This window comes from Poeciliopsis prolifica, unplaced genomic scaffold, assembly GCF_027474105.1.
Source record: "Poeciliopsis prolifica strain line A6 unplaced genomic scaffold, Auburn_PproV2 SCAFFOLD061, whole genome shotgun sequence".
NCBI lineage: Eukaryota > Metazoa > Chordata > Actinopteri > Cyprinodontiformes > Poeciliidae > Poeciliopsis > Poeciliopsis prolifica.
In genome coordinates this window covers 2,420,044-2,560,754 of record NW_026562436.1, presented here as the reverse complement: position 1 = coordinate 2,560,754, position 140,711 = coordinate 2,420,044, and the positions used below count along the sequence as shown (strand labels likewise).

The 140,711-nt window shown below is 41.0% G+C and overlaps 7 protein-coding genes and 1 pseudogene across 8 annotated transcripts in view; 5 read left to right on the top strand and 3 right to left on the bottom strand.

Annotated features, from left to right (window-relative positions):
• Positions 1-23,771: 23,771 nt before the first annotated feature.
• On the bottom strand, positions 23,772-25,883 carry LOC129379762 (transmembrane emp24 domain-containing protein 2-like; annotated as a pseudogene).
• A 2,994-nt stretch (positions 25,884-28,877) lies between these two features.
• LOC129379761 (translation initiation factor eIF-2B subunit alpha-like) lies at positions 28,878-30,689 on the top strand (the record flags this gene model as incomplete). Its single annotated transcript, XM_055060616.1, has 6 exons — positions 28,878-28,928; positions 29,014-29,126; positions 29,203-29,274; positions 30,065-30,140; positions 30,279-30,404; positions 30,493-30,689. Coding segments are annotated over 6 exons (594 nt in total), but the record flags the coding sequence as incomplete, so codon positions are not given.
• ddx55 (DEAD (Asp-Glu-Ala-Asp) box polypeptide 55) lies at positions 30,682-42,683 on the bottom strand. Its single transcript, XM_055060615.1, has 5 exons — positions 42,559-42,683; positions 32,347-32,437; positions 31,665-31,833; positions 31,273-31,565; positions 30,682-30,822 (listed from the first exon to the last, which is right to left on the bottom strand). Exons 1-5 carry the CDS (start codon positions 42,681-42,683, stop codon positions 30,682-30,684), a joined length of 819 nt encoding a protein of 272 aa, XP_054916590.1.
• A 5,995-nt stretch (positions 42,684-48,678) lies between these two features.
• tmed2 (transmembrane p24 trafficking protein 2) lies at positions 48,679-53,679 on the bottom strand. 2 transcript variants are annotated; one of them, XM_055060790.1, is made up of 5 exons: positions 53,339-53,679; positions 51,075-51,267; positions 50,934-50,951; positions 49,979-50,086; positions 48,679-49,869 (listed from the first exon to the last, which is right to left on the bottom strand). In XM_055060790.1, exons 1-5 carry the CDS (start codon positions 53,516-53,518, stop codon positions 49,745-49,747), a joined length of 624 nt encoding a protein of 207 aa, XP_054916765.1. In that variant the 5' UTR covers positions 53,519-53,679; the 3' UTR covers positions 48,679-49,744. The 2 variants fall into 2 exon arrangements, with proteins under 2 accessions (XP_054916765.1, XP_054916766.1); XM_055060791.1 differs by lacking the exon at positions 50,934-50,951.
• Positions 53,680-54,961: 1,282 nt separating this feature from the next.
• On the top strand, positions 54,962-68,457 carry ptpn11a (protein tyrosine phosphatase non-receptor type 11a). The gene is given in 17 exon segments (XM_055060783.1): positions 54,962-55,240; positions 56,701-56,823; positions 59,624-59,818; positions 61,004-61,196; positions 61,282-61,348; positions 61,351-61,400; positions 61,470-61,583; positions 62,579-62,675; positions 62,763-62,842; positions 63,763-63,921; positions 64,039-64,170; positions 64,310-64,464; positions 64,983-65,050; positions 66,897-67,048; positions 67,135-67,253; positions 67,326-67,433; positions 68,368-68,457. Coding segments are annotated over 16 exon segments (1,788 nt in total). The 5' UTR covers positions 54,962-55,226; the 3' UTR covers positions 67,396-67,433; positions 68,368-68,457.
• A 24,443-nt stretch (positions 68,458-92,900) lies between these two features.
• Positions 92,901-106,039, top strand: rph3aa (rabphilin 3A homolog (mouse), a). The gene is given in 18 exon segments (XM_055060789.1): positions 92,901-93,016; positions 93,156-93,285; positions 94,915-94,968; positions 94,970-94,999; positions 96,105-96,120; positions 96,123-96,209; positions 96,212-96,244; positions 98,250-98,423; positions 98,543-98,719; positions 98,836-98,915; positions 101,420-101,494; positions 101,691-101,800; positions 101,887-102,013; positions 102,650-102,703; positions 103,211-103,362; positions 103,471-103,552; positions 103,636-103,732; positions 104,694-106,039. Coding segments are annotated over 18 exon segments (1,728 nt in total). The 3' UTR covers positions 104,828-106,039.
• Positions 106,040-108,454: 2,415 nt separating this feature from the next.
• Positions 108,455-114,194, top strand: pla2g3 (phospholipase A2 group III). The gene is given in 11 exon segments (XM_055060720.1): positions 108,455-109,021; positions 110,395-110,527; positions 110,648-110,757; positions 110,760-110,781; positions 111,780-111,910; positions 111,913-112,125; positions 112,226-112,318; positions 112,321-112,354; positions 112,887-112,972; positions 112,975-112,996; positions 113,763-114,194. Coding segments are annotated over 11 exon segments (1,632 nt in total). The 5' UTR covers positions 108,455-108,489; the 3' UTR covers positions 114,019-114,194.
• A 2,052-nt stretch (positions 114,195-116,246) lies between these two features.
• ttc28 (tetratricopeptide repeat domain 28) overlaps positions 116,247-140,711 on the top strand; it is a 100,534-nt gene continuing 76,069 nt past the window's right edge. The window contains exons 1-2 of the mRNA XM_055060736.1: positions 116,247-116,528; positions 120,962-121,327. Of these exons, the coding sequence (XP_054916711.1) occupies positions 116,499-116,528; positions 120,962-121,327 (396 nt within the window). The 5' untranslated portion in view covers positions 116,247-116,498. The remainder of the gene's footprint in view (positions 116,529-120,961; positions 121,328-140,711) is intronic.

Sequence of the window (140,711 nt, the reverse complement as noted above, 5' to 3'; positions counted from 1 at the left end):
TTAACAACAGCTTAACAATCTTGTTATTTTTGGAAAAAAACATAATAATTCTGCCAATCTTTTGAAGTGTGTCAACACTCATTAGATTAATGAAACATAAGTGTTGTTGAAATATTATTCATCTACTTAGACACAAGAAACTTGTAGTAGGTAAATGTTATAAAAATAAAACTCAGGTCATTACTTCGTTTCAATTTTACCAGAAAAAAGATTGTGTCTCAGCAACAGCTTACAAATATTTTTTGGAAAAAAACAGTAATTCTGCCTCTCTTTTTAAAGTGTCTCAACACTCTAATTGTTCATAAAACATAAGTGTTTTTCAAAACAGATAAGAAACTTAAAGTAGGTATAACCAGGTGAAAAAATGGGTACCTGTCAAATGTATTTTTAAAGGCATGTTTTTGTTTCACGACTGGTTGTTATTCTTGTTTTTGCCAGCATGTGGTGCTGTTGTTACAGAGAGGTCTAAAATGACCGGAAATTAAAAAAAAACTCATTCATGTATCGTGGCACTAAAATCCAAACAGAAGAGAAGGACATTTTGTGCACCGAGACCGGTTGGAGGAAGGTGACTATATGGCCACCTGACCAGAAGATCCGAGTTCTCGAATTGCCACTGCCGTTTGTTTTACCCGTTGTTAGAGTTTAGCTCTGTGAAGCTACGGCCGCCATTTTCACTGAAGCTAACCGTTGATTGAATACGGGTCATGTTTTTTCAGCATATATATATATATATATATATATATATATATATATATATATATATATATATAATATATATATATATATATATATATATATATATATATATATATATATATATACACCTGAGCAATAGAGGCCCAGATCTACCACACCAGACAAGACCCAAGGTGTAGGTTGTGCAAGGAGGCCCCTGAGACAGTCCAGCACATCACAGCAGGTGCAAGATACTGGCAGGGAAAGCGTACATGGAACGACATAACCAAGTGGCAGGCATAGTGTACAGAAACATCTGTGCAGAATATGGACTGGAAACCCCGAGATCAAAGTGGGAAACACCCCAAAGGTGGTGGAGAACGCCAGAGCTAAGATCCTGTGGGACTTCCAGATCCAGACAGACAAAATGGTAATGGCGAACCAACCAGACATTGTCGTAGTGGATAAACAACAGAGGAAAGCCATTGTGGTAGATGTAGCAATACCAAGTGATTGCAACATCAGGAAAAAGGAGCACGAGAACTGGAGAAATACCAGGGCCTCAGGGAAGAACTGGAGAGGGCCTGGAAGGTGAAGACCACAGTGGTGCCTGTGATCATCGGGGCCCTCGGGGCAGTAACCCCCAAACTGGAGCAGTGGCTACAACAGATACCAGGAACAACATCAGACATCTCAGTCCAGAAATGTGCAGTCCTTGGCACAGCCAAGATACTGCGCAGGACCCTCAAGCTCCCAGGCCTCTGGTAGAGGACCCGAGCTCAGAGGATAAGAACCACCCGCGGTGGGTGAGAAGGGAATTTTATTTTATTTATATCTGCATTTGAGAGAGAGAAAACTATTCTTCTATATTCTATTTTTTTAAGCTCTGTGTGCATCATTACTCCTGGCTTCATAGGTAAATTTTATAAAAATAAAACTCAGATCTTTAGTTCGTTTCAATTCGTGACAAGAAAAAGCTCGTCTCTTAGCAACAGCTTAACAATATATATTTTTTGAAAAAACATAGTAATTCTGCCGTTATTTTTAAGTGTATCAACACTCTTAATTTTTCATAAAACAGAAGTGTCGTTGAAATCATTTATCTACTTAGACACAAGAAACCTAAAGTTAGTAAATTTTCTAAAAATAAAAAGGTCTTTATTTCGTTTCAATTCGTGACCAGAAAACAAGCTTATGTCTAAGAAGCAGCTGAACGAACAGCTATTGTTATTTTTGGAAAAAAACATAGTAATTCTGCCGCTCCTTTGAAATGTGTCAACACTCTATTGATTCTTAAAAGTATAAGTGTCTTTGAAAGACACAAGAAACTTGTAGTAGGTACATTTTCTAAAATAAAAATAAGATCTTTACTTCGTTTCAATTCGTTACCAGAAAAGAGCATCTCTCTTGGCAACAGCTTAACAAACTGTTTTTGAAATATTATTGATTTACTTAGACACAAGAAATGTATAGTAGATAAATTTGATAAATTTGACAAAAAATATTTTTAAAAGAACATAGTAATTCTGCCTGTCTTGGAGTGTCTCAACACTACATTGTTTCATAAAACATAAGTGTTGTTGAAAGATTATTTATCTACTTAGACACAAGAAACTTATAATAGGTAAATCTTATAAAAATAAAACTCAGGTCTTTGGTTCGTTTCAATTCGTTGCAAGAAAGAAAGCTCGTCTCTTAGCAACAGCTTAACAAACATTGTTGTTTTTGAAAAACAGTTATTCTACCCCTGTTTTGAAATGTCTCAAACTCTAATTGTTCATAAGACATAAGAGTTTTTTCCAAAGAGATAAGAAACTTAAAGTAGGTCAATTTTATAAAAATAAAACTCACGTCTTTTGGTCGTTTCAATTCGTTACCAGAAAAAAGATTGTGTCTTAGCAACAGCTCAACAAATCTAATTTTTGAAAAAAAAAAAAAAAAAACAGCAATTCTTCCAATCTTTTGAACTGTCTCAACACTCTGTTTGATTAATAAAACATAAGTGGTTCTGAAATATTCATTTATCTACTTAACACAAGACACTTGGAGTTGGTAAATTTTATAAAAATAAGATCTTTACTTTGTTTCAACAAGAAAAACAGCAGCTAAACAATATTGACCCAAAAACATAGTAATTCTGACGGTCTTTTGAAAGTTTGTCAACACTAATTGTTCATAAAACATCAGTGTTTTTTGTAAGAGACAAGAAACTTATGGTATGTAAATTTGATTAAAAAAACAAACAAAACACTTATCTCTTTAATTCATTTCAATTCATTACAAGAAAACAAGCTTGTCTTTTAGCAACAGCTTAACAAATATTGTTTTTAGAAAACAGAAATTCTGCCACTCTTTAAGTGTCTCAACACTTCATTGATTAAAATAATATTTAAATAAAAATAATATTTAAATGATCTTTATTACCCCTACTCTTTATTAAGGACAGTGCACATTAATGAACAATCAACACTACTTGTTATGGCAACAGATCCAATATCTGTGTCATTCCTTAGACACGGAGAGTAAAGGACGCGTGAACTATGAATTTTAACGAAACAATAACAATTCATACTCTGCCTCCTTGGCTGCCAACTCTGCTGCAGCCTCTGCTCTCTTTACATCTGCTATTGACCTTGCAGAGTTTGAGTTACTGGCAGCTGAGCGTTTACTTGAGTGTGTCATGGAAGAACTGTAAATGGATTGAACATAGTCTGGAGTAAGAAGTTCACGTAGACGTGCCTTCACTTTTCCTCTGTCATAATCATCTATCCCTGAGAGTCTTTCATATGCAACTTTGATAATGTCATTAGTGACCGCTTCGCATGCATCTATAAGTCGCCTAGTGTCACTGCAGGGAGTAATGATTTCCCTTATTTCTGTATATAACTTTATGACACTATCCCTTTCCTTTTCTAAGATGTCCAGGAGTGAAGCAATTTGACTGTTTGTTATGTCTCCTTTCAGTTGTTCTCTTGTCGTACGTACTTGCCTTTTCCATTGATCATAAACTTTGAGCAGACGTTTTTCCTTTTTGTGGGCTTCCTCCTCCTGATATGCTCGCATTTTTTCTGTGGGCCTCCTTTGACGAACAGAGCATAAAGTCTCCTCTTCCTCGTTGACAGGTAGGTCCTCGATGTACTCTGTTTCCTTTTCAGATGTTTCCATGGTGAAGACAGGGTGATAAAGTTGACCATCAAATCCCAGAAGACGTTGTTTGGAGCCGTGGAGCTGGAACCTTAATGTGGCTTTCGCTGGGACTTCGGTGCTGAGGGTGGATTGAACTTTTTCTTAGCTCTGGGTGAAGCTCTTACTCCTCTTGGGTCAAGCTCTTACTGTAGCGTCCCGGTTGAATGGATGGTCTCTCAAACTGATGGTTCACAACGTTTATTTAATGCCTTTTTTTTTTGTGAACACACCGTAAGAGCTACAGAACATACAAATAATACATTAATAACTCAAAAGTGTTGTTTTCACATTTTACTTTAACATATAAATCAATTTTCTTACATTCTGTAATTAAACCTGTCATAAAGTGCAACATATTAACTATTAACGGTTAATCAACGAATATTAGTGCCGTATAATAACGCAACCGTCACACCCAAAGCAAATTACACATTTTACAGTAAAACTAAATATATATTTACATATTAAAAACTCTCACCTTGTTCCCCATCAACCAAGCGCCAACCAACTGACTGTCTACACTCTAATCTGAACTACTCCTTTATTAGCTTCACTCCAACCTGAGCGCTCTCTTTCTGCGCGATGACCAGCAGTTAATTGTCAGTTAATTGTCTAACGTTGGCGTCACACTTCACCACACTTCCGTTTAAAACCCTTTCAAAATAAAAGCATAAATTCTTATGTTAACAAATACTCGTTTTTAAATGAGGAAACACAAATTACTAATAAGGTCATTTACATCCTCCACCCTTTTGTTGAGACGTTCTAGTTTTCGCCTTAAATAGAGAATTTCGTTCTCCATTTTCTCAAACTTCCTGTTGTTTTCAAGCTCGTGCTCTGCAAGTTGAGCCTCCAGCTCCAGATATTGTTCGTTGTCCATTGTCCAAACAAATCACAGACAATGATTGATATTTTCCTGGCTGTTCCCTGGAATTCAAGAATGCAGCTCTATGATGTCACAGAAGAACGTGATGTCACAAATCGGTGTAACAGCCTCAGCAGAACAACTGAAAAACGTCTGCAGTTTGAATAAAAACAATTTGTATTTTGGGGGGCGCAAGTGAGCACCGTATGGAGTAGACGTGTTTCTTTCGGCTCCTCACCGCTCAAAATAATTTTACATTTGCATTGATATTCTACTCATTTTCGGTTCCTCCTTGCTCTGACCGACTGTCTTGACATCGAGGATGACTAAACCCAATGAATGAAGCTCTACGCGTGAAACTGATCGATTTGGAGGCCCGTTGCAGACGGCAGAATATTAAAATCATAGGATTGCCGGAAAAAATTGAGGGTGGATCTCCGAGAGAGTTTCTGACGAAGTTCATTCCAGAACTGCTTGGTTGGACTCTCTTATCAAAATATGGATTCTATTAATTACTAAAGACAGTAAAAACGTTTTGTTGACACCAACTTCCAGAAAAAAAATGAATTCAATTTTCGATTGTTGGTAAATAGAACAGATTACATTGTTTTATTTTCCTAAAATAAAACAATGTGATCATCATTTTGTTGAATGATGATCATAAACGTTCTGAATCAACCTGGAGTATGAATAATTATGGACTTAACTGTTGCTAGACCTGGGAGCTCGCCAAAGATGCATCTCCCTAAGTTTGAAGAATTAACAGTAAATGTCTGTAAGATGTTGAACATTGAGATGTTTTACTGTTTTGCTCAATTGTAATGCAATAATTTCTGTAAATATCCTTTTGGTGTTGGTAGTTGTCGTTTCGCATATTTTTAAAATACTTTTTCTTTTAACTCTGGTTTGAGCTCACAGCAGCAAGAGAATATGCTTTATTCCAAAAATGTCTTTTTAACGTTATGAGCTCAGAAAGCAAAATATCAGTTTATTGTCCGCTAAGGGAAATTTTTCTTGAAGCAAGGTGATAAAAGATCATTTAAACACACACAGAAACAATCACACAACAACACTGCAAAATAGAAACAGTTCTAAGAAACATCAGTTCTGATATGAATAAACAGACTGAACAACAATTAGTGTGTCAACACTCTAATTGTCCAGAAAACAGAAGTGGTTTTGAAATATTATTTATCTGCTTAAACACAGGAAACTTATGGTAGGTAAAATTTTTCAAAATAAAAATCAGATCTATACTTCATTTCAATTTGTGACCAGAAAAAGCTCGTCTCTTAGCAAGCTTAACAAATACTGTTATTTTTGGAAAAAAACCTAATTTTGCCGCTCTTTTGAAGTGTCTCAACACTCCATTGATTAATAACATAAGAGTTTTTTTTGAAAGAGACAAGAAACTTAAAGAAGGTAAATTTTATAAAAATAAAACTCAGGTCTTTACTTCATTTCAATTCGATACTAGAAAAAAAAGCTCGTCTCTTAACAACAGCTTAACAAATCTTGTTATTTTTGAAAAAAACATAATAATTCTGCCAATCTTTTGAAGTGTGTCAACACTCATTAGATTAATGAAACATAAGTGTTGTTGAAATATTATTCATCTACTTAGACACAAGAAACTTGTAGTAGGTAAATGTTATAAAAATAAAATCAGGTCATTACTTCGTTTCAAATTGTTACCAGAAAAAAGATTGTGTCTCAGCAACAGCTTAACAAATATTATTTTTTGGAAAAAAACAGTAATTCTGCCTCTCTTTTTAAAGTGTCTCAACACTCTAATTGTTCATAAAACATAAGTGTTTTTTCAAAAGAGATAAGAAACTTAAAGTAGGTATAACCAGGTGAAAAAATGGGTACCTGTCAAATGTATTTTTAAAGGCATGTTTTTGTTTCACCGACTGGTTGTTATTCTTGTTTTTGCCAGCATGTGGTGCTGTTGTTACAGAGAGGTCTAAAATGACCGGAAATTAAAAAAAAAACTCATTCATGTATCGTGGCACTAAAATCCAAACAGAAGAGAAGGACATTTTGTGCACCGAGACCGGTTGGAGGAAGGTGACTATATGGCCACCTGACCAGAAGATCCGAGTTCTCGAATTGCCACTGCCGTTTGTTTTACCCGTTGTTAGAGTTTAGCTCTGTGAAGCTACGGCCGCCATTTTCACTGAAGCTAACCGTTGATTGAATACGGGTCATGTTTTTTCAGCATATATATATATATATATATATATAATATATATATATATATATATATATATATATATATATATATATATATATACCTGACAATAGAGGCCCAGATCTACCACACCAGACAAGACCCAAGGTGTAGGTTGTGCAAGGAGGCCCCTGAGACAGTCCAGCACATCACAGCAGGGTGCAAGATACTGGCAGGGAAAGCGTACATGGAACGACATAACCAAGTGGCAGGCATAGTGTACAGAAACATCTGTGCAGAATATGGACTGGAAACCCCGAGATCAAAGTGGGAAACACCCCAAAGGTGGTGGAGAACGCCAGAGCTAAGATCCTGTGGGACTTCCAGATCCAGACAGACAGAATGGTAATGGCGAACCAACCAGACATTGTCGTAGTGGATAAACAACAGAGGAAAGCCTTTGTGGTAGATGTAGCAATACCAAGTGATTGCAACATCAGGAAAAAGGAGCACGAGAAACTGGAGAAATACCAGGGCCTCAGGGAAGAACTGGAGAGGGCCTGGAAGGTGAAGACCACAGTGGTGCCTGTGGTCATCGGGCCCTCGGGGCAGTAACCCCCAAACTGGAGCAGTGGCTACAACAGATCCCAGGAACAACATCAGACATCTCAGTCCAGAAATGTGCAGTCCTTGGCACAGCCAAGATACTGCAGGACCCTCAAGCTCCCAGGCCTCTGATAGAGGACCCGAGCTCAGAGGATAAGAACCACCCGCGGTGGGTGAGAAGGGAATTTTTTTTTTATATATCTGCATTTGAGAGAGAGAAAACTATTCTTCTATATTCTATTTTTTTAAGCTCTGTGTGCATCATTACTCCTGGCTTCATAGGTAAATTTTATAAAAATAAAACTCAGATCTTTAGTTCGTTTCAATTCGTGACAAGAAAAAAAGCTCGTCTCTTAGCAACAGCTTAACAAATATTATTTTTTGAAAAAACATAGTAATTCTGCCGTTATTTTTAAAGTGTATCAACACTCTTAATTTTTCATAAAACAGAAGTGTCGTTGAAATATCATTTATCTACTTAGACACAAGAAACCTAAAGTTAGTAAATTTTCTAAAAATAAAAATCAGGTCTTTATTTCGTTTCAATTCGTGACCAGAAAACAAGCTTATGTCTAAGAAGCAGCTGAACGAACAGCTATTGTTATTTTTGGAAAAAAACATAGTAATTCTGCCGCTCCTTTGAAATGTGTCAACACTCTATTGATTCTTAAAAGTATAAGTGTCTTTGAAAGACACAAGAAACTTGTAGTAGGTACATTTTCTAAAAATAAAAATAAGATCTTTACTTCGTTTCAATTCGTTACCAGAAAAGAGCATCTCTCTTGGCAACAGCTTAACAAACTGTTTTTGAAATATTATTGATTTACTTAGACACAAGAAATGTATAGTAGATAAATTTGATAAATTTGACAAAAAATATTTTTAAAAGAACATAGTAATTCTGCCTGTCTTGGAGTGTCTCAACACTACATTGTTTCATAAAACATAAGTGTTGTTGAAAGATTATTTATCTACTTAGACACAAGAAACTTATAATAGGTAAATCTTATAAAAATAAAACTCAGGTCTTTGGTTCGTTTCAATTCGTTGCAAGAAAGAAAGCTCGTCTCTTAGCAACAGCTTAACAAACATTGTTGTTTTTGAAAACAGTTATTCTACCCCTGTTTTGAAATGTCTCAAACTCTAATTGTTCATAAGACATAAGAGTTTTTCCTAAGAGATAAGAAACTTAAAGTAGGTCAATTTTATAAAAATAAAACTCACGTCTTTTGGTCGTTTCAATTCGTTACCAGAAAAAAAGATTGTGTCTTAGCAACAGCTCAACAAATCTAATTTTTGAAAAAAAAAAAAAAAAAAACAGCAATTCTTCCACTCTTTTGAACTGTCTCAACACTCTGTTTGATTAATAAACATAAGTGGTTCTGAAATATTCATTTATCTACTTAACACAAGACACTTGGAGTTGGTAAATTTTATAAAATAAGATCTTTACTTTGTTTCAACAAGAAAAACAGCAGCTAAACAAATATTGACCCAAAAACATAGTAATTCTGACGGTCTTTTGAAAGTTTGTCAACACTAATTGTTCATAAAACATCAGTGTTTTTGTAAGAGACAAGAAACTTATGGTATGTAAATTTGATTAAAAAAACAAAACACTTATCTCTTTAATTCATTTCAATTCATTACAAGAAAACAAGCTTGTCTTTTAGCAACAGCTTAACAAACATTGTTGTTTTTGAAAAACAGTTATTCTACCCCTGTTTTGAAATGTCTCAAACTCTAATTGTTCATAAGACATAAGAGTTTTTCCAAAGAGATAAGAAACTTAAAGTAGGTCAATTTTATAAAAATAAAAACTCACGTTCTTTTGGTCGTTTCAATTCGTTAGCAGAAAAAAAGATTGTGTCTTAGCAACAGCTCAACAAATCTAATTTTTGAAAAAAAAAAAAAAAACAGCAATTCTTCCACTCTTTTGAACTGTCTCAACACTCTGATTAATAAAACATAAGTGGTTCTGAATATTCATTTATCTACTTAACACAAGACACTTGGAGTTGGTAAATTTTATAAAAATAAGATCTTTACTTCGTTTCAACAAGAAAAACAGCAGCTAAACAAATATTGACCCAAAAACATAGTAATTCTGACGGTCTTTTGAAAGTTTGTCAACACTAATTGTTCATAAAACATCAGTGTTTTTGTAAGAGACAAGAAACTTATGGTATGTAAATTTGATTAAAAAAAACAAAACAAAACACTTATCTCTTTAATTCATTTCAATTCATTACAAGAAAACAAGCTTGTCTTTTAGCAACAGCTTAACAAATATTGTTTTTAGAAAACAGAAATTCTGCCACTCTTTAAGTGTCTCAACACTTCATTGATTAAAATAATATTTAAATAAAATTAATATTTAAATAATCTTTATTACCCCTACTCTTTATTAAGGACAGTGCACATTAATGAACAATCAACACTACTGTATAGACTGTAAATGGGCCAGATTGTAGCATAATTGCTAATTTACATCTGTAGTTCTAGACAAGGAGACCCAAACAACAAAAAGACATTACAAACATACAATCAAGAATTAACAAACATTCACAAAAAAACACAGTAAAAAGTTAGTTAGGTTTTTTGAAATATTATTTATCTATTTAGATATAAGAAACATCTAGGTAAATTTTATAAAAATCAAATCAGATCTTTAGTTTGTTTCGTTACCAGAAAAACAGGGCTCAACAGGTGTTGACACCTCAACATATATTGTTGTTTTGAAAAAACGTAGTAATTCGGCCGTTGAAGAGTCTCAACTCTTAAGTGTTTTAACAACAATTTGAGGAAGAGAGTAACGTGGCACCCTTTCAACTTGGCATTCCCCATTGAACAACCACAGAATACATAGCTCTCTGATCTCGGCCGGGGGGCTCCAGGGAATGGCTCCCAGGGTTGGGCACTGTCCCAAGGAGTCCCCAGGAAAGGCCCAGTCCGGTGCCAGTCACCTGGCACCCTTGCAACTGACCAAGCCCCAGTGAGCATCGTTCTGGGTAAACGGTTCCCAGACCCTGGATCACGTCCAGGGACCACCGACTTACCTTCTGCCACCTAACCTTTACCCTAAACCTTACAGGTTTAGTGCACCCAATGCCTGCATGGAACTTGGCTGGATCCCTGGTTCTAGAGACTCTGAAGGGGTCCCTTCAGAGTCCCCTGGTATCCCTTCAGAGTCCCCTGGTATCCCTTCAGAGTCCCTTTAACTCTGCAAGTTGAGCCTCCTGTGATGGTCGAGAGGTTTTAGTCTCAATAAAGAAAATAGTAGTCTGCAAGGATTGTACACAGAGTCTCAATCAAGATTCAATAATTTATTTACAAAAACAGCTGGTTAAAAAAAGGAGGCATAGACAGTTCCTGACAAGAAATCAATACACAAGTTTGTGAGAGATTCTTAACTGGCCCAAAAACGGGGAAAAGGGGGCGCGGTCCTCTGTTTCCAGTAGAGGTCCGACCGATCCTCCGGTTCCCAGCGAACCTCCAGCGGCGACCTAGCAGTCCCCACTCCTACAGTTGGCCGCCAGATCAGCAGCACTCCTTGGGGCCAGTCCTCCATCTCCAGATTAAATCTGAGAGAGAGTCTTAGCTGGCCCAACAACAAGGGAGGGGAAAGGGATGTAGTCCTCTGCTGCTCCCAGGCCGACCGATCCTCCGGTTCCCAACAGACCTCCAGCTGCGATCCGCAATTCCCGCTCTTCCAGCTGGGCTCCAGCTCCTCTGCGGCGTCCAGATCAGCAGTACTCCTTTTGGGCCAGTTTGGGCCAGTCCTCCATCTCCAAACCTCCAGTCCACCTCCGTCCTCCTACAACCGACGTCTGTAGCCCACCTGGTCCATCTGCCCGTCCAGCTGCAGCCGTCTCACCTGGCCGTCTTCTCCAGCCGTGTTGTACCAATCAAAACATGCAACACAACAACCCAACATTTAAACCAAAATAATCTAGGAAACTAACTAACTTCAAAATACACAGTCCAAACAATATAAGAATCATAAATTAACTCAAAAGAAAAACAAGATCACCTTGCCACACTCCAGCTCCTCATTTTTTTCTGTGGCCATTTCTCAACAAAGAAATCACAGACAAGCAATGTTAGATAAACTGCATTAATCTAAACATCCACATAATATCTTGAATCAACTCACATACCTGTTCAAAACAGAAATAACCCAGTACAGCAGTCTGGGCTCTGGCTTTCCCTCACACACCTTAAACGATCAAAGAGCAAAAATAACCAAGTTGTTTCGGTAAATTCAACAAATGTCGCTGTGGTGGGAATTAAATACCCAATACAGTGCTGCACCTACATAAAACAATTGAAAAGCAATATATAAGGACTTGTAAAGTCCTGAATCAAATTGAATATTTATGATGGATGAGATACTTTGGAAGGAAGAAAGCCTGAAAGGCATGGACATTAAAATCAACATTAATGGTATCTGGTTATTTGTGGCGTTCACTGTCTAGTATTTTGTTCGTACAATACTTGAATGTCAAGCGAACGCTCAATTTTGTGACGTAGGTGCATACTTTTATCACACTGAAAATTGGAAATAACGCACGACGGTGGCACACCCATAAACGAAAGTGATATGTTTCTACAAAGAGAAGTAGATGTCTTTGTGTTTATATGTGGTAAATTATAATATCATGAACAAGCGATTCTCCAGTTGTTCTTTCGTGGTCGCTGTTCACACATCTGTGGTGCTGAAAATGCACTGGTTACTTTTTCTACCTTAATGTCATAACACGAAAGAGCAGGTTACTTGCTGTTATAGTGTGAGATTTTACACTACAGCAGCAACAAGGGATCATTTTGACAGCTGCATTTAAACCTCTATTATAATGAAGATACATTCAATTTCATTGGCTATCATTTTTTAAAACCAAATCAAAAGTGAACGAATTTTAACCCAATAGCAGGCGTTTAAATATGCATTAAGTTTCTAACTGTGTCAAAAGTCAAACTGTTACAAGATACCAAAGTAATCTTTAAAATCAATTCATCTAAGAAATGTCACAATGTATTTCTATAACTCGGTAACAACTGTAATTGTATGAATGACAGTTCTAAACAGCAAGTCTGAAAGTACTTTATAGGAGCTGTTTCTCCTTTCTTAGTTAAATCTTATTTAGATTTAGTTAATTTTTATTTCTTCCTTATTTTCTAGTTGATTTATAATTAAAATTTTTGTTCAGTTATTTAAAATAAGTTTGCTGGTTCACTTAAGTTAATTAATTAAATTTTGGGACGTGGGTGTTACACAGTACAGATTTGAACTAGCACATTATGCATGTGGGTGGTCAAAAGGTTTTTTACCAGTCTATTCAGTTAGTCATCAGTCAGTCTATCCAATCGGTCAGCCAGTTCATAAAAACAACAGGTGTAGGAATCAGACTGAAAGAAGTAGTGGAATCCTGTGAGGCCTGTTACTTGTTTTGTCTGAATAGTGGAATAAAACAAAGAACTGCATTTTGACCTTTTGTAGAATCCATGATGCACCATTTGCACTATTTGAGTTGAATTCACCTTTTAGTCTTACGTTTTGTTACTTTTGAATTTGAGTTTTGGACAAATAGTCAGTACAACCTAAATAAACATTATTTTGTAATTATGACATAAAACAGTGACTATGCCTAATCCTTTTTATAGCTGAGGTTAACAAAAATGTACTCAATTTTTCTGTTTTATGTTACAGGATGAGCTGGATGACACAGCACAACTATGGAATACACACCACATCAGGCCATCTAAAACTTGCACGTTCCCAGCGGTCGGCCCAATGTGATGTATGCCCTACCTGAACTGTACAGAACTACAGACTTCCTCACTCCTTTTGAAGTAGAACAGATTCAACTGTGTAGAGATGCATGCACTTTTCGGCAGACCATACCATGTGATTCTGCTGTGTATGACATTTGCAATGTTTTAATGGCAGAATATGGTCTAATGACACCATCAGATCCATATGATTCTGTGAAACTGTACATGTTACTGAGAGATGCCATTAGAGGATTACTGTGAGTATTGACTGGAAAGAGCCTGCCATGTTAGGGTTCCAAAAATAGAAATATGAAATACAGCGGTCCTAATTTGAACCTCAGGCTGATCCCCTGCCTAAAGGAACCTCAGACTGAAAATCTTTTGGCCTCCAAGTCACTTAAAATAGCACTTTTAAATACCAGATCACTCTGTGCTAAAGCTCTATTAATTAATGATTTCATCACTGAGTATAATGTTGATGTTATGTTTCTGACAGAAACATGGTTGAATGACGATAATGACCAAATTGTACTCATTGAATCAGCGCCTCCTGACTACAATTTTTTAAGTGAGAATAGAAAACATAAAAAGGAGGAGGCGTGGCTTCTATATTTAAAAATACCAAAACTGTAGTAAAATCTCTTTCGGTCATTTCACATCTTTTGAGTATCTTGGAATTCAGGTTAAAGGCTTCAAACGAACTTTGACACTAACTTTATAAAACTCCAGCATATGTGGAAAATTTCTTACTGACTTGAATGATCTTTTATCTCTCATATGCATTGATTATGATTGTTAATAATTGTTGGTGATTTTAACATTCATGTGGACAAACCCGAAAACAGAGGAGCAAAAAAGCTCTCTGATATTTTAGAAAATTTTGGTTTAACACAACATGTTAAACAGGCAACACACACTCAAGGACACACACTGGACCTGGTTATCAGTAAGGGTGTGACTATTTCCAATGTCTCTGTAACTGATGTCGCCCTGTCGGATCACTTTGCTGTTATCTTTGAAGGTTCTTTATTCTTTGACCCACTTGGACAAACAGCTACTGTCACAAAACGTTCTTTCACAGAAAACACAACAGAAACATTTAATCAAATCTATTCTTCCTCCTCACCCTTAAGCTGTAATGATGTAGATCAGTTGTTAGATGATTTTCAGTCTAAAGTCTCATATATCATTAATTCCATTGCCCCATTTAAAGTAAAGGTTTTGACTGGTAGAAAGAAATCTCCATGGAGAAATGCACAAATAGTTCGGTCTGCAAGACAAGTCTGCCGCAGGGCAGAACGATAATGGCGTAAAACTCAACTTCATGTTCATCATGACATCTACAAAGAAAAACTACGTAACTATCACTTAACACTAAAACATGCAAGGGAGGCTTTCTTTGCAGATGTGTCATAAACAAAAACATCAATAATGCTCGAAACTTTATTTGCAACAGTTGACAGGCTCACAAACCCTCCTGTGACGTTACCACATGAACTCCAATCTAATGCTGCCTGGAACAGGTTTTCCAGCTTCTTTTCAGAGAAAATCCAAAAAATCAGAGGATTAATCTGCACATCAACTTCAAAGCCAGAACCATTGCTGTACCAAAACAAAACAAATACAGAAAAAATGACCATTTTCAACTACTTAATTATAAAACTCTAGAAGAAATTATAAGTCAATTAAGTTCAAGCTCCTGCTGTCTGGATGTCCTACCCACACATTTCTTTAAGAAAGTCCTGCCTGTTATTGCTACTGATCTGATCCAAATAGTAACTCATCGCTTACATCAGGTGTTTTCCCCCAGGCCTTGAAAACAGCAGTCATCAAACCACTGTTAAAAAAGAACAACCTGGACAAATCACTATTGCAGAATTACAGGCCAATCTCAAATCTCCCATTCATCAGCAAAGTTATTGAAAAAACTGTGTGTAAACAATTAAATAGTTTCCTCATGATGACCAACTGCTTTGACACTTTCCAGTCTGGTTTTCGTGCTCACCACAGCACGGAGACTGCCCTTGTAAAAGTATTCAATGATATTCATATAAATACGGACTGTAGCAGAACCACGGTGCTGGTTCTGTTGGACCTCAGTGCAGCTTTTGACACTGTCGACCATGACATATTATTGAATCGACTTGAAAGTTGGGTTGGACTCTCTGGTTCGGTGCTCGACTGGTTTGAATCCTACATAAAGAACAGGGATTTCTTTGTTTCAATTGGAAACTTCTCATCAAAGAGGTCAAAGGTCACATGTGGGGTACCCCAAGGTTCAATCCTAGGACCCCTCTTATTTAATATTTATATTCTCCCACTAGCTCAGGTCATAACAGGGAATAATATTAACTACCATAACTATGCAGATGACACACAGCTCTACATTACGATGTCACCAGGTGACTCTGAACCCATCCAATCACTGAATAAATGTTTAGAACAGATAAATGTGTGGATGTGCCAAAACTTTCTCCAACTGAACAAAAATAAAACTGAAGTCATTATTTTTGGACCTAAAGAGGAACAATCTAGAGTCAATGCACAGCTTCAGTTATTACAACTAAAAACTAGCGATCAGGCCCGAAACCTGGGAGTAGTGATGGACTCGGAGCCACATAAAGACCAGAGCCACATAAAGACAGTAACAAAATCAGCCTTCTACCACCTGAAGAACATCTCCAGGATTAGAGGACTAATGTCTCAGCCAGATCTAGAGAAACTTATTCATGCGTTTGTCTTTAGTCGCATTGATTATTGCAACAGCGTCTTCACAGGTCTGTCCAATAAATCAATCAAAAAGCTGCAGTTGATCCAGAACGCTGCTGCTCGCGTTCTCACTAGAACCATGAAGATAGAGCACATAACACCAGTTTTAAAGTCACTCCACTGGCTCCCTGTAGCTCAAAGAATAGATTTTAAAATACTGTTGTTAGTTTACAAATCACTGAATGGTTTAGCACCACAATACATCAAAGATCTGCTGTTGTTGTATCAACCTTACAGACCTCTCAGGTCTTCTGGTTCTGGTCTGCTCTGCATCCCCAGAACCACCAAAAGAGGAGAAGCAGCTTTCAGCATCTACGCACCAAAACTTTGGAACAAACTTCCAGAAAACTGTAATCAGCGGAAACCCTGACTTCCTTCAAATCTCAAGTAAAAACGCACCTCTTTAGAGTTGTATTTGAAAAGGAATATGTATGGATTTGATTTGTGGCTATGTATGTAATCTTTTTCTTTTTTTTTTTTTCCTGTTGTGGGCAACGGGGCCCGGCGAATACCCGTGGTTAAACAGACGGCGGAGTCCGGCGGTAACAGGCGCTTAAATTCCGTGTCAAAGGGAAGGGGGAAGAAAGAGGGGAAGAAGGGGGAAGAAAAAGAAAAAAAAACCTTGGTATTTTATTCTATGTTGCATGCCTTTGTGTTTTGTGTTTATGATGTAAAGCACTTTGAAATGCCTTGTAGCTGAAATGTGCTATACAAATAAAATTTGATTGATTGATTGATTGATTCTACTGCTTGAAGACCAAGTACAGAGGCAACTATGAATGTCTTGGACAACCTGACTGGAAATATGCCATAATCAATGAGTCCTTTGGCCCAAATTTGGCTTACTGCATATCACCTCTCTTTGGAAAAGTCTGGTCTGAGTTTTGGCACCCTCTCCTCCTCCCCTTCACAGAGCTCCAAGAACTGCTCCCAGAAAGCTGTATACACGTCCCTTGACACTCCACTGTCGTCCACAGCCATTTCATGATTAAATTCCATTCTTAATTCTGATTCCATTATGCTTTTGTCTATGAACAACTTAAGAAGGTCATCTATGACTATGGCACAGCGGATATGTGCATACCTGGTCTTTGGGATGTCCTACATCTCCAGTGGAAGACGGTAGTGCATAATTTTCTGTTGAAGGGATCATGTGTACTACAGCTGTTTGTGGAGCCTGGAATATAACATGAATTAGAACAGTACATTTTAGTTGTCATATTTTCTTCATAAGACAACCAAGAGTTTGAAAAGACATAGTAATAATTTAGATATGTAAGTATCTAATTTAGGAACTTCATGACATTCATTACATTGGTGTAACGTTATTTTTAAAAATGCAAACAAATCATGTACAGAAGCAAATAAAATTTTAAAACAAAACACATTTACTTCTGAAAAGTTTTCGGCTTCTGTCTCAGGATGACTGGCCATCATGGGAAGAGTAGAAGCAAGCTCACCATCACCATCTTCTGACCTTGATCTCCCCAGCGTCCCTCCAGATTTTCCCGGCGTCCCTCCAGGTCTCCCCGGCGTCCCTCCAGATTTTCCCGGCGTCCCTCCAGGTCTTCCCGGCGTCCCTCCAGACTTTCCCGGCGTCCCTCCAGGTCTCCCCGGCGTCCCTCCAGGTCTCCCCGGCGTCCCTACAGGTTTTCCGGCGTCCCTCCAGGTCTCCCCGGCGTCCCTCCAGATTTTCCCGGCGTCCCTCCAGGTCTCCCCGGCGTCCCTCCAGGTCTCCCCGGGTCCCTACAGGTTTTCCCGGCGTCCCTCCAGGTCTCCCGGGTCCCTACAGGTTTTCCCGGCGTCCCTCCAGGTCTTCCCTGCGTCCCTCCAGGTCTCCGGGGTCCCTACAGGTCTCCCGGCGTCCCTCCAGGTCTCCCCGGTGTCCCTACAGGTTTTCCCGGCGCCCCTCCAGGTGTCCCAGGTGTCCCTACAGGTTTTCCCGGGGTCCCTCCAGGTCTCCCCGGCGTCCCTACAGGTTTTCCCGGCGTCCCTCCAGGTCTCCCCGGCGTCCCTACAGGTTTTCCCGGCGTCCCTCCAGGTCTCCCCTGCGTCCCTCCAGGTCTCCCGGGGTCCCTACAGGTCTCCCCGGGGTCCCTAGTCCCTACAGGTCTCCCCGGAGTCCCTACAGGTCTCCCCGGGGTCCCTAGTCCCTACAGGTCTCCCCGGAGTCCCTACAGGTCTCCCCGGGGTCCCTACAGGTTTTCCCGGCGTCCCTCCAGATTTTCCTGGCGTCCCTCCAGGTTTCCCCGGCGTCCCTACATGTCTCCCCGGGGTCCCTACAGGTCTCCCCGGGGTCCCTACAGGTTTCCCTGGGGTCCCTTGAGGTCTCCCTGGCGTCCCTTCAGGTTTCCCCAGGCTCCCTACAGGGTTCCCCAGGGTCCCTACAGGTTTCCCCGGGGTCCCTACAGGTTTCCCGGGATCCCTACAGGTTTTTCCGTCGTCCCTCCAGGTCTCCCCTGCGTCCCTACAGGTTTCCCCCTGGGTCCCTACAGGTTTCCCCCTGGGTCCCTACAGGGTTTCCCCGGGTCCCTACAGGTTTTCCCCGGTCCCTACAGGTTTCCCCAGGGTCCCTACAGGTTTCCCCCGGGCTCCCTACAGGTTTCCCCGGGTCCCTACAGGTTTCCCCAGGGTCCCTACAGGTTTCCCCGGTCCCTACAGGTTTCCCCGGCGTCCCTACAGGTTTCCCAGCTCCTCCAGGTCCCCGGCTCCCTACAGGTTTCCCCGGGGTCCCTACAGGTTTCCCCAGGGTCCCTACAGGTTTCCCCGGGTCCCTACAGGTTTCCCGGTCCCTACAGGTTTCCCCGGTCCCTACAGGTTTCCCCAGGGTCCCTACAGGTTTCCCCGGGGTCCCTACAGGTTTCCCCGGCGTCCCTACAGATTTTCCCAGCGTCCCTCCAGGTCTCCCTGCGTCCCTACAGTTTCCCCTGGGTCCCTACAGGTTTCCCCAGGGTCCCTACAGGTTTCCCCGGCTCCCTACAGGTTTCCCCGGCTCCCTACAGGTTTCCCCGGATCCCTACAGGTTTCCCGGGGTCCCTACAGGTTTCCCCGGGTCCCTACAGGTTTCCCCTCCCTAGGTTTCCCCAGGTCCCTACAGGTTTTCCCCTACAGGTCCCAGGATCCCTTTCCCCCCTACAGGTTTCCCTACAGGTTTCCCCGGCTCCCTACAGGTTTCCCCGGGCTCCCTACAGGTTTCCCCGGGGTCCCTACAGGTTTCCCCGGCGTCCCTACAGATTTTCCCAGCGTCCCTCCAGGTCCCCTGCGTCCCTACAGGTTTCCCCTGGGTCCCTACAGGTTTCCCCAGGGTCCCTACAGGTTTCCCCGGGCTCCCTACAGGTTTCCACGGCTCCCTACAGGTTTCCCTGGGGTCCCTCCAGGTCTCCCTTGCGTCCCTACAGGTTTCCCCCTGGGTCCCTACAGGTTTCCCCCTGGGTCCCTACAGGTTTCCCCAGGGTCCCTACAGGTTTCCCCCGGGTCCCTACAGGTTTCCCCGGGCTCCCTACAGGTTTCCCCGGGGTCCCTACAGGTTTCCCCGGCTCCCTACAGGTTTCCCCGGGCTCCCTACAGGTTTCCCCAGGGTCCCTACAGGTTTCCCCGGGGTCCCTACAGGTTTCCCCAGGGTCCCTACAGGTTTCCCCGGGCTCCCTACAGGTTTCCCCAGGGTCCCTACAGGTTTCCCCAGGGTCCCTACAGGTTTCCCCGGGGTCCCTACAGGTTTCCCCAGGGTCCCTACAGGTTTCCCCGGGCTCCCTACAGGTTTCCCCAGGGTCCCTACAGGTTTCCCCAGGGTCCCTACAGGTTTCCCCAGGGTCCCTACAGGTTTCCCCGGGCTCCCTACAGGTTTCCCCAGGGTCCCTACAGGTTTCCCCAGGGTCCCTACAGGTTTCCCCGGGCTCCCTACAGGTTTCCCCGGGCTCCCTACAGGTTTCCCCGGGGTCCCTACAGGTTTCCCCGGGGTCCCTACAGGTTCCCCGGGGTCCCTACAGGTTTCCCCGGGCTCCCTACAGGTTTCCCCGGGCTCCCTACAGGTTTCCCCAGGGTCCCTACAGGTTTCCCCGGGGTCCCTACAGGTTTCCCCAGGGTCCCTACAGGTTTCCCCGGGCTCCCTACAGGTTTCCCCAGGGTCCCTACAGGTTTCCCCAGGGTCTCTACAGGTTTCCCCAGGGTCCCTACAGGTTTCCCCGGGCTCCCTACAGGTTTCCCCAGGGTCCCTACAGGTTTCCCAGGGTCCCTACAGGTTTCCCCGGGCTCCCTACAGGTTTCCCCGGCTCCCTACAGGTTTCCCCAGGTCCCTACAGGATTCCCCCCCTACAGGTTTCCCCCGGGTCCCTACAGGATTCCCCGGGGTCCCTACAGGTTTCCCCGGCGTCCCTACAGATTTTCCCAGCGTCCCTACCGATTTTCCCAGCGTCCCTACAGGTCTCCCCGGCGTCTCCTTCCTGCTGCTATCCTGACCAGCCTCTGAGTCCTGAGTCCTCTGTACCGGAGACCATCAAAATTTGCACTTGAACCCGATGCAGACATCAAGACGGGTCTGGAGTACAGCAATACACCCAATCCCTATTCCGAAGCCTAGGGCAAAACATTTTAAGAGAGATGTCTTCTGCACTGGCACGTCTTCATCCAGCTTGTCCATGTTCAACTCTCTATCCTCCACCCTTTTGTTGAGACGTTCTAGTTTTTGCTTTAGATAGTTGCATTCCTCTCGCAATTTCAAAATTTCGTTCTCCATTTTTTCAAACCGCCTGTTGTTTTCAAGCTCGTGCTCTGCAATTTGAGCCTCAAGCTCCAGATATTGTTCATTGTCCATTGTCCAAACAAATCGCAGACAAGCAATGTCGATAGGAGAGCCTTCAACAAATGATTGATATTTTCCTGGCTGTTCCCTGGAATGCAAGAATGCAGCTCTATGATGTCACAGGAACGTGATGTCACGTTTCCCCGCTCCAGCAGAACAACTGAAAAACGTCTGAAGTTTGAATAAAAACAATTTTCATTTTCTATTTTATATTGTGAAACTAGGAAAAAAACATCTACACCATTAATCAATGAAAATATGAATTCCTATTGAGTCAGTGATATTTATCATATATATATGAAATGTCCGATGACAATTTTAGGATTGAAACTTAATTTGCTGTTTCTGAAATGTGTCCCTGTAAAACACGCTGTAACTTATCTAGGTGTTAAAAGGTCACAGGAACAGGTAGTAATTTTGCTCTTGTTTGCGAGTGTTCAAAAGAAATTCAACAGTCGGCAAGAAAGGGATTTAAGCAGAAGGAATGTTAAGGGCGCCATATGTTTTTTCACCAGTAGATGTCAGTAAAGCGCTTTGTTCTGATCTGGACAAGATTGCCTTGGAGTTTTTTTTTTTTCTCTATAAAAATACTGCACATAAAATAATAATAATAATAAAATGGGTTTTTAAATTCTGTAGCAGGAGGTTTAAATGTTTTGACATTTACTGTCTTTAATCAAATAGTAAAAATTAATCTGATTAAGAGTTTAAAAAACTCTTAAAAAAAAATTGAAAATAAAACTTTCATGTGGAATATTTTCCCAAATCATCTGTTCAGCAAACCAGGGTGTATACATCTGTTGTTGTGTTGTATTTTTTTCAGTTAGGAAAACATCCAGACAAATCAGCTAAATTTCATCAGCAGCTACATAAATCATTACTGCTGTGAAACTGGGTTGATGAAAATATTAATTTGATAAGCCAGTTACTCGATACTAATTGTGAATCAGCGACCTGCGATCATTAAATCATGGAAATATATAATTAACATTGCTTTTTCACCCCGAGGTTTGTACTATAAAGTACCTATTTTTCATTTGGCTTGACCAATTCTGATTTTTTTTTTTTTTTCTTCAAAATTGCTGAATTTTCGTATTTTCCCATTTAAATTGCCGGAAGCGAAGCTGGTGAGGCAGCAGAGAGTTGAGCCTCAAGTTGATCAACCTCTCACTAACTGGAGCATGTTCCTCCTGTCTGTACGTCACCAATGGCAAAAAAAAAAACATTTGATTTTTCCTAATTTAGCTTCTGTAATATAATGTATAGTGTACCACCCGGTACCTCCTGCTGACTGTTGGCTCTGCTTCTCCTTAATGTTTCTGCCAGGTGGGTAAAAGCCGCTGCTGATGGGATCTGGCCTGGAAGTGAACGGCTGTAAATAGAAGACACTGCAGAACCTCAAGTGTTAAAGGAAGTTTCGGCCCAGAGCATTTAGAGGTTATGAAATAAACGTCAGAGAAAATACTGCAGCAATAATTAGAACCGCAGCATAAAGCCAAACATGCCGCAATTAAATGAATCAAAATGTCCCCAAAGAATCGGCGGGCTGACATAGGGGCCAACGGGGGATTCAGGTAGATTCCAGAGATGCAGGTTGGCTCAAAGTAATATGGGGCCCTAGACAGACGTTTAACATGTTTAAATATCAGTGAATCTGTTAGAGGGAGACCAGATTTATTGTTCTAGATCTCAGATGTGCAAACATCAAAAATTATATATAGTTAAACCCCTTTGAGCTTTTTGTTCTATAAATCAGTCTGCAGCCAACTTGTTCTCAATGTTAAGATTTATTAGGGCTTAATTAGTAAAATGGCAGCAAATTAGCTTATTTCATAACTGCATAACCTTTGACCTCTCCTCTGGTCTGTTTAACAGCTAGTCTCAGATCAACTCAGCCCTCCAGACCATCAGCAGCAGAAAAGGCAACTTTATTCCTATTGGGGAAAATATACTACAGCTGCTTTGCATTGTGCCCACATGATGGCAATGACACAGTTTGATCCAATTAGATTCTTGATTAATAATGGGCTGTTGCTGTGTTGTTGTTCGGTCTTTTAGGCACATCCCTAAACAAAGGCAAATCTTTCGTCCTAGACATCTGCTGCTCAAAGATGTTTTAACGAGACAAAAAGTCGTACAGAATATTTGCTTTATTATGAAACCTGGGGGATTTGTTCACAGAAAGCCATCCTTCATTTGTACAGACCCATGAAGCAGGTTGTTGTTGCAATTACAAAAACAAAAGGAGACACTGTGTCCAGAGCAGGCTGAGGTCGCCAAAACTGTTTTAATACAAAACTGAAGCACGTTTGGTTCCACGCAGCATTCAGGGACCGTAGGAATTACACGGCGGCGCTCTGACGGCTGCGTGGCACTCAACATGCTCCAGAAACTAAACATGGCATATTGTTGTGAAACCCAAACCTGACGACAATTCTAAAAGCAAACTAAGCCCAAACAAAAATATATTAAGTGTACAAACTCCCAACCGCCCCCTTTCGACCCACGCCCTCAGTCAACATTTAATATGGATTTCAGATTTCATTCACTTTTGTTTCGGAGCTATCATCCAAATAGCTCAGTTAAAATCTGACCCTCAACGACCAGCAGTCGAGTTTTAAACTGTAAAAACGTACTAGACATGTGAACAAGTGGTCTGGTTGATTAGTTAAATACACAGGGAGCAGAGACGAACCTCCATGAAAATGTCCACTGAGTTCCCCTTGGCATGTTCCACTTTCAATCCAATAACAGTGGTAGAGGTTATCTCATTTTTTATTTTCTTAGAAAGACCAGCTGCAAGATGAATCCTTAACACTTCAAAACATGAGTGGAAATGGTGAACTTTGACCCTTACGAACAACCCTCCACCTCCCAGATGCTGCATTCCAATTGAAATCCTACATCCCCCCTGTGGTGACTCCGCTCAGGCGTTCTGACATTTTTCTTGCGTTGCGCTTGCAGAAACCTCGGCCATTTGCGCCAGCGAATGCTTTCCTGCCGAGAAACCGGCGCTTAACTAGACTTTAATCAAACCTCGACAAAACCTGGCAAACCCAAAAGAGAAAGAAAAGAATGAAAGAATCCGACGTCTACAAGGAGACTCTTTTGGCCATATGTTTCCAAACATACAATTAAAGAGGGAATTAAGCAGGTAACAGAGCAGCAACAACAAAAATATTCATCAGATCAAATCATGTGTTGGCTTTTCTCAAAATGGCCAGTCTTGTCTCTCAGTGTGGAAATAACTGTCTTGGTGTTGGAGGAGAAAAAAAACAAACAAAAAAAAAAAACTGTGGAGGACACACAGGGATGGATGGATGGATGGAGGGAACTACACCACTCGTCGCACTTCAAAAAATCTCTTCAAGTAGTAAATCTGTCCGAGTGTCATGGCCACCAGAAACGAGGGCTTCGAAGAAGGACCACAGACCACTCTGCTGTTGTTTGTGTTGTCGTTAACTAGAAGGACAAAAACAAACAACAAACAAAAAACACAGCAGACAGGATGTGAGGATAAATTTTACTCCGCTTTATCAGAACAAACGGTTGCTGGGTTGCGTCCTTACCCGCTCTGTGTATCCTCTCACGGACCTCCATGTACTCCTGCTCGTGCTTCACCGCCGTCATAGCGACGGCGAGCTCGTTGATCATCTCCTCCAGCTTTTTTGATGAGCTGAAACGAGCAGCGAGCGAGCCGTTAAACCCAGAAGGACGACGCGTGCAGAGGACGTGCGTCAGGCTTCTACGCTGTACATGCAAAAAAACCGTCTTGCATCCGAGACACGATTCCTTTACAACTACAGTTCTGTGGAGGAGTATTTGCTCTGCTTATGGATTTCATCTGACTCGCATTTAAATGATTGCTGTCAAACTTTAAAATATATATATAAAAAGTCACACTTGGATAACCTGAAGAAAATGGACAGACAGGTGAAAGTGGAACTTTTTTTGGGGAAAGTTGCCCCACTTTTCAGAAAAGTGAACCATACAAACAGTGAAGCATGGTAGTGGTAGTATGATGGTCTGGAGCTGCTTTGCCGTTTTAAGACATGAATGATGTGCTGAAACCATAATTTTTCTTTCTTCTCTCTAAATGAAAAATCTTGAAATAATCAAGTGTTTGGATGTTTATGCAGCAGGTTCACCCAAACAAATGGAAGGTTGCTGAGCAGTTGGGTCACTGTGTGCGCTTAAAGTGATGAGATGCTGCAAAGTAACCTTAAACTGACACTGCATGTTCATCGGTTCATTTCTGTCTGATGCTCTTCAGTAACCAAGAAAGACGAGCTAAACCTGCTGAAATCCATAAAAGAAGCAGATACTTTTTCATAGCACACCATTTCTCTGATACTCAGTGCAAACAGTTAAAAAAAACAAACATTAAGGCCGCATCTGTTGCAAACAACATCTAATATTAGTTTATAATATCAAAACAAGACTGGTTAGAGAAAACTCCACAGTGCATCCCAAATTTAATATGACAGTTTTCACTTATTCTGCCTTTCTTTTTTCCTACCATCCCAGCTGTCACCACCTATAAAGGAGGGAAATTTACCCAAGTAAAGTCAAAAAGAAATTCAAACGAGAAAATCTTTAAAATAGAAACAGCATCACATAAACGGGCCGTGTACTCAGACGTGGCCGATCTGAGTACCTTCCGTCTCCATGTCCTGGCCTTTCGGCGCCTCTCCGATGTCGATGGTGAACATGACGATCTTGGGCGTCATGGTGGACATCTTGTTGCTGAAGCAGAACCTGTAGGTTCCGTCCATGTGTGCAGCCACGGAGTATTTCCCACTCGACTCTCTGTCTCCTTGTAAATCTGTTTACCAATCAGCCCATATCTGAAGAGAGAACAATATCTGGGTAAGAAATATGAAAGGGTGCAGTTTCACCCAGAAAACTTGCTAAGGCTGGTGGTAGGAGGCGCTGCTGTGTTTGAGTTAAACAAACAACTCAAATTGTGTAAAATAAAAACTCCTGACCTCTGGCTCCCTATATATGCGCATACTGGCATAGGATGTTGCCATTGTGCTTCCAACAGTTTCACTAACGAGAGGCTTGTTAACCCGTCTTTGTTTGCCATCACAGTTACTGGTGTACAAACAAATGAATAAAAACAATGCAGCCTGGTGGGGGGAGTAAAGCCTGGAGGCCCGTCAGGCTTATGAAGCTCTGTATGGGGCAGATATGTGGTAAATTCTTTTTTGACAATTTTTTTGCCATAGTATATCCACAAAAGCACAACAACACTCAAATAAAGGCCCACTCGCCTAGAATCTCAAAAGAAATTTTCAGTAATGTTCAATTTTTATGGAAGGTTTAAAAAAAATGACAGGGAAAAAGTGAAGTAGTGAAAAGTTGACCCATGTAACACCACTATCCATCGCTGCTACGTCTTTTTCTTCTCTATGAGGAGAGAGATGTACTTGTGATCTTTAACCCGCAGCCTGTGGTCTCTCACTCTTGCGATAATACAGCGACTGTCTATATTTTTCCTAATCTGCGCTTCCATCGACCTGTGAAATTAAGCATTTTGTGCAACGTCATCTCTATCTGATTAGAGCGTCTCCTGCCAATAGACCGTCCAACTGGTGAAGCAACACTACTACTCCAAACAGTCAATTGCGATATGAATATTGCACTCCGGTATCATGCAGTATTAGGATTAGTACAACAGGGTTACCCTTACAGAATATTTTACTAGCAATTCATTCCAAGTTAAATATAGACCAATCAGCATAGATGCGACTCTGGTCAATAAATTACGACGAATGGAAATGGGTAAAATTGATCACTTTATCAGTGGGAGGAACTCAAATCATAATATGCCATCATATTGATCCTCTACTCAACTCAAATGAGTCAAATCTCACTTTGAAGCTTCTACAATACAAGAGCACATCCTAAGAGTATAAATCAGTGATGCACATATCGCAATACACAGGTGTTATCAACAATAATACGTCTCATAGAAAGTTTAATGTTCAATTCATAGATTATTCACGAAACACCAATCCAGAACCGCACAGCATTCTGGGGATGAAGGCAGAGTAAAGTCTTCAGCCGCTCAACCTCTCAGCTGACTCGCTCTTTCATTACCTAGCAACAACCTGTTTTGGTGTCTGGAAAATGAGCCGTTCCAAAAACCTTCAGCTAACCAAGTCACAATCTGAGGATGCTGCGATGTTGCCTGGCTTCCATTGGCTTAAAGTCTGTTAAAAATATATATTAATCACCATTTGCTAACCATGAATTTAAAAAAACATTAGTAGACAGTATTTTTTTTAACTGCAGATGCAACCTTTGCTACAAATGATGCTTTTATGCTACATATTGCAATTTTTTTTAAAACTGACTTAAACTGAATTATGTTTTTTGTGTGTATTTTGTTGTATTTCTAATGTGTAAAAACAGGCTTAAATACAAAAAAATCTGCAAAATGCCGATGTTTTTTTTTTTGTCCGATTAATCAATTGTCAAAAATCATAGTTGGCTGCAGCTTTAATCAGGACGTGTATGTGTTTGGCTCAGTCTGAATGTCTGTCCTTCCGTCCAGGTGAAACCATCTTGGGTCTGAGGGAGAGCCTGACGTGGGCCACATCCTGCCTGAAGGGAGGACTCCTCTGTGGCCGTGTCCTCCGGGGGAGAGCTGTTCCTGCGCTTCATAAGCCTCACATCCCTGGAGCATCAGGTGACGCGTGTTTCACGTTGTAGCGTTTGTGACGGCTGACAGCGTGAAGCAGGTTTTCACGTCGCTGCGGAGTCATTTCGAGCCACGTTTTTGAGCATGCCCAAAATTCAGACTTTGATTAGGCCACTTCAAAACCTTTACGTTAGTTGTAATATTTGCCAGTCGCCATTTTCTTCCAAATTGTTTTGGTGTGATTTTAAAAGGCCAATAATTCCTCGTATGGGTCACCACTGATCCATGTTTTTCCAAAATAAAAACTCTTGACCCAGATCAGTGTCTGCGCTTCATAACAGGCGTTTCTGTCTCCAGGACTTGTCTCGCTGTAAGAAGGTGATGGAGGAAAGAGGAGAACTGTTTCTAGAGAAGATCTCCATGTCCAGTGTTGACATAGAATTTTAAGTTAGCACAATACTGCACAGGATAGCTTTGACACATATAAAATATAACATAGAAAGTTAAAGTACACTAGGTTCATATAAATTTAGATGAAACTAAAAACAACGACTCAATCTCTGAAACGCAGATAAATTCTTAAAAGGAGGATCAGACAGAAAAAACAGAGAACACAGGCCTAGACTCCTTGGATCTCTTGAGATAAGGAGCCTGTATGCCAGGCAATTAACAAATTCCTGAGCATGGTTCAAAAGTTCACTAGGATCTTAAAACTTTTATAAATAATTTTATCTATATTAGAATTAACTATATTTCTTTAAGAATGTTTTTAATTAGTTACTTATTAGATCCAAACTTATAGTCATTATTTAGCATTACATTGTGTGCAAGCTTGGTTAAAAATACAAACTACTTTCTTGTGAAAACAGTTTGAGGCAGAGATAGCGCAGCTGCAATCATATATCAAACTGGACAGCGTCTGATACGAGAAGGGTTTGCCGTATATCTGCTTTTGGGGCTCTTTAGCAGGAGGTAATAAAATTAACATTGAGACAGCCCACACAAAGGAAAAGAACACACCTCCTAATGCATATATTTAAATGATGAGATTACGCATTCTATAAAATGATTTGGTTTACAGCAGAAGTTGGAATCTCTTTGTGCTGGGTGAGAGTTTCCCGGAGGATGCATCTTCTGTCTTTTTTACTCAGTTCTTTTGTCTCTGTTCTGTAATATCTTGGACTTTTGATGTTCTAGGTGAGATGATTATTGTAACATTCTTCTTGCATTGATTTTCTCTGGATAAAACTCTGAATATCTGAAGTCTGACGTCGTACGATTGCTCTTTTCTCTCTGCACACTTACACAGACACAGGAATTCGGGACTAAGAATTAATTAACGAGCTAAGATCAAGTTATTCATCTTTTTAATTCTTAACCCAGGAACAAAGTCGCTAAGCTCTGTCACACCTTCATCAAAGACGGAGCTGTAAGTACTGGTCCCGTCTCCTCTCCTCCTTGCTCTTTGCGCTCGCTTCACCTCGTGCCTTTCTTTCCCCTGCCAATCCTCTCAGAAAATCCTGACTCACTCGTACTCCAGAGTGGTCCTGCGGGTTCTGGAGAAAGCTGCAGCGGAGAAGAAGCGCTTCTCCGTCTATGTGACCGAATCGCAGCCTGACGCCACAGGGTGAGCGAGTGAGCGAGGACGAGTTTCTTTCTCACAGGACACGAATGATTCTGCGTTTTTTCTCCTTTTGTTGAAGGCGGCAGATGGCAGAGGCCCTGAAGAAACTCAACGTTCCAGTAACAGTAGTGCTGGATGCAGCTGTAGGTAAGCTACTCTGGGGTTCTGAGCTGGAGGGGGAACCGCAAATGGTTTATTTAATCATTCTTTCGTCACTGGTTGGATTTTGTTATTGGAAATATCCAACTGGAAAATACATGTCTAAGATAAAATAAACTCCATCAGTTCCACTATGAAAACAAAGAGAAAATAAAGCTATTATTAAAAAAAAAATTAAAAAAATGTTGCTGGTCAATCGATACAATTGTTAAAAAAGAGTCAGGTTAATTTTTTTTAGATATCATTTTAATATCATGTTTAATAAATTTCTCAGTTATTTGTTCATCAGCCTGAGCAGGAGAAAACAAACTTACTGATGTAAAAATGTTGCTTTCTTAGTGACATTTAAAGCCTCCAGCAACTCTGATATACTCTACTAACTGGAGTTTAGCTTTTGTACAACAGTATTACATGTCTTTTATTTTTGTCTGGGTTTTTTTGTTTTATTTTGGTCACAAAAGTCGCTAAATGCAGCAGCAAATTTGCTAAGTTGGTGACAGTGCGGTGCCGTCAGTCAGGACAGTGGCCGAGTTTCAGACGTTTGCAGAGATAAAATCGGTTTCTCAAGTAACTATCGGCCCTTCGCCCAAAAAGAAGAAAATCTGACCTGATTTATTGATGCATCACTAGATAGTAAATTTTGTTTTGGTATTTAAAATAACCGATCGGATGGTTCAGAAAGAGAACAAGCAAAAGTTGAGGAAAAATGCTTTATTTACTTTCACACCGTTTTAATGAACCTGTTTTTAGAAGCTGCTTAGTTTCAGTTTTCCGTCTTCCAGGTACGTGTTGGAGAAGGTGGACCTGGTCATCGTTGGAGCAGAGGGAGTCGTTGAGAGCGGAGGGATCATCAACAAGGTGCGTTCCCTTGGCGGCCCCGGGTGAAACTCAAACTGGAGGATAGTTGAACACGCGTATCAGATCGGGTCTGTGTAAACACGGGGCGGGTGTACGTTTCCAACAGAATCTAGAGTGTGTGTGTGTGTTTTTCCCCAGATTGGCACCTATCAGATGGCTCTGTGCTCCAAGGCTCACAACAAGCCCTTCTACGTCGTTGCAGAAAGTTTTAAATTTGTTCGTCTGTATCCGCTGAACCAACAGGACGTGCCCGATAAGTTTAAGGTGCGGCTTCCTTATTTTGTTTGTTTTTTTAAACGATTTTCCGTCCTTTTATCCAGATTTATTGACTCGTGCTTCCTGTCCCGCACAGTACAAAGCCGACACCCTGAAGAGCATCCGGAACCTGTCGGAGGAGCACCCGGTCATCGACTACACGCCCCCCTCCCTCATCACCCTGCTCTTCACAGACCTGGGGGTCCTCACCCCGTCGGCCGTCAGCGACGAACTCATCAAACTGTATTTATAACCGCGTCCCTTCGCTGAACAATAAAACAGACGTTTATGGTCCGCCTGCTTCCTGCTTGGAGTTCGTGAGCTGTTGCTCGAAGTCTTCCTCGCTGATCTGGCCTTTTTTTAGTTTCTTAAGGAGGCGAGTGTCTTCTAAAAGCTCCTTCATGTATTCTTCGTCCATGTCGGAGTCCTGCAGAGGCAGAACAGAAGCCATGAGAACGAAACTGCAGTACTTAACGTTTATGAAGAGTATATTTTTTACAGATTTGCTGAAACTGTCACTATGAGGTGAGATCGATCTAGTCCACTTCCTCCCTGAGCTGTTATGGCCGTCTGAAGAAATGAAACGTTCCTGGTCAAAAACAAACAATCGCAGCCAGGAGGAGGGTCCTAGCGCTGCCAATCAATGTCGTGAACGCACTGCTAAATGTGCTAATGGTGGAGAAACACCTTACTGTTAAAGGAAAACTTTATCGAGTGGCCATGCTAACTAGCCTTAGCATTCATGACAGACTATGGTAGCTGAAGATTAGTAGTTTCAACAGATATGTAAAAGAAATATGTCTATATAAATATATATATTAATAAAAGTTGCACACTGCAGCTTTAATGTTTCATTTATCCCCTACACAGAGTTTACCTCGTCGTGTTTCCTTTTGGCGCCGCGTTTTTTCTTGCGCTCCTTCTTGGTCTTCTGCTTGGACCAGGCCTTGTTCTTGACGAAGTTCTTCTTGGGAAGCTCCGTCTTCTCTTTGTTTTTCTGCTCGGCCAGCATCTTCTGCCTCTGCTTCTGTCGGTTTTTGTCCTTGTAGCGGATGCTGTCCGTGTCCACCGTCGTCTCCACGAAGTCGGGAAACGTTTTCCCCTTCAGCTCGGGCATCTTCGGCAGGCGGAGCAGCGCGAAGCCTTTGGCCAGGGACACAAAATCCAGATCTAACAGAAAAAGAAAAAAAACACGAGAAGGTTTCATTTTCTTTGTTTTGTTTGGGGATAATAAAAAAAAATATACATTTGGCTTTGAGGATTTGTCACCTTTTACTCTGAAGATGAGGCTGCATTCGTGTTTGGCGTAAGCCTGGACGTACGACACAAAGGCCCTCATGCCTTTGTCGAACATGGCGCGGTCGGCCAGGGCCATGGCCTTCACCTTGGGCGTCACGTCCACCACGTCCTTTATAGGAGACATCTTCTGCAGCGGGCACTGGTCAGGTCACAAGCAACACTGTTAACCAATCACTTTGCACCGATTATCAACCGGTTCTGGTTTCTTTGAGTGAACTTTAACATCACGAAATACAACAGAAATAAAACATTTTTGCAATTGCAATTTTAAATAGACATTTGTGTATACAAAATAGAACAGGTTGAATTTGGTAATTTATTGCAAGAGATTGCAAAAAATAAATACAGAAAATTTCCCATGTCCTCAAAGGGTAGCAGATCACCATTAGCAAGAGAAAAATAGGGAAAAAAACTGCTTTACTCTCACTCAGGATTTGATTTCTGAGGATTTCATATCACAGTAGCTCTGATCCTCCTCTGAGTGACTTCATGCTGAGTAATGTTAGAGCTGAATAATCTGAGTGAGTTCTAGACAACTATTGTGAACCATCCATCATCAGATTATCAGATTATGAACGCCTGCATGGCCGATCCAAAAGGTCTTGTTGCTGACGGCTATGAACACCGCTGAAGGACCCAACTTCAGACTCACCTTCTGGTTGATGGACAAGAAGTTGACATAGGGTTCCTCCATTGGCAGCAGGAAGACGAGGGCGTTGCCATGGTTACCGATACGCACCGTTCTCCCGCATCGATGCACAAAAAAAATGGAAAAAAAAAGAGCAGACAGGGAAAAATGGTTGGAGCCAAGTAGTTAGAAAAGTAACATTGTTTTAATGTTTAAGCCAATAAAATAATTCATTCTGCAACATATCTATCTATCTATCTATCTATCTATCTATCTATCTATCTATCTATCTATCTATCTATCTATCTATCTATCTATCTATCTATCTATCTATCTATCTATCTATCTATCTATCTATCTATCTATCTATCTATCTATCTATCTATCTATCTATCTATCTATCTATCTATCTATCTATCTATCTATCTATCTATCTATCTATCTATCTATCTATCGATCGATCGATCGATCGATCGATCGTGGCGCAGTGGGTAGCGCTGTTTCCTTGCAGCAAGACGGTCCTGTGTTCGATTCCCGGCCCGGGGTCTTTCTGCAGGGAGTTTGCATGTTCTCCCTGTGCATGCTGGGTTCTCTCCTGGTTCTCCGGCTTCCTCCCACAGTCCAAAAACATGACTGTCAGGTTAATTGTTCTTTCCAAATTCTCCTTAGGTGTCAGTGTGTGTGTGCATGGTTGTTTGTCCTGTTTGTTTGTGTTGCCCTGCGACAGACTGGCGACCTGTCCAGGGTGGACCCCACCTCTTGCCCGGGACGCAGCGGAAGATAGGCGCCAGCACCTCCCGACCCCGATAGGGAGAAGGGTGCTCAGAAAATGGATGGATCGATGGATGGATGTTCTGTGTTTGTATGTGCTTACATTAGTTTTTTCTGTCTTAGTCTCTCGTTGTTACGGAGCCCCCTAGGGGACATGGGGATTTTTTTTTCTTTTGCGTCCCCTCGCAAAACTTTTGTGTTCCCTCTCAAAATGAAAAAGTTTGAGGCAGCGTTCCGGAACAAGACGAAGATGACAGTGGAGCAGACAGTACACTCGTGTGTGAGTTTTGTGAATTTTTATTTTGAAATTGGCCTGCAATATAAGAATATTCAGTCTCTGCTTGCCAAAAAGCATGGGTGTCACAAAGTATGCGACATTTGAAAAGAATACTTAGTGCACGAGGACACATTCGTCGCTACTATTTTGCTAACTTGGCAAGTCTGGTGGAATTCGTCAGGAGAGAACTTCAGTCCTCTGGACAGCTTCACGAATATCGTTGGATGTATGCCAAATGCAGGCAACATGGACTTTGTGTAAGGAAGGAGGATGTCCGTCTGATCATGAGAGAATTAGATCCAGCAGGAGTGTCCTCAAAACAAGCCAGACGTCTTCAAAGAAGAAACTACTTCTCAAAGGGTCCGAACTTTATTTGGCACATTGACTCTTATGATAAACTGAAGCCATTTGGCTTTTGTATTAACGGAAGCATCGGTGGATTTTCACGAAAGATTATCTGGCTCAATGCATACACCACAAATAGTGATCCCAAGTTGGTAGGAGGGTATTACACTGAAGCAGTAAAGCGTTTGGGAGGGTGACCGAGAGTTGTTAGAGGGGATCTTGGTACAGAAAATGTTTATGTCAGAGACTTCCAGAGATTCCTCATTCCCACTCAGCCCAACGACCCTCTTGAAAGTTACCTCGAAGAAGCAAGCACTGCAAATCAAAGGATTGAATATTGGTGGCGCTTTCTGCGCGTGGAGTGTATGGAGTTCTGGTTGTCCTTGTTTGCTGACATCAGAAACAATGGATTCTTTGATGGGGGATTTCTGGACAAAAGCATTCTACAGTTTTGCTGCATGGGACTCATACAGGTGAGTTAACTGAATCAAATGTAATATTTATATGATGGATGAGATACTTTGGAAGGAAGAAAGCCTGAAAGGCATGGACATTAAAATCAACATTAATGGTATCTGGTTATTTGTGGCGTTCACTGTCTAGTATTTGTTCGTACAATACTTGAATGTCAAGCGAACGCTCAATTTTGTGACGTAGGTGCATACTTTCATCACACTGAAAATTGGAAATAACGCACGACGGTGGCACACCCATAAACGAAAGTGATATGTTTCTACAAAGAGAAGTAGATGTTTGTGTTTATATGTGGTAAATTATAATATCATGAAACAAAGCGATTCTCCAGTTGTTCTTTCGTGGTCGCTGTTCACACATCTGTGGTGCTGAAAATGCACTGGTTACTTTTTCTACCTTAATGTCATAACACGAAAGAGCAGGTTACTTGCTGTTATAGTGTGAGATTTTACACTACAGCAGCAACAAGGGATCATTTTGACAGCTGCAATCTTTAAAATCAATTCATCTAAGAAATGTCACAATGTATTTCTATAACTCGGTAACAACTGTAATTGTATGAATGACAGTTCTAAACAGCAAGTCTGAAAGTACTTTATAGGAGCTGTTTCTCTTTTCTTAGTTAAATCTTATTTAGATTTAGTTAATTTTTATTTCTTCCTTATTTTCTAGTTGATTTATAATTAAAATTTTTGTTCAGTTTATTTAAAATAAGTTTGCTGGTTCACTTAAGTTAATTAATTAAATTTTGGGACGTGGGTGTTACACAGTACAGATTTGAACTAGCACATTATGCATGTGGGTGGTCAAAAGGTTTTTTTCCAGTCTATTCAGTTAGTCATCAGTCAGTCTATCCAATCGGTCAGCCAGTTCATAAAAACAACAGGTGTAGGAATCAGACTGAAAGAAGTAGTGGAATCCTGTGAGGCCTGTTACTTGTTTTGTCTGAATAGTGGAATAAAACAAAGAACTGCATTTTGACCTTTTGTAGAATCCATGATGCACCATTTGCACTATTTGAGTTGAATTCACCTTTTAGTCTTACGTTTTGTTACTTTTGAATTTGAGTTTTGGACAAATAGTCAGTACAACCTAAATAAACATTATTTTGTAATTATGACATAAAACAGTGACTATGCCTAATCCTTTTTTATAGCTGAGGTTAACAAAAATGTACTCAATTTTCTGTTTTATGTTACAGGATGAGCTGGATGACACAGCACAACTATGGAATACACACCACATCAGGCCATCTAAAAACTTGCACGTTCCCAGCGGTCGGCCCAATGTGATGTATGCCCTACCTGAACTGTACAGAACTACAGACTTCCTCACTCCTTTTGAAGTAGAACAGATTCAACTGTGTAGAGATGCATGCACTTTTCGGCAGACCATACCATGTGATTCTGCTGTGTATGACATTTGCAATGTTTTAATGGCAGAATATGGTCTAATGACACCATCAGATCCATATGATTCTGTGAAACTGTACATGTTACTGAGAGATGCCATTAGAGGATTACTGTGAGTATTGACTGGAAAGAGCCTGCCATGTTAGGGTTCCACATGTCTCAAAACGGAGCTGCTTGTTTTCGATTATGAGACATTAACATGCATTCTAACTGTTAAACTTGATAAATAATCTGACTCTTTTTTTCCCTTTCTAAAGTATTAAAATAGAAGCAGAAAACTAAATGTCCCTCTTACAACATTAATCCATCTAAGTGCTGATTTATTTTGCTAAGTGCAAAAGTCAACATGCACAACACACAGCTGTGGATAAATGTTTACACAAATTGCATATTTGTGTTAACATTTATTGTGAACATTCACAGGAAATCCAAACATGTATCAAAAATAAAAACTTTGCAAGACAATTACTTCATGTTTAAGTTTACCTAAAAACATTTTGGCACCACCAAAACAATAAACAGGTCACCAGAAAACCAAGGTTGGCGGATGTTACAAACACTCTGAATTTTGTTGTATTTTAAGTATTGTTGTGTTTACTTCATTTCATTATCCAACCATCAAAATAAACTTTCTGTTGAATTTCTAAACATACTTTGATAAAGATGAAAATACATCAATTTCACTGCTGGAATACTATCAGGAACTATTAGATAAAATGGCCAAAATTACAAGAACTGTGAATTCTTATCCCTTTAATTCCTAAAAACACTCTTTCACATTTAGAAAATTCTACAAGAAACAATGTTTTTAAACCAGCGTTATGTTATGTTCTCAACATTGTGCATATCAACAAATGAAAGGGTAAAGAATGAATGTATTTTGATCAATTAGTCAAACTCCAAATTTGGTTCTATTACAAGTTTTTTCCTGCAAACACATGTGCTATTAAAATATCTTGATGAAATTTCAGCTGCGTGACAGAACTTTATTAAAACAAATATGAAAACTAACTACTGGTCTAATTGCAACTGGCGGTTATTAAATTCTGGAAACTATACAAAATTGGAAATTGTTTACCCTTTGGGTTTTCAAGCAAAAACACAAACCTTTCAACATTGCACAGCTTTTAAGCATTGAAAATGGAAACCCACAATTTAACAATCATGAACATTGTGCATAATGCAGAATAATATAGGATTTAATTGAGCATAAATGTCAACTACCTTTTCAAGCTTAAATAATATCCATCAACATGAAGTTGCTTACCAAGATACTGTCAAACTCTGCTCTAAATTCTGGGTAGGAACTGTAAGTGTAAGGCACATCAATGATTGCTGCACATGTGTGTGCAACAGGTCTTCTCCCAAAACCTGTTTCAGCATTGAATGTAACCTTTTTTTTCTGTGCATAAAACGGAGGACCCTGTGCAAAATCGCAAGAATTTTTCTAGTTTGCGCTGATCTGCATTCCTAATGTACCTCTGCAAGTAAGTAAATGTTGTCTGCTCTTCCTGTGATAAAGCCTCTGTTTGCAGCATGTCAACTGCAAACATTCGTTTGTTGCTTTTTTGGACTCATAAATGAAGGACACCAGCTGGATGACACAGATTTAATGCAATGCCTTTGAAAATGTCAGTAAAGCAATCAACGATATACTTTGGTTCTTGTAATATGACTTTATGAGCCATGATCTGTATTGCTTGCTTGATATTTTCCTGAGATGGAATGCAGTGAGCCCCCATCTGTGAAAACAGATCCAACAAATTTCCCTCATCCTCTTCCAATACTCCACTGAGGGCCTTTTCTGTGGTACTTCTCTCGCTCTCTGACAAATACTTAGAAAAGGAGGACAAACCAAACTTCTTCTTCTTCCTGATAACTGCCTGCGAATTACTTTTAAAGCGACAGTTTTTATAGTTATATTTATATTATTGACATTTTAACTGGATTACTACTAACCTAAGGACTGGGGGATTTTCGTACTTTTATTTTTATTTTTACCTACTTTTCTTTACCTCCAAGTTAAACCAGGGCAAAATGCCTCCGACTGACCCCAAGGACATGAGCAGCATTTTACAACGACTTCAGTTTATAGAAATGAAGATCAAACTGCTGGAGGTGAACTTTGAGATCAACGCTGCCTGTGGAAATGAAACGACCCTTCCTCAAATCAACGGAGAGGTCGGGAGCCCTGCATCGAGCAGCTCACCCTGGAACGCTCTGGGTGCCAAGCCGAAACGGGAGTCTCGCACTGCGGATCCGATGAGACGACTATCAGAGAGAACCCCGCACCTGGACGAATCAGCGTGGCCGGCTCTGAGCCGAAACCCACCTTCAACTTCAACACCTGCTCCGCCAAAGAAAGACAAACAAGCAGCTGCAACCAAAACGCCTCCACCGACCCCACTGACCCCGCTGACCCCGCTGACCCCGCTCCCAGGGACAAAGCAACCTGCACGAGCCTCAAAACATTCTGACTCTGTGGGAATCCCACTGAAAAACAGATTTTCTGCACTCCAGCCTGAGCCTCTGAGTGAAACTTCGCCTTCAAATATCAACAGTGAGGCAAGACCAACACATCCATCCCCCAAAGCTCCAAAGGACAAAGCGACCACCAGGAAAACTAAAGGTAACCCAAAAGTGCTTGTTGTTGGAGATGAGGCAGTAAAGGGAATCAGTGACGTTTGCAATCCAAGGAAAACAAGAGTGATGTATTTTCCTGGTGACACTGTATCTGATTTAACCAACAAACTGCTCTCTCTAACCACTGATCAGCCAGATATTCAGACTTTAGTTGTGCATGTTGGAGCCAACGATCTGGCAAAGCAAAAGTCTGAGATTCTGAAAAAGGACTTTAACATTCTTCTGGACACTATGGGAAAACTGAGAATGAAGTTATTTCTCAGTGGTCCAATTCCATCACCTCAATGGGGAGATGAAAAACACTCCAGGCTGCTCACGATCAACAAATGGCTGATTAAAACCTGCTCTACCAGCTCAGTGACCTTCATCGATAACCTCTGGATCTATTGGCAGCGCTTTCACCTTTTTGGAAGAGGAGGACGCAATCTTAATAAAACATGGGATAAAGCTACTCACTGCAAACCTTTTTTATTTTATCAACAAGGACAGCAACAGGATCATCGCGCCAGAAGAACAGGCTCAAGGATGTCTGACTAGGATGGAACGCTCCCCGGATCAGGAGCACGATATTCCAAAACAAGCTGATAAATCGACTGGAGACGGAGCGACTGCTTCCCTCGCTCCTTCCCCCCTCCCTCTCTGCTCCTCCAATCATTCACAGGATTCAATGGATACCAATGAAGAAATGTCTTCCGGACCAGAGTTTTTTAAATTTACAGATGGAATGAATCAACAGGTTCGCCTCGGCACGTCTCTCCTTAGCACTCACGTAGCAGACCTCACTACATTTAAGCCACCTGCCCCTGACTTTCCAGAGGATCCATCACTCTGCGTCTCTGAGGTCTGAGGCTGGGGACCAGATATTATCTTTACACCCGTCTTCCTCCAGAATGCAACTGGCCCCCTGGAAATGCAGAACAGGACATTACCTGTCCGGATCACTACAAGAAAATTTACAAAAAATAGAAATATGAAATACAGCGGTCCTAATTTGAACCTCAGGCTGATCCCCTGCCTAAAGGAACCTCAGACTGAAAATCTTTTGGCCTCCAAGTCACTTAAAATAGCACTTTTAAATACCAGATCACTCTGTGCTAAAGCTCTATTAATTAATGATTTCATCACTGAGTATAATGTTGATGTTATGTTTCTGACAGAAACAAGGTTGAATGACGATAATGACCAAATTGTACTCATTGAATCAGCGCCTCCTGACTACAATTTTTTAAGTGAGAATAGAAAACATAAAAAAGGAGGAGGCGTGGCTTCTATATTTAAAAATACCATAAACTGTAGTAAAATCTCTTTCGGTCATTTCACATCTTTTGAGTATCTTGGAATTCAGGTTAAAGGCTTCAAACGAACTTTGACACTAACTTTATACAAAACTCCAGCATATGTGGAAAATTTCTTTACTGACTTGAATGATCTTTTATCTCTCATATGCATTGATTATGATTGTTTAATAATTGTTGGTGATTTTAACATTCATGTGGACAAACCCGAAAACAGAGGAGCAAAAAAGCTCTCTGATATTTTAGAAAATTTTGGTTTAACACAACATGTCAAACAAGCAACACACACTCAAGGACACACACTGGACCTGGTTATCAGTAAGGGTGTGACTATTTCCAATGTCTCTGTAACTGATGTCGCCCTGTCGGATCACTTTGCTGTTATCTTAGAAGGTTCTTTATTCTTTGACCCACTTGGACAAACAGCTACTGTCACAAAACGTTCTTTCACAGAAAACACAACAGAAACATTTAATCAAATCTACTCTTCTTCCTCACCCTTAAGCTGTAATGATGTAGATCAGTTGTTAGATGATTTTCAGTCTAAAGTCTCATATATCATTAATTCCACTGCCCCATTTAAAGTAAAGGTTTTGACTGGTAGAAAGAAATCTTCATGGAGAAATGCACAAATAGTTCGGTCTGCAAGACAAGTCTGCCGCAGGGCAGAACGATAATGGCGTAAAACTCAACTTCATGTTCATCATGACATCTACAAAGAAAAACTACGTAACTATCACTTAACACTAAAACATGCAAGGGAGGCTTTCTTTGCAGATGTCATAAACAAAAACATCAATAATGCTCGAACTTTATTTGCAACAGTTGACAGGCTCACAAACCCTCCTGTGACGTTACCACATGAACTCCAATCTAATGCTGCCTGGAACAAGTTTTCCAGCTTCTTTTCAGAGAAAATCCAAAAAATCAGAGGATTAATCTGCACATCAACTTCAAAGCCAGAACCATTGCTGTACCAAAACAAAACAAATACAGAAAAAATGACCCATTTTCAACTACTTAATTATAAAACTCTAGAAGAAATTATAAGTCAATTAAGTTCAAGCTCCTGCTGTCTGGATGTCCTACCCACACATTTCTTTAAGAAAGTCCTGCCTGTTATTGCTACTGATCTGATCCAAATAGTAACTCATCGCTTACATCAGGTGTTTTCCCCCAGGCCTTGAAAACAGCAGTCATCAAACCACTGTTAAAAAAGAACAACCTGGACAAATCACTATTGCAGAATTACAGGCCAATCTCAAATCTCCCATTCATCAGCAAAGTTATTGAAAAAACTGTGTGTAAACAATTAAATAGTTTCCTCATGATGACCAACTGCTTTGACACTTTCCAGTCTGGTTTTCGTGCTCACCACAGCACGGAGACTGCCCTTGTAAAAGTATTCAATGATATTCATATAAATACGGACTGTAGCAGAACCACGGTGCTGGTTCTGTTGGACCTCAGTGCAGCTTTTGACACTGTCGACCATGACATATTATTGAATCGACTTGAAAGTTGGGTTGGACTCTCTGGTTCGGTGCTCGACTGGTTTGAATCCTACATAAAGAACAGGGATTTCTTTGTTTCAATTGGAAACTTCTCATCAAAGAGGTCAAAGGTCACATGTGGGGTACCCCAAGGTTCAATCCTAGGACCCCTCTTATTTAATATTTATATTCTCCCACTAGCTCAGGTCATAACAGGGAATAATATTAAGTACCATAACTATGCAGATGACACACAGCTCTACATTACGATGTCACCCAGGTGACTCTGAACCCATCCAATCACTGAATAAATGTTTAGAACAGATAAATGTGTGGATGTGCCAAAACTTTCTCCAACTGAACAAAAATAAAACTGAAGTCATTATTTTTGGACCTAAAGAGGAACGATCTAGAGTCAATGCACAGCTTCAGTTATTACAACTAAAAACTAGCGATCAGGCCCGAAACCTGGGAGTAGTGATGGACTCGGAGCCACATAAAGACCAGAGCCACATAAAGACAGTAACAAAATCAGCCTTCTACCACCTGAAGAACATCTCCAGGATTAGAGGACTAATGTCTCAGCCAGATCTAGAGAAACTTATTCATGCGTTTGTCTTTAGTCGCATTGATTATTGCAACAGCGTCTTCACAGGTCTGTCCAATAAATCAATCAAAAAGCTGCAGTTGATCCAGAACGCTGCTGCTCGCGTTCTCACTAGAACCAGGAAGATAGAGCACATAACACCAGTTTTAAAGTCCCTCCACTGGCTCCCTGTAGCTCAAAGAATAGATTTTAAAATACTGTTGTTAGTTTACAAATCACTGAATGGTTTAGCACCACAATACATCAAAGATCTGCTGTTGTTGTATCAACCTTACAGACCTCTCAGGTCTTCTGGTTCTGGTCTGCTCTGCATCCCCAGAACCAGAACCAAAAGAGGAGAAGCAGCTTTCAGCATCTACGCACCAAAACTTTGGAACAAACTTCCAGAAAACTGTAATACAGCGGAAACCCTGACTTCCTTCAAATCTCAAGTAAAAACGCACCTGTTTAGAGTTGTATTTGAAAAGGAATATGTATGGATTTGATTTTGTGGCTATGTATGTAATCTTTTTTTTCTTTTTTTTTCCTGTTGTGGGCAACGGGGCCCGGCGAATACCCGTGGTTAAGCGGACGGCGGAGTCCGGCGGTAACAGGCGGTAACAGCGCTTAAATTCCGTGTCAAAGGGAAGGGGGAAGAAAGAGGGGAAGAAGGGGAAAGAAAAAAAAAGGAAAAAAAAAAAAAACCTTGGTATTTTATTCTATGTTGCATGCCTTTGTGTTTTGTGTTTATGATGTCAAGCACTTTGAAATGCCTTGTAGCTGAAATGTGCTATACAAATAAAATTTGATTGATTGATTGATTGATTCTACTGCTTGAAGACCAAGTACAGAGGCAACTATGAATGTCTTGGACAACCTGACTGGAAATATGCCATAATCAATGAGTCCTTTGGCCCAAATTTGGCTTACTGCATATCACCTCTCTTTGGAAAAGTCTGGTCTGAGTTTTGGCACCCTCTCCTCCTCCCCTTCACAGAGCTCCAAGAACTGCTCCCAGAAAGCTGTATACACGTCCCTTGACACTCCACTGTCGTCCACAGCCATTTCATGATTAAATTCCATTCTTAATTCTGATTCCATTATGCTTTTGTCTATGAACAACTTAAGAAGGTCATCTATGACTATGGCACAGCGGATATGTGCATACCTGGTCTTTGGGATGTCCTACATCTCCAGTGGAAGACGGTAGTGCATAATTTTCTGTTGAAGGGATCATGTGTACTACAGCTGTTTGTGGAGCCTGGAATATAACATGAATTAGAACAGTACATTTTAGTTGTCATATTTTCTTCATAAGACAACCAAGAGTTTGAAAAGACATAGTAATAATTTAGATATGTAAGTATCTAATTTAGGAACTTCATGACATTCATTACATTGGTGTAACGTTATTTTTAAAAATGCAAACAAATCATGTACAGAAGCAAATAAAATTTTAAAACAAAACACATTTACTTCTGAAAAGTTTTCGGCTTCTGTCTCAGGATGACTGGCCATCATGGGAAGAGTAGAAGCAAGCTCACCATCACCATCTTCTGACCTTGATCTCCCCAGCGTCCCTACAGATTTTCCCGGCGTCCCTCCAGGTCTCCCCGGCGTCCCTCCAGATTTTCCCGGCGTCCCTCCAGGTCTCCCCGGCGTCCCTCCAGATTTTCCCGGCGTCCCTCCAGGTCTCCCCGGCGTCCCTCCAGGTCTCCCCGGCGTCCCTACAGGTTTTCCGGCGTCCCTCCAGGTCTCCCGGCGTCCCTCCAGACTTTCCCGGCGTCCCTCCAGGTCTCCCCGGAGTCCCTACAGGTCTCCCCGGGGTCCCTACAGGTTTTCCGGCGTCCCTCCAGGTCTCCCCGGCGTCCCTCCAGATTTTCCCGGCGTCCCTCCAGGTCTCCCCGGCGTCCCTCCAGGTCTCCCCGGCGTCCCTACAGGTTTTCCCGGCGTCCCTCCAGGTCTCCCCGGCGTCCCTACAGGTTTTCCGGCGTCCCTCCAGGTCTTCCCTGCGTCCCTCCAGGTCTCCCGGGGTCCCTACAGGTCTCCCCGGAGTCCCTACAGGTCTCCCCGGGGTCCCTACAGGTTTTCCCGGCGCCCCTCCAGGTGTCCCCGGTGTCCCTACAGGTTTTCCCGGCGTCCCTCCAGGTCTCCCCGGCGTCCCTACAGGTTTTCCCGGCGTCCCTCCAGGTCTCCCCGGCGTCCCTACAGGTTTTCCCGGCGTCCCTCCAGGTCTCCCCTGCGTCCCTCCAGGTCTCCCCGGGGTCCCTACAGGTCTCCCCGGGGTCCCTAGTCCCTACAGGTCTCCCCGGGGTCCCTAGTCCCTACAGGTCTCCCCGGAGTCCCTACAGGTCTCCCCGGGGTCCCTACAGGTTTTCCCGGCGTCCCTCCAGATTTTCCTGGCGTCCCTCCAGGTTTCCCCGGCGTCCCTACATGTCTCCCCGGGGTCCCTACAGGTCTCCCCGGGGTCCCTACAGGTTTCCCTGGGGTCCCTTCAGGTCTCCCTGGCGTCCCTTCAGGTTTCCCCAGGCTCCCTACAGGGTTCCCCAGGGTCCCTACAGGTTTCCCCGGGGTCCCTACAGGTTTCCCCGGGGTCCCTACAGGTTTTTCCGTCGTCCCTCCAGGTCTCCCCTGCGTCCCTACAGGTTTCCCCCTGGGTCCCTACAGGTTTCCCCCTGGGTCCCTACAGGTTTCCCCAGGGTCCCTACAGGTTTCCCCAGTGTCCCTACAGGTTTCCCCGGGCTCCCTACAGGTTTCCCCGGCTCCCTACAGGTTTCCCCGGGGTCCCTACAGGTTTCCCCGGGGTCCCTACAGGTTTCCCCAGGGTCCCTACAGGTTTCCCCGGGCTCCCTACAGGTTTCCCCGGGGTCCCTACAGGTTTCCCCAGGGTCCCTACAGGTTTCCCCGGGTCCCTACAGGTTTCCCCGGCGTCCCTACAGATTTTCCCAGCGTCCCTCCAGGTCTCCCCTGCGTCCCTACAGATTTCCCCCTGGGTCCCTACAGGTTTCCCCAGGGTCCCTACAGGTTTCCCCGGGCTCCCTACAGGTTTCCCCGGCTCCCTACAGGTTTCCCCAGGGTCCCTACAGGTTTCCCCGGGGTCCCTACAGGTTTCCCCGGGGTCCCTACAGGTTTCCCCAGGGTCCCTACAGGTTTCCCCGGGCTCCCTACAGGTTTCCCCGGGGTCCCTACAGGTTTCCCCGGCGTCCCTACAGATTTTCCCAGCGTCCCTCCAGGTCTCCCCTGCGTCCCTACAGGTTTCCCTGGGTCCCTACAGGTTTCCCCAGGGTCCCTACAGGTTTCCCCGGGCTCCCTACAGGTTTCCACGGCTCCCTACAGGTTTCCCTGGGGTCCCTCCAGGTCTCCCTTGCGTCCCTACAGGTTTCCCCCTGGGTCCCTACAGGTTTCCCCCTGGGTCCCTACAGGTTTCCCCAGGGTCCCTACAGGTTTCCCCCGGGTCCCTACAGGTTTCCTCGGGCTCCCTAAAAGGTTTCCCCGGGGTCCCTACAGGTTTCCCCGGGCTCCCTACAGGTTTCCCCGGGGTCCCTACAGGTTTCCCCGGGGTCCCTACAGGTTTCCCCGGGGTCCCTACAGGTTTCCCCAGGGTCCCTACAGGTTTCCCCGGGCTCCCTACAGGTTTCCCCAGGGTCCCTACAGGTTTCCCCAGGGTCCCTACAGGTTTCCCCAGGGTCCCTACAGGTTTCCCCGGGGTCCCTACAGGTTTCCCCAGGGTCCCTACAGGTTTCCCCGGGCTCCCTACAGGTTTCCCCAGGGTCCCTACAGGTTTCCCCAGGGTCCCTACAGGTTTCCCCAGGGTCCCTACAGGTTTCCCCGGGCTCCCTACAGGTTTCCCCAGGGTCCCTACAGGTTTCCCCAGGGTCCCTACAGGTTTCCCCGGGCTCCCTACAGGTTTCCCCGGGCTCCCTACAGGTTTCCCCGGGGTCCCTACAGGTTTCCCCAGGGTCCCTACAGGTTCCCCGGGGTCCCTACAGGTTTCCCCGGGCTCCCTACAGGTTTCCCCGGGCTCCCTACAGGTTTCCCCAGGGTCCCTACAGGTTTCCCCGGGGTCCCTACAGGTTTCCCCAGGGTCCCTACAGGTTTCCCCGGGCTCCCTACAGGTTTCCCCAGGGTCCCTACAGGTTTCCCCAGGGTCCCTACAGGTTTCCCCAGGGTCCCTACAGGTTTCCCCGGGCTCCCTACAGGTTTCCCCAGGGTCCCTACAGGTTTCCCCAGGGTCCCTACAGGTTTCCCCGGGCTCCCTACAGGTTTCCCCGGCTCCCTACAGGTTTCCCCAGGGTCCCTACAGGATTCCCCGGGGTCCCTACAGGTTTCCCCAGGGTCCCTACAGGATTCCCCGGGGTCCCTACAGGTTTCCCCCGGGTCCCTACAGGTTTCCCCGGGGTCCCTACCGATTTTCCCAGCGTCCCTACAGGTCTCCCCGGCGTCTCCTTCCTGCTGCTATCCTGACCAGCCTCTGAGTCCTCTGTACCGGAGACCATCAAAATTTGCTCTTGAACCCGATCCAGACATCAAGACCGGTCTCGAGTACAGCAATACAGGCAATCCCTATTCCGAAGCCTAGGGCAAAACATTTTAAGAGAGATGTCTTCTGCACTGGCACGTCTTCATCCAGCTTGTCCATGTTCAACTCTCTATCCTCCCCCCTTTTTTTGAGATGTTGTAGTTTTTGCTTTAGATAGTTGTATTCCTCTCGCAATTTCAAAATTTCGTTCTCCATTTTTTCAAACCGCCTGTTGTTTTCAAGCTCGTGCTCTGCAATTTGAGCCTCAAGCTCCAGATATTGTTCATTGTCCATTGTCCAAACAAATCGCAGACAAGCAATGTCGATAGGAGAGCCTTCAACAAATGATTGATATTTTCTGGCTGTTCCCTGGAATGCAAGAATGCAGCTCTATGATGTCACAGGAACGTGATGTCACGTTTCCCCGCTCCAGCAGAACAACTGAAAAACGTCTGAAGTTTGAATAAAAACAATTTTCATTTTCTATTTTATATTGTGAAACTAGGAAAAAAACATCTACACCATTAATCAATGAAAATATGAATTCCTATTGAGTCAGTGATATTTATCATATCATATATGAAATGTCCGATGACAATTTTAGGATTGAAACTTAATTTGCTGTTTCTGAAATGTGTCCCTGTAAAACACGCTGTAACTTATCTAGGTGTTAAAAGGTCACAGGAACAGGTAGTAATTTTGCTCTTGTTTGCGAGTGTTCAAAAGAAATTCAACAGTCGGCAAGAAAGGGATTTAAGCAGAAGGAATGTTAAGGGCGCCATATGTTTTTTCACCAGTAGATGTCAGTAAAGCGCTTTGTTCTGATCTGGACAAGATTGCCTTGGAGTTTTTTTTTTTCTCTATAAAAATACTGCACATAAAATAATAATAATAATAAAATGGGTTTTTAAATTCTGTAGCAGGAGGTTTAAATGTTTTGACATTTACTGTCTTTAATCAAATAGTAAAAATTAATCTGATTAAGAGTTTAAAAAACTCTTAAAAAAAAATTGAAAATAAAACTTTCATGTGGAATATTTTCCCAAATCATCTGTTCAGCAAACCAGGGTGTATACATCTGTTGTTGTGTTGTATTTTTTTCAGTTAGGAAAACATCCAGACAAATCAGCTAAATTTCATCAGCAGCTACATAAATCATTACTGCTGTGAAACTGGGTTGATGAAAATATTAATTTGATAAGCCAGTTACTCGATACTAATTGTGAATCAGCGACCTGCGATCATTAAATCATGGAAATATATAATTAACATTGCTTTTTCACCCCGAGGTTTGTACTATAAAGTACCTATTTTTCATTTGGCTTGACCAATTCTGATTTTTTTTTTTCTTCAAAATTGCTGAATTTTCGTATTTTCCCATTTAAATTGCCGGAAGCGAAGCTGGTGAGGCAGCAGAGAGTTGAGCCTCAAGTTGATCAACCTCTCACTAACTGGAGCATGTTCCTCCTGTCTGTACGTCACCAATGGCAAAAAAAACATTTGATTTTCCCTAATTTAGCTTCTGTAATATAATGTATAGTGTACCACCCGGTACCTCCTGCTGACTGTTGGCTCTGCTTCTCCTTAATGTTTCTGCCAGGTGGGTAAAAGCCGCTGCTGATGGGATCTGGCCTGGAAGTGAACGGCTGTAAATTGAAGACACTGCAGAACCTCAAGTGTTAAAGGAAGTTTCGGCCCAGAGCATTTAGAGGTTATGAAATAAACGTCAGAGAAAATACTGCAGCAATAATTAGAACCGCAGCATAAAGCCAAACATGCCGCAATTAAATGAATCAAAATGTCCCCAAAGAATCGGCGGGCTGACATAGGGGCCAACGGGGGATTCAGGTAGATTCCAGAGATGCAGGTTGGCTCAAAGTAATATGGGGCCCTAGACAGACGTTTAACATGTTTAAATATCAGTGAATCTGTTAGAGGGAGACCAGATTTATTGTTCTAGATCTCAGATGTGCAAACATCAAAAATATATATAGTTAAACCCCTTTGAGCTTTTTGTTCTATAAATCAGTCTGCAGCCAACTTGTTCTCAATGTTAAGATTTTATTAGGGCTTAATTAGTAAAATGGCAGCAAATAAGCTTATTTCATAACTGCATAACCTTTGACCTCTCCTCTGGTCTGTTTAACAGCTAGTCTCAGATCAACTCAGCCCTCCAGACCATCAGCAGCAGAAAAGGCAACTTTATTCCTATTGGGGAAAATATACTACAGCTGCTTTGCATTGTGCCCACATGATGGCAATGACACAGATTGATCCAATTAGATTCTTGATTAATAATGGGTTGTTGCTGTGTTGTTGTTCGGTCTTTTAGGCACATCCCTAAACAAAGGCAAATCTTTCGTCCTAGACATCTGCTGCTCAAAGATGTTTTAACGAGACAAAAAGTCGTACAGAATATTTGCTTATTATGAAACCTGGGGGATTTGTTCACAGAAAGCCATCCTTCATTTGTACAGACCCATGAAGCAGGTTGTTGTTGCAATTACAAAAACAAAAGGAGACACTGTGTCCAGAGCAGGCTGAGGTCGCCAAAACTGTTTTAATACAAAACTGAAGCACGTTTGGTTCCACGCAGCATTCAGGGACCGTAGGAATTACACGGCGGCGCTCTGACGGCTGCGTGGCACTCAACATGCTCCAGAAACTAAACATGGCATATTGTTGTGAAACCCAAAACCTGACGACAATTCTAAAAGCAACTAAGCCCAAACAAAAATATATTAAGTGTACAAACTCCCAACCGCCCCCTTTCGACCCCGCCCTCAGTCAACATTTAATATGGATTTCAGATTTCATTCACTTTTGTTTCGGAGCTATCATCCAAATAGCTCAGTTAAAATCTGACCCTCAACGACCAGCAGTCGAGTTTTAAACTGTAAAAACGTACTAGACATGTGAACAAGTGGTCTGGTTGATTTAGTTAAATACACGGGGAGCAGAGACGAACCTCCATGAAAATGTCCACTGAGTTCCCCTTGGCATGTTCCACTTTCAATCCAATAACAGTGGTAGAGGTTATCTCATTTTTTATTTTCTTAGAAAGACCAGCTGCAAGATGAATCCTTAACACTTCAAAACATGAGTGGAAATGGTGAACTTTGACCCTTACGAACAACCCTCCACCTCCCAGATGCTGCATTCCAATTGAAATCCTACATCCCCCCCTGTGGTGACTCCGCGCACGCGTTCTGACATTTTTCTTGCGTTGCGCTTGCAGAAACCTCGGCCATTTGCGCCAGCGAATGCTTTCCTGCCGAGAAACCGGCGCTTAACTAGACTTTAATCAAACCTCGACCAAAACCTGGCAAACCCAAAAGAGAAAGAAAAGAATGAAAGAATCCGACGTCTACAAGGAGACTCTTTTGGCCATATGTTTCCAAACATACAATTAAAGAGGGAATTAAGCAGGTAACAGAGCAGCAACAACAAAAAATATTCATCAGATCAAATCATGTGTTGGCTTTTCTCAAAATGGCCAGTCTTGTCTCTCAGTGTGGAAATAACTGTCTTGGTGTTGGAGGAGAAAAAAAACAAACAAAAAAAAACTGTGGAGGACACACAGGGATGGATGGATGGATGGAGGGAACTACACCACTCGTCGCACTTCAAAAAATCTCTTCAAGTAGTAAATCTGTCCGAGTGTCATGGCCACCAGAACGAGGGCTTCGAAGAAGGACCACAGGACCACTCTGCTGTTTGTGTTGTCGTTAACTAGAAGGACAAAAACAAACAAACAAACAAAAAACACAGCAGACAGGATGTGAGGATAAATTTTACTCCGCTTTATCAGAACAAACGGTTGCTGGGTTTGCGTCCTTACCCGCTCTGTGTATCCTCTCACGGACCTCCATGTACTCCTGCTCGTGCTTCACCGCCGTCATAGCGACGGCGAGCTCGTTGATCATCTCCTCCAGCTTGTTTTGATGAGCTGAAACGAGCAGCGAGCGAGCCGTTAAACCCAGAAGGACGACGCGTGCAGAGGACGTGCGTCAGGCTTCTACGCTGTACATGCAAAAAAACCGTCTTGCATCCGAGACACGATTCCTTTACAAGTACAGTTCTGTGGAGGAGTATTTGCTCTGCTTATGGATTTCATCTGACTCGCATTTAAATGATTGCTGTCAAACTTTAAAATATATATATAAAAAGTCACACTTGGATAACCTGAAGAAAATGGACAGACAAGGTGAAAGTGGAACTTTTTTTGGGGAAAGTTGCCCCACTTTTCAGAAAAGTGAACCATACAAACAGTGAAGCATGGTAGTGGTAGTATGATGGTCTGGAGCTTTGCCGTTTTAAGACATGAATGATGTGCTGAAACCATAATTTTTCTTTCTTCTCTCTAAATGAAAATTCTTGAAATAATCAAGTGTTTGGGTGTTTATGCAGCAGGTTCAACCCAAACAAAATGGAAGGTTGCTGAGCAGTTGGGTCACTGTGTACGCTTAAAGTGGATTGAGATGCTGCAAAGTAACCTTAAACTGACACTGCATGTTCATCGGTTCATTTCTGTCTGATGCTCTTCAGTAACCAAGAAAGACGAGCTAAACCTGCTGAAATCCATAAAAGAAGCAGATACTTTTTCATAGCACACCATTTCTCTGATACTCAGTGCAAACAGTTAAAAAAAAACAAACATTAAGGCCGCATCTGTTGCAAACAACATCTAATATTAGTTTATAATATCAAAACAAGACTGGTTAGAGAAAACTCCACAGTGCATCCCAAATTTAATATGACAGTTTTCACTTATTCTGCCTTTCTTTTTTTCCTACCATCCCAGCTGTCACCACCTATAAAGGAGGGAAATTTACCCAAAGTAAAGTCAAAAAAGAAATTCAAACGAGAAAATCTTTAAAATAGAAACAGCATCACATAAAACGGGCCGTGTACTCAGACGTGGCCGATCTGAGTACCTTCCGTCTCCATGTCCTGGCCTTTCGGCGCCTCTCCGATGTCGATGGTGAACATGACGATCTTGGGCGTCATGGTGGACATCTTGTTGCTGAAGCAGAACTTGTAGGTTCCGTCCATGTGTGCAGCCACGGAGTATTTCCCACTCGACTCTCTGTCTCCTTTGTAAATCTGTTTACCATCAGGCCCAGTTATCTGAAGAGAGAACGATATCAGGGTAAGAAATAATGAAAGGGTGCAGTTTCACCCAGAAAACTTGCTAAGGCTGGTGGTAGGAGGCGCTGCTGTGTTTGAGTTAAACAAAAACAACTCAAATTGTGTAAAATAAAAACTCCTGACCTCTGGCTCCCTATATATGCGCATACTGGCATACGATGTTGCCATTGTGCTTCCAACAGTTTCACTAACGAGAGGCTTGTTAACCCGTCTTTGTTTGCCATCACAGTTACTGGTGTACAAACAAATGAATAAAAACAATGCAGCCTGGTGGGGGGAGTAAAGCCTGGAGGCCCGTCAGGCTTATGAAGCTCTGTATGGGCAGATATGTGGTAAATTCTTTTTTGACAATTTTTATTACCATTGTATATCCACAAAAGCACAACAACACTCAAATAAAGGCCCACTCGCCTAGAATCTCAAAAGAAATTTTCAGTAATGTTCAATTTTTATGGAAGGTTTAAAGAAAATGACAGGGAAAAAAAGTGAAGTAGTGAAAAGTTGACCCATGTAACACCACTATCCATCGCTGCTACGTCTTTCTTCTCTATGAGGAGAGAGATGTACTTGTGATCTTTAACCCGCAGCCTGTGGTCTCTCACTCTTGCGATAATACAGCGACTGTCTATATTTTTCCTAATCTGCGCTTCCATCGACCTGTGAAATTAAGCATTTTGTGCAACGTCATCTCTATCTGATTAGAGCGTCTCCTGCCAATAGACCGTCCAACTGGTGAAGCAACACTTACTACTCCAAACAGTCAATTGCGACATGAATATTGCACTCCGGTATCATGCAGTATTAGGATTAGTACAACAGGGTTACCCTTACAGAATATTTTAAAATATTATAAAATGGCTAAATGGAGTAGAGGAAAGTTGCTCTGCTTTTCCCTATGACATTTTTATCTCAGCATGGAGGTGGACATGGTGGCCTCTTTTAGGAAATCTCAAACTTTCAGCAGGAATCTTGCACTGGCTGTGCAAAATGCAAAAACGGGAGAGGTAAAAATATCACATTTGTAGTATTTTCTTCTCCCTTCAATAAACGCCACGAATGAAAAACACCTGAAACAGCACAACCCTGTTTTTCAGCACAGAGGCAAGATTTCAAAAATATACTGTAATATTCATTTATCTTGGAGCTCAGCATTGCCATGTACCGATCTGTGGAATCCATTAGACTGCATGCTTCATTTTGTTTTTGTTTATTTATTTAGCACATGGTTATACATTTGCTCAAGCAAAAAGAAAACCATCACAATTTAATGAATGTGTAAAAGCTAACATGATCATTTTTTTTCTTACGTAAAAATGAACGGCTGGATAAAGCAAGTTACTGACCCAGAGCAGGAACAAGCAGGTGAGCCCAGTGGGTGGGTCAGCTGCCAGGTCAGGTTACTAAGCAAAATTTATTTTTAAGAGTTTATTTCTGTCGAAATACGACATAAATTGTTAGGGGTGGTTCCAGAGGGGTCGTTTCTTTCATGTCTGATTTCGAAGACCTTTCTGCTTGCTTCTCTTGCGAGACCTGGCAACCCTGACTCGATTTTTACCAAATCATTGAGAGGTCGACATATGGCAGCTGTCAGAGGGAGCTACATATGTATTATATATATGGCTATTTTAATTAGAAGCACAGATCTCCAGAACAGTTGTGGGAAGCAAAGCTCAACTCTATTTTAAACTTGCAATTCAAAATACACTCCTAAATACTGTATAACATGGTAGCCTAGCCATATATAATGCTAAAGCTGCAACCAATTTATCATCACTGCATCGCCCTCGCAATGTCCTAACGACAACGGCGACTTTGTGATATATACAACGAGATAAATGTTAATATTTTGCAAATGACTAAAATGCTACAAATAAATCCGGATCATAGCTACTTAACTTCAGGCGACGTTTCACAGCGAGACGGCTAATCGTTAGCAGCTAACGTTAGCACAGGGCCTGTCGAGCCAGTTCGGAGTTTGAAGTAGTAATGGCTCCAAGTTGTACACAATGCACGATTATGGAGGTTGGACGCACTCGGGGAAGCATATTACCTCTACATCGATGTCCAGGAAGCCTCCCTCGGCCACCTCGAACATGAGGCCCATCTTCGTGCCGGAGTTGACCCGTTCGTAGAAGCACTCCTCAGCATGAGCATCTATGCTAACAAAGTAGCCGGACGCGGTAGCACACAGAACGGCCAACAAGACAACAAGTTCTGAGATGGTAAACATAATTGAAACTATAGGTTGAAAACACCAACGCTATAAGGAGTGTCTCCCTTTTTCTTCTTCGTTTTGTTTTACAGAACAGACAGGAAAACCGCCGTGTTTCCAGGAGCGGACAGTTGGAACAGGGAAGGAGCTCCACTCTACAGCCGTGTTCCGCTCTCTGACTGCCACGTACGGTTTCTAAAACGGCAAGCTGTGAGGGACAATCATGACGGCAGCGCCTCAGGGTGAGACACCTTACAACTTAGCCGACAATTAATTTCCAAATCACAATAGAAAGAATTCCGATGAAAATCTTGAACCCATTCACTGTGATCTTACGCAGGTCACGATTAAACAGCAAGTCAGCACAGAACCTAGACAATAACAATGTTCTTCGATAGATGGCTTTCAAATTAGGGGCTGACCTGATGAACAGACTTTGTCATATTCTTGTGTTTTCTTATTCAAAATGTCACTTTTCTTAAAAGTAAAAAGAATAATCATCAAAACTCAAATGACTTTAAAAATGCTGACTTCTATTTAAGTGTTTTTTATTTGTTTGTTTTATATGTCAGGCTGGTGTGATTTCACAACATTTTATCTCAGATGAGCAGGATAATTTTTTGGATTGTTTTTGTTTCTTGAAAGAATTATTAAATGAATGTCACACAATGTATTTACATCATGCTTAAATTATCTGAGATATTTAAGCATGACCAAAAAGAGCAATTTGTAAGGGGTCAGATAATTTTCACAGTGGCCACACAAATAACATCTTTGTCAATTTATCATCAAGATGGCAATGTATTGCCTGTTCCACAGCTTTTAGTTGCTTTTGAAACATTATCAATAAAAAATTTAACAATAGTACTTTGCTGAACGCTGATTGTGGACTGTGTGTTTTATGACTGTATTTTTCTGTTCATACGACATCATGGACAACCAACATTTAGTTTTATAGTTCTACCTTGAACTACCTTATTGCTGAAAATGTGCAACAAATAAAGTTCTTCTTAAGAATAGAATCTTCTTTATTTACCCACATTATGGCATATACTTGGTGAAGTGCCAAAAACGGAAAAGGTTTATTTGGATTTAGTGTAATATCTGGTTTCAACTATGTTTTTTCAAATATGCTAAAACAAAAAACACAAATAAACATACAGAAGCTTGAGTCCAAGAGTCAGCGGAAACTGCTTCTTTAAAACGCCTAAAGACAATTGTAGTTTGCTTGGATCTGACACATTCTGAGTTAACTTTTTCTGATGAACTGTCTCTCCAGCAGCTAAATAACATGAGGAGGATTTTAGTGAGCATGCGCAACGTAAGGGTTGTTGGGGCCTTTCATTTCAATCATACCGTTTGCCGGTAAGAGGGGCCCGGGCGGAGTCTGTACAAAAGCTCACTTTAATCAAGGTTCTCAGAAAACGGCCGCTCACGGTAACGAAATCCGAGCAGCCTTTTGTGGCGTCGCATGTTTGGTGACGTCCAACAGCCGACTAGCTGTGAAGTCTTCAGGGCCGAGGCCTAGAGACTTTTTTGCAGCGGACGCTACTGTCATTTTATGTGGATGTCTAGCCAGTTTTCCGTGCCCGGTCTGATCGGGTGTTGCCCGATGAAGCACTTTATTGACTAGCTGAAGCGGAAACGGTCGCAAACGTTCGTCAGCTCGTTGACGCTACCGCTAAGTGCCAGCGAGGAAGTAAGGAACGGAAAAAAAAAGAAAAAAATGACATCTCGGAGGTAAGAGGGGGGGGGGGGGGAAGAAATAAGGGGGGTTTTGCTGTCTGGAAAACAATGTCTGGTCACAATGTTAGCTGAGCCAGCTCCGTTTACCAGCCCTCAGCTGTTTGGGGTTCGGTTTGTTGGGGGTAATGAAGGTTCTGGAAGAAAAGCGAAGAGAGTGAAACAGCTAACTTTGGTTGGGTTGCCACAGGGGTGGGGGGGGAGGCAGCGCTAACGGTCACCTGAAAAGCCCACTCTGAACATGTTCAGTAAACAACACTTTATACCCCGTTTTCAGCAACTCCTGAAACTGCGTGTCATTCCACCGTGGGGGGGAAGAAAACGAACAAACGTATATTGGCGAAATGAACTTTTCACTCGATGTGCATGTAGTGTGTAATTATCAGATGTCACATCTCTGAAACTGCTATTAAAATAAATATACAAATATAATAAAGCCCGACACGCTTAGATATGGAGAGCTGGTACTTGCACGGAACACGTTTAATTAGTCATCAGAAATGAAGTGCCATAACTGAGGAATACGATCATATCACATCAAAGTAAGATTTTACATCACTACTATTAGCATTAAGCTAATGTTGCTAATGACAGGAGGGGTTGGGGGGCCGTTTGCAAGCATGTAAAATGTTTTGGAAGGGAGGGTGAGATTTTAAAAGACAGTTTAAGTTTAATCTCTGTGTGATAAACCCCTGAAAATAGTTACAGGCAAATTTGCATGTAACTATTTTCAAGGGTTTACTACTTGCATTTCCCTTTCATCCATTCTTATTCAAAAAGTTCAAAAATACTAAGTAAATAGATGCTGATGAGTCTATGAGTGGGCATATATTTAAGAGTAGCCTGTATCATCTGGATACATAATCTGCATCAAGACAATCACTGAGTGAAGTGTCTTTGAGGCAATTAAGTGACGAAATAATTTAATATGTGTGAAATTTGAGTAAGAGCGAAAGGTAGAGGATTAAAAATACGACTTCCTCCAGGTTATGCGTTTGACAGAGTAAGTCGGGTTGGTCTGGAGCCGCAGACCTCTGCTCACACAGGGTCCGCTGGGAGACATGTCAGAAACTGAGTCTGTCCTGGGAAAACCACCGAGTCAGCATCACATGCAAAATATCATCTCTGCTCAGCATACGTTTATATTTGGTCTGAATGGATGAACAGAAAATGCTGGGAAAATGTTTCTTCAGCTAACATTTTGAAAACCAATCAGCAATAATAATGATAAAATCAATTTCAGCTCCAAAAGCAAGAAAAACTAGAAGTTTATGTTTTTCAATTAAAGAAAGTTCCACTTAATAAAGTTCCATTTGCACATCTGTTGAAATATGTGTTTTTAATTTATTGATTAATTTGCATCCATCTCTGCCAGCCTATGATAATGTAGAGCAGCATTAGTTCCCCATTAAACATTGAATCCAGTCATGGTTCATCCTCATTCCTCCATGTTCTAGGTGGTTTCACCCCAACATCTCAGGCGTGGAGGCGGAGAACCTCCTGCTGACCCGAGGAGTGGACGGGAGCTTTTTAGCCAGACCCAGCAAAAGCAATCCAGGAGACTTCACCCTCTCAGTACGGTAAGCCGTGAGGCTCAGGACACAGTTGGAATTAAGATGGGATGTCCAAAGCAATAAATTGCAAATTGGCAAACTTCCTCTTGGATTTGTCCAGAATGAAAGGGGAACATGCTTCACATTATAATTGCAATCTCTGCAGGAAACGCCATCAGAGTTTCGTCACCCAAAATGGAATTTTCTGAAAACAGTTGCATCAGTAAATAGAAACTCGGGATTAAAAGTATTAGATATGCAATTTAGAAGCTTAATGTTTTGCAGACAAGTGCTTTACGTAGGTTTGGGCAATAAATTGATTGTCCAAAACAAAATCGTAAAAAAAAAAACTTGAGACTTTTTTTTTTTTTTCGCAAATCCGCTCCTCGGATTTCCACAGGTCTAAGGGATGTCAGCGCATCCACGGCAGCCATCTTGTTTGACAAGAGTGTTTTACAGGTTCTATTTATTAGTTCTTTGAAATTAGGGGAACTCTGTTATCAAATTTTCGGGTCAGAGTAGGATTAATTAAAAAAAATCTGTGAAAAAAGTCCTAATATTACCAGAACAAAATTGTAATATTGTGAGAATGAATTTGAAATTTTACCAGAATAAAGTCGTAATGTACACAAACTCCATAACAAAAAAAAAATAGCAAAAATTTAAGATGATTAATGTTGGGAATTTTATGAAGTTTTACCTCAGTATATATTTTACAAAAAAAAAAATACTAAATATAATTCCTTTGTCTTTTAACATATTAGCATTAGATAATTATCAGCAGCAGTAGTTTGAAACCATCAAACTATTTAGAAGAAATAGCCACAGAAACTGAGCTGGTCACATAATTTCCTGACTCTATGTAAGCTTTTTTTTTTTTCATAAAAGAAATTTGTATTTTTCTCGTAATTTTGAGACGTTTTTCTTGCAATATTGCGTCTTTATCTTGCCAATATCCCGACTACATTCTTGTGGTACAGCTAAAATCCTCGCAGCCTGGCCCTAATGCTCTGATGTACAGCTCACAGGAGGGATTATTAATAATATTTTGTCATTTTTTTAATCAACATTAATAGCATCATTAGTTAGTAAAAATTATTAGATTTTTTTTTAAAGCAATATCACCCAACACTAGCTTCACTAAATTAACCTGACAGTGAGGCGGTTAGCTGCTAGTCGAGCAGCATGCAGCAGATGGTTCACCAGGAGCAATCCAGGCCTAAAAGGAGAACAAATATTAGACTTTAAGCCAGACACAAACATGACTTGAAATGAAAGCTCAGTGTTTTCTGGAAATGTGGATTTAAAGCAATAGCATGTTAGTGTGCCTCTCCCTGTCCCCATAGAAGTGTTTAGAGAACTAAATTGACAGTAGAATCATTCGAGGATATTTATAATAAACCGAGTGAATGATTGCCAGGAAAATAAGCGTCATTCATTTTTGTTTTTTTTCTTATACGAAACGTGGTTTTTATCTCTGGTCTGACAGGGTGTACATTTTTCAGATGAAGTATCATTAAGTCAGTGCAGCTGACAGAGACAATGTTATTTTAGTCGCAGGGTCGTATTTTAGCTGTATGCTCTCTCATCTTTCTCCGTGTTTACTTCCTGTGGAGACAAAACAAGTCCCGCTCGCCTGGTGGACACAAAGGAGAACCAGTCGCTGCTGGTTCAAACCAGCATGTCTCGTCTCTTAACTCCCACAGTCACCAGTAAGCTGGCAACAGTTAGACGTTGGTAACTGACCTGCCACAAGTTCTCTTTTTCTATTTTCTCAGAGAGCAGTGGTCGCCTGCAATGACTAAGTTTATGTAATCTGTTGGGTTGAATAAGGAAGAAGAGACATGCTTTTTTTTTCTTTTTCTTTGTTTTTTTTTTTTTGTTAGTCACAAAATGCTGCCACCCATCTACAATCTTATTTATTTGCACTTTCAATATGTACAGTTGGTATAAGAGAGTCCTGGATTAAATAAGAAAACATTAGTTCATAGTTTCAGTGCACCAATTGCAGTTTTCTGGCCCATTGCTGATATTTAAAAATCCTAAACTGCTGATTCCCTGTTTTTTTTGTTTGTTTGTTTGTTTGTGTTTTTTAATGGAGCTTAATGGATCGACACAGCCCACTTTAATCCACATCTTGTTCTGTCCCCTGGTGAATCCGGTTCAACCAAAACAAAGTCTAACACTAGCGGGAGAAATGACTCGTTTTCTTCTACCAAAGACAAAAGGGAAATCCTTCAACCACTAAAATCTGTTAACATCTTGTGAAGAAGGAAGTTCTGCTCAGTGTCTACTTCAGAGGTTTTTGTGTAGTTTCCTTCAGTGGTTCTTGGTGCAGCGCCTCTATAGGCTAGGAAGTGAACAGTTTTTATTTATTTATTTTTATTATTAGTGGTTTTGGTTGGTTTGTCACAGCCCAGTGTGGAAAAGATCTACAACTGCTGCTAAAATTGTACAACATGTCACAGTTTTGGTCTCTAATTGAGCCGCTATCAGCTGTGAAAACATCCAAAGTGAAGAAAATTGGGTGAATTTATTGACGCGTCCCTAATTGATCTCCACAGACACACTCAAAGGTTGTCTCTGATGTTTTAAAATATTAACCCTGTTCTTTATCTTATCTGTTTACTGTACATCTACAAGACTGAAAACATCTACAAGGCAAATTAAAGAATTAGTGTTTTCATATTTTTTGTTTCAGGCATTTTCCCCTCGTAACTGTTGGCTTTACTTGTTTTTGAATAAAAATTGCTCTCTTGGTTGTAAACTGTTTGATTTGATTGCAAACTTGACATTTTCTGAAAATTCCCCCCCCTCCGCTCTTTAGGCGAAATGGAGCCGTCACCCACATTAAGATCCAAAACACAGGAGACTACTATGACCTGTATGGCGGGGAGAAGTTTGCCACGCTAGCTGAGCTGGTGCAGTATTACATGGAGCATCACGGGCAACTGAAGGAGAAAAATGGAGACGTTATCGAGCTCAAGTATCCGCTCAACTGTGCCGACCCAACATCAGAGAGGTGAGCGAAGGATGTTGTCAGACATCCTCATCATTGAGCTCTGATGATGATGTGGTAATGTCACTTGAATATTTCCTTTCAGGCATACACATAAAAGTATTTTGTTACGTCATGTCCAAATTCTGACAGTTTCCAGATTAAACCAAGTGAGGAGAGTTTAGTTTGGAGAATAAAACGTACATTTTTCTTGTAAAGTCATTGGACTTTGTTTTATAGGTTTATAATGTATTTCTCTCCATTTAATGCATTCAAGCACAAAGGCTTCATAATATTTTCCAGACTTATACGTACCACTGGTTTAATGCGATAGAAGCAACTTTATTTACATGCTATAAACTTGGCGGCCATATTGGATACTAAAGTCGGGTTTTCTTGGTGAGTTCCAATTTTCCCAGTCAAAACTTTCAACATTCGATTTCTCAATACAAAGAAAATGCACCAATAGTAGCGCAATGAAAAAATTATGCTAATGCAGTTGTTACAATTGTTACCCATATTGTGATGTATTCAAACTCAATGAATACACTGGTCTGAATCAGAGGAAGCAAAGTGGGTTTTGTGGAAAATTAAGTCCCATTACATCTTTGATATAAATATATATTTTTTTGATGTTTAAACAGTGTGTGTGTTTATTGGGATTAAGGCTTTGGCATTAAATATATAGCCACAGCTTCAGGGCAGAACGTTTATTTATCCCACCCACCCACCCGTGTTTCAATGCAGTAGCTGTCTAGGGTAGAGTTAATCATCGGCAGAATAATCAGAATGTAGGTCATGCCATCGGTTTCACTTTCAGGTGTAGATAACTGCGTTCTTGAGATGAGGTCATAGTGTGATGTGCTTTGTGTGTGAGAGCCACAGGGCTAATGGTGCTGAGGTTTTTTTGACCAATCAAAAACACTCATTGGAGCCTGGCTTTGCTAGCATCATGGAACAAATATCTTCTTATGCCATGGAAATGTAAGGAAGACACACAGCAGATTGCAGGCTAATATATATATTAAAATGGCATTGAGGATATATGCTTGATGAGGTGATGCATCAAGCATATTTATGTTAATTTAACAAAGTTTTTTTATATTTTTATTTTACTGCTATACTTTAATCCTTTTGGACTGCCATATGTTTTAGTTTTTGTGGTACTCTTGATTTATTGCCAGGTTGTTTTTTTTCTTCTTCACCCAGATGGTTCCACGGACATCTGTCAGGCCGCGACGCAGAGAAGCTGCTGACGGAGAAAGGCAAGAACGGCAGCTTCCTGGTGAGGGAGAGCCAGAGCCACCCCGGGGATTTTGTTCTGTCGGTCCGCACCGGAGACGACAAAACGGACACCAACGATGGCAAACCCAAAGTCACTCACGTCATGATCCGCTGCCAGGTGAGAGAGGCCAACTCCTTCCAGTATGACGCTACAATAAAGTCACATTTACCTGCACAAACTTAACACGTGCCTTCTTCCCCAGGGTGACCTGAAGTACGACGTGGGGGGAGGAGAGAAGTTTGACTCCCTCACAGACCTGGTGGAGCACTACAAAAAAACCCCATGGTGGAAACTCTTGGCACCGTCCTCCAGCTGAAGCAGGTCTGCTGTTTTCAATTCAGGAAGGCAATTTCTGCTCAGTAGGAAGCTAACCTGTCCGTCCTCCTGCAGCCGCTGAACACGACCCGCATTAACGCAGCTGAGATTGAAAGTCGAGTTCGGGAGCTGAGCAAGCTAGCAGAGGCCACGGACAAGGTCAAGCAAGGCTTCTGGGAAGAATTTGAGGTAAAAAATATAATGTTGCAGTTTACAGAACAAATAATAGAAGTAGAAATGTGTTTAATATTTCTTCTTCAATATTAAACGTATGTTTATAGATGTGCATAATGAGAGTCGTGGGCAGTTACTTTCCCACGACCAAATGATTAGTTTGACACAAATCTTCCTAACAAATATTTAATAATAAAGTACAAAAGTTTTAGTATTTTGTTGCCACCAAACCTGTCGCAATCCACACGACAAATTAAAATGAGCTCAATTAAATTTTAATTAAATTTCCATTCTGATGATTTAATATTTTTTGATGTGCAGTTGTATCATAATCCATTTAATTTTTACTTTTGGTTGTCTTTATTTATTGTTTTTGGTTTCCATGTTTTTATTTTGGATATTTAAAACATCTTCCAGTTCAGTGAAGTGTTTTTTTTCCTACTTTAAATTCAAATTTATTGGTTTTAGAGAGGGTGATAATTTTGCTATTATCAATATAATACCTGGAAATTGTCTCAAAACCATTATTATTATCTGAGTGTGGATTCGACAGTTATTTTAATTGTATTTTTTTAAAACTCATTCAAATTTCTTGTGAACCTTTAACTTTTTTTAATACAAAAAGACTAACATAAAGCCTATTACCCACACAGCTGGAGTAATGGGGAAATAGTACAATTTTCATAAGAATATGACATCAGCGCACACTTCAGTGTGCACCATCCACAGAAGATAGTCAAATTTTTACGTTTTTTGGAAATTTGTCCCTTTTTTTCTTTAGAATTCATCTTTCTTTTTCTCGTCCCAAACCAAATAATACAAAATGTTGTTTTAGTCAACAGTAGTTGATGGATGGACGGACAAATAATAAATAAAAACAAACTAGCACTGCAAGTAGTTTTGAAGACATCCAAGCCCCCATCAGTCCATCTCAGGGCCTATTAAGAAAAAACAAAACAAAAAACAATCACAGTGACATCATTCTGTCTGCTTGTTTTTCTCCCGTTCAGACTCTGCAGCAACAGGAGTGCAAGCTGCTCTACAGCCGCAAAGAGGGTCAGCGACCAGAAAATAAAAACAAGAACAGATACAAGAACATTTTGCCTTGTGAGTATCGCACACAGCTCTTTAGATATAAAACGACTTGAGTCGGGTTTTGTGCAAAGCGGTTTGTTTTTTTGTTTGCGCCGACAGTCGACCACTCTCGCGTTGTGCTGAACGATGGCGACCCGAGCGAGGCCGGCTCCGACTACATCAACGCCAACATCATCATGGTAGTCTTTTCTGTCCAGTTTGTTTGTAACACCAGAAGTTATTTAGGACGTGACTGAAAAGCTTAGTAACTCACACAGGCAATGTTTTCAAGCCTTTATTGCTGTTAATTATTATGACTTTTTTCTGTTAAGTTAAAAAAAAAACTTTAAAGGGGCAGGATTATGTAAAATTGATAAAAAAATATTTTTTGCTTTACACCATGTTGTAATGTTATTCCCCCATAAAAAACATAGATGAGGTATTGCCTTGATTCTTTCATGCATGTTTGAGAAATCCTTGAATCTCCCCTGGTAACAATTCAGCTGTACAAAACTCTTAAACTCTCGGGGGAGCAGAAGGTGCATCGCCTCCTCAGAGCTGCAGTTTCCAAGATTCAGAGCAGTCGCCCTCCCCAACCACACACACATGTACACGCGCACACACACACACACACACACACACACACACACACACACACACACACACACACACACACACACACACACACACACACACACACACACACACACACACACTCTGCTGCTTAGCTCCTTCATACAGCAATTGGCAAACACCTGCTGGAACTTCCCATCACCTGAGCTCATTATAGGAGCTACTTCTCAGTGCAGCGCTGGTAAAAATGTTGTTAAAGGATTAATAGAGGAGCCATGTTGTGATGACTTCCTGAAGGCAGAGTGTCAGAAAGAGCAGTAAATTTAAAAAAGACAGAGCCCTCAATTCAAGGCGTTTAATTACAAATAACAGCTCATGTTAACATTGTTCCTTGATGGTGCTGTAAAATGGAACTATGAGCATGGAAATCTCATAATGATACCCCCTTAATGCTTAGGATATTGCATCAAAAACATTTTAATCCAGAGAATTAGTTTCTTTCCTTGCTAGTTGATTTGTGTTTCTTGGCCTGAATGTGTGCTTGCAGCCGGAGGCGGACTCCAAGTGCAACAACGCCAAGCCCAAGAAGAGCTACATCGCCACTCAGGGTTGTTTGCAGAACACCATCAGTGACTTCTGGAGGATGGTGTTTCAGGAGAACTCTAGGGTCATTGTGATGACCACCAAAGAGGTGGAACGAGGGAAGGTAAGGATTCCTGGAATTAGATTGGTTTGTTGTGTTAGCCGTCTTTTAGCGGTGGCCCTTTAAATCCAGCTGGTCAGATTTAAATCAGACTTTAAAACAATGGAATTATCTCCACAGAGCAAGTGCGTAAAGTACTGGCCCGAGATGTCAGCTCTAAAGGAATACGGCGCAATGCGCGTTCGCAACGTCAAGGAGACAAAAGCTCACGACTTCATCCTCAGAGAACTGAAGCTGTCCGAAGTTGGTCAGGTGAGTTGCCTGTCTGCCCGTCAAGAAGGGTTGTCGGAGCAGCACCATGAGGATTTGGAAATTTAAAAGTTTCAGACAATGGACAGTGTCACATTTCTGACTGGAAAACATTATACTTGTGATCCCAAACTTGCTTCAGGGTAACACAGAACGCACAGTGTGGCAGTACCACTTCAGAACCTGGCCTGACCACGGTGTCCCCGCTGACCCGGGCGGCGTGCTGGACTTCTTGGAGGAAGTCAACCTGAAACAGGAGAGCATTTTGGATGCTGGACCCATAACAGTACACTGCAGGTACTCACAGATCTACACAAAATAAATAAAAAAATCACTGACTTAAAGCAGCAGTACATAATGTTTCTAAAAATATTTTTACATATTTCTTAAAACTGTCAGCCTTCTCCCACTGCTCCGAGAAAAAACCAATCAGAGCCAGGAGGCAGGTCTTAGCACTAGACCTTAGTTGGTAGGCTACCGTTCATAGCCTACCAACGAGCCTATGAATGGTAGGCTATCTGGCATAGCCACCGATGATGGTGGATAAATGCTTTTTCTTTATCAGTGACAGCGCTAAGACCCGCCTCCTGGCTCTGATTGGCTGTTTTTGTCTGGAGCGTTGCATTTCTTCAGATGGCAAAAGTAGAGGAGGTGGATGAGATTGGTCTGTACACAGATTATCTGCATCATTGTCATGATGACGGTTTTAGCAAATATATAAAAAAGAAAAGCATGTTTTTGCAAAAATTACATACTGGAGCTTTAATACAGAAACAACTTTAACTCAGACTTTGGTTTTCCCATCCATCCATTAGTGCAGGGATCGGACGGACAGGAACGTTTATAGTGATCGACATCCTGATAGATGTGATCAGAGAAAAAGGTGAGAATATTTTTTGTAAGGATACAAAAATGATTCAAAAGTGAACTAAAAAAAACAGTGATTTAGAAAAGCATTACCTGTTCAAGCAACATCAAACAGGTAATGAGATTCTTGAGTAAATCTTTTGGAGTCATTTAGTTATATATATATTTTTTGTGTAACATTTATAAAGCAGTTAATTCTGAAAAAAAAAAGAGAAAAATTACATGTTCTAGTATTTTAAGTCAAGTTTATTTGTATAGAACATTTCAGCATTGTTCAGCTTTACATTATAAAAACATGGTAAAGTCACCAACTGTGAAACAAGCAGTAAACATTACATTTTGTCCAATGTCATCATCAAAATCATAAAGCCAGTACACAAAATGTGTTGATAAATTCTCTATTTACTACTAATCAAAGGCAGCTCTAATCAGATCCTTGGTTTAAAGAATCTCTGTGGTTTGCAGTTTTGTGAAAGATTTGTGCAGCATATAGAAGCTGAATGCTGCTTTAAATCAAATAAACACAGTAGTGAGCAAAATGTTAAACCCTCCCCCCACCGAGTCTTGCAACAAACTAACGCTGAATCCAGCGGAGTTCGTTGCCACTTTTTTTTTTTTTTTTTTAAGCTCTAGCCCAACATTTTGAGGTAGATCCCCCCTCTAGTGTTTGCAGCAGGGTAAAGGGGAACGGCACGTCTTTTCAGCCCACAGAAATTCTGTGGTTCACTTGGAAATTAAAGGGTAAGAAGTGTGCTTTCAAACTCACAAACGCAGCATACGCTTAACGGCCCAATAAACATTGTAATCTTTAGCTCAAAGTGTGAAGTGCAGTTCGTGCTACGTGAGGTAAAGTCTAGAGCGAGCCTCGGTATGAAGCCGACTGAGGAACAAACTTCATGCATTTGTATTTAATTTCTAAAAAAATAATAATAATAAATAAAATTTGTTTATGCTTTTCATCTGCTAAATATTAACATCATTCTGCTGTTAAAAACAACAGAATAAGAACGAATTAAGTTCTTATGTACTGGCTTCATTGGACAATGACATTCCTTTATAATAAAATGTAATAATGTACAACATATTTATTCAGCAAATAATTTTCCATCCATTTACTGTTATTGGAATATATTTATAATATGTTTTTATTTGACCTCGTCATATAAAAATAACTGATTTCTACAGCATAATGACAAAGATGATTAATACAGATTTAAAGGGAACCAGTTGGGATTCCTTCATTTTTAATCAACCTATAATTGTGTGATATTATCCGCTGACATCACCTACCGTAATTTCTGGACTAATGAGCACGCCTGAATATAGCCTGCACTCTCTGACTTCAAAAGGTCAGAGGGTGCAGGTTTTTTATTTTACATAATAGGCAGCAGGGCTCCATGTTGTAACAGCAGAAATTTACACAAACTATTGTAAATTTCTAATTAGTTGCATGCTGGTAGCATACACAAATACTGTTTGGAAAATGATTTTCAAAACTGTCTGTAACACGGCTACTAAAGAAAAAAAAAGAGAGTACAGTAGCAACCTAGAAATGTCTTACATTTTATTTATATGCATACTAATGAACTTACAATTTTATTGTAAATCTCCCAAATTTAACAACTTGACAATTTCCATCTATACTTCCATAAAACAAATAAAAAAATACAAACATTCATACATTAGAAAACACAGTAAAAGAACCCAAAAACAATAAGTAGTTGGGGAAACGTAGTTTAAGAGGTTTGCATTGAAAAAAGAAAAAAGTTGTGTGGTTCATTTCATGATACAAAGACCCAAAAACCTGTAAACCAGATTTGTGTGAGCCGTCGTCATCTGAAAGTGTCTCCTCCCCACCACAGGGGTGGACTGCGACATCGATGTGCCGAAGACCATCCAGATGGTTCGCTCCCAGCGCTCAGGGATGGTGCAGACCGAGGCGCAGTACCGGTTCATCTACATGGCCGTGCAGCACTACATCGAAACACTGCAGAGGCGCATCGAGGAGGAGCTGGTGTGCAGCAAGTCGCGTCACGGCTTCGTCTCCAACCGCCCGGCTGTTTGCTGTAATGATCCGTGTTCTCTCTTCTCCGTCCGCAGAAAAGCAAGATCAAAGGACGCGAGTACACCAACATCAAATACTCATTGTCCGACCTGTCCGGCGGAGAGCAGAGCCCCTTACCGCTCTGCTCCCCCAGTCCGACTCCCGTCTGCACAGAGTGAGTAATCCTGAATTTCAAATATTTCTAACGCTGATGTTGTTTCTCACTGAACGGTGTTGGTGTGGTCAGGATGAGGGACGACAGCTCCAGAGTTTATGAGAATGTGGGTCTGATGCAACAGCAGAAGACCTTCAGATGAGACTCACCTTTAATTCCAGGACTCTTCATCAGGTCCAGGTAACTCCTGCATATGTCACATCCCTGCATTATATTCCTATATTAATTCTTGTAAGAACTATTCAACCCCTTGGATGATTTGCCATTCTTATTGCCTTTATAAATCAATCATAATCAACAGAAATGAACTATTTGTCTTTTTTTTTTGCAAAAAAAAAAAAAAAAAAAAATATTCCTTCAGTGTCAAAGTGAAAACTGATTTCTACAGTATAATTACAATTAAATATGTAAACTCCTTACTCAATCCAACAGAGGTCAGTTCAATTCAAAAAATAGAATTTATTAATTCATGGTGTCCACATATACTTTAATTTTAGATACATGAATATTAAACTGTAAGTCCAAAGACGTCTTAAATTCATTTTGAAAGGTTGGCTTTAAATATGATGATCACAGGTTTAAAATTTTGTCTTTACAGGACTGTATATATTTCACTCATATTTTTATTGATGTTTTTTTTGTGTGTGTGTGTCAAGTGTTGAAATTTGTGCGTCAGATTTGCGGGCGTACCAGAATTGTGCGAATATGAAGGTTCCGGCCAGAAAGTCCTTGCATTTAAAACAATAAAATAAATCAAACCATGCGATTAATTGCGTTGTAAAAAAAAATTTACGTACCTTAAAAATGTTCATAATTAAATCATCGACATGATCTGGTTAAATTCCCGGCTTTGGTTTTTGCTAACCGAGTTCTCAACAAAAGTTACAACATTTAGTTGGTCTATGCAAAAATGACGCGATTCATAAAAAGTTCAAAGTCAATAAAATAAAATCCATGCTGCAATTTTCAACGAAATCCAGTGCCTCCAAATAAGAAACGGCAGACATCTGAAGAAGGTAGATCACCAGATGACATCTCCAAGAAGTGACCTTATTAAAATATTCTATCTTGTATTCAAACCAGTTTTTAAGAAAAATTATGTTTTCCCTTCCAGGATCCTGATACCTGACAGTTTTTCGCCAGCTACACCTTGACGCCTGAGACTTGACCATGCGGAACAATAGGAGGTGGGGTTGAGTTGGTGGAGGGGCGGGAGCGATAAGGGGAGGGGGGGGGGGGGACACACGACAACCAAACTAAAACCTGAGGGAGAACCAGAGGGCGGGCTCATAATCTTGTCGCGCTTTCTACTCGACCATTTTCCCTCAAGTTGAACTCTAAACCACTGTGATCGTCAGAGGAGCCTTTGAGAAGCCAAACGCGTCACCTGCTTAAAGCCCAGCTCCAGTCCAGCTCAAGCCTTGGGGGAATCAAAGGGGGGGGGATACACAGTTAACCTTTGCTCATCTTCTGTATATTTTATGTTTTGTTTTTGTTTTTTTTTCTTTATTAACCAAAGTTGAGGTAGAGTATTTAGAAGAAAAAATGTGAGGAGTTTCTCAGAACAGGCCCGTGCCAAACCCACAAGTGATTTCTTTTTCATTGGTTATTTTCTCAGCTCCATTATGTGAACCGGTTTGCCTTCAACACGAGAAAACTCCCCGACGGTTTCTGCATTGTAGGGCAAAATTACCATCCATTAATGTTTGTAATTAATAAAATGATTGCATATTAATTTAGATTTATAACCCAGTGACTTCTAAAATGAGGGTTTTGTTTTTGGGTTATTTTTCCAGGTATTGAACCACCTGAAATGCACTCAAACTCAACTTTAGAGTGTAAATAATCTCTTTTTTTTTTTTTCTGTCTTCTAGTTTACATAGACTTAATATTCTTTCAGTGGAATTCAGTCTGTATATTAACCATTCCTTAGCTGAAGCCGGGTATCCTTAACGCTGCGCTTTTTGTTGAGCAGCAGAGCAGTTTCAGTCTTGAATTAGCTTTTATAAATGGTCTAATTCTGGTTTGTAGGGGAGGAGTCACCACGGCGGCCTGTATTTCTGCCACACACAGTATGTTGACATACTGAGATTTCAGGGGAATCTGTTGTCTGTTTCACCTGCTGGCATCGTCACACGTTCATGGCTGCCACAGTTTTTTCTTTCCTTTTTCTTTTTAATTCCTCATTTTGTTGTTGTTTTCTTTTAAGTGCATTTCTTTACTTTTATTTTTCATGATTGAAGACAAATGCCTGTTGTGTACCATTGCCTTTTTTACAAACACCACGTGTACTTAAGTTTGAGAATCACTGTTTAACAAAACAATCGCACATCTCTCAGCTTCTAAGACGCAACATTGGTCATTGATGTGGTTTATGCACACACACACGCACACACACACGCACACACATGCATCCATACAGCTTTTTAGGAAAGTTATTTCAACTAACGTTTAAAGAAAATGTTTGACATTTTGTGAAAAGAACCAATTTACTTTTTCAAGGCTTTTGCATTCAGTTAGACAGTTGGATCTAATTTTTTTTCTTTTGCATTGTCATCAAAACCTACTCAAACTGCTGAATCCAGAATTTAGTCGTGTTCTGTAGAATTTTGTGGATTTTCCAACCAACATATACTGACACGTAAAAAAGAAAAATGTGGCTTCTCCTTAATTTTGGTGTTCCACAGGGCAGTGTCCTGAGCCCACCGCTCACCTTGTTAGTACATGTATCCAGACACTGGCAGAAATGGAGATAGAACATCCTAAGAGGGTCAGCGGTTTAAGATATCCCAGCGTTCTCTCTTAGGTCCTCTGTAGTGCTCACCTTCCTGGGTGGAAACCATGACGCCATATTAATTTTAAACGGAAAATGGCGCCTCAGCAGCAACCCTAATATCACTGTAGGCACATTTGGGGCGACATTGAACTAAAATGCATCTAAAAGACACATAAGCTTTGCAGCACTTCTGCACCAACGTTTTCAAATTTTATCTTATCAATTAATATATATTTTATCAGGTAGCTGTACTAAAATGTAGCTGACGGCTACAAACCGACTGAATGAGATAGATGGAGGGGCTGTGGCTCTGAACGGGGCTAAAAACAAGAAGTGGTTTCAAGAGGAAGTTAAGTGCTGGATTTATTTTCGGGCTAGTTTCATACGTCAGGTTGACAAGACTAATCAGCATCTCTCTTTTTTTTATATTTTTTAACCGATACCATTTTTTTAAAACAAAATTATGAAATGGAGGGATTTTTAAACTTTTTTTTTATTAATGTCAAACACCACAATCAGCTGCACTTATGCAGAGCAATCTTTACTCTCACTTAAACACGTAACTTAAGCGTTGCTCCTCTCGCTTTCTGCCCTGAGAAACTGCAGTGTTGTGGTTCTACTTACTGTAACAGTTCTAACTCTGAATCTCTCACAGGAGGGGGGTCGGGCGGGGCGGGGGCAGGGGAATGAAGTGGAAGTTGCTGTGCTCTTTGCCTTTAGAGACACTTTTTTTTTTTTTTTGGTTTTTTTTATACAACCACTGAATCAGGGCCGACCAGCTTCTCTTTTACTGTAGGAATCATGAAGTTCTCCCAGCGCGGATCTCTCCTGCTTCAAAGTGTTCTTTGATTATTCTGATCGAAGTCCTTCCTCTGGTGGAGACGCTCTGTGGTGTGGTGTACTGTATGCAGATTTCTCCTTGAGAGGATGACTCTGTTCTCGTCTGGTCTCTTCTAAATCGCTTGCTTTCTTTATTTTTTTTTGTCTTTGTTTTTCCGTGGTGTGCTTGTGTTCTCAGATGCTTTTTTTTTTTTTTTTTTTTTTTTTTCCTTTTCCTTCCCAGATGATTGCTCTTCTCCATGAATCATGAAAGCAATTTTAATGCGTAGAGGTGCCTTCTATGCATAACGCGTATTTGTGTAAAATGGCTGCTCTTCTAGCTCCGGCGCCATCTTAAGAACGAGTAACAGCTAAATGTGAATTCCTTCGTCATGAACATCCTGAACAAAAAAAAAAAGGAAGAAAAAGAAAAAAACGAAAGCAGGATCCCGAAGCAAACAAACTATATTTTTTTGACATGTATATTGTACATGAACACCAAGTAGAAGAGAATGTACTTGCTAAAACATATCTACTTGCCAATAAAATATACTGTATCTATATTCCTCGCAGCTTTTCACCCTGAGACACGGGGAGGAGCCTCTCACAGAGCTTAAGAGGTGTATTGTATGACTTTGAATACAGTTAACCATGTTAACTTCCTCTAAACAATAAATGGCTAGCTCATGCCTTGTTAACGCATCGTCTTGTGTGTTGCTTGCGTCTCAGATTTGCTTTTGTGAACCTTTTTTTGGAAATTTCTTAGCTTGGGTGCCGTTATTTCAAAAACAAGAGTGATGTGTTTTAAAGCGTGAACTTTAACATCCATTGGAGGAAAGAAAATGAGTCCATGTACATAAAAGTACATGTAAAGATGAAAAAAACAACAACTTGCCACTCATTTTAGAAAGTGAAATTCACAAAAATGCATTACCTACGGAATTAAATATTCCAAGCATTTATTTTTTGGAATTTGAATTGCGACTTTCGAAAACCCCAAAAATCAGTGTAGCAGAAAGTTTGTTTATATGGGTGAACTTTAGCTAGCTTCACTTGGTGATAGTCTGTCGAGATGCTAGCTGGCAATTGCAGCAACTGTAGCTAAAGAATACGAGTGCTCATCATTTTATGCCTTTAAAGGCCTCTGCTCAGCTGTTTGGCCTGTTGAAGAATCAACACTGCTGTTATTCAGCTTATGAATGTGAACCCGGCCTGTGACGGCACAGAGGCGTCTCGGTTTCACAGCAAGAATCTTTTTTTTGTTTCAAAGCCTTGGTGGAAGCGTTTGGGTGTTAACACAGAACGCTCATTGAAATGGTGACTTTTGACTGACTGAATGAAATGCATCACTTAAATAAATAAAAAGCATTAGAACAGAGAAACTTCCCATCACGACCAATAAAAACATCAGTTATTTATAGCGATATTTTTCAGTGGACAAACACATTCACGCGTGTAATTGCGTCTAAAAAACTTGTTTTGTCGATTTATTCTTTGCTGTAGGCATTTTATACCATTGTCGAGCCTGGGTTAACCTAAATGGATGTCACTTTTGGAAAGTGCAATGGTTGTAACCCATGTACTGCACTCGCAAATACATTTAGCATCCAAATGATGCCAAATTCAAGGAGAAACAAGCATCTAAAATCACAGAGAATAGTTGTCCATTCATTCAATGCCTCAACCAAACAAAAGTCTACAAGAAGAACCAATGAGGACTAATGTAGCAGAGCTACTTCCACATGCTGCCACTAATAGTAGATTCAAAAATGGGATCCAAGTTTCTAAATCAATAAAATGATTTGGAAACTTTTACCTTAAAATCCAGCTCTGAAACACTCCCTCCTGATTTTAAGAAGGACAATTTCACAGCTTATGCAGTTTTAACTGAAACTGTGATTCTTAAGCTGAGCACTGTTGCAGACAAAGCACCGAAACAGCTATTTATTTCGTTTTTACAAAGTCTCATTGTTCACATGCTGCAGTGATTTGGAACTGAAATGGAAGTTCAGCTGCCAAAGAAAACCTTTTACCAAATGACCCAGAAGTCTGCATCAGGGTCATGTTTGTTTTGTTTTTCAGTTTTAATGAACAAATCCTGAAGCTTATAAGGGATTTTTTTTAAAGCTTCGTTAAGATATAAGGGAAAAATATAAATATGGGCCTTGAAAAAGGTGGACTTCACCAATGGAAAATCCTTTGGGAAACCAAAACTGTTGCTCAGGATGATCCGAAACCCGTAGTTGAGCCCTGACCCTTACAATCTTTTCATTCTACATTTAAAACACGGCATGAAAAAACCTGTATCCAACAAACTGCTGGTACTGTTTGCAGGGCGTTCAGTACCAACCGCTCCTTATAAATACACACAGAAAGGCAGTGGAGTGGAACAAACAGCCTCTGTGAGGGGCGTCTCACCCTGGGTTACCAACGACTTTGCTGAACGAAAACATGTCGAATTCACGCAGGCCTCTATAAAACACACACACACACACACACACACACACACACACACACACACCCCCCCCCCACACACACACACACACACACACACACACACACTAGTGCTCAATACGTCACTGACCCAGAGCTACCAGCATACGTGGCCATGCGTTTGGCATTTATCTGTCGCTCGTCATTAACTCTCCCCCTCCGCTTCCTGTCGCCCGGCTCCGCCGCAGCTTTCCAGAATTCCTCTGAAGGGCATCATCAACATGCTGTCCCAGATTTCACATGGATCTCTCAGAATGATTTAAAAAAGGTTGTGCGGGCCTCATTTGTCCTTAAATGTAGCCAAACACTTCAAACTAAATATTTTATTAGTAAGGTACTTAGGTTGCTAACTAAATATTAAATATTAACTAAATTAAATATTAACTAAATATTAAATTTCAGGCTTAGTAAGGTACTTAGGTTGCTAACTAAATATTAAATTTCAGGCTCAACATTTAGCTTGCTAATTAAATATTTGATTTGAAGCTAAATGTACAGTGAGAAGTGAAATATTTGGCTTGCTGAATTGATATTCAGTTTGAAGCTAAATATTTATTTTGCGAACTAAAAATCTCGTTTTGAAAGCAAATACTTAAGCAGCTAAATAATTATTCAGCCTGAAACTAAACATTGAGTTTGAAGAGACATATTTAGCTTGCTGACTAAATATGAAGAAATGGGAGATGGAACTAGAAGCTAATTATGTAACTCCAAATTATATTTAGTATGCAAACTAAATATTTTGTTCACAAAATCCAAGTCTTTTGGTGTATGACTCTCTTGGCTTTAGAGACAAAAGATTTCACCCATTCCTTGTAACGGTTACGTTGCATACAAGGGGACTGTGAATACAATCCCACGAGATTGTATTCAGGACAGAGGAAAAGGCCAGAAATTTCCCATTTTCTTCAGTAAAGTAAGTGGGGAACATTTCTGTTTTCTTTCCAAGTCCGTCATATCCTAGTTTTGTGTTGTCTAATAAAATGTTTCCAAACATAAAATATGTTTACGTTTGCGGTCGTAATTCAACAAAATGCGAAATGGTTGAAGGAATATAAGAAATGCAATATATTCACTCACAATGCAGTTTACAATATATTCCATTGTATGTTATTCCATACTTAAAAATAAAAGACAAAAAACAACCAGTCTTAATTTTATTGTTTTTGTATTAACTTACACACACACACACACACACACACACACACACACACACACACACACACACACACACACACACACACACACACACACACACACACACACACACACACACACACACACACACACACATAAGTTAACAATAAATAAAGTTCCTTTAAAATTAGTCACACAAGTGACATCCAGACCCAACAGTAGACCCAGACTGCAATAAAATAAATCTGGTTGTGTGTGTTGTTTTTGTCTCCTGCAAACTTTGCTTTAATTCTACTTATTTTTTCTATCTAATCATAAGAAATAGTCAGAGAGAGAGATGAGACAGGAAGAGCAGGTTTCCTGGAAAAAGAGGAAGTACATTTCCAGCTTGCAGTTGTATAAAAATAGCTGAGACCAGTCCTTATTTAAAAGCATAAAAGTTTTAAAGAATTAAATCTAAACATTTATATCTATTTATGTATATATATGATGTTGTGCCTCATGTGGTTCCCGTGTGTCCAAGTTGAAGTGACCCGGCATTTTATGACGCAGTACAGTTAAAATGCCACGAGATGGCAGCAGTGAGCCGTCTCACACTCTGACACCTGCTTCTACTTCTTCAGCTCAACCTGCAGACACGAATCCGAACCAGAGTTCAGCAACACTGAGAAGCGGCCCGGCTCATGACGACCCGCTTTCAGCGCTGCAGTACAAAGACCCGCGTCACTGTAACAGTATCTGGCCTCGTTGTGGCGGCGCTCGCTCCGCGGAAAGGCCTTCCGGTTATCTCGAAGCTGAATAACGGAATTGTATAATCGTCATGGTGCTCTAATTGCACGCTGCAGCGCGGCTGTTGGATTTGTGTTGTGTTGCACATAATAAGTGCAGCTGTTTTGCTTGAGGAAAATAAAGCTCCGAAAATAGATGTTGTTCAGTGTAGTGGGCTCGTGTGGAGATTCACCGCGAGTTTCTAAAGCACAGGAAGACATTTCAGCGAGAAATAATTATAATGGAAATAATTATAATGACACAAAAAATTAAGTAGGAGTGTTAGATATGAAAATATATATATATGAAAAACTGTATTTACATTTTAAATGCAAAATGACATGTCCATCAGAATAAATAAGCAAAACATCAAGTTACATTATGAATATTTCTGTGTTTATAGATTTATCTAATGAACACTATACTAAAGCAGCACAATAGTTTGGTTGTCTACGGGGAAAATAAAGCTCCTAGGCCCTGCGACTCCCTCCAGCTCCACTCGGCTCCTTCAGACTAGCCAGCAGCAATTGGCAAACAGCTGGTGGAACGGAGAAGCAGCTGAGCTCATATCAGCTATTTGTCAGTGAAAACCTTAAAGGGTCTACAGAGGGGCCATGTTGTGATGACTTCCTGAAGGCGGAGTTTCAGAAAGAGCAGGAGTTTCTTAAAGAGACAGAGATCCAATTTCAAGGCGTTAAATCAGGAAGGACAATTTCTGTGAATATATATATATGCACTTATACTATATATATATATATATATATATATATATATATATATATATATATATATATATATATATATATATATATATATATATAGCTGACTGGATAGCTCATAGCTGACTGGATAGCTCAATACATAAGGCATCAGTATATCACCCGAGAGGGCAGGGTTCGAATCCAGTCTGGGTCCTTAGGCAAGACCCTTCAAGCTACTGCCTACCTCATACCATGAGAGATACTAAGTTGCGTAACATGCCGGCTCAGACGTCGCCCGGCCAAACAAGGTCTGCGTCAGGTGTTGGGGAACCAGAGCACCTTGATGACAAATGGGCTACTGGAACAAGACGGAAATGGGCGAGAGATGAAAATGTGGATCTGTTGGAATGCTACTACTCAAGTAACCCTAGTGAGAGAGGTTACATGCAAAGACTGGGGAAGGAATGGTTACTTCGACATCCCCAGTCAACACTAAGTGCTAAACAACTAGTAACTCAGTGTTCCAACATCCGCAAACGGCAACTGCTATCACAACTTGAGATTGACGAGATACAACACAAATGCTACGGCAAAAGGGAGGAACCCGGATGTCAGGACTGTGGGGACTTAACTACAAGTCCCCACCCAGTGAGGGGATACACGGCCCCAATGAGCGAAACAGAGCTGAACGAGACAGCTGCTGACCTGAGAGAGAGAATCATGACCCGAATGACAACCAGGCCTCCTCGGCGCCAATTACAACGGCTGAGTGAAGTACCATCAGAAAGTCTCATTGAGAATGTGAATGCAGCATTGAGAACGATCCCTACCAACACCATGACAGAAACCAATGAGCTGATCTACAACTCAGCATCAGTGATCCTTGAGATACTTGGCTATAAGAGCAACCATGAGACCCAATACCCACCATGGAAAAGACGGTTAGAGGCTAAAATCAAGGTAACAAGGAGGGAAGTGAGCCAACTGTCAGAGCTCCACAAGCTCTGACAGTTGAACAATACTGGAAAGGCATATGGGAAAGGGAGGCGTCCCACAACAGCAATGTCACTACGAGAGGACCACAGCAACCTCCCTGAGCAAGCCCCGGTAACCATCACTGTGACAGATGTTCAAGAAAGAGTCTCAGGCATGAAAAACTGGACAGCACCAGGGCCTGACATGATCCATGCCTACTGGCTAAAGAAACTCACTGCTCTCCATGAGCGACTGGCAGGCCAAATGAACCAGCTGCTACAAAGTGGGACTCACCCTGAATGGTTAACTGAAGGGCGGACAATCCTAATCCACCAGGATCCATCAAAGGGTCCAGCCCACCCAACTACCGACCAATAACCTGCCTCTCCACAACCGGAAGCTCATGTCAGCATCATAGCGGCCAAGATAAGCAAACACATGGATAAACACATGAGCACGGCACAGAAGGGTATCGGTGTAAATACCAGAGAGCCAAACACCAACTCCTCGTAGACCGCACAGTTGCCCGAGACTGCAAAACCCGACACACCAACCTGTGCATGGCTTGGATCGATTACAAGAAAGCCTATGCCTAGAGATGTATAACATCAACAGGATTCTGAGAGCCTTCATTGCAAACTCGATGAAGCTGTGGAAAACCACCCTTGAAGCCAACTGCAAACCACTTGCACAAGTGTCCATCAAATGTGGCATATACCAAGGAGATGCTCTGTCCCCGCTACTGTTCTGCATAGGCCTGAACCCCCTCAGCCAAATTATCAACAAGACTGGCTACGGATACCGACTCAAAAAATGGGGCCAACATCAGTCACCTCCTCTACATGGATGACATCAAGCTGTATGCCAAGAGTGAGCGAGACATCGACTCACTGATCCACACCACCAGGATCTACAGCACGGACATTGGGATGTCATTCGGGACTAGAGAAGTGTGGTCGGCTGATCACAAAGAGGGGGAAGGTGATCCGCACAGAAGGAGTCTCACTCCCACAAGGAACAATAGCAGACATAGAGGACAGTTACAAGTACCTAGGTATACCACAAGCCACAGCTAAATACCTCCAACGAATAAGGCAAGTCCTGAGAAGCCAGCTCAATGGCAAGAACAAAATCAGTGCGATAAAAGCTATGCCCTGCCAGTAATCAGATACCCTGCTGGAATAATTAGCTGGCCAAAGGAGGAGATAAAAGCCACAGATATTAAGACTAGAAAGCTACTAACCATGCATGGAGGGTTCCATCCCAAATCCAGCACCCTGAGACTGTACACGAGCCGCAAGGAAGGAGGAAGAGGACTAGTGAGTGTGAGAACCACTGTCCAGGACGAAACAACTAAGATCCATTAATACATCAGGGACAAAGCCTCAACAGACAATGTGCTCAGTGAATGTCTCAGACAACAGGGAACGGAGGTTGAGGTGCCAGAGTACCATCATGGGAGGACAAGCCCCTACATGGGATGTACCACCAGCAAATAACCCAAGTGGCTGATATCAGTAAATCCTACCAATGGCTGGAAAAAGCTGGACTCAAGGACAGCACAGAGGCCCTCATCCTGGCCGCCCAGGAACAGGCCCTACAGGCCCAGATCCAGAGAAGATCTACCACACCAGACAAGACCCAAGGTGTAGGTTGTGCAAGGAGGCCCTGAGACAGTCCAGCACATCACAGCAGGGTGCAAGATACTGGCAGGGAAAGCGTACATGGAGCGACATAACCAAGTGGCAGGCATAGTGTACAGAAACATCTGTGCAGAATATGGACTGGAAACCCCGAGATCAAAGTGGGAAACACCTCCAAAGGTGGTGGAGAACACCAGAGCTAAGATCTTGTGGGACTTCCAGATCCAGACAGACAAAATGGTAATGGCAAACCAACCAGACATTGTCGTAGTGGATAAAACATCAGAGGAAAGCCGTTGTGGTTGATGTAGCAATACCAAGTGATTGCAACATCAGGAAAAAGGAGCACGAGAAACTGGAGAAATACCAGGGCCTCAGGGAAGAAACTGGAGAGGGCCTGGAAGGTGAAGACCACAGTGGTGCTGTGGTCATCGGGGCCCTCGGGCAGTAACCCCCAAACTGGAGCAGTGGCTACAACAGATACCAGGAACAACATCAGACATCTCAGTCCAGAAATGTGCAGTCCTTGGCACAGCCAAGATACTGCAGGACCCTCAAGCTCCCAGGCCTCTGGTAGAGGACCCGAGCTCAGAGGATAAGAACCACCCGCGGGGGTGAGAAGGGAAATTTTATATATGCAAACACTGCCCCTTTAATAAGAGAAAAACCTCATTTTTCAAGTGACAAATATAAGCTAAAGAAATGAATTTAATTAAAAATGAATGTAGAAGCCACAATGTGATTTACAACAGACTCTAAAAAATGCTGTAACACATGATCTGATAAGAGCAGATCATGTGTTTTTTTGAATATGAAAAATAATCAAGTTTATTTAACTTTCTTTCATTGGTTTCTTATTAGAAATGCATGTTTTTTAAAGATCAAGTATTAAATCTCCAGGTTTTATCTCAGACTTGAACTGTAGTCATGAATCTGCCTCCAGTTCTGTAGGATTATACTTTGATGAAGCGGTTAACTGCTTCTTTTGCGTCTCTTTTAATTCACTTTGCCAAGAGTTGAGGCATCACCATTTCGCCCGGCGCTGACGTGATGAGAGCGGACAGGTTTAGCAAAACGAGAGAGAGAGAGAAAAAGAGAGTGAGGAGGGGAGGCAGCAGAGCTCCTACTACAGCGCGTGGGGCTGGAGAGGCTGTCAGTGAGGAGGAGATCGGAGGAGAAGATGCTGCTGGACGGATGCTGAGAGCTGAAGCCGTTAACATCCGGACCAGAACCAGAGAACAGCGCCGTGTCTGTCCCACAGCCTCAGGTAAGACCATGCTGAGACTCAGTTTCGTTTTAACAATGTTTCGAAGACACACATGTCCGTTTGGACTTTTTCTTCTTCACTACAATTTCACTACGGCATTTGGTTAGGAAATTGTGTAAGTGACATGCTTAATAAAGAAAGAAAATTTTAAAAAGTTTTGTTGTTCAAAATGAAAAATACCCTGAAAGTTTTTTTTTTTTTTTGCAGATATTTTATTTATGTAATTTCTCTAAAATTCCGATATTAAATAATTACCAAAGAAAATGGTCATTGTTTTGAATCTTGCATTTATTTGCTGAAGAGGGTTTGGTTCTGGAACTAAAAGACATATCTAATCATATGTGATGAAAGTCATTAAGTTCTGACGATAACGAGTCAGAAAGTGGATCTATGTTCAGATCCAGTTCATCTGGCTTTGTGTTGCGTTTCTAACTCCAGTTAATGCTGATTAACAAGCAGCCAATCGGGTTTGATTATCGATCATCTGTTCACCTGCAGAGGGAGGTTTGGAGGAAAAACTCAAGCTCAACAGAGAGTGAAGGAGGCGGGGTCTCTTTCTTCACATAATGACTACCTTCAGCTAATGTCAGTTTTGATGGGATTTAATAAGCTGCTGAAAATAATCCTTATTTTGAGATCACAGGATTATCCGAGCACTCCGCAAAATCTCAATAGGATTACAATCCGTACACGTCTGGATTTGTTTCACTTATTCTCTGCCTCGCTCTTTTCCTTATTGATTGTTTTCTTCCATCTTGCCATTTTAATTTATTCTTCATGTCAGTCAAAATAAATAAATAAATAAATAAAATTTTGAAACTGCCGTGTTTCCATTAAGTCATAAATTAAAATAACATGCGAGTTAAGATTGTTCACAGTTTTCTATAAACTGTGTGATGAAGTAAGAGCTGTGGAGGAGTCACCTGCTCACCCATCATCTTCCTGCCACTTCCTGTTGTCTTCTTCCTGGTTTTCACCAGTAGTAACATCCAGCCGGTCATGCGACTCGTGTGATCAGGGGCAGACTACACCATTACATAAGTATGTCTGTAATGGTATACATATCCCTGATTTACTTCCCTTAGGACGATTGGCAATTGGCCGTTTCTTACTTGTGGAACCGATCCTATCCACAAACCTTATCTACCTACAAGGTCACAAAATCAGCCACTGTCCACCATGAGAGAGGCTGATGCACCGTCAGGCTGACCACCAGGTCATCTCTCCATGCAAGGTTTACAACAGTCACTCCATGACTGCCAGCGTTTTTGCTGCATTTTGCACACACAAAACCATCGCACATCTGGTTGCACAGTAGACTGAGTTAATGCAGTTTGGTTACTCTTGTGTGAAAACAGAATCGTTTATTTTCTGAAGCATGACGATTAATGAACTATTTTTTAGAGTGCCTGTGAAACTGAACTGTCAGAGATCAGGGTAGTGTAGGTTCACAAACATCATAGCAAGTACCTTTTTTTGCTTGTCAATTGTAAGTAAGCTTAATAAAAATGGATTTGCTCATGCCTGGTTGTTCTGGATATAGAAATAAGATTTAGACCTTTGAACATAAAGCTTCAGAGTCCTTCGGCTGTGTAATGGCCTTAAGATCTAATCATAGCCCAATACTACTGCTGTGTATGAATCATGTTTATAGCCGCTGTCATGAATGTTTTATTTGAACTTCTGATAACATTCATATGATGGAATCAATCATGAAATGGAAATGCTACCAGAGGGATTGGAGGACATAAAATGCTTAGAAGTGCATTCATAAGGACATATTTTGTTCTTTTCGCACATAAAAATCAAAGTGTTTCACAGAGAGAACAGCACAGATGTTTAAACATGAAATCATGGCAATGAATTGAACACATTTAAGTGACAGCTTTTTATAAACTGTGCAACGCTCTGATTCGTGACTTCGTCCAAATAAAAAAACAAACCATCTTCCACCGACCACTTCCTGTCATCGTCTTCTTCTCCATTTCCGCCAGCAGTAACATCCGGCTGTTGATCACGTGACTCGTGCAATTTGGAACAAAGTGTTTCCACTGCAGTTTTGCGAAATACATCTACATCAATATCGCCAAAAAGCCACCTTTTTGGCGATATTGTTCTTATTTGTTGGAACATATCTGTCTTTTAGTTCCAACAAAAGAACTAAAGCATCGCTTTATTAAGCGATGCTTTTTCGAAATGTTTCAATTAAGCAAATTTACTTTTGTGATTACAACTTGCGCAATTCTAATTAGTGGAAGCGCAGACTGTTGTTTTGTCTGACTCCAGCTGCTCAGTCGTTTCTTTAAGCAGATGACAAATCCGGAGTGTTCGGGTTGCGAGCGGCCAGTGGAACTGGTCGTGCGTCTGAGAGGAGGAGGTGGGCTGTCGTCCTCTCTGGCTCCCGTTTACAAACCGTCGGTCCTCCAAGTGAAGGGGCCACGGAGCCGTCAGCCTAACACGCAGTGGCAGAGGAGCATTCAGGGCCTGAACTGGCAGAAATGACAGGAGAGAAAGAAAGATGGCAGTGACTCTGTGTGTGAGTAGAGAGGGGTGGAATTGATTTGCAGTGCTGTTGCGCTCAGTTTTCTCTTTTTATTCGCTCTATCATCCTCTGCCACAGTTCAGATTTGTTTTTGAACCCTCTCTTCTATCTCATGCTCCGTGTAATCCCAGATGAATACCCCTTTTGGCCCTCAATCAGCTGTATTGACTGAGGTGTGAGTGAGGAAGGTGCTGCTGGATTAGACGAGCTGCTGAGCATTCAGAAGCTGAGTGATGTAGCAAATGTGCTTGAGCAGAAACGCGTAATGCCAGCTCAACACCTCCTGGCTGCTGAAGTCAGGGAAAATCCATCTTACTTTAGTTTTTTTTCTTCCCTCTTCTAGCCCCCCCGGCCCTCCCTGGCTGTTCTTTCTGAGACGGCAGCATTTAAAGACTTAATTGTCTTTAAAGCTGCTTTCGGTAGCGAAACACCTTTGCGACAAAATGTACATTTAATTAACTGATGCTTGTTCAGTCATGCAGATCAGACTTGCTGAGCTCCAAGACGGAAAAATATAATGCTGAAAATGAGGGGTACTGTCAGCTTTGCCATTAGTTAGTTGTTCAACGTTTGTGTCTTTAAATGTTTTACATTTTGTGGTGAAACAACCGAGACTTTTCTTTATGGTGCTGGGATTTTATGGGACTGAAAAACAATAAAATAGCATATTGTCAATGGTGATTTATTTATTTATCTTCTTCTTTGCTTGCCAAAGTCACTTTGGGTAAAAAATAAGAGGCCATTATTTTCAGAAGGTGACAATAAATAGTAAGTAAAGAGGCATGTGTGGTTTTTATTTCTTTTTCACAAGTAAAAATCTGAAAAGTTTAGCATTTTCATAAAAAGGTTCAATATGTATTCTTTTCCTTCTACTTCACAGTTTTTATTATTTTACATTGATTGAAAAAATGATATCAAGCAAGAAGTCAGTAAAGTAAAGTTTGTGTTTGTAGCATGTTGTGCTTCCTGGAGGCGTGAACTGCCTCTCGCTGGCAACCTGAGCTGAGCTCCAGCACTTTTGGTCAGCTGAAAAAGACAAGTGTTTTGACGTTGACCTAAACCATGCAGAAACCACAGGAAGCACTGCTAATGCTTTTCAAAGACGTACGTTGTGTCACTGCGCATATGTTTGCGTGAATTAGCGAAAAATGGCAAAATGGCAAAAACAGATTTTATTCATGAATTTAAAAATGCATCTTCAAAGGGACACATTTGAAAAGCAGGAAGTAAACAGGTGACTGTTCCTGCAGTTCCTGTCATCTACGTTTCTACCTACACACAATGTCTATCTTTGACAACAAAAACATCCAAAGCAACCCAGCCTTATAGACACACGCACAGATGGATAGAGCAAAAATGCAACACAGTTAATCTGCTGCCAATACGTTTACTCCTCTTACTATGTTCTACTTTTACTGTTAATGTGAGCAGCTGACAGCAGGAAGTAGGAGAATGATGAGGGATTACATGGAGCAACACTCTTCCATCACAGATCTTAAATTAAAGACTCAGCGCACCATGAATCCAGACTGACAAGCAATCTGTCAACTCACATTGTACTCCACATATAAACCCATTTAACATTCACAATCCTGACATGCAGGCAGACTGTTCGCTGTAACGACGCTCCACCACTTAATTCGTCACACCGTATGCCTGAAAGTCAGCTCTGTTGAGAGCAATGGGAAACTTTTTCACCCGATAAAGTTGAGAAATTAAATTTGCAGTTTGTTTTTGAAGGCAGTAAATGCAGATAATAAAAAAAACAAACGGTAATCTGGAAGGAAGCAGAACCGTACAAGGGGATGAAAATGGATTTTGCATTCGGAGAAGCCAAACCTGCAGAGCATCATTACCGACTAGCAGTCAAGTGAGTCACCGAGGTGTTTTGGGCAGGAAGACGATTCCTGACAGCTTTTTATTTTGACCGTTTTAGTCAAATCCTCTGAGATTTTTGAATCAGTTACCTACAATATATTAGAAAAAAACATGAGGAATCCCTAAAATAAATTCTCATCATGTTAGATATTTTTAAGAAATTGACACTTAGTGACTTTGTAAAGTGTCAAATTGCTCAAAGTGTTGTGGATTTAGGGGACAGTTCACTGTCTGGTGATGCAACAAAGTATAAATGGAAACTAAATCATAATCAAAGAGGAAAGAGTCAAAGAAAACCAAAATCTGTATTTTTATCAGCTCAAACTTTAATCTTGTCCCATCTCATTGATGTAACAGGAAGGAGCCATGTCTATTTACTGAGTTGGAGAACACTGATACACAGCTGCATTTTCATTGCAAATTTGCTCAAATCTTTGTCTATATTCTGCTAATGTTGAGAAAACACTACTGTTGCAAGTGCAGTGTTTCCTTTAAATGAGACATTAAATGAAGTCCACGTGGAAATGAACTTATTCAGGCGTAGGAGAGACAAGCCCCTTACATTTGGAAGATTTTACGTGTGCAGCTTTTTGGAGAAATTGTAGTCAGTGATTTTACAGAACAGTGGTGAAGCCGGCTGAACATTATCTGAAAAAAAAACAAAAACAAAAAACAATCTGTCACTCTCCTAGTACTTCTGTTGTCATTTTTGTTGTTTCTGCAGTAGTAGCATCCTGCTGTTGATCACGTGACTCGTGACGCAATAAAAGTGTTTTTGTTGCAGTTTTGGGAAATACATCTATTTAGATGAGGCTAAAAAAAAACAAATCATCCCAACACAACAACTTTTCATCAAGAAACATAATTTTTTTTTGTAATTGCCGTGTTTCCACTGAGGGAATTTATTTTTCTAATCCAATTTGTCCAATTCTGTGGTTAATGGAAACGCAGCAAGTGTTTGATATTGATGTGACTTCCCCTTTAAGGTGGTGGAACAGTAATTTCAACTCTTATGTCGAACCTTGAGACGACCATGATGGGATTAATGAAGCAGATTATACTCATGCATCTATAATGGGTTTTACACAGCTGTCGTCAGAACTGCACTTGTGTGGACTTACATATGTGTGATGAAGGGCTGCAGATCCGCAGGGGAATAAAGTAGGTGGTGATGCGCCTTTGTAAAGTTAAGCTCCATAAGCCGCTTCCTCACTGTTCTGACAAATCTGGGTCCAAGATGGATGGAGGGGGGGGGGAGAAACATACGGGGGAGGCGAGATAGTGTTGAACGGATGGACGAGTGAGGATGAACGGCTGAAGGCTCCGATAAGACCGAAGCCTGTGTGTGGAGAGGCTGGTGAATGAAGTCACTGGAAATGACGAGATTTGAGAAGTGACAGCTGTGGGAAAACGAGTGGGGGCGGGAGGAGATGGACGAGGGAAAAAAACAGTGGGGGTTGAAGTGTTCCTGTCTAACTCGGTTGGGAGCGTTTGGACTCCTTAGGGAATGTTCTGTGTACCATAAATACCAGGGGGACAGGGGGGAGGTTTGCTGTTGTGAGAGAGCGAAGGCCAGGAAAACCCACACTGGCTTTCCTCCGATGATTCACCTCATTTCAGGTCTAACAAGCTTTCCGATGTGGCACATCGGTGCAGTCTGTGCTGCCTCACCTTCGCCACTCCGCCTGCTTTTTAAAGGATTATTTTCTGCCTGTTTTTGAGTCACGAGGAATATTTTCCTCAGAGAGAGAGAGAGAGAAGTGCGGTGGCCCTGAAGTGCAACCCACTTCAACAGGTCACTAGTCAACATTTCTTTTAGTGGCATTTGAACCATAATATTTGAAGTGTATTGATGATGACACTCTGGTTACTGGTTTCTTAATTGGTGACTGTACATTGTTTTTATGACGTCTAACGGGACCCTCCTCTTCACTTTTCTTAATGTTGTTTTCTTCATTTGTAGTTGTTCTTTTATATCGTTGTGTTACTGAATATGTTTTGTGCTTTTAAATGTGGAGTCGTGTGCAGTGAATTGTTGAAGTGGGTTTCCACTTCCGGACCACCGTAGAGACGGGTTCTCTCTTTTCAAAAGAGTCGACACGGTCAGTTTTTGCTGACCGTACCGAAGGGAACATTTAATACGTCAGAGTCCAAGGCGGAGCTATTTCGGTTCATCGCTGTTCTGTTTCGTCGTGTCAGGCCTTTTCCCGGGATAAATAAAATCATGATTAAAAAAAACTATCGTTCTTGTATTTCCCCAGGTCGTCTTTGGCTGATGTTAACATGTTTGATGATGGAGAACATGGAAACAGAAGCACCCTGTGATGGAGCCAACACATTGTCACGGCACTGCAGTCGAGCGTGGAATAATTTCACATACATAAATATCTACTTGCAACGTATGTCGGCACATTTCATCTTGAAAACATGAATATGGAAACAAAAGTCAAGGCAGTTTGGAGCAGGGAAAGCCTCCTGGCGTTAATGAAAACACAGAAGGATTAGGTAGGCTGTTGGGAGTTTTCCACCCATAATGCATTTCTCTCTTATGAAACATACAGTATAACTTGTGTTATTGTGTGTGTGCGCGCGCGTGTGTGTGTGTGTCTGTGTGTGTGTGTGTGTGTGTGTGTGTGTCATACCAGCGGCCTCGGAGTTCTTGGAAAGCCCAGACCGTCGCTTGATATTAAAGTCGCTCAGTTGTCTGCTAATTCTCATCCATTTGCAATGCTTTCCCCGTCGTCTGCTAACTCCATGTGGCAGGTCGCCGCTCCGCCAAACCCTGGTGTCCGGGTGCATGAGAACGAGTCAGAGGAAATGATTGTGTGTGTGTTTATTTGCATGTCAATTTGTATTAAAGTTAGTGACGGGCCGGCGGAGGTCGCAGGAAAATCTGCTCCAGTGCACCTGCAGAGAGACACCGAGGCAGAAAGGACGCTTCACTTTAAGTGATGTTGATTTGACCTTAGAGAGAATAGTGACGGTGAGGATACGCAAAAGAATTAGACAAGTCAAAAAAGGTTGACGTTGGAAGTGCTTGCTCTGTTTACTGCATGGCTTTATGCAGAGATTGAGCTACCGAGTTTTCTGGACACATTTTCAGTGAGTGTGTTGTTTGCTATTTATTTGCAGCTATGAGAACAAATTTCTGTCTAAGAAGCTCCACTGTAAATGTGAATGTAAATACACAATGTGCAGCATTGTCAGAACAGGAAAAGAAAATTGTTGGTCTCTTTTTTTTTGTGTTTTTTTTTTGGTTTTTTTTTGTTGATGACCATCTTGGGCTGAAATAATTTTCATCCACTCTTTAGCATTTCTTGGGGGGAATATACCCCACACAGAGAATGAATTAAATGTAGACTTTTTTTTCTGAGATAATGAGCAAAACACTTTCACTACAACAAAAGATACATTAATTTAAAGGGTTTTTAAACAAGGGAGTGATGCCAAAATGGTTTATGCATTTTTTAGAGTCACAGAACGAAGCCCATCCCTCCTTCTCACTTTACTTCATGTTTAAATGTATTTTGTTGAATGAGAAGATTTTACCTGCTGTGAGAAACTGATGGTCTGAACTGGGAGATGACATCACCACACAGGAATATATCAGCATTTGACTCTGGGGTCCGTCCCAGTCAGCTCTGCAGTAATAACATCAGCGCCGCTGCGACTGCTGTGTGTGTGAGAGACAAACTGAGAGTAATGGGGTAAAAACAGGAGGGATATTGATATGCTGTCATGTACGAGCAGTTTTTGTTCTGTACTGTGTACAGCAGAGCTCCAGTCGGTAATCATTCAGCCCACATCTGTGTGTTCAGGTGTGTGTGTATGTGTGTGTGTGTGTGTGTGTGTGTGCAGTCATCGCTGACTGATGAAAACAGTCGGTGTACAATTTACGACGCAGAAAATACTATAAGTGGTTTCTGTCCATTAGTTCATTATTCAGTAGAGTATAATTCATAATCGACAACTGTGTTCAGTGAAAATCTTGCATCCTCTAATGTCAAGCAGAGGTGGGTAGTTCGGTTACTTTAGGTTTTCTAAAGTGACTTTTTCTTTTTTTTTTTTACAATCAATACATGAATGTGTGCTTAACATAGTCCATATATGAAGATTTCAATTTGTCAGTGAAAAGAGCAACATGGGGTCCAAGGTTGTACCGTTTTGGATTTTCGGTCCGGGTCGACACAGAATCCTTCCACAGCCCTCGGAAGGCCTTACTTTGGTCGGTCCTGTTTGTTATCATTTCACCCGGAAATAAGATCCATGCAGATGAATTATTAAACAAGCAAAATAAATCACATCAGGGCGCTAATGGTGAGTGTGTAAACTTGCCAGTCCGTAATGTGTGTGTGTGTGTGTGTGTGTGTGTGTGTGGAGGGACGCCAGTCTCATTCAACTCCACCCATTTCATTTCATAACAGCTCTTTGGGAAGCTTTTCTTTAAAACACTGATTTTAATTGATTTTTGATCAAAGATTAGTGTGTGGCCCCAAAGTGGAGCTTAAGGTAATTCAAACAATAGCTATTTTACTATATAGTTGTCATGCAAACTTAAAATTTTGCAAACAAAAAAGAAAACACTAATTCATCTTCTGGTTTGGAGTGAATCAACAGGCTGATCAATAAATCAAAAGAGTAATTCTGTCAGATGTTGACATTATGCACAGCTGATAAACAGGAAAATGTTCACTACGTCAAAACTTATTCAGTAAAGTGTTTCATCTCCCATGGAGCGGAAAACTACCACAAAATGTATTAAATTATTTAAAATTTTGCTGTTTCCATTTACCATTTCTAATGCAACATGTGGAAAATCATTACAAATCTTGGTAATGACAGATGTAAACAGTTAAACGACATATTCATAAGTCAGCCATGACGCTCATCATCTATCAACCAATCAGAGGAGACATCAGCGGCTTGTTCAGGGGTTGGAGCGATAAGCCCCGCCTACTTGGAAGTGACTGCTGTTGCCTTTTTGTGAAATTGTAGTCAGTTATTTTACATTAGAGCTCATCCAACCTCTCAAAATGACATGTAACTTTTTTGAAATTGTGTGATGTTGTGAGAGCCTGATGAGCCAGCTGCACATGGTCTGATTAAAACAGGCAAAAACATCATCCTCCTACCACTTCCTGTCGTCTCCTTCATGGTTTCTGCCAGTAGCAACATATGGCTGCTGATCATGTAACTCCCGTTTCCATTGCAGTTTTGCTAAATAGATCTATTTCGATCTGACCACAATACCACCTCATCCTAGTGCAAAAACTTTTTATCTGAAATTGGCATTTTTGCATTAAACAATAACATTTTTGTCATTTCAATTTGTGCAATTTATCATAGTGCCCACAGTTATATTGTGTGTGTGTGTGTGTGGGTGCGTGTGTGTGTGTGTGGGTGTGTGTGTCTGTGTGTGTGTTTCTGTGTATCAGTCCAAATGATGTAACTCAGAATGGAGCCACTTAACATGACATCTATCTGTGCTGATGTAAAAGAAAAAAAAGAAAGAAAAGAAAATGCTCATTCTCCCCTTGCTACAGTGGAAGATGCCTTCATGATCTATTAATTTGTCATTATAAATGTTCCAGGCTGGTAAATGCAGAGTCTTGACTCATAATGACGGCGTGTGTATGTGTGCACGTGTGTGTGTGTTTGCAGAGTTTCTCCCATTTTTCATCAGAGTATTCCCATTACCGCTTCTCCTCACCCCGAACACCTCGAGGCACACACTCACACGCAAACAGATGCGACGGCCGCCTGTCAGGTTGCCACGCTGTCCACGGCGGCGACCTTTGACATTTCTACGCTGTGGGGATGGGTAGGTTTCCAAGGGGCTGAGGAAGAGGATGTGAGAGCTGAAGGGCGCTGAGCCGTTAAGCCAGCGCTCCTCTTACTCAGCAGCCGCGGCTCCGTCTCCTGTTGAGATTCGGTGGACACGGGGTCAAGCAGCTAATCTCGGGAGTCTTTCGCAAAAAAAGGGTAACATGATGCAGGATTTAAACTCAAGCAAGCTTCCCTCAGAACGTCCCCTTAAATGTCACCAATAAGATTCTCTGTGGCCTGCAGATCTGTTTGGGCCAGAGATGAGAAGTTACTTTGTTCCTGACATCGTTCTTATGAGAAGATAATGAGTGGTGAGAATGTCTCCACAGCTGCTGCTGCTGCTGCAGCTGCTGCTGTTGACCAGGCGTTGTTAGCTTTTGCAGGGTCACTTTCCACAGCCAGCCTTAATTAGCGCACCGTTTTTCCAGCTCAAGCACACAGCAACGCGCGGTCACCAGATGCAGATTTTTAGGATTTTAGTGGCCAGCAGCGCTAATAGCTGCAGCTGTGACAGAGCTGAGTTGAGTAGAAGTAGCGGCTCTCTCCATCCTTTTTTTTCCCCTGCCCGGTCTGACAGCAGTGGTTTTTGTCATTATTATTTTTCATGAAAAAATTCCATTTTATGGAATGCATTTGTAACAGCACTCCGTATTTGTGGAAGCTTATCAGTTTTCTGCGAGATTTTGCTGGAGAAAAGTAAGGGACGCTTAATTAAAATTCAAAGGTACTTAGTCCCCTAAAAGAAATTACATTTCAATCAAATGTGTGTGTTTAGTTTAAGGCCATTAGAAGTGAATCAGGAGTGTATTTCCGGTAAACAGGAGGTTAGGAAACGAGATGGGAAGGAGGCAAGTTTTTGTAACTTTTTTTTTGCAAAAAGAATCAAAGTGTTTGTGGAACTAATTTGGAAATGTTTGCAATATTTATTTCTGATGGTAAATATGACTTTTTCATTACTCTCTGTATGGATCACGGACTGTAATCTGACATCAATTAAGGCCGAGGCGGCTGTTGATCACTAGTAAGAAGGTTTTTGACAATTTTTGAGAAAAATCTGCAATAAGTTTGCGTGAGTGCAAAAAAAGTGTGGAGATTTGTTGATTCTGTGTGAATTTCCACAAAAATTCTCAAGAAACTGGAGGGACTGATTGATATCAACAGATAGAAACTGCATTGATTTGATAGGCAGCATAATATTTTAGCACGCTTGCGTGTTTTTGTGCTCTCTAAGCTTCATTTGAATAACTTCAGAACGTTGTATCTTAGCGACGTTGCGTCCATGTCTGCTGTGTTTTGCTTGTTTCTGTTTGTCCTGTTTTCCAGTGCTGGATATAAAGTTTAAGAGAAATCTAACTGGCATGTGCAACCAAACTCTGCATGAAAGCATCCCAATGCCACTGGAAGCCACAAAATTATGGCTAACTGATCCTTTGGTGGACAAAAAAAAAAAAAACAGTTTTATGGTCTCAGTTAAAAAAAAACGACTGCAAATGATTTGAGCTGGCAGGAGAAGTGAGTTCTGCTCTGTCAGAGAGCTTAAACCTCAAAGTCAATTAATGCCGGGCATCTTCCAGCCAATTATCAACATCAGCAGCATTAGTCAGCTCATCCGACCATCACACTGTGAGAGCTGAAAGATAAACACTTCAAGATGGGGAGAGAAACACAATTCACTCAGACGTTTCCTCTGGCTCACACCTGGAACCCCGTAATTCTCTTCCCATATCGACTGTACGGTTCAGGTTCCCAGCCTGAGCGGCCGTGGCTGGTTGGAACAGTCAATAAAAACCATCAACAGGTCTGAGAAGTTTGGGCATAATTTACACACACACACACAAAAGTTCAAAGACAAAAAAAAATGAGGTAAAGCAAAACAGGAAGTAGTCGAGCCTGGAGCTGTGTAGCCGGCTTACCCTTATCGTTAACCTATGACTCACAGATTAGATTCTGCTGTTCAGTCTGAAAAGACTCAGCTAAGAAACATAACAAAAATATGATCTGTCCAACCCGGTACGGACTAGAAGCAGTGTTTCCTTCTGCATCCGGCCTAGATTACTGCAAATCCTTGTATTTCGGATTCAAGCTGCAGTTTGTGACTTTCACAAACCGACTAAATAAAAACCATGTCACTATGCTGTGGCAGTATGAGACAAATAAAATGTGAAAAAAAATCAAGGTCCTTCACCGATTCCCTGAGCTGCTACTGCTGTCTGCAAAATACACCGCTCCTGGTCCAAAACAACCAATCGAGACGAGATCATCCTCATATACTCTCCGCTTGGATTTTTTAAATTATTATTATTTTCCACCTTTTATAGTCTTCCACATTTTTTCACTTCTAAACAGATTTGTTTTTCTCTTAAATCAGATGCAGATTAAACATTTTGAGAGGCTTTGTCTGGGTCTTCCAGCAGCAGAACCTCATATTTCAAACCCTTTTCGGAGTCACTGAAAACTTTTCAATGAAAAGTGACTCCGAAACCAACAAACACAAATCTGGAGTTATTGACACGAGTCCAAATCAAGACAATATTTCCCTTCTTTCTGATTCTTTGTCTTCCCCACGACTTTTTCATCTCCGTGTGATAAATATGTGCGACGTTTTCCACTGCAGCTCAGCATCAGTGAAACTCCAACATGCTTCCAGCTGTGCTCCTGTCTGCAGATTTTAACATTTAACTCTTTGTACTGATACAATTTCAACACATTTAGCTTATTTTTTTTAAATGTTTTACCTGACAATTTTGTATCTATTTTGGTGTGTGTGTGTGTGTGTGTGTGTGTGTGTGTTTTGTGTTTCATGCCAGCAGGACCGGGTGGTGATGAGCGTGTCTGGGGGCGCCCTGGGAGGCGACCTTACAGATGAGGAGAAGGAGATCATCAACGGCGTTCTGGCCCGCGCCGCCATGATGGAGGCCCTGGAGCAGCAGCGCATCGAGTGAGACGGAGAAACGCTGCCTCTGTTGTTCTGGACTCTGTCCAGGAAGCCTCTCTGCTGTCTGTTAAACGTTGCGTGTGTAAAAACCCAGAGGCGTGCTTGTGTCACCGCGCTGATACGTTTTCGGATGTTCTCTTAGGCGTCTGTCCAGTCGCCTGGACAGCATGAAGAAGACGGCGTGTGGAGACGGACAGTCTCGCTGCCTGCTGTGTGGGACGTCCTTCGGAGCGCAGGGGGTCACAGCTGTTCTCTGTTCACAGTGCAAAAAGGTACAGTTGTTATTCTAGCGACAAATACGATGGAGAGTCTTCTGTACACAAAGGCGGATTCTCCCAGAGGAGGGATTTCTGTTTGAAATGCACGATTAACAAGAGGTTGTTTTTTTTGTTTTGTTTGTTTTTTTTTAATGCAGTTTTTGACTGCATTAAAAAAATGCAGTCAAAACTGCATTAATTTTCACAAATTTCAAAATATTTACACTAAAAGGTTGAAAAAGTGTGACACACAACTTTCTAGTAGGTTGTAGGATCTTGTTTTAAGTCAACAATTCTTTAATATTGACGAAAAAGTACTGGTTCATAATCTGTTAGTCATGTACTTTTCATCAGTATTAAAGTATTACTTAATTACAACAACATCGTCTATATTGACGTTTGAGTCAATATAAGTTTGTTTTCTTATTTCAAACTAGAAATTAGACCAAGTAAAATGCAAGGCTTTGGCTGCATACAGCAAGGATTCACAGTTCTTTCATTTTATCTTAACTTCAAGCTCAGACGGACTGTAATAAGAGCATCTCTATGAAGCAAATACTCAGGTCAGAGTCACTGACCCTAACCCTCAGGGGTCATTGTTCCTGACCAAAGTGAAGATTTGAGAAAGCTCCATATGTGTGTTTGTGTGCAGACGGGAAACATGAACCAATATATCCACAGACTCGCTTTTACTTGATTCCCAATTGAAATGATTGTATTGATTATAAAGCATTAATTTAACAGTCTAATTCACTATTTAAAAATAACATGCTGCTAAATTTGATGTTATCCGACCCGAGCACCAAGCCTTTTTGGAGTCCAAGGTGGCTTTTCATTTGGGGGCCCCAACACCAACAGGTCAACGCCAGATAATTCATCATTCCAGGGCTGCTTACCTAATGTACTGGTGTTACGGCTGCTGGTTTTAACCTTACAGGAGGAGCAAACTCACAGGAATATTTGGATTATAAAGGGTAGAGAGGTATTTAAGTGTGCTGCGTCATTTTATCTATTTGTCAGTAACATCAGGAAACAATCACTGAATTTTAAGAAAACAAGTTAGCAATCTTACATTTTCCTTACAGTGGCAGCAAACAAATACAGGAAGAGATCACCCTATTATATGTGCTCCAGCTGTACAAATAATATCAAAATTATTTTTTCATTTGTAATAGAATTTAGTTTGTATCATCCAAACTTATTAAATAAAAAACTTTATTTTTATTTTTTATTGTCACACTTGCTCAGTGCTCTTGGGGGCCCTCTGGTGGCGTGAGGGCCCTGAGCAGCAGCTCATCAGCTTCCCTACTTAATCGAATGTTCAAAGTTTTTTTCTTTTTCTCAACTCAGCAATCATTCCTCCCCTTCTACTTTCCACAACACATTCTGCAGTTCTGTGCGGTTCTGTAAAGGTTCTGAGCAGTCAGCGGTCCGAGTGCTAACTTGTTCTGATGCACACGGTGTATTCCCGGGCCCTCTGTGTGACACTTTGCCTCATGCTGCTCTCACTACTCAAGTAGGGGGTTAATGCCATATGAACTGTGAAAATGTATGTGCTTTGTGCACCTGTCATGTTGCGCTCAATCCTCTCTCTCCCTCGCCCTAAGTTGGTGTGTTCGTGTGTGTGCACTTGTCTTCCTGCAGCACATGTGCAGCAAGTGCGGGATTTGGATCAACAGCAGAACTTGTCCGACGTGGGCTCTGCCGGATCTGCAACGAGCAGCAAGAGGTGAGCTGCAGGGCCGGAGGAGAAGCCAGGAGGCTTTGGACCTCAGGGTCTGAGTCACGGCGTTATGTCACCGCTCTGCCAGCAGAAGCTCAGTTTATCCTGTGAAACGAGCCGTTTTCTCACGTTCACACCCATGCTTTAGCACACAATAGTATTTCACTGCCCACTGACCTGGAAAATTGGCTTCCATTAATAGAGTGTAGATATCAAAAATAGGGAGGAAGTAATGATATATTTAGGACTATTTAATTTCGAATATTCAGATGAGGGGAAATTAACGTGTCCTACTTTATGCTGTCTTTGTGGTATTGTTACACAATACCTTCTGGATAATGAGGGACTGTGTCTTTAAGAGCCTGAAGCTCTCTTTATCACAGACTATGTCAACATAAAACCCTGTGGTGCCATTGGTAACATGTTTTGGTGTGGCTTTTGTCACTACATTGTGTAATGTACATAGATGTTTTTTTTTTTGTTTTTTTATAGTGTAATTTTAAAAGATAAATTACACTATGCTTTTAAAATTACACTTTAGAAGAAGATAATCAAATGTAACATTTGTAGGTATATAGGGAACATATATTTGTAGGTATATAGGGAACACTTAGCTATGGATTCATATCAATCATACCCTGGATCTCAACACACGCTTGATAAAATGTCAAGGCTTTGTGATGTAAAAGGTGTTTATTTCCCCAAATTTATCATTTAAAATAAACTAAAACCCCAAACTTGTTAAAAGAAGAAGAAAAAAAACAAACAATAAAAGAGGATGTAGCAAATGTTTGAGCCTTAAAACCATCTTACTTCTCAAAGCTACTTTACGAATAATTGTCTTAAATATTCGGTTAGTACATGTAGGACTTAGATCCTCCATCAGAAGGCAAGAAGCAAAACATCGAGTTGGTGAGGAAAGAGCAAAACTCGGTAGAAGTCGCAGGATTCAGCTCGCTCCTTTTTTGTTCTTCTAGTTTATAATCTAGTCCTGACAAACTCGAACCTGTCCTGAGGCGTTTTTTGAATGGTGGACCACACATCAAAAAAATCATTTGATAAATGAATTTTAGCATGAGTCCTCGTTGGGCTTTTTGTCTTATTGTTGCAGGTTCAGAAACGTTCGGGGGCTGGTTTTATAAAGGAAGAGATCAGCAGGGCCTGCCCTCCCCCCTGCCTCTCTCCAGACCTCAGTCCAACCCAGAGGACAACACAGGGTCCGGGGTCACAGACCAAGTCATCAGACTGATGGTAACCAAAACACTAACTGTTGCACTTACTTGTCACCTACAGTTTGATTTAGAAACATGATTCTAACTACAAAGCTTGTTGACGTCGCGTCCGATATTCATTGGTCAGGTGTTGTAAGGGTTAAGGAACGTATCTCTGTCAAATAAAAAATATGCTTGAAGTATTGCGATAAACCATAATTTTGATGTTTTGAGACTATTTTCAAAGGCATGATCATGCAATTTTGCTCTCTCAAAAGACAGACTATAATTTTGCAAAGAACACACAACACTAGAACTCAAGAAATTTTACATATCCAAAATAATATAAATTTCTTAATTTTAATTGATTAATTGATTATTGGTTTGGTTGTAGCCTATCTGTGTGTGTGTGAATGACGCGCTACGTTTCCTGGGCCCACTTTCGCAACATGATAAACTCCGTTTTAACTTTTCTCTGTCAGTTTTTGACGTGACCCATTTGGGCAGTTGCCCAGGGCACCATGACAAAAGGGGGAGAGCATGAACGCCAGAAAAAAAATTACATAATTTATCTATAAATTTTGCCCTGAACAAGTTTCCTATGGCTTCAATACACTGCAGTCAATGGCAAGTTAGCACCATGTGTTAGCGCCCCCTGCTTGCAGCTTAGAACACGCTCATCAAATACACGTCTAATGTTGTCACAGACAGGATTGCTCAACTGAATAGAGTCAGTAACTTTGTCCTGGTGTGTGTTTGAAAATGTAAGCGATTAACTTCAATGTCAGAAGAAGAAGAATTAAAACATCAGACTAGAATATGCAAAATTTATATTATATTTCCAAAGGGTATTGATTTTGCAAAAACAGGAAATGTGGAACCATTCATGTTTATATTTCATACATTGTATGAGTGTAATCCTTTCTTTTAGTAGCTCAGTTCTTATGACAATGAACACAATTACAGTAGTTTCATCCCAAATACAGGCATGAAAATACAGAGAGAATATTTGAAACACACAAGCTGGTATTTCTAGCCATAGAAGGACTTTGTATTGACTTCATTTCTGCCTAACTCATAACCCAACAACAGCACTTCTTCTTATGGGGCACACACACACAACAAAACAATAAAAACAACAGAACAATACATGTTGAATGTCATAAGGTCAAATGACATTAATTCGACTCATCCACTCTGATGCCAGATGCAGTAGTGATTTCATAAAGCCAATCAGGCAGATAGGATACCATCTCCAAATATTATTTTTGTTCCATGTAGGCAGTCGGTTATATTTCATGCTGTGCCTGTAGTGCCAATGCAGGACCAGGGAAGAAAATGTTCTACATATGAGGGTATAAAAACTTTTACATGGCTTTGTACTGCTGCCTGCTTTTCCAGAACAAATATATGTCGATATTCTGCTGATGTTGAAAAAACACATTTTTGTAATTGAGGTGTTTCCATTAAATAAACCCAAAAATAAACCATTAAAATCACATGTGAATAAGCTTGTCCACGTGATAAGCCATTAAAAATCTTCGGATGTGAACAGCTACACGAGATACGTTCATGATTCGGCCAAACAAAAAAGCAAACAAAAGCAATCCATGATCACCCTGCCACTTCCTGTCGTCTTCTTTGTTGTTTTTTCCAGTAGTAACATCTGGCTGTTGATCACGTGATTAGTATCCTGCAAAAAAAGAAGAAAAAAGTTGCAGTTTTGCAAAATACATTTTGTTGATATGGCCAAATAAACCACCTCATCCTAGTGGAGAAACCAGTTTTTTTCCAAATTGCCGCGTTCCCATGAAGCAAATTTATTTTTCAACTCTGTTGTTAATTGAAACGTAGCTGCTGGTACCAATGAGCAGGTTTTCCTGAACAGGTGTGTGCATGATGCTGGATCCAGGATGCGCTGGTGACTGTTACTGTCCCCACTCCCAGCAGTCACTACTAGTCCGTCCATCGAAGCAGCAGTTTGACGTAGCTGCCGTGGCGCAGACGATTGTGGCAGCTCTGATCATCTTCCTTTGTCTCCTCAGAGCCTCAGCAGAAGCAGTCCAGTGCGTCAGAACAATGGGAGCAGACAGCAAGAACAACAACTGACAGCTGTGATGAGACTCATTCTACTCAGGCAGCTGGAACCAAGGCGGAGAGACATGTGTTGGCGTCCAAAGCGCCTCAGGAAAACACGCAGCAGACGGCACCCACCCCAGGTAAAATCACACTCCTCCCTCTAAGAATAAGCCCAACGCTGCAGGGAGACCACAGGGGGTCCAAACATTTCAGATAGCACTTTCTAAGAAAACACGGCCCAGACTCACCGTGTCTGTAGTTCCAGCAGCGGATCTGGAGAGCAAGCGGCAACCGGTCGTCTCCTCGGGTCCCACTTACAAACCTGCGACCAGGATCACTCCACCTGCTAATCCACCTCCCAGCAACGCGATGACTCAGAAACTCGCTCCAGATCACACAGAGAACGACGACAATGACTACGACTCAGACGACGCAAGTAAGACGGTTGACACTTGTCCATCTGTCATTTGTTCAAAAATTTCAACATTTTTACATTTTATTTTACTTTCAGTTGCAAATGTAAGTTGTGCGTCTGTGTCGTTATTCTTACAGCCACGCTGGGATCTCTGGAGTTCAGCCTTCTTTATGAACAGGAGCATCATGCTCTACACTGCTGCATCATTAAAGCCAAGGTGAACACAAAACCAGAACAGTGAAACAACAAGACAAAGTAAATATGCCTGAAAAGCATGGCATGACTCAAACGTTCTGTGATGTAAAAAGTACAAAAATGAGTAATTTCAGAACTTTTTCCATTTTTAATAGGACATCCTCCACATTTCAGCTGAAAATCAAACAAATCTGTTTCACTGTAGTGAATTGTAAGTCCTGTAACTTAGAAACAAAAGTTGAAAAGGTACCTTAAAGCTGGTCATCTTTTAGATTTGAGTCAAATCTCTGCTGACAGAAAACCTTTGCTATTAGAACTAATCAATTTTTCCCACTAATATTTTATGCGTTTTTCTTTTGAATGGCCTAGGTTTTCACATTAGCAGTGGTTTGTTGCTAATGTGATATATATATATATATATATATATATATATATATATATATATATATATATATATATATATATATAAAATAAAAAATTCCCTTCTCACCACCGCGGGTGGTTCTTATCCTCTGAGCTCGGGTCCTCTATCAGAGGCCTGGGAGCTTGGCTGTGCCAAGGACTGCACATTTCTGGACTGAGATGTCTGATGTTGTTCCTGGGATCTGTTGTAGCCACTGCTCCAGTTTGGGGGTTACTGCCCCGAGGGCCCCGATGACCACAGGCACCACTGTGGTCTTCACCTTCCAGGCCCTCTCCAGTTCTTCCCTGAGGCCCTGGTATTTCTCCAGTTTCTCGTGCTCCTTTTTCCTGATGTTGCAATCACTTGGTATTGCTACATCTACCACAACGGCTTTCCTCTGTTGTTTATCCACTACGACAATGTCTGGTTGGTTCGCCATTACCATTCTGTCTGTCTGGATCTGGAAGTCCCACAGGATCTTAGCTCTGGCGTTCTCCACCACCTTTGGGGGTGTTTCCCACTTTGATCTCGGGGTTTCCAGTCCATATTCTGCACAGATGTTTCTGTACACTATGCCTGCCACTTGGTTATGTCGTTCCATGTACGCTTTCCCTGCCAGTATCTTGCACCCTGCTGTGATGTGCTGGACTGTCTCAGGGGCCTCCTTGCACAACCTACACCTTGGGTCTTGTCTGGTGTGGTAGATCTGGGCCTCTATTGCTCTGGTGTTTAGGGCCTGTTCCTGGGCGGCCAGGATGAGGGCCTCTGTGCTGTCCTTGAGTCCAGCTTTTTCCAGCCGTTGGTAGATTTACTGATATCAGCCACTTGGGTTATTTGCTGGTGGTACATCCATGTAGGGGCTTGTCCTCCCATGATGGTATCTCTGGCACCTCAATCTCTGTTCCCTGTTGTCTGAGACATTCACTGAGCACATTGTCTGTTGAGGCTTTGTCCCTGATGTATTAATGGATCTTAGTTGTTTCGTCCTGGACAGTGGTTCTCACACTCACTAGTCCTCTCCTCCTTCCTTGCGGCTCGTGTACAGTATATATATACATATATATATATATATATATATATATATAGACAGAACTGTAAAATGACAGTGAAAAACTGTTAAAAAAAAAAAAAGACCAACATTTGGTTAAGCTGAGAAAACAGAAGAGAAAAGTAGAGCGAGACAAGTCAGGAGAGGACAGCAATACAATATGGAGCGTGGCTAAAGCAATAAACATGTTAAAATAGGACGAGATCAAACAGGACGAGACAAATAAAACAAGATTCAGTAAGACACAACAAGGCCAGGTGGTCCAACATGAGCAGATAAAAGAGGAAGGGAAGGAGACGTAACGAGACAGGACAACAAGAGACAAAACAAGCAGATGTAAGAGACGCGATGAAGCAACACAAGACGGGGAGGATGTAACAATATAAGAGGAGACAGGAGGCCATTAACAAAAGAAAATAGAGCCGAAGGACGGTTTGTACAGTAGGGAAAGGAGAGAGAGCACAGAAAGAGACGAGGCACAAAGAGGAAAGACAAAACAACACCAAGCTGACCTAAGACCTGGCAACTCAAGACAACAACTGAAGGAGTTGTGCCAGGACGAAAACCCTTGAAGGAAATATTAACCAGAAATGATCGTCTTCTGTCTTATGAAGACGATAAGACAGAAGAAACAAGACAGCTGAAAAAGATCAAATACGAACTGCAACAAAGAGAGAACAATGAATAAAAGCTCAAGTTCAAACAGAAAAACATCAAATCCGACAAGTTAATATGTCAAGGAAAGAATTTTAACACGAGGCAGAACGGATGGAGCACAAACGTCACAAATGGACTTCAGGAACGTCTCCTTACCAGATGTACCAGTGCAGCCCTTCTGTCTGTGTCACTCCAAGAAAATGAATTTACTTCAAAGTTTAATACGGTCAAAAAATAGAGACACAAAAAAAGTTGAACAAAAAAGAAAAAAAACAAAAACAAAGGACATTTGATTGAAAATGGAACCCAGGTGTTCCTTAAGGTTGTGACCATTCATCACAAGAATGACATATATTACAATGCTTTGATGGACCAGTTATGAAGACGTTGTCACGACAAGAATCTTTTTTACCTTTAGGGTTTGAAACCAATGGATTCTAATGGACTGGCAGATCCGTATGTAAAGCTGCATCTGCTACCCGGAGCCAGTAAGGTATTTATCAGCATATTTATTACAACAAGTTGACCAGTTAAAAGTTCAAGGGCGAAGAATGTGATTGAACTCTTTCACAAGCTAAAACATGAGATTTGCTTTTTATTCTAATATATCAGCCTTGTGGGTTTTTTCAGTCAACCTTCAGCGTTTGCTCCTTTCTCAGAAAGACTGTTCTGTTCTGTTCTGTTCCAAGTCCAACAAGCTTCGCACCAAGACGCTTAAAACCACCCTGAACCCCGTGTGGAACGAGACGCTGATTTACCACGGCATCACCGACGACGAGATGCAACGCAAAACGCTCAGGTACCGTCGATCACCTTTACCTGCGTCACTGTGAAGCCGGTTTGGAATGGCAAGGATTTGCAGAACTCGTGGTCGTCTTTCCGCAGGCTGTCGGTGAGCGACGAGGACAAGTTTGGACATAATGAATTCATTGGAGAGACACGGGTGGCACTCAAGAAGCTGAAGTTCGACCAGAAGAAGAATTTCAATGTTTGCCTGGAGAGAGTGATCCCGGTAAACAAGAACATTCACTGCTCATGTAGTGCGATCTGATATGAAGGGACATTTGACCCAATTCACTGTTAAACATCTATATCCATTCATCTAGTGAAGCTCAAACATAACTCCAAATAATAGTTGATATTTTGAATGGCCTCTGACTGATTCACCTTGTGGTCTGACAGGGAACTACCACCATATTGCCTCATCTACCATTATTTATGTCAGTAATATGTATTGTCTCGGCATATAGAGCCATTTTATAGCACAATCAAGTGACAACCATCAGTTTGTATTTGTCACTGTATGCAAATATGACTTAAAAGAAATGCGACCTTATAATTCAGCGCCTTGAAATTGGGCCTCTTGTCTTTCTGAAACTCCGCCCTCAGGAAGTCATCACAGCATGGCTCCTCTACTGACCACTTTAATGTTTTTACCAGCATTTCATTCAGAAGTACGATGAGCTCAGCAGATGCACAGTTCCACCAGGTGTTTTCTAATTGCTGCCGGCTAGTCTGAAGGAGCTGTGAGGGGGTTAGATTATACTTAACACTGCCCTTTTAAATATCCACATGGGGAGATAAGCAGGTAAAAGATGCAGGATTTTTTTCTGCTACGATGGTGACAGATGTTTTGGTTTGCTTGCAGGTGAAGAAGGCTGTTGGAGGGTCAATTCGTGGCATGGCACTTTATGAGGACGATGTAAGTTTCATTACTATTGTCACGATTTCTCCAAAGCTCGACAAGGTTAGCATAGTCCTTCTGAACTAATGTGTGATCAGGTTTATCGCTTGTGTCTTTACAAAGCTACTTTAAGACACTGTGACAGACGTTGTGTGTGTTTTCAGCTTCAGACGTCAGTTCCAGTTGTGATCCCCTGCAGAGTTGGAGTCTGTCTGACCTTTGGAAATAGATTCACTAAATCAAACTGATGCACAGCCTGCTTTCCCTATCTCTTTTCTCTACGCTGTGAAAATGAAATTAATTCAAAATTATATGAATTATATTGCATCAGTCTTAGAGAAAAATATAATGACAACCTAGAGAAGTATGCTTTGCTCCATTTAGAGGATAATTTGTCCAGATACGAGATCAGCACAAAGGATATCGAGATCAGAGAAAATGTGTTTCTTTGAAAAGCTCCTGCATTCATTAGCCGAGTGTGTATTGTGTGTGTGTGTGTCTGTGTGTGTGTGTGTGTGTACACAGCTGAAGGAAGGCGAGGACTCGGAGGAGAGGGGCCGCATCCTGATATCGCTGATGTACAACAGTCAGCAGAGCTGTCTGGTAGTGGGCGTGGTCCGCTGCGCTCACCTCGCCGCCATGGACTCCAACGGCTACTCAGACCCTTTCGTCAAAATGTGCATCCTACTTTCATCCGCCTTTATTTCATTAGCTCTTTCTTTTCTTTTTTTTTCTTGTCGATGACTGAATCGCGTCCAGAACTTTCTGCTTCTTTGTTGCCGTAGATGTCTGAAGCCAGACATGGGGAAGAAAGCCAAGAACAAGACTCAGATCAAAAAGAAGACCCTTAACCCGGAGTTCAACGAGGTTAGTTCCTTCTTCTGAACCGTGCCCTCCGACTCCACCCGCAGGTTATGTAACAGAGCCCGCGTTTCTTCACTGGGTTTCAGGAGTTCAGTTACGAAATTAAACATGCTGAGCTCGCCAAGAAAACTCTGGACGTTTCGGTCTGGGACTACGACATGGGGAAATCCAACGATTTCATCGGTAAGTCCACGGACAGATTTCTTCATGAGTTCAGGGGTTGTTGGGTTGTTTATCTGTGGTGGTGTCGAAATTTGAAAAGATGTGACAACGAGCCAGGCTTGTCTGGCTCATTTGATTGAATTCATCAGACATGATGTGCAGTCACACAGCATTCATCCTGCAGATGCACCGATCCACTTGTTTCACCTCTGATACCAATACAGATATTTGAGGTTGCTGAATTCAATGAAAATGTTCTTTTTCTTTTCTTCTTTTTAAAGACACACATGAATGAACTGAAATGCAGATTTATTTCATGACTCTGCACCAGTGCAGCATTTTGTGAGGAAAATGGTCTAAAGTAGTCAAACCCCACCTTCATTCCTACTGTGGTGGACTGCATCAAAAGCAGCATTGAGGTCTAATGGCACAAGCATAGACTCATGTTCGCCATCTGATCTGAGGTTGAGGTTGTGACTTTGCCTCTGAGAGGAGAAATCTGTACCAGTCTGTTATCGTTATCTATGTCAGGCTATGACAATATCATTAACGGTCAGAAAACACAAAAGGTTTTTAAGCTTGTTTGCAAAGACATGCAGAAGCATTAAACCACCAGAGCGAGGAAATAAACTCATTTAGATGAGAAAACCTTCTCGCTGATGCAAACTTCTTAAAGCAAGAGAACGTTCTGTTTTAACGAGATTAAAAACCTCGCTCTAACTAGATTTATTAAAACCAATATATCTCATTTTGCATCTTGTTTTAAGAAGAAACCTGCAGCTGAATTTATTTACTAGTGCTGGAAGTTAAACGCCCCCATAAAAACACTGAATCCTCCAAAAGACAAGCAATTGCAATGGATAAAAATAATGAAATGATAAATATGACATTAAAACAAACAAACATTTGTTGTACGATGTCAATGGAAGCCTTTCTGTATGAATGACCACATTACTCTTGATCTCATGTGTCTGGTTTTCAGGGGGATGTCAGCTCGGCATCCAGGCTAAAGGCGAGAGTTTGAAACACTGGTACGAATGCCTCAAGAACAAAGACAAGAAGATCGAGCACTGGCATGTCCTGCTGAATGACAACACCGTCCAGTTTGAGGATTAATTCACGCTGTGATGATTCAGTTATCTGCTTCTTTATTCCATCTCTGCTAAATGTTTTCCAGTTTCTAAAGTTGGTACTGATTCCTCCGTGTGTTTGTATGGAGCTTTCCCCAGAAGTCCAATGTGAATTTTAAATTTCTGGTGACAAACATGGATGTCGATCTAAAGTAACCCGCCCCCCGTCCCTCACCTACCCACCCTAAACTAATCCAGGAAGCTTATCGTATCGCACCTTGTAAAACATGATAAAGTTGCCTCTGAACTGAGCCTTTATCATAATTCCCGGGGCAGATAAAGTCTTTGTTATCGCTGCTATCAGGTGAGGATGTTGTATTGAAGAGTGCACAGATGCTCAGACTCAACAGAGGGAATTCCCGGTCGTCTTTCTGACCTCATGTCGTTCCGGTGACCACGTCATTGCTGGGTGAAGAGGTCGGCTTCCCTGATGTGTCTAATCACAGCTCATTGGTTAATGTGTGTTGTTATTCTGGTGTGTGCGTCGTCCAAAACAAAGCAAGCAAAAATATATATATATATTTTATTCGTACCAACCGACTATGCGCTTTGCATATGTTCAATTATGAATTTGAGACTGAATCAACAAAGCCCAGTTATGAACTTTCTGAGGTGTATGCACACACAGAGGCAAGCTGCCAGTAACTTGTCATTTTATTAGTGATGTAAACTAACCTGAATATTTACAAGCCTTTTCTTGATAGACTGAAATAACTCACCTACTGTCTGTCAACCACTTTGAGAAGCTTTTTTCATTTGTTCTCCTCTTCCATTTTTCTTTTTTGTTTCCTGCCCTCAAGAGATTTCCTTTATGCTTCTCCATCTTTAGCCAGCTGCCTTCTTCTTATTCTTATTGCCGGTCAGACAACGTAGCAAGACAACACAATTCAAATGTAAAATAAAAATAAAAAAAAAGTTGCGGCTCAGAACGTTCTCGACCTGGAATAATTTTCCGCCGTCGTTTTGGCGCATATGGCGTGAAATGTATGACGTCATATCAGAGCCATTGTAGACAGAGTAAAGGGGAAGAACACAATCCCGTCAAAATAAAAGTGAGAAATTGTCGAATTAATCTCAGAAATTTGGCATAAAATTTCTGAGTTTGAAAAGTTGGAAATTGAACTGAAATTTTATTTTTTTTTTTCGGCTTAATCGGAGAAATTTGCTTGAATAAAACAAGATAATTTCTGATTTTGAGAAGTCAAAAGTTGCTAAAAAAAAACATTTTAAAATTAAACAAAAAAAAAAACATGCACATTTCTGAGTTAATTTTAATTTTTTTGAGCTTTTTTTTATGGTAATCAACTTTTTTTTTCTATCTACAATGGCTTTAATACACCATTGGCAGAAAGGCTTTCGGCTCCACGCAGCTAAGACCTGTGCATGTGTGACTTTCTGCTGGAGAAATTCAAAAGGCAAAATTAACGCTTCTGCATGGACCTTCTCCATGAAATGATCATAAAACTAAATAAGACCAAGCAGCGGTTCAATAAAACACAATGAAAAGATTCTGTTCTGAACTAACTCTATATTTCAGTCAGGTGAAATACTTGGCAGCAGCTTATTCTCCCTGTATTGCTGTGATGCATGTATGAACCCATGTTGTTGCATACATGTGGCTAACTAATAAAGACATGATGGCACTTGAAGTTTTTTTTTGTTTTTCCTTCTTTCTGTGACATGGCATAAACTTTGTCTGAATCAGGCGAGGTCTAATCCAATCAGCTGATGCAGACACGCAGATGAGAATCAAGTGGATTTTGACCTTTCTTGATAATGCACTTTCCCTCCAAGTGGGTGAAAGGTCACAGGCCTGATTGACTCCCTCTGACCTTGAATGCAGTCAAATAAATTCAGGTATTGATCCTGCAGAAACGTCCGATAACTCCAGGCTAACTTGTTAATGAGTGTAATTAAATGAAACTAAAGTTCAGCACGTCAGTCGAGCAGAACAAAAGTATACGCAAAATCAAAAGTGAACGAGACACGAAGAATAAATGATGATTGTGAAAAGCTGATGTTTAGAACCAAGATGGTCTATAAAAACAAGACATAAATGCAAATTGAAAAAAAGGTGTCTGGAGACAAGTTCTGGAAAATGATCCCAAAAAGGAGGTCGCACGTGAATTAAATACATTGGTATCGTAAAGCTGCGAATGGATTAAAAAATGTGAAATAACATTTAGACATAAAAAGTACATTTTAATTTCAATAAAGCAGGAAACCTTTTTTTTAAAAAAAATCAGATTGAGCTAAAACTGCAAATATGTCAGCCAAAAGAACCCTGAAACAACTGCACAATGATTGGATGATGTCGTTCCTACAGCTGCTTTGTTATTGGACGATTGGGTGCATTGGCGAGATTGTGATTGTCCTCCACACACCTGAATCAAATGAACGGTTGTCACCAGACAATGACTGCTGAGGAGAGAATCTGACGTTCTGGTCCACACGCAATACCAGTTGGTGGCGGTAATGCTCCATTTTCGTTGCTTGCCAACTGCCAATAAACATCAAAAAAGAAGAAGACAACTATTTCAGAAATTAAATTCTGATTTGAAACTAAATAAATAACTAAAAATGGTGAGGACAGGATGGTCATGAACGTATGAGGAAATAAATCAAAACAGGTCTAAATATGCCACTCATTGATAGAGAAGTAATGAAGACATTTTCAAAATGAATAAACATTTGATCAGAATCCACATTTCCACAAAAAAAACAAAAACAAAAAAACAACACATACAAAAATAGTCATTTCCCGTTGCTTTTCTAGGAGGTCTAGTCATTTAAAAACACTTTTCTGGCACAAAAAGTGCAAAAGAGTTGAGCTGCAATCCAAGCATTAGGAAACTTGAGGTCTCACCTGCTGTCACCTTCCTAAGATGATGGCCTGAGTCTTTTTTTGCCAAAAGATTTTCTTGCTTGTTTTAAAAAATTACCACCTTTTGTTGACAAAGGATGAGTTAGGGGGGAAAAAAAACAAACAAACAAACAAACAAAAAAACTCATGGCCAAAAATGACTTGGGTCATTATTATAGGAAGGTGAAAATATAAAAACTCAAAACATGTCTTTTTGCATGCGTGTGTGTGTGTGTGTGTGTGTGTGTGTGTTGTGGTTCAGCCAAACAAAACAGCCTTCATTGGTTGCCTAACAATAGAGGTGCGTCTGTTCTGGACTTTCACAACGCATCTGACATGTTCAGCTTCATTCATCACAGCAGAGAAGACAAGTCCAGAAATGTCTGTGGAAATCAATAGTTGAGTTTATCACACCTCCATTCAGCATGTTGGGGGTGTGTGTCTGAGCAGCACTGAGGCATTAGTCAGATTTACAGTTAAAAACATGTAATGTGTGTGTGTGTGTGTGACTCACTAATGATATTGTGGCTGTAAATGTGGGGCAGAGAGATAGGAGTTGTTTGGCTACGCTGCCTGGTCACGTGTCTGATCTGGATGTTAATCCACCGGAAAACCTTCCTCTCCTCCTCCTCCTCCTGTTCTTCTTCGCCTTCATATTTAAAACCGACCTGGACTCTACCAATGAATAAAAACCCTCCCAGAGGAAGAAGTTAGCACTTTGCTGCAGAGTTCAAGTGGAGCAGTCTCTCTCTCTCATCCGGCCGCAGCTCCATCGATGCGCCAAGATGACGCACATCTCCGCTCTCTTGGCTCTCACTGTGACATCAGCCCTCCTGGTCTGCACGGCCGCGCAAGCCTCCATCCACTGCAGCTGGAGCAAAGTTTCTTCCGACGGCCGACTGCACGTCAGCTTCCTGCGGGGGGATCCGCGCGGCAGCGCCGCGGCGCCGCGCCTGTACCATGGCGTCTGGTCCGGGCAGCGCGCCCTGCTCGGCTGCACCTGGAGCGATGACGCAGCGCTGACCCAGAGCTACCTGTCTGAGTGCCGGGGCCGCGCGTGGGGATTCGACGACCGCGCGGGGGAAGCGTTGGGTCTGGAGTCCTTGTTTGACGCGGGTCGGTGCGTCTCTCTGGCCTCTGCGAGCCTCGCTAATCTCCCGGAGCGCACAGCGGGGAGACACGTGAGGAGCCTCGGGGGTCAAGGCGAAGATGAAAGGTCAGGGGTTAGGATACATGCGCGTGTGAAGCGCGGCTTTATCGTCCCCGGGACTCTGTGGTGCGGCTCTGGCAACAAAGCGCCGTCATACGCAGATTTGGGTAAGTGATGCTGTGTTTGAACTGACCATCATCCAACAGACAGAAATAAGATTGCACTGGTTACCTAATCACATTATTCACATTTTAACAACGAACAGTCTCTGTTATGTTTTGAGATGTGGGCTTTTATCTTATCGTTTATCAGTTATCGTGACACATTTCTTATTAGTTTTCATGATAAAAGGGTTAGGGTTAGTTTTAATATTTTCTCCACTATCATAGCATGTCAGTACATTTGGACATATTTCTAAATGCAGTCACTGTGTGTAGTTTGGTGATACAAATCATACTTTTTATGTGATTGGTGTTTTAAGCCTATTACAAATTGCTGTGATTGATGCGCCATAGTCACTTAAAAAAAGAAGAAGCAACAAACAGTTTTCACTTTTATCGCTCTCATCCCGATACTACCGCAAAAATATCGCGATAAAACTTCAAGTTATGTCACAAAGTTTTATCGGTTGTGCGTCTTTTATCGTTGGCCTTTTGAGAAATGCCTTATGATTTATTATACTCTCACTGGCCACTTTATCAGGTATAACTGATTTATTGCTTTTTAAAAAAAATCAAAAGTAGCTAATCAGCCCGTAAAATGATAGTGTATATTTATACAGGCAACTATATCTGGGCCTCTAGATCAAAAACGACCTGCTGACGTCCAATGGCACATCAGAGGTGTTAATTTATTGAGAATTTTCTCTAGTCCACACAGAATCAAGATTATAAGTCAGGTTTATAGCACATTTCAACGACATGATGGTTCAAAGTTTTTATGTGATAAAAACATCACGCAGATACAAGAAATTATGAAACAGCCAATAAGCATTACAATTTGTTTATTGTTTTATGGTTTAGTGAAAGATTGTTTTATGACTTTATAGGAAGATATTTATCTAATTAAGATAAATATCTTAATGACGCCACATAGTTTCAATAGAGTAAATCCTGAGCCTATTTAATCTATTTCATCTATGACAAAAAAAAGAACACTTCTCAAAATTGATCTTGTTGAATAATATTAATAACCATTTAGCTGCTGATTGGTGTTGAAAAATGTAAAATTTGATAGTTTCTCAAAATGTTTGGAATACAGCATGATGCCTCCACCACCGTGCTTAACAGCCAGTAAAGTATTCTTAGGTTTTGAAAGCTTTGACTAGACTTCGCCTACTAACGTTTGTTGTCTCACCTGCCCATAATATTCTTATATTCATATTTGTTTTTCTCCGTGTAGGTTTCCAAGGCAAAATGTGCAAAATAATTTAGTGAAAAAAGAAGATTTTGTTCATTGTGCATCAATAAAAGGTGCTTTATGAAAACTTGTTGCCACTTCTCCTGAGCAAAACTCCCTTTTCCACACTCTCCTCCTGCAGGTGTTTTTTCAGACACAGACAGCTGCTGCAGGGAGCATGACCAGTGCAAACACACCATCCTGTCCTTCCAGTCCGACTTTGGTGTCTTCAACAGCAACATCTTCACCATGTCCCACTGCGACTGCGACAACAAGTAACTCGCCGCCTCCCAAACAAAGCCTGCTCCATCCCCAGCAGTTAAAATCGCCACTATCTGTGGTTTTGCTCACGGTTCCCCCTCTGCCCCTCAACCCCCATGCTCTCTGCGCTCCAGGTTTCGCAGCTGCTTGATGGAGGCGAACGACAGCATAGCTGACGTGGTGGGCTACACCTTCTTCAACCTGCTCAAGATGCACTGCTTTACCTTTTCTCACCGGCTCCAGTGCGCGAGAGGAACTGGTTCGGCATGTGAGTCTTGCTTTGATTCCAAACGTCGGGCAAAAAGCAGCTATACTTTGAGAGCATTGATCTCAGTTTCTAGAAAGAAACGTTTCAAAAGCAGTTCAAGGAACTGGCTGCAACTTTTGGACAGACAAACAAAGTTATCCAATGAGCAAATAATAACTTAGTTTGTGCGTGCGTGCGTGCGTGCGTGTGTGTGTGTGTTTGTGTGTAAAGAATCAATTTTGCATGTACTTAGACAATGACAGTACTTTGAAAGAAAGCATAAGGAAGTTAATGCCTTTGCTAAAATCTGGGATTGTGTTGGACCGCTAATATTCACAAAGATTAGCAACTAGAGCCACCCCAAAATTTAACAGTACTTAGGACTCCTTCTAAAAAGTCTTGTATGTTCATATTTTAATAGCTCAAGCAGCAAAATGTACCATAATACGCAATAACATACAGTGGAAACCATTTCAGCACTTAATACCGATTGGCACAAAAAAAAAAATGGATGGCACTCCTGAATTAGCAGTTTTTGCAAACATAGCGTCAAATCGCGTTGTGCCTACGTATCCCAGCTTCCGAGCTGCATTTTCTCTCGACTGTTTCAGGCATGCCACAAGTAAAAATATAAACAATAAATAATGCAAGTAGGTGAATTTTCTGCAAATTTCCCTGAAATTTCAGCAAATTTTGATAATTTTCGCAAACACTGGACCACAAATAGGCGGGTCTCCACATTATCCCCCCCGCAGCAGGATGCTACCACCTCCTTCTTGACAGTAGATGTACATCGTCAACAGGGAAGGCTTTCAGTCTCAGTTGACATAGAGCCTTCATCTTCATCTTGTCAAAGCTTATCTAGCCTTGGAGGGAACTCAAAGTGTTCTTTGTTGACAGTAAACAATATGAATGTGAACTTGAAGAACAAGGGAACAGTGTCAGTATTGGTCATCTTAAATGTTCCTGCGTAGAATATTTTCCCTCTCGTCATTTCTCCCTTTGCTCTGACCTCACAGGTGTAAAAAGACTCAGATGGCGCTGTACGCCGACGTCCACTCGCCCGCGCTGTACGAGTCCAGTGAGTCCAAAGAGGGCTGCATCAACGGCTCCTGCTCCGACGTCAACTCCACCGCACCCGCACGACTCCACAAACAAACGCGTCACGTCCACACCTGCTGTCCTCCACCGCTGCCACGGAAACGCTGTCCTCAGCCTCAGTCACTCCCTCCGTTACCGGAGCGACCGATGCTTCGAACTCCACAGACGCAGAGGCGTCAGCATTGACCGTGAGGAGAGATGACCCGGGGAACGTTTTACCCTTCACGCCGCTCACTGCGGTTCGGCAGCACAACGCAGTTACAGGTACTTCAACCTGACGGCGCCTGGCGCAGTTGGTTTGGTTTTACACTCTGTTGCTGAAACTGAACTGAAATCCCCCCTGATGTTTGCATCCCCTCCACAGAGGAAGACAGGTCTTGCCTTCTGTACAAAGAACTTGATGAGTGTAAGAACAAGATCCTTCCGCAGCAGAGGAAATATGGCCTCCTCAACACAGAGCAGGAACGCTTTATCACTGCAACTGCACCGCCAGGTAAGTCCAGTCATGTTTTCACACTAACGTCTGTGTGTCATATTTGGTCAACGCAACCCCTGATTCAGACTGATGGGCGGTCCAGGTAATTGGTCCGTTCATTGGCCAGTGAGCAGCGTTTCGGTTCTGCCTTCTAACACATATGTAGTCTGCTCTTAAATGACACAAACTGTGTGGTCTCAGTATGTATTGATAATAAAGAAGCAACTCATACATCATCTCTAAAATACCGAACACTAGTTTTTGCAAAGCAACCTCAGACCCAATGATAACAAAACACTCCTCTTTCTGTTTGCGTGTGTGGGTGTGTGTGGCTGCTTACACAAATCAGACGTGGGGAGACATTTCATAACACAAAACTGGACCAGGCCCAGTGTAAACATTGACCTGCTTATGTAAGACGGTGGCTCTTTGACAGGCCTTTACGTCTCTGGACGTTACCGTAGCGCCACAGTGACACACAGCTGAACAGACTATTTAATTAATTTATTTTTCTGAAACGTATTTGACGTTTCTCTGCACGTCCTTGCAGACTGTTCCACACTCTGACTCAACAGAGACGACTGAGCAACGTGGAGACTCTTCTGATTGGACATGTGTCTCAGTCCTGCTTCCTGCCCAGGACTGCACGTCAAGCAGCAAGTCAGTATTTACACACACATACAGCGTTGTCATGGACATAATATTGCATAATCATTCTGTGGGACAAACTCTTTAATTAACCCACTGTAAAAAGTTTGTCCAAGTACTTTTAATAAACCATCACAGCAGAACAAAGTTATACAAAAAGAGAAAACATTTTGAAAAAATGTTAGTCTTTGATTGGCTGAAAAGTCTGTAACAGATTTTCATCTTCTTCTATCGTGGCAAGAAGCTGACGATTTATAAAATAAATAGCAGGGCTCTGTCAAGTATCTCTAAATTCACAAAAATTAATTATGAACATTAGCGTGGCGTAACGCATAAATGGAATTCAGAGCTAAAGATGTTTGATCGATGTGACCCCAGTGGGTCTGCCGCACCAAATAAAAGCGACCAGATCAAATCAGCATTTTTCACATCCGAAGAATAAAGTGCTGTTAATCGACAGACGTTAGTCAAATCTTGAGAAACGACCAGCAAAGGCCGACAGATGTAATTGACGTCTCCACATTTACAAAGATTCGTTGCCACATCAGTGTGCTCCATTCGTTTCATTTCATTTAGATTTATTTAATTCGTTCACAGTTTAAAATGACCATGCGGCATGTTGACGTGAACTAAAGTTCTGAACGGAAAGCAGTAAAAAAAAAAAAACTCATATAATTTATTCCTTATTTCTTATATATTCTACATTAATATAATCTAAGCTAATATATGTAAAATTACAGAGATGGAGATTAAAACGTTTTCATTTACGGCTTTGCAGCTGCACTGCGACGTTGGTGACAGCAGCACTTCCTCGGCTGGACCCAGCTGGTGTTGAAAGGGCGGAGCGGCGCCACCTACAGGCAGAGAGGCGGAAGGGCAGGAGGCCGGGCGGGACGAAAGCAAAGAGGAAAGACCGAGCCGTGAGACTTTACAAGCTGTGTGTGAGAATGACTCGACCCAGACAATCCGGGAGGAACAAAAAACAAGTCCAAAGCACAGAACCGCCTAATGTCACAGGAACAGAGGTCAACTGAACGGCCAGTAGCAGGGAGGACAAAAGACATTGTGGAATAAGTGATTAAACATGGTTTTATAGGACTTTATTCAAACAAAGAAACATATTTCAATTATTTTACGTTTTTCCCCTCAATGAAAGATTTTTTTTTTAAAGAACGTTTAAAAAAAACTTTAATAATTCAGCAAAAGTAAGTCTTAGTTGTTTATACAAATAAACCTTGAGCCAATCACTGTTATTCTTATTTCAGCTCTCTTCAATAAAGTTACTATATATTAAGCTTTTAGGTTGAAAAATTAAAAAAAAAAAATTGAACATGGAAAACTTACAGACATTATTTCCAAGGCAACCTTGTTGAATAATAATCAGCGTTAAAGCGGTTAGTCCTTCTGGAAATGAATGCAATGTTGCCTCATGGCCAGGAGAGGGCGGTGGTTTCCATACTTTGAAACTACAATCTTTAATCGGCTCTTAGGCCGACAACAGAACAAGTCGTTTTTCTTTTATTCTCTCCATACAGCAAACATTTCCCCCAGCAATGTATTTTAGTAAGAAAAAGTGAATAAAGAAATAAAATAAGAAATTGGAATACAAAGACTTTTACAATAAAGATTAATGTTTTTTCTCAACATTTCTGAGATAATAACTGGCAGATATTTATTTCACAATGTCTTATGTTTTATTCAGAACTGAAAACTTCTTTGGGACCCTGTTGACTATTGCACTATTATATATTTATTTGATCAACCTCTGAGTCGCTGAGGAGCTTAAGCCAAACTCCTTCTGGAATCTGGGAAATGCATTTCTTCTTTAGTGGAACGTTGCAGAACTTACTTCCGAGACGAAAGTTGAGCCTGAGGATGGTTCACGTTTCTGCTACTGCACTTCATATAATGTATTGATCTGCTCCAGATCTGGTGCCTGTTTCTCTCCCCAGCTGGTTCGAAAATGTGAAAAATGACGGCTTCAAAAATGTTCAGCTCTTGCCACCTGTTGGTGATGTGGAAACCCCCCCCCCCCCACCCCCAAAAAACGTGACAGTCATAAATCCTTTCAAATTTTTCAGATGATGTGACATTTATTACGTGGAGTTCAACTGAAAAACAAACAAACATGTCGGAGAGAAGGAAAGAAAATCAAACCTATTGATTATGAGGGCAATTTTAGCTCCGGACTTTGACTAGGTCATACCAGAACTTTAATATTATGCTAATAAAGGCTTTATTTTTCTTGAGCTTCAAACACCTTGATTGTACTTAAAGTACTGTAACCCCAGAGCATGACCCTGCCACCAAATTAATAACTTTTCTCCAAAATGTTGCACAGGATAAGTGTCACATGATATGTGGGGGAGGGGAGAATTGTCATGTTTTTAGTTTTACATAAAAAAAAAAAACATCTGATGTGAACATGTTTGTTAGCTGCTGTCTGTCTGTAGCCCAGCTCCTATTGGGGCACGTTGAAGTTGTATTTATACAGAATTCTTGTGATAACCTTTGTAAATGTGTAAATGTTGGTTGGCGTTGCAATGAGCTGGAAATCATTTGTAAATACTTGTACATAAGAAGCACTGATAAAAATTTAGATTTATGAACATAAACTTTTTCTCATTGTGATTTTTTTGGTTCATCAGAGAAGGAAATTTGTAGCTGATGATAAAAAAATAAAAATAAAAAAAAAGAGAGAAAATGCTTGGAAAAAAGGTTGTAGACTTTCACTTCCATAGAAATTAGGACCAGAAATATAACAGGAATGGCTTGAATAATCAGGAGAAAAGTTGTTCAATGCATAAACAGCAGCAGTTTTCTCCAGGTCGCCGCCCCGTGACAGACTGGCGCCCTGGGTGGACTCCCCATGTTAAATAAACTATTTTTTTTCCTCAAACATTTTCCCAGATAGTTTAAACTGGAAGATTATAAAAATCTAATTTCCCAGCAGGCATGTTAAAAACAAGCTGGATATTTTAGAGATTTTTTTTAATATATAAAAAAGACAGTTTCCTGTTATGTTTGGTTATAATTTTCCTCGTGCCTAATAAGAACCAAGTCCACGCGGTGCTCGTTTCCCCCCGCGCACGCACCGTCACTGTGTGCGGCTTTTGTCGGGCCTCGCAATGTCTATCAGGTAACTCAATTCCCCTCTGATGTCATGAGGAGTAATTGAAACCTTGCCGAGAGCTGCAGCCATGGAGCCGACCGGATCCCCGCCTCTCACCGGACAAAAATTCCGCTATGGGGAGGATCGGCAGCGGGGAACATGGCGCGTTCACTGCGGATTAACTCTCCGCCGAGGAAAACTTTGGAAAGTGTCGACGTAACGCGCGCGTGCCGCTGAGTCGCGAGGACTCGCAGCACTCATCACCGGGGAACCGACGGGACCGACTCCGCGGGCCGGTTTTTGGATGGTGTCGGAGGCTTTTCCTGCCCTCCCTCACTTCTGCTGCAGCCGCCGCTGCTGCGGGATCAAAGTTTGGAGCAGCGGGCGGAGGATTTAGCGGGGATGGAAAAGCCCAGAGCGAGGAAGGAGAAGGTGAGGCCGGTGGAAACGTAAATTGGTGGGGGGAGAAACGTCCCGACTGCCGGAGGGAAAAGAGCTTTTAAAATATATATATATAGGCTATATATTTAAAAAAAAAGTGCAGGTTGCTCACATATTACGAAGTGTTGACATCCTTCAGGATTTATGAGGAAAAAGTCTGAAAACATAGGCGGTCCAAAGCTGTTTGGGACCCTGAGCAGAATTTGGTTTGGGGGCTTTCCAGCTAACAGTCACCACAGCTAACCCAATAGCTTATTTTCCTTCTTCACCACTATTTATGCATTTTATATCCAACATAACCTCATCTATTGTACAAATTCTATATATATATGGACTGCTTAGTGACAAAAATAGTGTTTTATCAATAATGTATACTTTACATAATTTTTATATTTAAAATATGCTTGTAAATATATTTAGAATCAGCTGTTTTTTCATATTTTAGAGCATGAGTCACCAACCTTTTTGCTATAGAGGCACTTCATCGGTACTATGTGATACAAAGGGCTGCCAAAAATTGACACAATTTATTTTTACTTCACTTAATCAATAATTTATGCGATTTTGAACAGGCGCTGTGTTGGAGACCCTGTCAGAGGTTTGTACCTGTCGAGTGGAAAAATTTAAGCTTCAGAGCAGTACCCCCCACCATGCTGCCATTCCGCTCCTTCAAACCAGCCAGGGCCAATTAGCAAACATCTTGTTTGCTAATTGGCCACTTCTCAGTCTGAAGTTGGTAAAAAATGCTTTTAAAGGGTTATTAAAGGAGCCATGTGGTGATGACTTCCTGGAGGCGGAGTTTCAGAGACACAGAAAGGCCCAATTTCAAGGCTTCAAATCATGAAATCAAATATCTTTTAAGTCATATTTCACAGATATGCAGCAATTCTATAACAACCAAAGTTACTTGAACATAGTTACTTGATTGTGCTACAAAGTGACAACATTTTGGCTAGCCAGCAAATAGTCATAGGTTTTAGAAACCTAACACTGCTCATCATTGTGAACATACCATCCCAATGTGAGATAACGTGGGAACAGTATTATATGGTGTGGAAGGGAAATTTTAATAAGATTAAAAAAAAAACAATTTAGAAATTGAAAAAATGAGAAGAGTAGGAAGGAGTTTCTTTAGTTAGATGAAACCAAAATGTAACGTTTTGGCAAATGCTACATATTAAAAAAACCAAAAACAAACGAAGGGTCAGACCGTACCTTGAACACAACATTCCCATTGTGAAACATAGTGATGGCAGCATAGTGCTGTGGGGATTACTGTCTTCAGCACGAAAAGGGAAGCAACAGATTTCAGACCGGGCCAGGACAGTGAGCCCATGACTGGTTCAGTCAAAGTACAGACCTAAACCCAATTGAGAATCTGTGCCATGACTTGAACAATGAATGTTTGCAGATCTAATGAGCGAGCTTGAGTCACTGGAGAAATTGTCTGGAGTCAATTTCATATCTGAAGTTAACTCCTGTTTGATACTTCTTAATCTTAAATTCAAAGTTTAATGATCATATTCAGGTGGAGCAGTCGTTCTTTCAGCTTTGGAGTTTTTCCCCCTCATATATTGGTGTTGTTCTTCAGAAATGTCCTCCCTGTGACCCGGGCAGAGACGGGGGCAGTGAATAGTAAGACGGGGTGACAAGGGAAGCGTGTTTGCCAACAGTCTTGGAAGGACTGAGCAGGATATTCACGCTGTGTTCCTGTTGCAGCGCTGCTCTACTGACTGCAGCTCGAACAGTCTCTAAAACTTTCATCATCTGTGTGTCTGCTTAAATATGCTCTGTGTTATGGAGAAAATGCAACATGCAGGAATATTTATACAACTATAGATTTATGCTTGTTGAGTCTTTCTTCTTCCCACCTGTGTGTGTGTGTGTGTGTGTGTGTGTGTGTGTGTGTGTACAGTACTGACCAGCTAACACAAAACTCATTCATCAGGTGATGCTGTTTAGATCTTGATAATAATGAACTTAAAATTAAGGGTGTTCCAATACAACAATATCGCTGCTTTGAGTGTTGGCTGATACCGATATCGGCCAGATTAGATAACAGCAGGAATCATACACATTATTATTACTTGTTTTGCAGTGTGGAATGTCAGGAAATAGTTGATCTAGTGATATTAGTCAAGCAGAGAACAATAGTCAACAACAGTAGGTCTGAGAACAACTGACCCACTCATTATTAACCATTATTATCCTGTGTTCAGGATACGAGTGCTGCTGGATAGAAATGCTGGAGAAGGCTAAATTCTGGATGGACTGATTTCTGGGATGGACTAAATGCTGGAGCGGAGTAAATGCAGGGGTCGACTAAAGCCGGGGGACACTAAATGTAGAATGGAATAAATATCAGGACGGACCAGCTGCTGGGTCAGACTAAATTCTGGGTCAGACTAAATTCTGGGGTGGACTAAATGCTGGAACAGAGTACTTTTGTCAACTTGCATTGCCAAAGATTGTAGATGCAGGCCAATATAACCTGATACTGCTTTTTCTGGCTGATAGTGGACCAATTTCCAACATCAATATCGGATCTGGACAGCTCTACTGAAAATAAATAATGTGAAGGGAACAGTGGCAAACAAGCTAACTTGTTTAGCAACGCAGCTTCTCTTTCATCAACACTTCACACCAGTGAAAAGCCTGAAAGAAGCTCATCTTTTAAACCTTCCAATTTTCAAAAACTAAAAAAAAAAACCTTCAATAAAGATGTTAGGACAAAAAGAAAAAACAAAAAGAAGTTGTTGACATCCAGGCAGCGATGTTTACTTTGATGCCACAATCGTCCTGGTTTGTTCTTAGAAATAAAACACATTGAAATAAGTGAAGATGGATAAACAGGCTTGTTTAAAATGGTGAAAACCTCCATAGAGCAGATGCTTTACTCGTATCAGAAACGTGAGGCTGACAAGCGCCTCCGATCTATTTCAAGTAAATCTTAAGTACCACTTCAAGTTTTCTGGCGTCTTCGTCAACAATGTTGGACGAAGCATTTTGAAGGCGTAGGAATCCCTTTAGCTCGTGTGCGTGTGTGTGTGCCTGTGGCGATTTGTAGAGAGATAATGACGGCCTTGGTGTAAGCTCTGGTGAAGGCCCAGATTTGGAAACACCAGATCAGAGGGAGGCAGCTCTCTGGAAGCGCCTCGCTCTCGGCCGTAGTGAAAACATTTTGAGCCCAGGTTTCAGCAGCCGCGGCGAAGGGAATAAGAGCAGAAAACAGTTTGACTTTGTCACTCCCCCCCTGCGTCTTCCTGAAGAGTTGCAGTGGTTACGGAACAGCAGGATAGGGACGTGAACGCTGCAGTTTTTCACTGCATCATAAAATTCATATGAGGCAGCTACTGTTTGCTGTTATTTTGGGTATCTTTCCATCTTCAATAATGTTACTTTTGTGTGTGAAAATGTAACTGACTGACATTCTTCGAGTGGGCTGTTGTTTTAGTGACGGCTTCAAATACTGGAAAATTACATTTAAATCAATTATTACTTCTGAAATGTCTGTTATATAAAGCATCGTTAGAGAATGGAATCATTTCTAAAAAATTTTCAAACTTTACATAATTCTCACATGATGGATAATTCCAAAAATGTTTCCAAGTTTTAGTTCGAACACACATCCTGTGTAGTTGGATGCATTCAGTGTAACATTTGGTTTTAGTTTTTTCCTGTTTCCATTTAGATTAACTCTTTATTGTTCAGCCAGTCCAGTTCTCACGACATCACATCGTTCCTCAGTTATTCTTTGTTTTCTTTTAGATCCAACTGCCATTAAACATGACATTCAGGTACAGATCTGTCTCCAATGTCAATTGATTTACGGACCGATCTTTTTTAAAAACAAATGTTTGAATCCAACAAACAGCATTTGTTGGATCCAACAAATCCAACATTTCAATCCAATATGTTGGATTAAATTTCTACGGTGGCGTGTTAGGGCCATTGTAGATAAAGAAATGAATAATAATAACAAAAAAAGAGTACATGTCTCAGACATTTTCTCGGAAAAAAAACAAGAACATTTCTGAGTTTGAGAAATTAATTTTCAAGAGAAAAATGCAGACATTTTTAGATTAACTTTACGGAACTCAGAAATTTCCAAGGTTTTTTGTCTAGAAAATTTCTTGGCTTAATTAAAAACTTAGTAGTAGGTTTTTTTTCACAAATATGATTTCTGGAAGATTTTAATGAGACCAAATTCCATGGGAATATATTGGACAGTAGTCTGATGAAGATCATGTAGCTGTTAGCATGGTGCTACCACATGTTGAATAAGACGGCTACTCAATTTAAAGCAGTTATTTAAAAAAAAGAAAAAAAAAAACAAGTGATTTTGATTATATTTTTTACTAATAGACACATGAATGTGTTGTTGTTTTTGCTAACCATGTCCTCCTCCTGTGTCTTCTCCACAGTTCTCCCTTTTTGGCTCTCGCTCCACCGGCAGAGCCACCAACCCTTCCTCCTCATCCTCTCGCTCTTCATCTCCCGGGATCCTCTCAGCCAAAGGCGGGAAAAGCCGGGATCGGATTCCCGGCTCCGGTGGTCCAGTCGCCCTGAGCAAAGCCGAGTTCTTGGAACGTGTGCGCCGTAGTAACCAGGCCTGCCAGCAGGGGGAGTTTGCGCTGGCTGTTCGTCTCTACACTGAGGCCCTCACCGCCGACCCGCAAAACTGCATCCTGTACAGCAACCGGTCTGCGGCCTACCTCAGACTGGGACAGCATGGCAAGGCTCTGGATGACGCAATCAAAGCCCGTCTAATTAACCCCAAATGGCCCAAGGTAAGACGCTTGACCTTTGATGACCTTACGGTTTTAATTGTAGTCGTTTGAGTAGAGTAATTGGATTTAAAAGTGTAAGTAATGATCAAGTCAGAGCAAGAAAAACAATAATCTTGAGATCAAAAGTCAAAATTATTTTTATGTCTTGGCGCTAATTGTCTTCCGTACACCAGCGTAAAATGTTGCTCAAATATAAATTAAACGCCCGCAGCTTGTGGGATGTGGCTAACTCCAGCTGTGCTTTTACGATGCCTTGTAAGTGTTATTTGTGATAACCAACGCAAAGTAGTGTAATTGTGAGGGGAAACCAAATTTTTGTCTGGATTTTTATTTTTATTTTTTAAAGCGTCTCAGACATTTGTATGCAGCCATCCAGAGTGAAAGCTGCGTAGAACTGCATTTAACTCGGCTGCAGCCGCCAGTCTTTTAGGGAATGTCTCAGGAGCAGGCGTCTCCAACCGTCATCCTGGAGATGCAGCTTTTGCCAAACTTGATGACATGTTGAAGATTCAGCTGGCTGGAAAGCTGTTTTAAATGAAAGCTACTTGGTCAAAGTAAGTATTTTATTTTAGAGCTTCATGTTAATGATGCGTCTATAGTAATGGTCCTAAATCAAACCACTCACTTGAAGAAAACCAGATTTAGACCGCATGAATTGCCTCTCTCCTCCCCTAAAGGCTTGAAGTGGTCGTCTGCATCTAAACAGTGGAAAGTCAGAGAATATACTCCGAGTCCTTCAAGTCCTTTCAGAGAGGAAAGTGGGCAGTCGGAGGACTACCTCTGTCGGGACAGCTGGTTCCCAGCCAGCTCCGCTCCGCTTCCTTTCACAGTGAGAGAGAATGGACGGAAGTGGTGTTTGGGTGTGTATCCGAGCAGTGTGTGTATGCGCGTGTTTGTGTGCAAGTGTGAGATAGCTTTGCACGGCTGTTATTTTGTTTTGGAAACCCTGGCGAGGCCTTGGCCCGAGTTTGGTACTTAAAGACAATACCAGAAGCAGCATTCCTGTGTGTGTGTGTGTGTGTGTGTGTGTGTGTGTGTGTGTATGTGTCTGCATAGTGGCAGTGTCATTGCTGTGAGCTCACTGCAGCATTCGCTTTGGGTCAAAGCTAAGGTCAGAACCGATGAACTACCAGAAAGAGAGACTCTTTCTGCTTCACTTAATTCTTTCTACCCTTCAGTCGGCCATCTTTGCTTTCTTCTCTCCTCCTTTTCTTCTTCTGTGTTTGCCTGCCACAGTTTGTCCCATTGCTGCCCCCGCTGACTTGTCTGTTGGCCCAGCGCTCTCAAACACGCATTATCTGAATCTGGCACACACACAAATGGAGCGACTCGGTCATGGGAACGGAGTGGTAGAGTCGGTCAAAAGTCGCTGAAGTTTGGGTGCTTATCTGGATAACAGCGCGCGCTGGCAGGCTGGCAGGCTGGCAGGCTGGCAGGCTGGCAGGGCTTCTTTGCATTTCGATGTCGTTTTCGTTTCGTCTGTCCGATGCGAAGATTTTGAGAAAGCCTTTTTGTTTCTTTGTGATTCAAATGAAGCTAAACCACACAAGGAAAACTTGTTGCAAGAGTGAAAGCCTTTCCTTTGACTGAGAAGAAGTTTTTATATGCTTACACCGACCGGACTGGTTGCATGGTCATTTTATTGTTTGGTACTTTTGAAGACCAAATAATAAAAAATATAGGTTTTTTTTTTCAATTTTAGATATCTAAGCTGATAGAAAAAGTGAAACTTTCTGTTTGTCAGCTCACAGGTGAAGAAGTGTTAGTTTACAGAAAACCTGAAGGAGGCGCTGTGCTGCCCATTCAGTTCCACGAGGATGTGTTTCAGTATGACAGAGCTCTTTTTATTTTGACAAATAAATAGAGATAAGTGAGTCCCCTCAATTTCAAATGGATCAAATGTAATGTTAGGACCTTAGTCTGTCAATTTAAATTTTTAAACTTTGTTTTCAGTATGGCCCTATACAACACTCACAGGGTTCTCCAACCGGCCATTTGAGGAGAGTCATCATCTTAAAGCAACCCATCATAAAATGATTGTGACGGCCCTGCTGTGCTCCCTGCATGTCATTATTTTCAGACGCTGCCTGGCAAAAATGGGACAGTAAAATATCTGTTGAACTTTTACGGGATGGATTTGCATTAGCTCTATTTAGAGCGTTCGACAATTACTCGTTAAAGAATTTGAATTACTATAAGTTACAACAACTTTAATTTCCCTTTGGGATCAGTGAAGTATTTTTAAATTTCAATTTGAACAGTCCAGAGAGAGCTGCGAGTCTTTCAGGGGATGTCTCTGCAGCACCTAGAAAACAAAATTAGTCTTTTTCTTCTTTTTTTCCCTTTTTGTTTTGCAAAATAGCTGAAGCCCAGTCAGACTGGTGGAGCCAACTGGGTGTTCCTCAATGGGGGCGACACCATACAATTTGAAAAAATATAAGATTTGTTTGTTTTATTTAAATGTTCTGGTTATCAGAGATACTTCAACCAATAACTAAACACAATACATATGTTTTAAGAAACAACAATGCTAAACGCATAGAGAATAATTTTGATTGGAGGTATAAACTTGAGGAGAAGGATTTGTGAAACTAAAGTAAAAGCAGCTTCATCCTTTCCTGGCACACGATTAGCCGCAGTCTGGTTCAGCTCGACGTTACTCTGAGGGTTCACTCAGAAGGAATCAGTGCAGATCATCAGGAAGGTGGAGGCAGACCAGATGGCTGCCCCGCTCCGCCTATTGACAGAGCAGCCAGAGGAGTTGGCCCCGCGTCGCTCTGGATAACTCTGTCATTAAGAAACGTCTCGCCGACCGCACGCTGCACGGACGATTACTCGCATGTGGGCAAAGACGCTCTCATTTCTTCAAGTGGGACGAGCAGGAAGGGTTTGCTTTTTGGAAGCCTCCCCACATCAAACCGTTCAGGCTCTTTCAGAGTAAAAGCTGCTTTTGTGCCGAGAGTGAAAAGCGGTGGAGCTTCGTCAAGGTCAGCCGGAGACACAGAGCATGAGATGGGGGAGTCTCCAGAGGAAATGATTTCATGGAAATGAGTTTCTGTGAACTTGAAATGCAGAATTTTCCATCTTTATTCAGTTTTTCTTCTAAATAAATGATGTAGCTGCAACCTGTGGGTCCAGAACCTCATAGGATCTTCTATAATGGCTATAAAATGTCAGATAAACATGAAAAAGAAACAACTGAAGTGGTGAAAATAGGTATAAAAAGAAATACATTTATTTACTACATTACTACATTTAATTTTCACAGCTAAATCACAGTAAAATTGCTGTCTTAGCAATTCATGTAAAAAAATGTTTTTGAAAAAGTTCTATGTTTCTTTACATAAAATAAAAAAACACTTATACTCCACTGATTACAAAATTGAAGCGTTTTTCAATGCCATATTTGTGCAAATGGAGTAGATGTCTGCTTTTTTTTGTTTTTCTGTTTTGTTTTTGTTGTAATTTTTCCACTTTTCAAACTGAGACATTTTCAATTTTTTTTTTAGAAAATCTCTCAGAAATTTTCTGGAAAAATAAAATAAAATTTTCATCTGAAAATTTAGTTGAGCCTTTTGGCAGAAATGTCCCTCTTTTTTTTCTAAGACTCCATCGTCAGTTATGCTACTTTTGCAAAACCCGTTTATTTGTTGTTTGTTGCTCTTTCTGATCCCCATTAGCATCAGCAGCATCCGCTATTCTTCCTAATTCACATAAAAAGACAGATCATATTTTCCAAAACACCATAACAATGAAGCATTAAAATGACACGTTCTATTCTACCTGTATCGTTCCTCTTATTGAAAAAAATATGTTTTAGTCAAGCCTCAGAGAAACACAGATCAGTTCATCGCCTGGTGCCAGAATATGACTGAAGAGGATTTTTTGAGAAACCACTAGAGAGCAGCACTGACTTGTGAAATTTCCTTCACATCCACAAAGGAAAGTGAACAGTTCTTGTTGCCAAAGCGACTGCGTTGCCCTCTGATGACCCACATCACATGAGGCTTGGTAACACATAGGCCGTGTAATCCACCCCAGCTGACTGACTTCCCCAAAAATCTGTCTCAGGAGCTGCTCTGTGTTATCGGCCACCTAGTGTTTGCTTTCTTTTCCTTCTTCTTTTTCTCTTTTTGTTCCCCTGAAATGCATCTCTCGCATTATGTGCATCAGCAGGAGGGCCTACTGCAGCTTCCTTTGCGTCTCTCAGACCCGATAATGTTCTCCCATGCTGCTGGCTCTGCGTCTCCTGCTGTCGCAACACTCCTGCAGAACATAATGAGTTTTATTTTAGCTTGCAAGGAGAGTTGGGGTTAATTTTCAGGTAATCGGAAGATGTGTGCCTATACTGAGACTTTTTTTTTTTTTAAATACGTAGCCAGCCCGAACCAAAAGCTGCTGACTTAGCAGCCAAACACAAGTTGCTGGTGAAGGATTTTTTGCTTCTCAGCTCAACTCTGTGTGCAAAGAAAGGGGGAAGATAAGACAAGTGGATCTTAATGAAAGATTGTCTCAGTTTGATGTGAACGAAGCATGGTGGGGATGCTTCACACGATGAGGCTTTCGCTCTGCAGATCTATAAGCGCACACTGGCAGCAGCTAGCCAGCGCTAGCTGCTGCCAGTACGCCGCCCATAAATCTGATCTGTATTACCTAGAATTTACTTTTTTCAGCTTTGCATAGTGATAATGTAGTTGCCTCATCAAAAACATACCTGGAGTGCTGCCTTGATTCTTTCATGCACATTTGAGGACTCCTTTAATCTCCATGGCAACCATTTTGCTCCACAAAACGCCTGGGTGGACCTTGCCCCGCCTTCGAGACGCAGCTCTTCCTCAGAACTACAGTTTCCAAGCTACCAAGTTTCTCCCCCACTCGGCTCCTTCAGACTAGCAGCATGTAGCAAAGACCTGGTACCACTGTATATCTACTGCGCTCATTATACGAGCTACTTCTCAGTGCTACACTGATGAAAACCTTGTATGAGGGAGGAGCCAAGGAGTTAAAATATGAAGTCAATTTTCTCTAAAGCCGTATTTGAGATGTACAAAATTTCTAATGATATTTATATAGAAAATATAAATTGATTAGTTTTTTGAATTAAACCAGCAAATTAAGCTTAAAAAACAGAATCCTTTAAATTGATTGTATTTAACTAAACTTAATTCAGTGTTATAGACCTAACAAATTAATCAGTTTTTTAATTCTACTCATTCATTCATTGTCTTGCATTTTCAAACAACTTGTTGAAAAAGGACAGGCCTCCTGCAGCAGTCGTGTCATTCTTTGCTTGGTAAAGTAACAGGAGAAGGAAAAGGCAGACTTTCACAAGAAATGCTTTTCAATTAAAACCTGCCAGCAGCCAGTATGTGGAGAACATTCAAACTCCGTACTAAAAGAGCCCAGGCCAGGATTTAAACCCATGACCTCCTTTTTGGAAGGCCATAGTGCCCCCAGTGGCTGCCGAAGGTGCATTCACTTTGCAAAAATGGAGCTGATGTTTGCGTTTCAAACATATTAACCGACTTATTTTTTTGGTGCAGCTCTTAAAAAAAATCTGGTTCAAATGCCAACCCTCAGAATTCAACCATCAGTTTCTGAATCCCACACTTTTCTATTTAATTTGGTAGTTCCTTGTTCCCACAACTTAATAGTCTGCATATTACATACTCTAAAGTGTAATTAAAACTAAACCAAAGCTGTGCACTTTGACTGTTTCCTCTATATTTCACCATTGTAAAATAATCCCAAGGTATTTCTGATTTCTGTTTTTCCTGAAGTTTGGCGGCGAGACAAATAGACAAACCGACACATTTAATCTGTGTATAAAACATCGCCTAAGCTCTCATCACCACGAAAACAAACATCTGGTTCAGGCTCATCTGGTTGGCGTTTCCACAGCAACGGCATGCCAAGCTGCTGGATGCGCCAACTCAACTGGGCATGTGTGGCAGCAACTGTTTGTCCGTCCCATCTCTGTGAAGATGATCAACAATACTAACTTAGGGCTGCAATGATTAATCGATTTATTTCCGATTAACTGATAATCTTCAACTAATTAGTAGTTGACTGGAGTATACAAACTCTGAAAAGGGCGACTTGCTGAAAACAACACATTCAAACCAGTGATTGAGCCAAATCTTTACAAAATGAATATTTATTTGCATTTAGGATAAAAAAAAACTCCTCCTGTAAATATGTTTTAGCCAAAACTCCTAAAATGGCATAGCTTTAGCTTCACATGGTCCAAATTCACTTAAAGTATTACATGCTGTTGCAATTTAGACATTTATTTCTTATTTTAAAAAGATATTAGTTTATTTGCAGTTTTATGTATTCCTAAAATGGTATAAAAATACCTAAGTGGTGAAATAAATTTCTGTAAAATATGCTAAATTTACCCGGTTGATTAATTATCAGAATAATCAATTAATCGATAACCAAAATTTATAAATATATTTCTCTGACAGTATAAAGACGACTTAAGTGGTTAGATAAAAACTGCAGCATGGGCTCATTTTTCATCTGATTGTCAGCATAATCGATAAATTGATCAATTACTAAATAGTTGTTAGTTTCAGCCCTGTAATAAGATAAGAAAGAAACATTCTCCATCTCATACTTTCATATTCATAGAGAAATGTGCAGCCGTCAAAGGATTAGCGAACGAGGGCTCAGCAGTTTCGCTGTCAGATAGGGTTAATTCTGTCTTGAATGTTTCCTGCTTATCTTTAACCCTCCAACCCCCCACAACGCCACCCTCAAATTAAATTATGCATTCATGGGTTTAAGTGGTACTCTTCAAAAGCTGTGGCGGCTTTTGCTGTCACACAGTGTCACAGCAGGGATGTTAAATAGGAATTCAAGACAAGACTTTTTAAGCTTGTAAAGTTTGCTTCTGCTCCATATGTTCATTGTTTTTTTTTCTGATTTGATTTGTACAGATGCTGTTCTGTTGAAGCGAATATGTCCACAAAGTCCAAAGTTTAGCTTCTATTGATACTATCAGACACTCTGACTGAGGTAATGCAAACAGAGAGCTGATGAAGGAAGCTAAACCAGCAGAATTATGATCTCTCGCTTTTTAAATTTCTATCAGAACTCTTGCTGCTGCATTTTGGATCAGCTGGAGGCTTTTAACCGCATTGCGGACAGTAAAGAGTTACAGTAGTTCAGTGCTAAAGTATCATTAACTAGTTTTTCACAGCCTGGACAGGACATTTCTCATTTTTCCAAGATTCCAGATAAAACAGAAGGAAACCAGAGGAACTTGTAATCAGTTTCTATTTCAGAGGTTCTAGTCCAAATACGACAACTTCTCTCTTGTCTGAACTCAGAAGCAAAAGTTAATGTCATCCAGTTTTTTTAATTCATTGGGGGATTTATTTATGATTAAATAAAGTGTCATCAGCATAACTGTGGAACTGTGAGCCATGCTATCTGATTTTGCCAGTAAAAAAAAAATGTATATGTAGATAGATAATTTGCCCACTACTCAACCCTGTGGTACTCCACAAGGGTGAAGATTTGTAATTGACACAATTACGCTGGATTAAATCAGACAAATAATATTTATAACAAGCCTAGTGTGGTTCCCGTGATCACTACTGTTTTTTTATAACTCTGGTCAGATCTGATGTGATGGAGCTCAACATCCTGCTGTTTGAGGTTTCATCAGACTTGAGACTGGGATAGAGTCAGATAGTTAGTGTGAGGGGCAAATCCAAATACATGTACATGTTACAACGATCCAGTTAAAGTCCAGACCAAAATCCAATTACATTGCTATGGCAAAAATTGAGAACTGTTGCTCACGACGACGTAAAGCCTGGTAGTGTAAAATTACTTGAAAGCTGTGCATGTCTGAAATAGACTGGGCTCATTCAAGACGAAGTGTGAATCATGTGTTTTTCAGGTACATAGTGACATTTTATAGCACAGTAATGTAACTGCTAACTTCAGTTGTTATAAAGACGCTGTATATATCAAATATGACTGAAAAGAAATTTTACTTTGCTAATTAATGCCTTGAAACTGGGCCTCTGTCTCTTTAAATCTCCTGCTCTTTCTGAAGTTTCTCTTTCAGGAAGTCATCATGACATGGCTCCTCTGACATTTTAGCAACGTTTTTACCAACTTTGGACTGAGAAATAGCTATATAATGAGTTCAGCAGATAGGCAGTTCCCCTAGTGTTTGCTAGTTTCTGCCGGCTAGTCTGAAGGAGCCTCACAGAGGCCTGCTCGGTGTTCTGATGCTTAGAAACAGCAGCTCTGACGAGGACCTGCGTCTTGGAGGTGGGGCTAGATCCTACCAGGTGTTCTGCAGCTGAATGGTTTCCAGGGAGATTAAAGGATTTCTCAAACACGCATGAAAGAATCAAAGCAACACTCCAGGTATGTTTCTAATAACACTGTAAACATGACGTAAAGTTGAAAAAAGGTTGATTTTGAATAACACTACCTCTTAAGGTGTTGACAGTAGAACAGAATGTTTTCTGGCTTGTTAGAGTAAATCAGGTTTCCCAGAGAACGAAGCTCTAATTAACATTCAGCAGTCTGCCACAGCAGCACAGCGTCTGCGTAGTAAAGATGAATTACTCTGTTGTGTGGAAAAGCTAATTTATCTTTCTCTTCAATATCGTTAATAAAACCTCTTAGGCATTGTAATTTGCTAAAGTGGAAACAGGTTATTTTGTTAAGACAGAAAAAAAAGTCCAGTGTGTGTTCTTTTTATTTTTGTTGGAGTAATTTTATTATTTTTATCGTGGAAAATAACTAAACGACCACCCTGGTGCTAAATAGGCACATCTCTCCAGCGTGGTGTAATTGTTAGCGGCTCCTCCTCTCTGACGCTGTGATATTGGCTGGCTGAAAATGACCTTCATAAGAGTCCTGAGGGAGCGCAGCAGGCCCGGTCTGCAGCTCCACCAGCGTTCCTGTCAGCCTCAAGCTGCTCAAGTAGAATGCACCTGAATGTACCTGTTGGCTTGGACAAGTGACTACAACCTTGCCATAAGGCACAAACTAACCAAATTAGCTATTAGTAAGCAGACTTGATGTATTGTGCATAAACAGCACGTCCAACGCACAAGCAGTGATACGTCTTGCGTAGTTTCACTGGTCGCTATGGAATAATTTAGTAATTGAGTCACACAGGCCTTTGACCCCGTTAGCTCATTAGTGGCAGTTTATTTTGCAGTAGTTTTAATCTGCTCAGAGGTTTAGCGTTCACTCCAGGATGCAGTGAACGCAAAGACCAAAACATTAAATTGAGTATAGATTGTATGGTTTTGCAGTGAATTTGAGACATATAAATGTGTATTTTTTGTTAGGTTTTTTCCCCCCCAGTGACTCTCATTTTATGTGTAATGCTTTATAATTACCTGATCTTTCTTTACCTCCACGATGCCGGTTTGACTCTTGAAGGCTCAGATGTGTACGGGATATTGCCAGCATTATTTTTAATTCATAAATGACCAGAGGCGTTTCAGGCAGAAGCTCATCTTTGAGAGGAAATGCTAAAACCGTTTTTTGAATTCGATGAAGGATGTTTTAAACTCCAGAATCGCTAAATGTTTTCTTCCCTCCATATATTGCCACTTCCTGTCGCGCTCTGTGAGATGCCACTTCTGGTTAGACGGTTGGAAAATGTATGTGCAAATTCGGTTTCGGTATTTTAGGCATGGCAAAGCTAATTGTTCCATGAGTAGTTTGGCTAACTCCTTCACGGCTTTTTACTAGTGCAAAACCCTGGTTCGACAAAAGAGTAAAATCAAATTTGATTGTGCTTAGATGTTTTGTTGTGTGACTCAATGACTAAATTATTCCATAGCGACCATTGGATAGTAGAGCTAGTGAAAATGTTGGGTGAAGAACTTAAACTGTGCTGTAGGTCTGCTTGGTTGGAGTTGTCTGGAACTTTATGTGATCAAAGCTGATATAAGTGACTTATGAATTGGTGGTTTTGCATTCACGTGCGATAGCGTTGTAGTTGTTGGGAGGTTACTGTGGATCAAGTATAAGCTCATCTGTAGCTCAGTGAGTGAGTTCTTGTGAAATTGTAACAGTTTTATAAGAAGTGGTTCTGGTGACATTTGCTGATCTCTAGATGGTATTAACTTGAGGAAGGGAGGGAGAGGTAAGCTGAAGACTCTCAATCGATCATGAAAGGAGTTCTCTGCAGACCCAATCGTTTTGAGGTGTGTATCGTGGCAGAAGAGCGAATAAGACGCTCGAGGACAAGAGTAACATCAAGTAGATTCAAGGTAAGCGAGTCTCAGCGTTCAGGGAGGTGGAGATAGAGCAACAACCCTTGGAGCACAACAACTAGAAGGCTACCACAACTATTGACATCTGGCAACATCTGTGATTCCTGCTGGTCCTCTTCAGCAATGTTTCTTGCTGAGCAGATGATTTTCAGGTGAGGGAGCCAGTGCTTCAGGAACAATACTGAATGTTACGAGATCATAGGTACAGAAAGAGAGGAGCGAAGAGGAGAGGTAGAGAGAACAAACCTAAACCTGTTCCCAGATCACAGCATAGACACTATTCCACTAGAATGGCTTGTTTTTATCTGAAAGTTTGAATAAATTTCTACTTATTTAACATTTATTGTGCATTCAATTGGGGAAATAAATGCCTGAATGCATTTGAATATGGTTCTTCTTTGCCCTGAAAGGCTTTTGACTAGATGAAATGTTACGTGTTGAGCTGGAAGGGTAAATGGTTTTATCACCATTCAATAATGGCTCTTGCTAACGGGCGAAGCCCCTTTCTGCTCTAACTGAGTTCTCAGTGGAGGGAGATCAATGCCGACGCCTCCTGCTTTGTTACTGAATCAATATAGGTTTTTTATCTAAATGCACAAAACCTGTGCAAAGATAAGTCAAACACACACACGCACGTACACACACACACATCCATAGGCTGATCTGATAACCAAACATCTCCAGTTGCTAGGTCTCATTTTATCAGGCTGCTCTTTGACCTACACTATCTGAACTCTTAACTCGCATTTCACAGTCAGAGATGGGGGAATGCGTTTGTTTTCTGCTGTATTATCGCTGATTTCATAGCTCCAGTGGGAATCCAGAGATCAGTTTGGGACACGGACTGTGTGGAGCAGAATTAAGAAATTTGAATTCCTTATTTTTGTGCTGTGACTCTGGTTTTATATTTGCACCACCAATCTGAGCACACAGTGAGACCGCAGTAAATGCAGATTTCTATGTGAGCAAAGAATAATGTGTGGTGTGTGCGTTTAAATCTCGCACATGTTTGCTTAATAGTATTCTCTTCTCACACTCAACTCTGATAAAATCGAGCTCTTCTTTCTCTGAGCTCACAACTTATAGTGTGTCAAGGAAGCACACCACCAGCCAATCAAACACAGAAGCAATCAAAAGTAGCAAATCAACTATTAAATACATTTTTTAAAATCTTTTTCCAACATAGAACTGTGTTGGTTTGAATAGCAATTTACAAAAACTGCTTTTTATTTTTACTCGTTACTTTTGCCTAACCTTAAAATATGTACGATGATCTAAATATCTATGTGTGTCAAAAAGAAAAACAGACATAATATCTAACAGGGAACACAGTAATGCTGATAATAGAGCAGGAAAATAACATCCCCTAAACATATCTTTTTAACAAGGCCAAACAATGATGAATAAAAACTTGCATGTAAATGTGTTTTCAGCCGGTCAGGATTATTAAATATAGATTCAAATAAACCAGCCGTCTGAAAATTTTGAATCCTGGACACCACGGATCAGAGGGAGCCGTGGGATTGGCGAGCAGATGCTGTGTGTGCACACGAGGAACAACAGAGAAACAACAGCAGGTGAAATACCTGCTGTGGCTGCAGAGAGGAATGAGCAGATTAGAGCATGCATTTGGTTTGTGTAGCACAGAACGAGTGTATATGGCACCGTATGGGAGCTGAGATGAATGGCTTCATTCGGTCTGTGTGCCTGGGGGCCACACAGACCGATGCGGCCACACCGCAGACTTTATGTCACGCTCGCACCCCGTCAACACCAAACGCTGATGAATGTTGAAAAAAGCTTTTGCTTTTGTTCGAACAAGCATTTAAAGTGTTTGTTTTGTTGCTTTAAAGCTCTGTTCTGTCACTTTGGTTTGGATTTTTCTTGTCATTTGGGGTTTATTTAACGTTGCAGTAAGTCCTTGTGCTTATTGTTAGCTGATGTGTTTGTGTAATGGTGAGTTCTTGTTTTGACGCTCTGAATAAATAGACTTTTTGGCTTTTGGCCTGATGATCTTTCATCAGAACTCATCAAGGAAAAATTCAGTTTCCTCGTTGTTTTGATGCCTGCTTCATGTTGTTTCTGTGTTTACTCAGCCATTACTTTTCCTCGGCTTCCTTCTGCTGTTCTTTACATCATAATTAGAGTCACTTGTTTCTCATGCCAGTGATTTAAACGCCTCTGCCTCGTTGATTCATTGTCAGATCCTCTTTAGTTTTCCGTCAGTCATACTTCTGGCTGTTTCTCCTTGTCGCCTTCAAGTGCTCTTAAAAGGTATTTGTTTTTTCAGTTTTCATCAATATCATCTACCCTACCAGGGAAAAAGGTGAGGTTTTGCTGATGTCTGTATTTGACCACAGTAAAATTAAAAACGTGTCTAATTTCAAATGGTCTCCCTAGGATTTCAAATAGTTAGGGGTGTTTGCTGATAGTAACCTTAAAATCTCTTTAAACTCCACTTGGCTACCCTCCTTCAGAAGGTGAGGACTTAGGAAAATAGATGGATTTACCTCTTACGTAGAATAAATGTCATAAAGATGAATAACTTTCCTAGATTTCTATACATTTCAGTCACTTCCAATTCACATCCCAACCATATTCGTCATCTCTCTTTAAAATTCAATTAGAAAATTTATTTGGCACGGTAAGCCACCAAGACTCAGCCTGGATAAAGTGTTGCTGCAGTATGAGGATGGAGGACTGAAGCTACCTAATTTTCAATTGAACTATTGTAAAGTCTAGGTTCTTGGCACAGATGTTTGACTTGCAGGCTCAAAATCGAAACAACAGAAATAAAAGAAGTGATGCTATTAAATGTGCTTTACAAGTGGTACGTCTCATTGTTTGAAGTGCTTTATTGTGAACCAATTTCGTTGGTTTGTAATAAAGTTAATACTAAAAATTACCCATTACCTTTTACAGCCAACTACGCATAATGACCTTAAAGCCTAAGTCACATTAAGTAATATTTTTTTCATTACTCCTGTCTTGTTTTTTTTTAAATAACTTATAATGCTAAAGTATAAGAAAACAATTAAAATTGATCAAATTCACCATTTTACAGTAACACTTAGTTGAAAATGAGGTAAAATGTCCAGATCTCTTTAGCTGGCCATTTATCCTTCTCAAGCACAAACTGTTATCCTCCAGTCTTATGGACACACAGTCTCACACAAACTGCCTCTAAACTCCTCCTGATTTCCGCTGCTTTCATGAACAACAAACAAAAACATCACACACAAAAGCGGCCGCGCCCTCTAGTGGCAAGGCTAAAAGCTGCATCACAGTCTGGGTTTCACGACACTCATCAAAGATGATATATTCGAGCTATAATGTTCAACATGATGCTCCCAACTATAAATTTCGCTGTCGGCATGTATGGGGGAATTTGGGTGATGTGCAATGACCTTTAACTCCTAAAAATTCAGTTTTGGTCTCATCTGACCGGACCATAACCTCCCAGTACTTCACAGGTTTACTTGTTATCCATGAACCTTCAAAGCGTTTTAACATATTTTTTTTCTTAAGTAGCTACGTCTTGCGTGGGGAACATGCATAAAAGCCGTAACGTCTTAGTGCATTCGCAACTTCTTTCTTCAAAATAATTGTACCGTCTTAAGTTCTCATGGTCCTTCTGTTAGAGCTAGTTTGAAAATGTACTTACAATCTAATTAATTGATAAGAAACGGTCCTTTACATCTCTCCACCTGAGATTTCAGTAGCTGGTCATAAAAACGGCTGTGATAAACATGTAAATAATTCAGAAAATGAGCATTATCATCGCAATAAAAGCCCGCGCAGAAAGGCATCAAAGGTCCAAACTGTAGCTGTACATGCAGAGTTGCAACGTTCGTCACTGCCAAATTGTGCTTCTGTGTGTCCAGTGGCCCTGTTTGGTGCAGAAAGTGCTCAATCATGCTGACTTTTTGGCGACACGTGGAGTGTGCAGGCGCGATGTTCCTCTGCCGTGTTTGTAGCAGAAGTGACGGCCGTGTGAAGAGACAGAGTGATGATGCACACAGAGATGACTAAGACAGAGATCGTATAATATATCCAGCTCATCTCTCAGTTTTTCTAACAAATTCATCTTCCAGCTGCTGAAGAAAAGGTCGAGGGTCGCAGGTCGGGGTTGACTTTGTCATCTCAATGTGAGACGGTCTGACTTTTAAATAAATGAGCTGTTTGTTAATGTGATTTTTTTTTTCTCAGCCCATTAAGCAATAAATTTATGCCCTCAAAAGTCCCAGGAGTTCATTTATTTTTTGTCTCTTTATCAGAAATAAGGAGACCAGAAACTCCTGTATGAATCAAAGTGTATTTTCATTATGAATCAAACAAAACATACACAATAGAGGGGACTTAGAAACAAAAACAAACAACCAAAAACCCATAATCTGCTTTTGCTGAAAACTGTTTTAAGGAGCTTTGGTTAAAATAATAAATAGACCTTCAGCTACCTATGATTCAACGAATTCAATGTCTAAGAGCTTTAAGACTTTTTCAGGTTTTTTCTTCATTTTTTGGATTAGTTATCCAGCTGTAAAAGATTTAGCTGGAGGAAAAGAGAAAATGAAGGGCAGAGTCCATCCAGTGACCATTCTAGCACTGGTACTGGAAGCTGAAATAACACCACTGTGTCATGGCTGACTGTGATATAATTTTTCTCTTTTGTTTAACCTTCAAAAACATATTTTAAGCAAGTTGAAACTTTGTTGTAACCATTTAATATGGATCTTTAAGTTCTCGGTTTTGTGTAAACACAACATGGGCTTTTTTTTCTGACTTTTTGTCTTTCAGTTGAATCATAGAATTGTGTTCGGTGTCTTAACATCCACATCGCACCATCACACATCTGCCTCTCGCGTTACTGGCTAATGAAGATGCATAGTCTGATCCTCCTGCATCTGAACAAAGATCACACAACCCTGGTGTGGTACACTTTAATCAAGAAAAATTATTTACATTTCATAACTATATGACATAGTATAATTTAAATATTATGTTATCACTGCCGATATGAAGATCAGTAATTACTGAAAATATATTTTGAGGTTCTCTATATATTACGTAACTCAAATGTTCATAAAACTTTTATGCTTGACACAGGGCATTTATTTATATATATTTTATTATTATTATTATTATTTTTTTAAATCTCAGTCATCAGTAAATAAGGCAGTTTTTTCAATTAATTAGGTTGTATTATGTCCTAAAACTTAATAGAAGTGGAAAATGTAGAACTGACTGGGGATCTGACTAGCGAATAACGTAGCACAGTACATTTGTATTTGTCCACACAGAACCAAGAGCTTTACATCGTCAGTGTTGTAGCTCTTGAGACCGGTGTTGGTCTCAAGAAGATTTTTTGATGAACTGAACTGACAATTACTGTATTTTCCGGACTATATAGAGCGCACCTCACTATTAGCCGCATCCACAAAGTTTGAAAAAACGAAACAAAAAAATACTGGAAACATACATATATAAGCAGCCTGGTTCAGAGCGTGGGGGAAAAAGTAGCGGTTTATAGTCCGAAAAATATGGTAATTAAAAAACCCCCACACATCTGTTTGGGTGAATCTTTGCACAGAAGCTGTAGCACATTTTCCAATCACTTTCAATAAAATAGCTGCAGAATGTAACCTCTTGAACCGTTGTTTTTCCTCTTTATCTCAATAAACCCCTGAGAATAGTTTTGGGAACACTGAAGTTATTGCTGCCACCTCATCCACTTTCCCGTGTTAACATGAAACAAACATGAACTTCTGCTTTTCCCCCTGTAGCTCCTCAGTGTCTGTGTGCTTGTCCCACATCACGGTTCAATGTTTGCTTAATATCATGTAGCTCACCTGTGAGGCAGCATTTGTTGATTTTTCTCTCCTTTTCGTTTCCCCCCTTCTCCATTGTCGAATCTCATCCTTGTGTCTTTTCCAAATAATGTGGAGCTGAAGTGTATTTTAATGACTCCAGTCTGCTGGAGTAACACTATTTGCATGCCTCTGGTGTATGCGCGCTTGTGCTGCTTCTTTGTTTGCCGCTTGTAGCAGGTTGCAAATGTGCAGTTTACAGTTTTTATGAAAAAGAAATGAGGTTGGCACCAGCCATGAGCATAAACAAATCTTTCTCGCCGTCGCATACGCACGCTTTCATTAAAGCTACTTGTACATTATAGATGGGATCCGGGGGCTGTGTGTGGCTTAAGATCAGCTGTAGTTGTCTAACTCGGTAAAGAAGCATTTGATCACTTTAAATCTTTAATGTGTTGCGAGGTAGGACACGCATGCAGAGTTTTACATTCTAATCATCCTCCTATTAGTTTGTTAAAATGAGAACAAATGTCTAAATTTTCATCGATTCTATTTAGTGCGATGTATACTAGAATTAGACATTAATGTTTACATAAGCTGTTCCCATTTTACCAAGCTAGCAGATTTAAAACATATATCATATTTGTATAATTCCATATAATTTTCCATCTCTGACCCTCGCCTTGTTCTGGGCCTCATCTTGTATAAAAAGCCCCTGAACAAGCATCAGTTATGGAAAAGCGGACCATTAAGGTCAGCATGTTAATGCATCAGCAAATGTCACAGTGGTTCATTTACATGCCAGTGTGGTTCTAGTTCAGTAGCACTAAGATCTCACTGCCTGGCCTTAAGAACGACGTAGAAATCTGAATGGAGATTATTTCTGATTTCAGTCTTTCCTCGTTTGGGGAGCGGTGAATGAGCAATTGAACCATTTTCAAAGGGTTTGAATGCGTATGTTGACACCATGCAGACAGGAGACCGCCCCAAAAGCAGGAAGCAGACTATAGCTGGGAATTCTGGGTAAATGCAACCAAAACAAATGTGCAAGTCTAGCTCTAGATGGAGAAATAAATAGATTGTCAAAGACAAAAGAGAAATCCTACACCTGCTAAAATCTGGCTTAATGCCTCGCTGTCATCTGGAGTTTTCAGCTTGTTTCCTTCAGTGGTTCTTGGTGCAGTGCCTCCACAGGTGGGGAGGGGAACAGGTTTTCCAAAGGTTTTTTTTTTTTTAAACATAGTGCAGTGAAAGAGAACCACACCAGCTGAAAATGTTTGTGGGTAGCAGTTTTGGTCCCCAATCGAACCGAGTCGACCACTCTGTCAGGTGTCAAAACAGCACAATAGTTGAAACATATTATTTACACCCTTGCATAAAAGCACATACATTTTCTTTCAGACTAAACTTTTCCTCTTTTGGATTAGTTAATATTATTAATCTTCTATTTTAAGGAAGAAAAATCAGTATTGAAACACACATCAAACACTGATACAAGCAGTCGAGATGGGCTAGAACTCAATGATAGGATCTCAGTCCCACCTTGGGATTCCCCAGAATGAGCTGGACCTGTTGCCCCCACAACCTAATCTTAAGATATCGGATGAGCAGACGGACCTCAGACACACTGCGTTATTGTGTGACATCATTAGAAAACCAAAACAAATCAGTTCAGATATGATTCAGAGCGTAGCGCTGGTTGTTTTCAGTGGGAAAATACTTCCATCAGCAGCTGCAGTGTTTACTGAAATAGGGGGTTTCAATACTCCAGTTTGCTTTTGATGTTTATAATAACCCAGCAGGCGTCTGTTTTGTCGCTCCGGGCGTCTAACTTGCACTGCGGACCTGTCAAGTCTAACTGTGACTCATCAATAAATCACTACTTACATTTTGACAATTACTTTTAATCCCAAAGTGAGTGTTATGTTTTTAAACTATATTCAAAGGTCTAAATTCACACTTTTGATACTGCTCTGAGCTATGCTATGTATGCCAGTTATAGCTGTGTGTTCTGCAGCTGCAGAGTTATTTTATCACTATTGCCTGTCTATGATCTGCTTTAATCCATTGGTGTGCAAAGCATCCTCATGATCTACTTTAGTCTGCTTTGCAAGGCAGAATGACAAATGGAGACATTATCATGTCACGCTTCTTGAATTTTGAATATCAATCCATGCTTAAATGGAATTTAACTCCAGCCACGCATCCTCCATTTTGTTTCAATGGAGCTATCAAGTTACCCAGAGGTAACAAGATAGGGTTGAGCAGGACTTCTAGCTTTTCGTTTCAGTCATTGAAATTAATGTGATATAGGTCACCAGGAGTCACATTTGTTGGAGGATGAAAAATATTTGGGCTGCTTTGATGTTTTTTGATGACATTTTGAAAATAAGTTGAAAACAATGACAGTGCATAAGAGCTATTGAACAAAAGTACATTTCTGGCCAAATTTTTAGGATAATCTCAGAAATTTTCTAGAAAAAAATGTTTCAAATGTCAAAAACCTTTGAATTTTGGAAATGTTCACATCAAAAAATTTTTACTTTTAAACTCTGAAATATCCACATTTTTGCCTAGAACATTTCAGAGATTTCTCTGAAAATTTTTTTTTTTTTCAATCAAATTTTTGACTTTTCAAACTTAGAAATTTCCAAGTTTTTTTTCTAGAAAATTTCTGATTAATATAACTTGCTTTAGTAGTGATATCTAAACATCAGTATGTTCGTACTTGTCAGACATCTGGACAAAGGATAATTTCCTACCTAAAAGTTAATAATTTATAATATGTAAAATCATAGAGTGATTTATTTATTTATTTATTTTGCAAACCAGGCAAGTTTTTCATATTTTAGCCAACTTATTGAATTGAGTATCATGTTGTTTTATTTCTAACGTTCTCTTTAATCTGTACACACTTTTTGTTTGAACTATCATATGGAAAAGATTTGCTGCAGCTTGTAGCTACAGGTGGCATATGTTACAGCAATTGAGACGTTGACATCCACGCTTCCATAAGAATTCAGCCAAAGGCGGAACGGATCGCCTCAGCGGTCAGAATAGTGTGGTGAATTATTAATGCTCTCTTTACCAACACGTCTTATGGCTTCCATGGTGTTTGGTTTCATCACAGCCCGGAGAAGAAAGGTGTCAGGCCGATCATCCTAATTAACTCGCTCTGATGCTCTGCGACTCCTGGCTGCAGGTCCTCACGTGTCTGCACTTCTGTTTTGCACTTTAACTTCTGTCATACGGCTGACAGTCGGAGTTCTTTCTGGCCGTGTCGAGTTTTCAAAAGACGTCAGCAGAGTG

What these genes read in the sequence shown, in the direction of transcription:
- tmed2 (XM_055060790.1), bottom strand. Translation starts at nt 53,518, where the DNA reads ATGTTTACCATCTCAGAACTTGTTGTCTTGTTGGCCGTTCTGTGTGCT. An exon ending in TCCTGGACATCGATGTAGAG is followed by an intron (nt 51,268 to 53,338) that starts GTAATATGCTTC and finishes TTCTCTCTTCAG; the next exon opens with ATAACTGGGCCTGATGGTAA. An exon ending in TGAGAGGATACACAGAGCGG is followed by an intron (nt 49,870 to 49,978) that starts GTAAGGACGCAA and finishes TTGTCCTTCTAG; the next exon opens with TTAACGACAACACAAACAGC.
- ddx55 (XM_055060615.1), bottom strand. Translation starts at nt 42,683, where the DNA reads ATGGCTGTGGACGACAGTGGAGTGTCAAGGGACGTGTATACAGCTTTC. An exon ending in TCTTGTCCATCAACCAGAAG is followed by an intron (nt 31,834 to 32,346) that starts GTGAGTCTGAAG and finishes TGACCTGACCAG; the next exon opens with TGCCCGCTGCAGAAGATGTC. An exon ending in CCTCATCTTCAGAGTAAAAG is followed by an intron (nt 31,566 to 31,664) that starts GTGACAAATCCT and finishes TTTTTCTGTTAG; the next exon opens with ATCTGGATTTTGTGTCCCTG.